This window comes from Coturnix japonica, chromosome Z, assembly GCF_001577835.2.
Source record: "Coturnix japonica isolate 7356 chromosome Z, Coturnix japonica 2.1, whole genome shotgun sequence".
Classification (NCBI taxonomy): Eukaryota; Metazoa; Chordata; class Aves; order Galliformes; family Phasianidae; genus Coturnix; species Coturnix japonica.
This window is the reverse complement of record NC_029547.1, coordinates 20,414,514-20,558,692: the sequence shown is the minus strand read 5'-3', so window position 1 is coordinate 20,558,692 and position 144,179 is coordinate 20,414,514. Positions and strand designations below refer to the sequence as shown.

At 40.5% G+C, this 144,179-nt stretch overlaps 1 protein-coding gene across 3 annotated transcripts; it reads right to left on the bottom strand.

Annotated features, from left to right (window-relative positions):
- Nucleotides 1-29,349: 29,349 nt before the first annotated feature.
- On the bottom strand, nucleotides 29,350-133,393 carry ZSWIM6 (zinc finger SWIM-type containing 6). 3 transcript variants are annotated; one of them, XM_015848770.2, is made up of 14 exons: nucleotides 132,724-133,386; nucleotides 76,938-77,294; nucleotides 70,040-70,188; nucleotides 69,358-69,508; nucleotides 55,317-55,496; nucleotides 53,591-53,767; nucleotides 53,138-53,284; nucleotides 49,800-49,946; nucleotides 47,317-47,577; nucleotides 43,681-43,816; nucleotides 38,100-38,257; nucleotides 37,418-37,581; nucleotides 33,147-33,228; nucleotides 29,350-32,017 (listed from the first exon to the last, which is right to left on the bottom strand). In XM_015848770.2, exons 1-14 carry the CDS (start codon nucleotides 133,223-133,225, stop codon nucleotides 31,155-31,157), a joined length of 3,474 nt encoding a protein of 1,157 aa, XP_015704256.1. In that variant the 5' UTR covers nucleotides 133,226-133,386; the 3' UTR covers nucleotides 29,350-31,154. The 3 variants fall into 3 exon arrangements, with proteins under 3 accessions (XP_015704256.1, XP_015704257.1, XP_015704259.1); XM_015848771.2 differs by lacking the exon at nucleotides 55,317-55,496 and having other exon boundaries at nucleotides 132,724-133,389; XM_015848773.2 differs by lacking the exons at nucleotides 53,138-53,284; nucleotides 53,591-53,767; nucleotides 55,317-55,496 and having other exon boundaries at nucleotides 132,724-133,393.
- Between the last annotated feature and the right edge of the window lie 10,786 nt (nucleotides 133,394-144,179).

Genomic DNA, 144,179 nt, shown 5'->3' with positions numbered 1-144,179 from the left:
TCATTCCTCATTCTGTCTTCCTTCTTCTTCACATGCCCCCACTGCTGCAGTGGGAGAGTTTGATATTGCACACATTCAAATTTACTGCAGTGATGTGTGTTCCACCACTGTTACAGCATATGTCTGTAGTGGAGCCACCAGTAGTCAAGTCAGTGTCTCTGCTTCCCCTGGTTCAAGCAGCCAGCTTGGGAAGAACAGAACTTTCCTGATGTAGATTCCCTCCAGAAGTATTTTACTGTTCTGAAGAGCTCATTAGTGAGAAGTGAGAGAGCAAACCATTATGCCTTTAAAGACAAATAACGCTTTTTAAAACCACATCAAATAGAAACACATGTGAGTAACACCATTTGTACTTTCTAATTTTGCATAAACTTCCAAGGTGTCTAATCTGTCTAAAAAGAACTAGGAATGTATTTCTTTTCTAAATACTATTCTGGATGCCATTTCATAAGTTTCTTCACCTATGGAATGAGAATATTATTTTCTTCACAGCCGATTAGGGCTCCTTAATGAATGACTGTGTTGTATTTAGCTACACATTGCAAAGTATTATTGCATTAATAATGTTCCATTAAATGTACTGGTGTTCCATTTTTTGGCTATGATACGTGCCTCTATTTTTTTCCATCAGACTTTTCAGAGTTCTATAAATAGAATTCATCCTATCATAAGTTGAGACCGCTGCATTTAGTACAGCAGTTATCCATACAAGTAACAGGGCTAGGATCATAAGGTTTCCAAAGAAGTCAATGTAAAACCCAATAGCTTTCATAAAGAATAATCTCCTTTCTATATATTTTTACAACAATATTAATTTCTGCAGTAACACTGAATATTTCTATTCTATTGTTCCATTAGAAGATTAGAAAAAAACAATGGTATGGAATAATTATCATTTTCTGTACAATTCTAGATTTTTTTTTTTTCGGTAGAAGTTGATCAGAACAGCAGAAAAACACAGTTTTGAAGCATGATGATAAAAACTGATGATACCAACAAGAAATTATAATTTGTTTAGAATATGCTAATATGGGAATCCATCTACTAGTTGTATTAATTCCATTTGATTATGTGGGATCTTGTACATGTGTTTATATCAGTATGAAAACATTGCTGTAGATATGAGGCTTGCCTGCCTCTTATTCTCTTGTGAAAGATAATTATGGCAAATGGTGACACACAGTTAGCAGTGGAGATACCTCACCAGGAGACACACCCAACACATCATTCCTCACCTGTGTCACACTGAGATCTGTCCACAGGATAGACACCAGCCAGCAAACATTCTCCTTTCCCAGGTTGGCGTGGCCCCAGATCCCATCCTGTGTAGGCACCCTTGTGCCAGCCAAAATCTGCCACAGAGAGGGTCTGCAGGCTCCAGAGGGAGCTGAAGCTTCCCATGTGCAATCTGGGAAGCAAAAGGAATGGGTTCAGAAACACTGGGAAAGTCTTGGAGGCCTTTCTGTCAATAAGGATCTTCTTCTGGAGCAATTCTTTATGAGGTTCAGCTGCACTGATCTCTTTTATTTACTAGCAGTGTGGCATAATGAAATTGCATACAATGAGAAAGATTTCTCTTCTACACGTAATACAAAATATCACATCATAACTTCTATTCTTCTCTTCCAGAGAAATGAGTGCAATAAGACAAAGTTTGCAACCATTTATAGCAGCCCAGGGGCAAGCCATATCTAAATTTCCATGAGAAATCACTGTTTCTGGTGGGATATGCCAGCTTTATATATTTTTAAAATAACACATGTGGCCTTTGAGAAGAAGGCCATGTAAATGCTATAGAAGAACATTATTCTACAATATTTTGTACTGGTGAAATGAGTCACATTTAGAAAAAAAGGCAGGGAATCTTTCAGCTTTCAGCCTGTTGAAACCCATCCTGAGACAACCACCACCATCTCAAATTCTACAACAAAGATTTAAAGATACAGACTGTTAATAACTTGTTAATAAGAGGCAGAAGTCCAATTCTCCAGTATTTAAGAATGTTCACACTAGCTCATCTCACCAAAATAATTCTGCTGCTAATCCCTCTTTCAAATTAGTTTCAGGGACAGTGGACAGTTAATTATGGAGCTTCTTTTAAGTATCTTTTTCTTTCTTGTCAATAAACCACCCTGCTTCCAAGTTTTTGCAGAGAGGGTTGCTTCCACCTCTGTCAGTGAAGGTGAGGAGATGGGAACCCATGCCCATAGGCAGAGTAGCATCAGTTCTACAACTTCCCTCTTAAGAACTCCTCTCTAGATGCCTGTACTAAACATGGGAGAATAAAACTACATAAATATTTCCAGAAGGGATTTCTTCAGTACTGTACCCTCTAATAAGCACAAAGAGAGATATTTCCTTACCCTTAGTGATAGTGTGTAAGGCTGCAGTTTTTTTCACAGGTTCATGTTAGTTATGGTTACTTTATATTCAGCAAAGGTCCTCAGGACTTTCTTCTGTTGCCAGAGGTGCACCTTACAACAGAAGTGTTTTTCCCTCAGTGAGTGTGTGACCCTGTCTGTGCAGCAGGAAATCTCACACCACATGTTAGTCCCATCCACATTTTATCTGCTCCTTTCTTTGAGATCCCTTCACCTCTTTCAGTGCCAGTGGTGCTTCTACACGTCCAGCAGCCACAATCAAGCTTAGTATAATTCCTCATTCCACATTTGGACAAAGAATATCTTTACAGAATGACAAGAGAGGTTGAGGAAGCCCAGCTGGCTGATTGCATTTGTATACTCCTTTTCATTCCCAAATTCAGCAGTGCCACAAGCACACAGCTCCTGCATCTCCTCCTCTTCTGCATTAACTTGCATTCTTTTCTCCCTAAATCCCCCACTCAAGCAGACTTTTGTCACCAAAGTGATAGCTATTATCACAACTTGGATTTTTTTTTCTTCTATGTAATCAAAGCCTACAAGCAATTTCATGGAAGCCATTTAACATATACAAAATCTAGGGAAAAAAAAAAACATAATTCTCCAGTGCCATAGAAAGAAAAATGCCAAAAATCTATACTCAACCTCTTTCCCTCCTCGGATTTATATTTGAAGTATGTTTGAGAGGGGGGGGGGGGGGAAGGAAAGAAGAAGAAGAAAAAAATGGAGGGGGGGGGGAAGGAAAGAAGAAGAAAAAAATGTCAGTAGCTGCAGACATTAGGCCACAGTCAACCAGCACAATACATTCCATAACGGTTGTCATCCCACTAGGAATAAAGTAACCCTAGAAAATGCAAGGTGAGGATCTCGCTTACCAGGGTCAGCATTTTTCATCCATGCCAGGCTGATGGAATAATCCTGCCAGCTAAGAGAAGTAGGAGGGAGGATCTGAGCTTCCCATAAAGCAAACAGCAAGGGGAAGGAAGACTGAAAACTAGGAACTTTTGCAGATAGAATTGCAGTGCCACTGCACATGCACCTTCATCATGAATGAAAGCTAAGCTGGAAACATCTTTTTGCACCTCCATTCACCCAGACAGGCACAGCTGTATCAGCCTCATTGTGGGCTACAGTCAGGGCTTCCTTCCAGGATCAGTTTCCCTTCCCAAATCATAGAATTACAGAAGGGTTTGGGTTGGAAGGGATGTTTAAGGTCATCCAGTTCCAACCCCCTGCTACAGGCAGGGACACCTCCCTGTAGATCAGGATGCTCAAAGCCCCATCCAATCAATGGGAACCACATTCATTGACAGCAGACCAGAGTATAACAGGTTTGACAACAAAGGAGCCTAGTAATGAGATCTCTACATTCAGTATTTAAATATTAAGCATTCTTTGCCATGTGCTTGTGCTATTTTCTCCTGTTAGACAATGGTTATCTCCATAGAATAGAATATATCAAACAAAAATGACTTTGCCTGTAATTAACCAATAAAATGTATATACTGTCTCTATATTGTGTGTACATATGTGTTCCATAGCATGGACATCCAGAGCCCCTACTGCTATCATAACTGTCGAGTATGCGTGTATGAAATGTAACAGAAAGAACAGTCCTGCATTCCGTATGGTTAAGTACCCAAATGATCTGCCTATTTATACTTACAGTGCTTGGGGGGGGGGGGGAAAAAAAAAAAGAAAAGAAAAAAAAACACTTGTAGAAGAAAAGAGAAGAAAAATCGGTCTGCATATTTTCTTCTTATTGTGTAGGGTTCATTTGAATGATAGTGTATTGTGGTGCACAGCAGATGATTTTGTGCCTGGAATAAAGAATTTCCTCATAGCATAAAATACCAATGCTGACCTTCAACAACCATTGAGAAAAAGATGTTAAACACTGTAGTGATATATTGCAGCAGTAGAGAATTTCATATTAATTGTATCATGTGATGCCAAACGCCCTGCTGTCATCATTTGTGACACTAATGTAGAGCTGCTAAGCTTTTCATTTTCAGTGTTGCTAACTTTTACTGAATGTATCTATAAATACTATAAATAAATTCCAGAATAAAATATGCCAGGAAAGACTCTTTCCTTTAGAAAAAGAAAGCTGATATTTAAGTCTTAAACAGACTGTTTTCTTCTTAAGATCTTCACATACAATACATAAACATCTTACCACAGGCTAATCTGAGATGTGGACAAACAGGATATCGCTGGCTGCTCCAATCCACAGGGTTGCTCTAAGTCCAGGGCAAGTGTACACCAGCTTCTCACTCTCCTCTCAGGGGAAGGGTTGCTCCACATAACTCATGGGCAAGAGTAAACTCCCAGTCTGTAATCAAGAAACAGCTGACATGGTCAATCTACATGCCCAAAATTACTTTCCAAGAACTGTGCAGTGGAACTGTATTCCAGGCAGATTTACCCTGGCGTCACAAGGAATTTAATTTCTTCCCTGTAGGCTGCTCCTTTTTCCTTCCTGCCTCACCAGTGTGCTGGTGTGTCCAATACGAGACTGCATCTTCTTTCTAACTCTGCAGTCATGCTCACACTGAAGTAGTTGAAAGAACACAGCACTGTTGATACGTGATGACCATGCAGTCACCGTGGAGGAAGAGATGGAATTAACCGTGCTGACACTGTCTCCTGGTTAAAGATGTGTGCCACCAGTCTTTCCCCTTACACTATCCACCATCCAAAGGCAGGCCTGGCATATCATTCAAAAACAAGGTCCGCTTGCACCAACTCCATCTATTCACATACAAGAGTTATGTTAAACCCAGTGTATCAGAAGGTTTCTAATACGCATGACACCATAGATTTTTAAAAGCAGAGATAAAGAGAAATCACTTTGAGCATTCACTTCCTCCCTGACATGGTTGAATTGTTCCTCACAGTCTGGAGCCAGGATGCACGAAAGCTTGGGGCTTCACACTCATTCTTGGCATATTGTTGTACTTTCCCAAGCAGAAAGCATTTTCTAACCTTCTACTAAATTTGCTCAAGCTGCTGTTCTCACAGTGCTGATAACAAATCTTTGGGAACTAGAACTGTGCAACAACTGGTTCAGAGATTTCCTGCTCCAAACTGCAGGGCTGGTTTGTGGTGATAGAAATATACTCCCCTGCCAGCTGTGAGGGTACATTTTTTTTTGCAGTCTGTGCTGAGACTGGCTGCTCATGGAGCTCAACTTGGAAATAGCCAGCAGGATGTCACAGAAAATGAAGCTTCAGCAGATGTAGAAAGCCTTTTCAAGTGCATGGCTAAAGGGTTTGCAAAGCAATGCTCACAGCTAAATTGGTTAGAGCAGTCACACTGCTGCTTTCTTCCGATCTAATTCAAATTGGTCAAGGCCTGTACATATTCATTCAAAGCTAGAGATGCAGTGAAGAAATGCTCTAAGAAGTGTGGAGAGCTTGTTTCTAACCTGAGAGGAACATTTTCTTGTGAGAAGAAGGATGGTGATGAGAAAAACAGAAGAATTTTTCATTGTTTCAGCTTTAAAAACCAATGAAGCATTGCACAGCTTTGAAGTTTCATTTTTGTTTGTGCTGTTTCCCAGTGCACTGCAGCTGTTTTGAACTAGAAGTCAGAATGCAGTTACAAATTAGGGAAAAAAATTCTTTACAGCTTTTGCCCTTTTGAAAACTGCAATTTCTCTGTTCTTTACACACCTTCTTTTGATAACCGTTTGATAACAAAGAACACTCAAGCATGGAATTAGAATTCATGATGCTTAAAGTTAAGGACTTCCTATCTAGTCTAACATTTTTATGGCAAACACCAATGGGATGACCTTCAAAGTTTAATTAATGTCTGTTTTCAACAAGCTAAAATGAAGACAAAATTCTGCTTAGCCTTGAATTGTACCAGTCTCTCTTCATGTTCAGGGCATAAAGAAAAGGACAGGCCACACCTTTGTGATCTTCTCTAAATAAATGGGATTAGCTTTAATTTACTGTTCCTTCCTAACTTGCCCAAGCTTAAAGTTATTAAATCTCCTCTAAAGAGGAAACTAATAATGAGATGTTGCAAAACACAACGTATTTGTTAGAAAATAAATAGACTTTGGGAATAGGTATTCTCTGCCTTTCTAGAGGGGTGGTGGGTGTCTTCTGTTCTCCAGTGGAGTACTGTTGGAGCTCTATCCAGCCCCATTCAGATACTCCAAGAAATGCCTGCCAGCAATGCTCCGGATACCACATTTTCCAAGAGGATCTGTTCATTCCTTCTCTATAATGCCATGTTGGAATCCAATTTAAGGACACAGCCTCTTCATAAAGTCACTTGATGAACAGATCTTCATTTTGACATGCTTCTCTCAAGCCTGGATGCAAAGGGTTGTGTGGTGATTCCATGGCACTGCACTCACTGACAACAGGCATTTGTATAACAGCTAGGTTAACTTTTTAGCCAAATATATGGGGCTGATGGAACGAAAAAACATTGAGCTATTCCAATTCAAAGTTACAGTTCTACCAAAAAATACAACCCAATTCAGATCTCCGAAGTATCTTGAATAAAACCTATGATGCTGTTAATATTTACATAACCACAGCGCTTTGGCTGTTTGAAAAGGCTAAAGTAAAGCATGGTTCATGTTGTACTACAACTTCCCAAAACTTTACATGTTTGCATGAAGAGAACCCAGATCATCCAGAACTTCATATTTTCAGTTCAATAAAACCCAAGAAAAAAAACAAAACTTCATCACCTATCTTGTGTGTTTTTCCAATAAAAATAAAGCTGTGTATCACTGCTGGATGTCAGCAGATTTTGTAGGCTGAGTAGATGAAAGGAAAAGCCTCTATTACAGACCAGGATTTGGGGACTTTTTGGAAGCAGTAACTCAGCAGGGTAGTCACTAATAACTGTAAATCCATTTACTGCATCTTTTAGATCAATTTCTTTCTGACCTCTTGTACAGTGGTTAATACCTGCTGAAACCCCAAAACATTATTTTCCTATGGTGCCTTTAGAACACACCACTCAATCATCAGAAAGTACTGTATATTTTCCTTCACAGTCACAAACCGTGACTGGTATTTTAAATGCTATTAAAGGTAAGATGTTGAATGTTGGAAATACCACAGTATGTAGATCTTTCACAGGTTCCTTCCTTTCCCTCCTTACTGTTGCTTTTGGCTTACTTTCAAATAAATGACTAACTCAATTTCTTGTTACTGTTCTTTTTCCCACTGTCAAGTCTTAACTGCAAGCCAGAAACACTGGTTGAACAGGATTAAAAACGCAATCAAAAGTCAGTAAAAGCATGTGAGACATTTTATTACAATTTACTCGTATGTCTTTTGTTTTATGAAAAGTGAAGGTTTGGCAAAACATCCTCCCTTAATCTATTTTCTTGTTTGAATCTAAATCCTCTCTCATTCACCACTGCACTTCAGCATCTTTCCTCAGGTTTTGCCTTGCATCAAGGTGAAATACTTCAAAACCAAAAGGGAATTCCCTACAACAACTGTGAGCTTTAACTCCTCTACATCATAATTATGGAAATAAGATTCTGTGAACATATTGGTCATGAGATATTTTTACCTTCACTTTTCAGGATTTTTATATGATTATTCTGATGGGTATCTTAAGGGAAGAAAGAGCTACTGTTCTGCTCTATTTGAATATGTGCTAGAGCTCTGAATGAAACAACCAAATGTATGCAAAACTGTAATATCCCCCAGTTAATATGAGTGCCTATCTTCCTTCATCTTATAACTCGTGTGTCATTAATTCAAGGCTAATCTATACGCAGAGGTCCCAAAGCATCTGTAACATAAAGTGTGGGGGGCATAGGTTATAGCCTGAGCACTCACAGCTCATCAGCCACAGCTGCATCATCACAAGCTGCAGACACCTGTTTGGTGCTGTGCAGGTGGTGCAAAGCACCAGAGGTGTTTCTCATCCACGTGCACTCACCTCAAGAGGCATCAGTGTGGCAGATAACTCACAAGATACCTTTGCAATCGAGACATAACTTCTGGGTGAGGTTACACACGCTGCCAATGGCTTCACCACTTTGAAAGACACCGGCCAGCCACTGCAGACTGCTGGACTTGGATTGCTTTTGCTGTCACACTACTTTTCTAAACAGCTGCTGATGTTCTTTGCTAGAGCTAGGTCAGCTCCTCCTACTGAACAATGCATGTAATTTTGCTCCTCGTATTACATCTACACGCAGATTTCAGGGTTTTCATTATTCAAAATTATTCACTGAATAATGCATGGGAACATCTTGCAGACTGTACCTACCTGTGAATACCGTGCCACTGTTATTGCTTGCCCACTAGCTGGACTGTGTGACTGGCCACCAAAGTCAACCCACATTTTTTTCTATTCTCTCTGTAACCTTCCCCCAGAATTTGCAAGTCACATGTTTTAGAAAAATGAGAATAATCAGTCAGTCATATGCAGTGTTTCCACCAACATCTACCACATTTGCAATTTATTTGCACATCCCTAAGAAGATAAATTTTGTACATTCATGCATGCAGTCAATAATAATGTGAAAGAAAACAGTGAATGTAAATGAGTAAATAAAATCAGCTCTTAGACCAGCAGGCAGAGCACTTACCTAGGAAAGGCAAAATCTGTGTTGAGCTTCCTTCTCAGCTGGGAGGTACGCAGCCACACTCCTCTCTGCTCCTGGGGGCCAGCTGAGTTCCCCAGGTATGGACAACCCTACACCCTTCATTTTGGTATTTTCCCATTCACCAGCTGAAACAATGAGCATTCTGACAGCAGAGGGGCATAAATGAGTAAAGAAATAATAATAATAATAACCAAGAGAATCTGATTCTGTAACATCATATCTTGGCAGCAGATGGGAGAAGGTACTTCTGACCTGAGGCCTTTCTCTGGGCAATCTCTCTGAAACACAAGAAAGGCAATGGTAGAATGGCAGTAACTCCCAGATGGCAAAGCAGGATCATAGACCAACCAGCACCAAGGCAAAGACAGGGATGTCTTGGAAAGAGTCCAGTGGAGGGCCACAAAGATGGTGAAGGGCCTGGAGCATCTCTCCCATGAGGAGAGACTAAGTGAACTGGATCTGTTTAGCCTTGAGAAAAGCCAGTGCCAGCCACAGAAACCAAGGACAATGAGACCCCACCCAGCTTCCCCTGGCAAAAGGATAGCTGTGGATGGAGGCAGGAGATGAGCAGAAGACTGATAGGGAAGAGCAGAGAAAGGATGAAAATGTGTAGTTTTAAAAACTAGTCTGACAAAAGAACATGAGGGGAAGGATAAAAATGCTTCTGGGTATGACTGCTAAGGAAACAGGATGAGGAGGTAGACAAAACAAAAGGCTCAGATACTTTCACAGGGCACTGCCTAGCAGGCCAAAGAGAAACACAGCCACAGTTATATGCAGGACAAATGAAGGAACTTTGAGAAATTAGTGCATAAGTAACATCTAAGCAACAGAAGAAGGAAGCCATAAATGCTCACTGAACTATATGATGGGATTTTTTGTTTGTTTGTTTTTTTAAAATGTGTTCACATATCTCTGGAAATCTGGCATTCTTCCAGGAGGGAGAAAGGAGAAAACTTCAAATGATGGAATGGAGACAGGACTGCAATGTCAGCTCCCTACACCCACCTTTTCCTACCCAGCTCATGCATGATGCTGCTGTCCCTTGGGCTCCTGTGGGCCTCCTCTTCTGCTGCCAAGTCTGATGTTGTCGCTTCCAGTTGCTCACCCAGAAGTTTCTCATGAGAAATTTCCTGAGTATTGCCTCAAGGAGACTTCTGGGCCTGCCTGTCCCTTTTCCCTAATATTACTGCAGGAGGTCATGAGATGGTCTTTCACGTTGTCAATGAAAAAGGTTAACTTTTTATAAGATACTTTTTTGAGAGATTGGGTAGGTCATCCAGGGCTGCTGTAGAAATTAAAAGTTCAGTTTAAACTAATTACTCCTTGTCTTATCACTGTCAGGCAAGGTGAAATGTTGGCATCCTGTTCATAAGCTTCCCCAAAGAATGCCAGACGCTACTTCTGCTAGTAAATCTACAATGACCTCATAATGCACTTTAAGCTCTTTTAATTTGAGAACATCTAGCCCAACTCTCTCATCAGCTGCAGTAATCCCATCTTGCTGCCTCTTGGCATTTTTGGGATTTTCCAATGCACTAGTGTGAGCATGTTTGACCTGCTTTGCTGGTAGAATAACATACTGTACATCAGCATGTATATGTGAACGAACACACATCATGGCAATTAGATAGCTGAGGCACTATTGCTCAGGAAGAGACATCAGTGCTGACCAAATGTTGGAGCAGCACATTTTCCTTCCAGGTCTACTTTGTTTCACATCATTTAAGAAAGTGCTTGAACACAGACCATGTAAACAGAGGTGCTTTTAAATTACTGCCTGTGCGTGGTGGCACACTAATGTTTTCAAGTTCACATCCCCCAGGGTCTGAATTTAAAGACAGCTCCTTGTATCAGAATGCTTTCCATCTGTAGTGCACACGCACACAAATAAAACCCCCAAAAACAAAAGCCAAAAAACCCACAAGCTGCCAAGAAGCACAGCCAACAGAAATATACATTGGAATTAAAAGAACATGGAAAGTAAAGCAACAGGCTACAAATTAACTACGTTCGGTCATTTGCTCCAAGAATTAGTGAGGCTGGGAGCACCACAGAGGAAATGATTTTTGCCTCCTGGAAGAGCACAGTGCTCACAGCTTTTTTGTTCCTGTGGAGGAAATGCAGGTTGAGGTGGTCAGCCTTAGATACAATGGTGTAAAAAGGCAGTTTGGTACTGCTGTCCAAACCAGGCCTGTGCTTGAGGCTCCGTGGCCACATGTCACACTTCCCCACACTCAACATAATCTTTGGTATATGAGGATGTTGACAGTCCACTCAGTGGGAGAATTCAGGCCTCCTCTCTGAGGATCAAGGAGATCAAATACAACATCACGTTCATTTTCCAGACCTTGACTCAAAGCAGGCCTTTCCCTGGAGCTCTGAATAATGGATTCACTCAGTTTGTTGATTTTTTGTTTTTGTTTGTTGGTTTTTTGGTTTTTGGGGTTTTTTTGGTATTATTATGAGTCAACCTAAAGCAGTTTATCTGCTTTTTGGCAGGGAAAAATCCACTGTAAATCTAATTTACAATTGTTTAATTTGACCTCAGAACAAGATGTTTCACTTCAGTCTTTGGAAGGGGAGGAGGGGGAGATTATGGTTTTTTTTCTGTAATTTAAAACTAGAAAAGAAAGGTAGAGGGAGAGTTGGGAAAGCTTAGGGTGGGTGTCTTAACATGAAGCAAACTAAGTTTCTTTACAAATTACTTTGTTTCCCAATCTTTAAGCAGTTCCCTATTAAGCATAAGAAGAAAATGACTCTATGATTCACTCTCATGTGAAATTCACAGAGTTTGAAAATGCATCTGATTTTGGAAAGCTTCTTAAGATGCTAACTAGGTTTATAGCTTGGGGAAGGTGTTCAGTATGAAATCTCAGTGCCCAGCAAAAACTATCTTCCAGTCCCCCCAAAGCTGCTTTAGCAATGCAATATGGCTGGAAGAGGCCATTTATTGACTAAAGAAGGGAATCTTTTGAGTCCAGGGTCAGGATCTGGCCTGCTGTGTAGTACCGCAATCAAATTGCAAGGCATGAACAGAGGACAGAGTTGGAGCAGGGAATAATGAACAGCAATACAGTGATGCCAAACGGCACTGGTATTCAGTGCTGTCAAGGGATTGACAATTGCAGCTCAGGCTGTGGGAGATCCCTTAGCTGCTTGCACAAACCTGGAGTACAGCAGACAGGTGCCTGAAATGTTTGCTCCTGTCTCTGGGCCTGCAGTGATATGAATTGTTCCTCCAAGACTTATTCCTAAATTCTGTCCTACATCCCTTGCCAACATCAAAACTGGGTTACCACAGTCCTATTAGCATTACTTTAGTTCAGAGAGTCAATGCACATAATCATGTTCTTAACATGACAGAGATCTATGGCTTATGTGAGGTCTAGAACAGCTGCTAGATATCTGATGTTGCAGAAAAAGTATAAACTTTGGGTAATGAGATTTATTTTTAATCCTAGATGTTGACAATGTTTTAGCTTTAAGTAAGGAAGCTGCCTACAAACTGAAGCTCACAACTAAACATGCCAAATGCAGGTTCAGAAAAAAAAAATAAAAAATTGGCATGTTAGTAAATTATCTTACTTTCAAAGCAGTAATGTGGAAACTACACCATCCCTCTGCCATTGTGTAAAGAGTCCTTGCTTGGGATCAATGAATAGTCATGCACAGCCAGCCTTCTTGCAGCTGCCTGCAGGTTATGAATTTGGAAGTCAGTAGAAAAATTCAGATTGAACCTGAACATCCATTCGCACCTGGACTTTAATGTAACAGCCTAAAGGGAGCGTTGCTCTAAATTTTAAATCATGCTGAACTTGATGAAGGGTTTGACATGATCTACAGGAAAAGGTCAGAAGAGCTGTAAATGTTTATTTCAATGAGATTAAACCAGTATTTTTGATGTTCCTTTTATATTTCCATCTACCTATTCACTTACAGTCTCCCCATAGCCCTTCAAGTGCTTTTCTGTCCAAGGAAATCAATTGAAAGACAATGTACATGGCATTTAGCCCGGTAAGAGACTGGGATGGAGGAATCTGTGGGTAACTGCATCACAATTGCTAATTTGGTCAGTTCATCAGCTGGGCAAAAAAGAGGAAGCTTTGGCTAACTCCAGAGCATTAACTCCTTTAGTGTGAAGGCTAAGGGCTATCCTTGCTGATGGCAACACATAAAAGTACCCTGACAGCTGAAACACTGTGAGGAATATAATGGAAAATACTGATTCTGTCCAAGGGGGATATGAAGGTGAGAAGTCATCACAGCACTCCATGATTACCTATCATTTCGGTACGGAAAAAAAAAAAAAATAATTAAAATCAAAGAATAAAATGATACTAGACAAGACAGGCCAAATTGCAGAACAGAGATGTCAGTACGTGCTGAGGGTGCCAGAGACTTCAATGACAACGACAACGGACAAGAAGGGATGTTTTATCTTTGGGCTAGTCAGCTGCACATATTGCACAACACAGATGTGCCTGCCCTGCAGCACACTCAGGAAAAGCTCACTAGGCAATCCTGATCTTCAGCTGTGCTGACTCCAGGCTACAAGCAGCACTGCCAAGTTGTTTCTGAACTCAGCCTAAATGGCTGATGATTTCTACATTCAAATTGCCAGAGCATGACCCATCACTGTGCTGTGTATAGGAATCTGAAACCATTGTGTCCAAGGTTAGTTGAAGTGTGCGTTTTTATCTGTAAAACTGGCTCCTAAAATTATCTCATTTAGAAGGAAAAACATAGTGACAGGGTGTCTGATGGTAAGGTATTATATTAGTAAGTTCTTGCACATGGAAAAATAAGATCAATGAAAAGTACTTTGGGTTTAAGCCACTTCAGCTCACGAAAGTGGAGTTTAACCCTGGTCTGACACAACTGTTTTATAACAGCATGGAAGAATTTGACACTGACATGAGGTTCTTGTTCTCCTGCCTTAGGTTACCGCTTACAGCACTGTTCCATATGATTTACTATGTGAACTTTCTTGACGCATGAATCACTGAATTAACTTGCATTGGGAACTTACCAGCTTCAGATTCTTCCCTTTCTTACCATGCACTAATTCTGATTGAATGCCTCAGGTCTGTGATAATTTACAGGAAAAAGCACTAACGAAGGACATAACACAGGATTCAGATGAATTTTGGAGTTGTTGCATAACAAATAGCCACAAACTACCTCCACAGTACCATTTATTTTTGTCTAAGACCAACTATTTACAGTGGCTTCAGTGCTATTTAAAAAACCATAGCAAACATACTTCAGCAGCATGTGTGTTCTGGTGTTTGGACCCATGACAGGTGAACTCTTGATTTAGGTTTCTCTAGATCCTTTTCCTTTTGTTTGCATTCATGCTCTAATGCATGGAATTCCTGGTCCACAAAGCAAATTAAGCAACTTGCAATGGAGCAACAACAAGAAACCGATGAGTTCATGTTAACAAATGTCAGATACGTAGGATCAAGTCCAGGCATGCACAGAAGCATATATGATAGCTGTACCAAAAGTAATGCCTCCTATTTTATGACATTTGCACACAATGTCAGAGGCAGATGTTGGTGGTATGGCCATAGAGGATGAACCTTCCCACCAATATTGTGTTAGATGTTGTTGCTGTGTAATAGATGGCAGCAGAGGGGCAGTCTGTCAACATGGTGTCTGACATGGAAGTGTGTATGAAATGAGAGAGTGCCACTGAATTCCTCCATGTGGAAAAAATGGCACCCACTGACACTGATGCTTGCTGAATGTTGATGGAGCCCAAACAGTGGATGTCAGCACAGCGAGAGGTGAGTGGTGCATTTCAGAAGTGGAGACAGTGGGTCACCTCTGCTGCTGCAGATTGTTATCAGTGCAGCATGCAGGGCTCATGTTTATCACTGGTGAAAATAGACAGCTAATGACGGTGGCTGCTGAAAAGTAGCATTTTGTAGATGAGAATTCGCTCCATCAAATAGTGTTATTACGCTATTTGTAACTGTTGTAGTGCCTATGGAAATAAATAGGACGCCTTACTTTCTGAGCAACTTAAGTACATCATTTGTTAAACGAACGCTGCTTCTCAGGATTATTTGTTGAATTCCAGCTTAGGAAGTTGCACTGCTGTTGATTTACACATGCACGAAGAAATGAGATTTATAGCTAACACTTGGATAGCAGTTACTCAAATTGGCTCAGTTCATTTCCATCAGGACTACTGCATGTATGTATGTTGTAATTATTTTTAAAGCCATTTTTGTTCCATCCGGTCACTTACTGTGATACAGTCCTATTTGCACTACCTATTGAAAATAAATGATGGTAATATTCTCCCACATCAAAAGCAAGCCTTACGCACTTCACAGTTAACTAATATGATACTCCTGCTGCAACAACAGGTCTACAAAGCTGAGGTGTTGGGATCCACCATCCAGGGTATCTTCAGTAAAAAGAGGATTGGTGAAGTGTGAAAGAGTGTATTTTAATGCCTTTGGTTTATGCAAGTTTGAATGATTCTCAAACATAAGAGTTTTTAGTATTATGATGCTGGACAAGACTAAAATCTCGATTCACTAGACTGAATAGTTTCATACCTCAAGCATTTTGTATCAAATGTTTGCCAGGATTTTTATCTGAGTCCAACTATTTACAGTGGCTCTAATGCTATGTAAGAAACTGTAGCAAACCAACCCTAGGGGATTATATTACTATTTAGCTTTATGCTTCTTTCACTACTTCCAATAAATCATGAACTTCTTCAGATGTGTCAGAGAGCATTCAATTTCCCCAACTGCAAATGACAAATGATGAATAACACACATTGCTGACTTCTTCCCCCATCCCAAGTCACTTATTAGCTCTCCAGTGACTCCAACTGTTGCATACAGTCTGTTTTTGTAGACGTGCCCTGCACAGTGGCTGAGATTTCAGACTGTATGATGTTCATTCTCTTTCAAAGCTACTAATGTGTAAGAATTATATTCAGCTCATATACTATAAGCATAATTTTGCCTGTTCTTCCTTCCCTCTTGAAAGTACAGGAGTCTGGAAATAATTATCCATTGTTCTATTGAACTTAGGCACTAAGGTGAGGAAGTATGTAGCAAGCCCACTTAGAGTAGTCTGTGCCAAAGAGCATGACGTCTTAGTAACCAACTAATTTGAGCTAGTGAAAACATGCCCTTTAAAGTTGCCATCACATATTCCAAAAAAGTTACAACCTACATATATGGTAGTTATAAATAAAGCATTTTTGCACACACTCTGTATTAAGAGAATATCAGGGAAGGAGGTGCTTGCATTCTGGGGAGGACTGGCTGAAGAAACAGGATATAAATATGACAACTAAATTAGAGAGATATTATGCATTCTCCTGCACACAACAGTTGCTACAACACAAAGATGAGTTATGAAGCCAGTCAGGCTGCCATGTTCCCAACACAGGCATTGGTAGCCTGTTCCAGCATTAGTCTTCTGGAGCACTGCTTACACCTTTTATGAATTAGTGCAATGGAGCACACCTATCTGTTATTCCAGCCACGAAACCCTGCGTGCCTTGGGAGCTAGCTTTGCTAAATTTCTACTCTCTCCAGCAAAATCAGCATCTTTTCTCAGTAATACCTTTGGCTGTTGTGTCATGTACGGAATGCACATAATGTCTGTGAGTGACAGAAACACCACACTGTCCCATCCTTGAAAGTCTTAGGTGAAGTACCACAGGTTCTCTGTTTTAAAATAGCTACCTTCAAGCAGATTCCTCAGCTTTACCTGTACAAATCTGCCAAGAGATTCTACGATGAAGGAAAAATGTCCTTCATGGCAAGCTTTACGGGGTGCTTTTTCTTGTATGTTGCAATCTTCCTGACACCTGGAAAACACCAACCAGCATTTGAGCTTGAGAAATTCCCACGGTTTAACTCTGAGCAGACCACTGCCCTGGCTGGCTGCCTTCCACTGCATCCTGTAGATTACAGTGGGTTACTCTGGAAAAACAAACTGAAACAAAACACCTGATTACATTTTGCTAATTAAAAAATTGCTGCCAAGCAAGCTACAGCATGTGATTATCATCATTTTCAGGAGAGACTGCTCAATAGCTGTTAGTTCCTACAACTGGTTCTGGTATGAGCCAGGAGAAGCAAGCAAGTTGCCATCCTTTAGAAAGTGATTGAACTTGGTATTTTTGGAATGGTACAGAGGAGAGGAATGTCTGGTTGAGATCAACTGAAGAAATTTTACCTCGGATAGGTAAGCCATAATTGAGGCAATTCATTTTAATGTGATCCCAACGGGAACTATTTAGAAGATTGGCTAGTTACTCAGTATGGCTTCATGTAAAGCAACATCTAGTTTTGCTGAGCCCACACTACATGTTTAAACTGAATTTGCAATCTATTTTTTTAACAATGGACCTCTGAAAGGCACAGTTTGGGGATGTGGTTACAGCACAGGTGGTTTCTAACAATGTTTCTGAAGTCATGCTACAACCATGGTAGGATGGCAAGATCCATCCAACCAGATCCATCACTAAGCAGTTTTAAAATAAGAACAAAACAAAAACTCATTGACTCTCTTACATTTAAGGTCTTCATTATTTTTATTACAGAAATCCCTAAATACAGGTTACTTCCCATTACGTATTAAAGTCCATGTTGTCCCTGACGCTCTTAAATTCCCTCAAGACCTGAAAGAACACTTTATGCTTGCTAATTTTACATGGTACTTTGAGACAAGTTAATATACGATCCAACGCATTGTCCCACTGTCGGGGAACAAAAACACATGGATGATAAACCTTGTACTAATGGCAATGGTATTCAGATAAAACTGTTTTTATCCAGCTGTGTCAGAAACCTAAGAAGCCTGTTGCTCCCATTCCCTCAGATTTTGTTCTGCTCTTTGGAAGCTAGTAAGTAACCACATGAACATTACCAACTTAATTTTTAGTTTTCCTCTCAATTATTACACATTTCTATCTGAGATTTGTATGCTACCACAACTATATTACTTAAGCAGTGGAGATGTAGATAGTTTAGCCAAAATATACTGTAGTAGCCTTTCTTGATTCTTGGAAATATAACAGACCGAGAAGGAAAGAAGCTGCCAGGGTTTTGAATGGATGGATCCTCTCCGTGCTGTTTCTCATGACTGTTTGAGGCATAGTTACGTAATGAGACAAGTCTGTGCTGGGGCCTTTAGATATGGTCATGTAAGCTCTTACACTTGTCCTACACCTTCAGGTCAGGAATTATTATCACAGGAAGTGACAAAACAGTTCACAAGGAGTGATTTATTCAGGCAACATTTCCATTATTGTATTTCCAAGTCAGCCAATATAAACACTAGGTCTCTGTTCATTATTTCAGTTCTAGAGTTCACTGAAGTAAACTCCCACCATTCACAAACATAAAGCTTCTCCTATAGGCTGAATTTGTTTCTTGGCTTTTTGGTTTTGTTGCTACCTAAGTCGGTAACATTTTACTTAAGAATAGGCTGTTAACCTAAGAAAGTCATCTCTGATTCTGAGTGAAGGCAGGAGGAGAGAAAACAGAGGCTTGGAAAGGAAAAGCTGTTAAGTGAGCTTATGGAGCTTTAGTATAACGAATTTGAATGTTCTTCTGCTAAAGAAACAGTATTAGATCCACTTACAGAAATTGTAGGCTTTTAGCAAACCAGGTGCCTCTGCAGTGGATCTATAGGTTATGTGGAAAGTTGTGGACATGGATGTAAAACTGTAGCAGAAATCACAGAATCGGAGAATCACCTGTGTTGGAAAAGACTTTTAAGATCACTGAACCCAAGCACCACCACAATGTATTGGGTCTCACCATTTAACCATACCTGTTAGTGCTATGCTCACACATCTCTGAAGCACTTCCAGGGATGGGCACTCCATCACTGCTCTGGATAGCCTGTTCTAGTGCTTGGCTACCATCTCCATGGAGAAATTCTTCCTGATTGCCAATCCAATCTGCTTGTTGTGCAACTTGAGGCCATATCCTCCCATCCTGTTGCTTGTCATCTCAGAAAATGGACTGAAACATCACAGCGGAGCCCCTGCTTTGCCTGGACAGAGCTGTCAGGCTTACAATCTATACCAGGCTGCAGCTTCTCACATCCCCTCCTCTGCCATCATTTCCCTGCCACCATTCACTGTGGTGAAGGGCTGAAGCAGGCAGGATGTTTGCGTAAGTATTTTGCTCAAGATATGGCAAAAAATTACACAATACTGTGTCTCTAGTAGAGGAAAAAGGCACCTGATGCCATCAGACTGCTGTTTTCTCCCCCAGCTGTAACAACCAACAGTCACCACAGCTCAGAAGACCTCAAGGACGTTCTGGTCACCCACACACATCACACGACTCATCTTCTCTTCTCATTCACTGGGATTTTCCAGCATTTTGCTGTCAGCACCCACTTCAGTGTTGCACCCTAAGAAACCTGGCTCCTTTCCAAAGGACTGTGCAAACACAGCCCTAGAGTCTGGCCCTGCAACATACTCACTTCCAAACCTCTTCAGACATGCTGCACATTTGACATCATACAGGAAGTACCTTTTTCTACCAACATAATTCACAAGGGCAGGAGGTTTTTCTCTGACCAAAGCTCATTCTTGGCATGTTCCAGGAGGACCGGCAGCTGGAGGACATTTTGTTCTGTGGTGGAAATGAACAGCAAACAGACCCAAAAAACCCCACAGCACATCACACTGCTCTTTAACTTCTGAGTTAAAAACACAAATTAATTAAAAGGTGGGGAAGGTATGTTTTCCAGATGTTTGGCTTCATCAGTAGGTCACTGCTTGGTGGGATGGGCTGCTGTTCCCAGCGTAACATCACGCACTTCTTGGCCCCATCATAGCAATGACCAGGAGAGGCCATGTCTAAGGAAGGGCAAGGTAGGACATTTCCACATAAGTAGCAGTCTTCTATGTCTCCTGCTCTCTAAAGCAAGGATATTACCCAAGTGCCGAGGCTGATGACCAAATGTCACTGCATTAAGTTCAATGACCTGCAGAGTATTTTTTCTACTGTTGCCCATAGCAGAGTCAAAAGCCTATTAAAATCCACAGGAAAATAACTAAGAATTAAGATACTGAAGAAAGGCAGCTTCCCCTGGAAGGAATGATAATAGAAGCATGAATTTGATGATTTTGGTTAGTATACAATAAAAAAATATATATATCTTTTTATTTCAGAAAAATAAAAAATGGGGAAGAAGCTGGAATGTCGTTAAGTGCTGTATTGTGTACACACAGGTAAAATTATCTGTTATAATAGCAACTGGAAAAGCTTTTAGACAAACCTTATTTTGCTACATATTGGCACCATCTTAAGTGTTAGATATAACCCAGGGCTACTAGAAGCCATTGAAGATTCAAATGGTTTGAATAACATAAATGACAAGCATCAGGCAGGAGCCAGAATATCCTCTTCCAGAACAAGAGAAATCTTTTAAAACCTCTGTGGGATTTTTAATGGTGGTGACTCTTGGCATCAACATATTCAAGGATGTGTCAGTGTGTTTGCATTATAAACCCCTATTTTAAAGCATTTTATAATTCGGCTGTAAACATATGGCACTTGGCAGAGACTCAATTCATCTGTTTCTATACCAGGACTATGAAAAGTGCGCGTGTGTACATAAATAAATTGTATAATCTCAGTCTTTAATCCATTTCCATAGCCCAAAATGACCTAAATCAAAAGAAGAATTTGTTTTCAGGCTGTGACATCACTCTTTTCTTTCACTGCTCTCCTGTTGCAGCTACTTATAATTTATTTTCCAAATCCTGAAAACAACTGCCCTTTCAGGGTACCCAGTTCTTAGGCAGGTATTGATGTTGCTGCAATGGGAGCTTCTCCTAAGCTGGAAGCCTCCCTAATCCTCCCCCTGCACATTTCTGCAGCAGGCCTATAATGAGCTATTTGCTAAACAAGCAGTGGTCTGAAAAACTCCTTTATCAGAAGCTTACAAAGGATACCTTTAAATAGGAGCTTTTTTTTTTTAAACACTCTTTGATACATTTGCAAAACAACAGCTAGTGGAACAGAGCTGCCAAGAAGCAATTTGTCTAAGTTTTATTTTTCACTAGCATTCTGCTTTTTATTTTAAGCTGTTAAAAAAAATAAAAAAATAAAAAAAAAATAAATAGAAGAGAAAGAGAGAGAGAGAGAAAAGAAAACGAAGGAAATTAAAAGAAAAGCTTCTCTATTTAAGAAAGCTGTTCTCTCACCAGCCTTCCTCATATATGCCTCATGTTTACTTCTGAGGACATCTTCCATCTCCGCAGGCAGACAGGGATTGAGGCCCCCGATCATTGCACAGTTTGGGCAGACAGCCTTGCTCCAGGCAGCTCCAGGCACAAGCAGCTGTGAGCTCCACTGTGCACCCAGGTACTCTTTTTAGTAAAGTCTTTGGTGCAAGTAAGAGCTCCTTTGACATCAGATCGACTCCACATGCACAGAGACTAAGTTGTGTGCTCCCATATCTTGGTCATCCAGAGCCCAAATCAGTAAGACTTGTCCAGTCTTACACCAGGTTGTCACATCAGAGATTCCTGAGGTCTTCATGGGAGCTGCCACCAGCCTAGTTGATAACACAAGCATTCTTGGAAGCAAACAAACAAACTCAAAAAAGCCAAATGTTCTTAATCTTATGGAATGGCACCTTCCAGAGACCAGTGGCCTTGCACACCTGATCCATGCAATAAATGCATCATGCTGAAGATCACCGCTGTCTTGAAAATCCAGACACCGAAGATCCACTAAACAAGCTGAAGAACATGTTTTATAGCTGAATTCCAACACGCTGTCACTTCTGAACTTAATCACAACCTCACAGCATAGCAGTTAAAAGCTCTTTAATTCCTCACAGTTCTTGCACACAGAAAAGCCACCAGTATTCCTGGCTTTCTGCAGACATTTTTACTTGCCAAGAGCTGCCTAAGAGAGCGTTTGCTTCACACAAAGCCAGAGAGGCAAGAGTCACTCAAGCTCATGGAAGGAACCAGGTGACCCAGCACAGAGGCAGTAGGGAAAATCCCTGATCTATGTGTAATACAAACCTATACAGGGCTCACCCTATAGCCTTAATTGTTACCATCATCTATATTTAGCATGAGCAAAAGAGGAAACATGACTATCTATGTCCATATTTTATCAGGCTGCATAGTTGTGCCAGAAAAAAAACAAAACAAAGCACTTTATCTAGCTGCTGTGACCCCTGTGTCTGGCTTGGCTGCAGCATGCCCTTGCAGGATGCACACACTGCTCGGAAAGATGGAAGCCATGGCTATCAGCCAGTGACCAGCCAGCCACGAATGGCATTTCACCCACCTGCAGCACCTGAAGAAAAGCTCAGGCCTGTGGTTAGCAGCCGTGTTGGGTTTGGGCTCCCCTCCCATCCCTGTGCTGCAGAGCCAATCTGTTGAACATGCTCACCCGTAGGCACACACTTGAACAGCAACAAAGGCAAAACCTGCAAAATTACTGGCAAATTCAGCCCCTAAACACAGCAGTTCCCAAATCTCAGACTTCATCTCAGTGCTATCAATGCAGCTGCACTTCTCTAGCATCAGTCCAAATGTTAGAAATGTCTTTCATTTAATTTCCCATCCATACAAAACAGAGACTCAGGATTGCTGCTGGTACCAGATAGCCTGGATGTATTGTAAGTAACACAGAGTGAACAGCGAGATAGCACAGGGAGACTGCCAATGTGGCAAGCATGCCAGAAATACATGTTATTCTCTAGTTCGGCAGGACAAACAGGTGCATAAAACAGCATTTTCACACTGGGCTAAAAAAGAATCAGTGCCATTTTAGCTCATCCAATTAAATACTCTCCTCCCCCCGCACACACTAAACACACAGAAACTAAAGAGACCATCTGGGTACTAAACAACAGGCAACTAAAAGACCGAATCCTCCTCCGTCTGGTTTGCCTGGACTTTTCTAGGAATGGAGGACTCATGTCATGGCAGTGCACACACTAAGCAGTACTCTCCACAGTCTTGTCGGTAATCACTGTTTTCCAAATTTGATTCCTTTATGATGAAAGATCAAACATGGGGAAATCTTTGCATTAAAAAAGAAAGAAAGAAAAGGGGAAAAAAAAAAAAGAAAAAAAAAAGAGGGGGAGCTTATTTTTAGCTACTGGTTTTTATAGCCTGCATTTCCTGTTTAAGGAAGTCAGTATCCTCACAAAATGACAGACATCAAACTCTAAAGAGCATTGTATCACTACCTCATGAGCCACAGCCACATCTTCCTCAACAGAGAACTACACATGAGGCCCTTAATTTTCTCTGACAGACAGAAACTCTGTGTTTTAATGCTCAATTTCCAGACAAAACCAAAACAGAACTGGTCACACTATATTTGCTACTCTAAGGTGAAACAGCCCAGCATGAAGAACACAGAAAGACACTTGCAAGTAGTGAAATGGAAAAAGAATGGTTGAGGTATGGAGAAAGTCCTTGACCATTGCAGATGGTTAATGTACAACCAACTGGTAAAATGCAGGCTACGAAACCAAAACCTCTACCACAAAAGTTAATCCTTTGCATGCAGAAAAATCTTCTCCTTAAGAGACTAAAAGGTTCAGAGTAGCTTGAAAACACTTGAGGGAAGACTACAATCCTCTATGATCACCTCTGTGTAAGGCAACACCGAAGTTTCTTTCTCAGTACATATGTACCACCTCATGCTATATTTCCCAACATGCCCATTAGACTTCTCAATTGCCCATTACGTGATTTAGATAAAAGCTTTATGAAAGACCTCTCAAATGACTAGCAAGCAAACAACACTGCTTACGTCAAACTACCAGAAGTCTTGTGCCTAGTGGCTTCAATTTAGACCCTTGATTCCCAAGAATGATTGGAGAAGCTCAGCTTTCAAAACCAAAAGCCTCCAGAGCTCACTAACAGTAGTCAGTACGTGCTTCTTCACACTAAGACATACACACCACAATTGTGAATCTTCAAACAGATTTGTTCCTTTCTGCAACAAGGACAATCCTGCCTGTCACTTTGATGGCTATTTTGGAATATTTTTAGTTACTGTATCAATCTATTAAACATGTTTAAAATGTCCATTACATGGACAAAACAGGTCCTTTTCTTTTTTCCACAGAAATTACAATTTCCACTCATTTAAGTGAACAAATGGTGTTTAACAAATTAGAACACATTATAATTTAGGAACTTGCTGGGAGAGCCTTTCACGCAGTTTTCCATGTTGCAACCTTAGCCTCTTAAACTGCTTTAGTTGTGCTGGTAAAGGTTTGATAACAGGTCAGCTAATTGGCACAAGCAAAGACAACATTTGTCCCAGACCACTCATTTTCAGGAGGGAGAGAGGGATTCAGTTGCTCCATCCGTCTACGAGATGAATTGCAGTAAGACTTATTTCCCCGTGCACAGGAAAAGAGAAGTGACTTAGAAAAAACCAACACATTATAATTAGAAACTGTGCTGTTTAATGAGATTCAGGTCAACTGGAATTGAAGGCCGCAAACCCTAAATGATTTTTTCCTGCCCACTGACTGGGCAGAATTTGGCACTCCCTCTCTAACCACTGTTGTTCTTATAACTAACAGGCTTCACTAAGTTCTGTGCCAAGATGAGCCTTGATGTAATTCCAGCAACTTCACTGGATGAATATTTAGATCTGCCCTGAATCACCCACATCCAATTTTTTTTTCAACTTTCCAGAATACTTTTATGAACAGACATTTGCCTTTGAACCCTTGGACATCACATCAAGACTTTCTGCAGTCAGGTAAGTGATTCCAATGTCAGAATGATGAGCTGGCAGGGCAGACATGGCGAGGTCTACATGGTAGCTGTGCCTGTTGCCTCAAGTCTTAGCTCATCAAGCTCTTAATAATCAGTGGTTCACCTTTCTCATTAACTGCTCCATGGGTACTTCCAGCACAGCCTAAGATGAGCTCTTGCATCTGAGCATTCTTCCAAACACAAAGGCCTTGAAATGACATCTACAGAAAGACTAAGACAATGTTCTAACAAGAGTAGTCGGGGTACAAAACACAGTAAGAGACTCTACTCACCAGCTGGCTCCTGGGCTAACAGGACATTCCATATTTTGGAGACAGACTGTTATAACTGTATGTGATACCTCCACCTCTTCTGCTGCCTTTTGATTCCAAGGAACACAGTAGTGCCCACAGTAATGGCACGGTAGGAGCATGGATTCTGGTACCGATGTGTAAATTTTGGGTTCAAACTATAAGGCATAACAGCAAACAACAAATAAAAGCATAAAACCACTGAATATTTGAATTAGATAAACAAGGATAGATCTGGGGGAGCTCTTAACATTGTGTAGGTAAGATTTTGTTATGGTTTTTTTTTAAGGGTAGTTTATGATAGTAGAACTAATTATCTAGTCATAATCACTCTTTGCAACTAGAAAATACACAAATCTTGCTAGACTTGGTTTCAGAAATAATTTGTGCTTTGTAGCCAAGACATGTTAATAGAAATCTTTGCTCTTGCGACCTTGCAGATGTCTGATAATATAGCAGCTGATGTAATTTTCTTCTTAAGGCCGGTTCTTTTTCTCAGAGCATACAATGCTCTACTTTTACTGCCCTTAGTGCCTTCAGGTCTAAGTGCTACTGACTGTCAACAATGCAGAGCACTGGCAGAAGCAATGCTCCTGCTTCCCATGTGTGGTATGGAGCTTACGCTTCTACAGGGAGGCAAATAATCAGTAAAGCCATTCCTTACACTTTATTTTATATTCAATACAGTCTGCAACGTTGCAAAATATTGCTCTGAAGTTTGTGTTCCTTCCTCTCTTATCCTTGCAGAAAGCATGCTTCCATAGGGACAAGCACTTAAAAGGATGACAAAAATACCTGTCTACAAACACATCATATTTTATCCTTAAGGCAGAACTGCAGAGCAAGAAACCAATTGAGGGTATTATATTTCACAACCTAGTAAAGGTACCAGTTATGTTGCTATTTTTGTAAGCTGCATCCTGCATAAATAGATGAATCACTGGGATTTTTATTATTCTACTTTTGAAATTTAAAAAAAAAAGGAAGGCTGCCTGATTTTTCAGTAAAAATCCATGTTTTAGATCAAATGTCTCACTGAAATAAATTTATTTCTCATGTCAATTCACTCTATGGTACTACCAATTGGCACAATTATGAAAGTAAATTTTTCCAGTATGTAAACAGCACCCCAGCTTGGATGCACTTCGGTTATTTACACCTACTTAAATAAAATCTGAATCGCTACCAGGCAAACCTGACAGAAAACTGAGCTTTAACTAAATTGACTTTAGAAACTAAATGCCTTAGAACACTGAAGCATTACTGGAAAGTCACTTTCAGAGACTTCTGAAAGCTCGCAACATAAAATTCAGGATGCACGTACAAAGAAAAATGATAAAATATGCGTTTACTGCAAAATCTTACTAAAGCAAAGCACATGGAATATCTTCTATGCTTAAAAATATTAGGAAACCAATTTTACTTTCTGACACTGGAAAAAGAAAAGAAAGGGGAGGGGGCGGGAGGGGAGGGAAAGGGAGAGGAGAACAGGAGAGGGAAGGGGAGGGGACGAAAGGGGAAGGGAGCGGAGGGAAGGAAAGGGAGGGAAGGGGAGAGAAGGGGAGAGGAAGGAGGGGAGGGAATAGAGAGTAGGATCTACAGAATTTCATCTGTACTGCAAAAACTGCTGGCTGGTCATTCAAAGCACTGATTGCACATATTAGCGGATTCATCATTTTGAAAGAGCTCCATCTGTTCTGCTAGACAACCACAGTGATCTACAGACTGTCTTCCAGTCACAGCTCTCGATTCAGCATATTACCTAAAATTTAAAAAAAAATCTAGTATTCCCACATGTCATGTACATGCTCTCTAGTTTTAGCTCTATTGCCATGGCATTAAAATCAAATGATTCTGAGATTAAGACATGAAGTACTCATGGGGAAGCTCAATTGTCTTGGACTACAGCTGCACCTTAGTATATGAAGTCTGAGTCTCCCACATATGCCTCTTCTTCTCTTTGCTGCAGAAAACCTCTAACATTTTTCTCTGATGGGAAAACTGGATTTGGAAATGAACTGAGTCCTGAAATACTAAAAATCTGAATTAAAGTAATGTGGTTTGGGTAAGAACAATTTCTCCTGGCTTCTGTTCTGGCAAAATGATATCTATAGAAGAGCTCTGAAAATGAAAGTAAAAGCAAAAGTCATTTTCTGGGGCCACAAGACAGAATCTCATCATTCATAAGTAACACATCTTTCAGAATTTCATTCAACTCACCAAGAGAGTAAAGATTCAGTAGCAACCTGTGATGTGGAAGAATCACATTCAGTTCCCTTCACTACTAAGCAGCAGTCCTGTATTAAAAAACAACAACAAAAAGTTCTCATTTAAGTGAATCTCAGATGGTACTGTAGCATTTTAAGACAATGATAGCTGTAGTGTTCAGCTGCAGGTCTCAAGGACATGGTATGAAGAGAAGCAATCTGGTTTTTGACCAGGCTTCCTTGTGCTCCAGAATTAATTCCAAGACACATAAAATACTTCAAAAATGATCACAGTTTTCACCAACAGAGCCCTCAGATTTTTATTTATTTATTTTTCATGGAATCTTTTTCTAGGCTCTTTATACCTCCACATAAGAAGAGCAGTATAAAACTAAACTAGAAATACTGTTCAAGCCTCCATCCCTGAGGGTTTTAAACATGATGTGATTCTCACTGTGTAGCACCACTAAGGACTACCGGAGATATCAGTCAGTCATGGAAAGACATCAAATAAACTTCCATCTGTTCTGACAGAAGAATAATCTATTCTGTTCATCAAAAGCAGGATGCTATGACCAGGACTGCATTTAACTCTAACCTCTATAGTCTACAATATCCATAATATTGGATTATTTTTACAAACCAAAAGAAAACCAGGCCAACTCTATTACAGAATGTGATATCCTATTGTTCCACATTGTTTGTAACAACAACATTGAGAAAAATCAAATATAATACAAAACCACTACTGGGCAGGCAAAGAAATTACAGAAGGTAAGACCAGAGGGCTTGAGCACCTCCCCCGGAAAGACAGGCTGAGGGAACTGGATTTGTACAGCCTGGAGAAAACATGGCTACAAGGAGAATTCATTACAGCCCTCCAGTATTTAAAAGGGGATTATAAACAGGAGGAGAATCAACTTTTTACGAGGTTAGACAGTGACAGAACAAGGGGGAATGGTTTAAAGTTCAAGAAGGGAAGGTTTAGACTGGATGTCAGGGGGAAGTTTCTTAGAGAGAATAGTGAGGTGCTGGAACAGGCTGCCTAGAGAGGCTGTGGATACTCCATCCCTGGAGTTGCTTAAGACCAGATTGGATGGGGCCCTGGGCAGCATGTTCTAGTACCAGATATGGAGATAGGTGGCCCTGCCTGTATTGGGGGGGGGGGGGGGGAGGAGGGTGGAGCTTGATGATCCTTGGTGTGTGTCCCTTCCAACCCAAGCCATTCTATGATTCTAAGGTACAGAACATTAGAATTACTACCATTTGGGCACAACTCATTTGGAAGACACCATAAAGACTAATTTTACATGAGAATTTGTACGAAGATTCAGACCTTTTCCTTCTTAATCTTCCAGTGACTCAGATCTCACCATCAGGGTACACTGGCTTCTCCCTGATAGTTGCTTGCCAGTTTTTTTGTTTTTTTTTTTCAGTGGATGATAACTGAAAATGAAAGGGAAGGTGTTCAGATTACATAGTCATATATGACACCATATAACATATCAAAGACAAAAGATCTTGGCAATGTAGAAAGTTCTTATTCTGTATTCAGTCATGCCATAATTTACTACTACTCACCCAGGCACTGAAAACATACATGAACCCTACATTTGGCTGTGAGCTGTGAGGCTGGTGGAGTAAGATGCACAGATTAGAATACACAGTATATTTTAGACAAGTCAAAGAACAGCAAGAACAGTCCATGAGCTTACTGGTAGCACACCAACTCTGACACTCACCTAAGCAATCCATTGAGATGGAAGTTGCTACTCTACCACCCCACCAGGGCAATGCAACAAATCTTACTGTTTTGCTGTATAGACCACATGTATTCCTTTAACTCCAGGCAGCGTTTGGTGCCTCCTGATGGACCAGGTCTTTTCCCATCTTTTACACAGGACCTGGTGCAACTGTGAGTGCAGCCACTCCTCTGCAGTTTTTTGAGGAACAAAAGTACTTCCTGTTCTTTGTAGCCATACTGCTTAAGGCTGTAATGTCCCAAAGTCATAAACTGGGCAGTTAAGATACACAAACCATCTGTTCAACTCCAGCAACAGACACCATAAAGGAGACAGAATCAACTTTCAAAAAACTAATTTTAATCAAAACAAAAAAATTGTTGATCATTAACAAGTTTATAAAACAGTGATTTAGTTACATAAATAAATTGATATCAGTGTATCAAATCTTAATTACTTTCAACTTCATGAGCATGTTTACATGGGTGATGAAGTACAACCTTTTTACCTATTATAATAAATAAAATGGAGAGCATGAAATAGTTTTTCTAAACAAAAATACCTACAAACATACCTCTAGCATGTTCTCTAATGAAGGGAACAAGAGACACTGGACAACTTTTGCACCAAAACATAAAAACTGCTTTAAAAAGCACAAGGATACAGAACCATCAGCTAAAGTAAAGACACTATACTGTAACCAAAGTTGGTATTTAATAATATAATGAACAGTTTGGTAGTTAGATCTCCAGTTTGGTTATTTTAAAGCATTAAGACAAGGCAAGATAGAAGGCTGCTTTTGTCTGAGTAATTCTAGAGAAAATAAAATATATTAAAAAAAGAAACCGAAAAGTAGAACAGTCATACCTACACAACTTTCTGTCCTGCACAAAGTCAAAATACCTATGCAGAATATATATATATAATATATATATATATGTTATTTGTGCACAAAGGTTAGCTTATTATTAGCTCACTGCAAAGGCGTAATGTATCACGTCAATCATTTTGGAAAACATTTTGCTTTTCTGTCAAAAAGGATATTTCTTTTAAGTTTTCTAGGCTAGGAGGCACAAACCCCAGTTCTGGCATACTGTATTCTTAATGCTAAGGCTTGCTGCTCTGGCTGTGTATTTTTTGTTGTCCCTCTTTACTATAGTGCCTGTTACAAGCATGTGTGTATGTGTGTATACATATATATGTATACACGGGTTGTATAAATATATATATATAAAATATTCCCCATTAGTTATCAGTCCAACCATGCAATCCAAAAGGTGGCTCTGCATAGATGCCCAGCATATAGTTCACCACCTGAGCCAACCCTGAAGCAAGGCGCACTTTAGTCCTTCTGATAGGTTTTCTTTTTTGTTTAAAACCAAGCTACTGCAGCTTCAAGTATTTTGCATTACATAGATTTTTTTTTTTATAAATTAGTTAATGTTATATTTTTCAATATTCAGACATATACTATAATATATATACAGTACAATAAATGCTCTCATTCTTTTTTTAAATTTTTTTGATAAATCCCTGAGAATGTATGTTGACAGTCGCTAAGTTTCCACATGCACAAGCATTGTGTGCCATGCTTCTGGATGAACAGCACTGCAAAGCTACGTGGTCAGCCTTTTAACTATTAGTATTTCATTTGTTGGTTTGTTTAAATATGCTGAAATGTAAGGATGAGTTACAAAGGAGTAAAGCTGAATCCATTCGAGGTACTTATCACAGGATGGAGGTGTTTTGTTTGGTTTTTAAAGCCATTGCAATATACGTTTGTTTTTGAGGCTGTGAACGTATACAGAAACAACAGGAGAGCAATGTGGGCTTTTGCCACTTGACAACATATACTCAGTGTAAACCAAACCTTTTTTAACCTCTCTCTCATACAAAACAGAAAAAAGGAAAAAAAAATTTAAACACACAAACTTTCACAACATGACAGTTTAGTCTGCAAACTCAGTATAACTATACACATATAATACCGGTGTGGCTCTGTTTCTTTAAGTTAAAAAGGATACAAAGGCAGGCTCAAGTAAAAACAAACCCCCCCTTCCCTCCCTCAATCCCCTCTTCCCCTATCCCCTATCCCATATCCCCTATCCCCTATCCCCTATCGCCATTCACTCCTTTTTTTTTGTCAACCAAATCGTTCACGAACCAACATCATCAGTTTCTTTTTGCCTTTATAGATTTGTTTTAGGTTGTCAATGAACTGTGTAAACTGGATGTGTCCATCGTGAGCCATTAAGAAGGTCTCTCGAGCCTTGCTGAGGAACTCTATAAACTCACTATAGTGTCGAGGGCTGATGTGAGTGAGACGCGAATGAGTCGTATTAATGTAGGCTCCAATCGTGGCATCCAAGAGTTGCCTTAAAGGGGCTTTGTCCAGTGACATGAGCTTACCAGAGTTCCTCCTTCCATGAAGTCCTACCATGCCAGGAGTGGTCAAAGTACACCTACGCAAAATGTCTGACAGTACTGTTGCACATTTGACACTTTTGACCACCAGAGGTATTATAGCTGCTAGCTCATTTTTCCCAAGGGAGTGGCTCAAGGCGCAGGCCCAGAGCACGTCGTTGATGGCCGGGTGTGTGTCCTGGTTGTAGGCCAGGTTGAGGTGCGTCATGGCCAAAGTGGCCAGCTTGAAGGCCCGCATAGGGTAGCCCCGGTGCTCCATGTAGCGGGCGATGGTGAAGAGCTGCGTGTAGGTCATGCCGGTTGTAGCAGCGTCTAGAACGATTTGGTAAGCGGTCTCAAAAGCTATATGATCTTTTTCACATAATGTCAGTGCAGAGAGGGCACAGTTTTGAGGATCCTTCATGGCACACTGTAGAGCAAGCGTCCTAGCACTGCTGGCCAGCTTCTCCTGCTGATGGCAGTCCAGGTGCAGACGGACGATGGTGCTGTTGGACATCACTGTTGTAGCAACAATACTAGTGGCTTCGGTTGGAGTGAACAGTGTAAACCAGTTTTGCATGATGCTATCCAGTGCATAAACACCTACAATAGAAAGAAAAAATCAGCTGCAGCTGATAAAAGCCAGCAATGCAGATGCTTAGCAAAAGATTACATTTTCATTACATTACATTTTAAAAGCTCTGAAACTCAAGAAGCACCTAAGAAACAATCCAACTTGAATGCATGAAAAATGAGTAAAAACAGCAGGGAACCAGGCTTTCAAGAAATACCCCTGATGGCAATTAAAATTGCTCCCTTATCATAGTATTCATATTGCTCCTACAACCACAGCTGCTGTTTTAAAAATTAATATTATTATTTCATTTGTTAGAGCAATTGCTTTAAGTACCCTCATGTTCACTTTTAGACGATAGAATACAGAAGCTAAGGGTTGCAACACACAGGAAGTCCACGGCAGAATGCAGAAATGAACAGAACGTCCTGCTGAGTGCACTATTCTCTCACTGCTGTCCTTGTAAGTATGACGCTGATTCTGATTCCACTTCCTTTTTCTTTTTCTTTCTTTTTTTTTTTTTTTTTTTAACCTTGGGTTGTTAAACAATGGTTATATTACTAATTGGCTTGCTTTCCAGCACAAAGCAAAGTCATATAACGAAGCTGTATTACACTTTAAACTTGGATTTATCCAGAGGCTTAAAAATCAAAACTTGAGGACTCCTTCACAGGATTATTCTCAGCATTTCATTCATATTTTTTTTATGGTTCCTCTTCCCCATGGTTGATCAAAAAGCTATCTCGTATGCACCCCAGACCTGGCCTTTCTGAGCAAGCAAAGTTTTAGCACAGTGCAACAATCCTCAACAGCAAGTGTTATCTCTACTGCAACAACAAATTCAAATATAACATGAAGAGTAGAAAAATGGGAAACCTGGGGTATTTCCCATGATGTTACACACTCTTCTATGTTGCAGGGCAAAAAGGTCACATTGCATTACTCAAATATTATCTCACCTGGCCTGTGCCTATTCCATCAAGTGATCAAGAAAACCACTCATTATTGCCATAATTAATGCATTCTGGGAAAAGGAACTTTCTAGATAAGATGAAGGCAGAAACATCTGCAGAGCTTGTGCATGAACAACTGAGATCAAGTTATCTAAGATTAACTGATGAAAAGGCAGAAGCTCAAGAGCAGCGTCTTTGCACGTACCTACTTCTGTTGCACAAGTTACCAGCCACCTCACCATCTCCCGCCGCCGCCAGTTGAGGGTGGACAGGGTCATCCGCATCACCTGTTAAAAATTAAACAAATAATCCTGACTGTAAAACCGATAGAAAAAAACAGCAGTTAGGTATCTAAGTTACTCGGATACACTGGGGATCAAAATAGCAGCTTCTTGCTCTCTCTGCTCTACATCTTTCAGTTGACATATCCAAAGATTTGAAAAATACTGCACAACTACCTTAGAAAGGCATGCAGAGTGTAACTCCAACTGTAGGCCCTTCAACTCTAAATGAAAGACTCTGTTTTGTTAAGGAAAAACAAAACAAAGCAAAGTCCAGCCAATTACTAATGATTAAAATTAAATTACATTGTCTCTCCTCCCCCTATGAACAGGAGTCTTTAAAGTAGAAACCAGTCCACTCTTGTTGGGCAAAGTAACCTAATTTCACCCTACTTGTGCTTTTCTTTTCATTGACTTCAATAGTATGGACAAGAATTTGAATTTTAAGGTCTGTTAATTCTACAATGATATACATACACTTCTAAATATATTCAGATATTATTAAACCTCCCATAGCAATGATCTGTCTATCTGAACAAAGACCCCACAAAAAAAGTGCTGTTATAAAACCATTGGAAACCCGGAGTTTTTAAAGCTTTGGTTGTAATGGCCCTATTATATTCCACTGTCAGTTACTGCCTGTGTTATTTACAAAATGTAGGCTAAAATGTTTCTTCAGTAAAGAAAAAACTGCACAGAAACTGCACAGAAAGCTTGCTTTGGCTAATTGGACATTCCACAGAGATGGGTAAAGAATCCAAATAGTCTTCTCTTTTACTATCTCAGTCATCATCCCATAGCAATAGCTGTTGTAATGAAATTAGGTCCATCTTAAAGCTCTCAGCAATGAGCAATACCTATTACAGTCATAAAATCCACTCATTAAATAGTTTGGAGTCAAGCAGTACTTGTAAAAGAGTTCCCAGCTCATGTGCCTTCCCACTATTAAGGTGGCTTCAAAGCAGACCACTATCATACCAGCTATTCCTGCCACCTTCTTTTGTCCTGAACTGTAGAAAAGACAATTAAGAAGATGAAAAGACTACCAAAGAACATGAATGAACTGTGTGGCTGTGATTCCATGATGGTCTCCAGGCACTCCCACCTTGGGAGCCTGGTGACTGGCTATCACAGGACAAGAATTTTGTGGGCTTTATCAGCCTCAAACATTGGAGCATCATCTTGCCTAAGCTGTAATGTAAGTGCTAGAGCACAGAATAACATTTTGAAAGGAAGTAAGTTGATCTGTAAGAATCAACTCCATACAATTTCAAATGAAAACAAAGCTAACAGAGCATGGAAAAAGACTTTGCTTGAAGTATGTCTGGAATGGAAACAGCATCTCCAAGTCAAAATGCTTTGGACTTGCCCTAGTTTCAGCTGGCATGAATTTTTTTTCTTCAGAGTGTCTGGTATGATACTTTTTTAAATTCTCTCCTTCATCCCAGTGGAAAGCATGGGAGTGAGCAGACAACTGTGTGGTGTTGGTCCACCTGCTGGATTAACCTACAACAGGAGTGCAACTATCCAACCTCTCCACCACTAAGAAATTCAAGATGACTTTCTTTACTGATGCACACAAAACTGAAGGTTAACACTCTTCCAGTATACAAGACAAAATTTCAGCTTACTCCAACCAGAGTGAACCCAGCAGAAAAGAGACCTATGGACTGAATTCTGCTGCTGATGCAAGTTGGAGAAGGTTAAAAAAAACACACCAAAACAACCCAATGAATGACGACTTCATTTGAAGTCTTCTCTGATTACAATCTTCCCTATGGTGGTCTGTAACAGGATCAGTCACAAGAGTCTTCAGCAAACACAGTCAACATAATAACAACTCCAGTGTACACAGTCCTAACTTGAGAGCAAAACACAGTATCATATCTAGTCCCTTCACCTGGACAAATTTGTCTTCAACTATTTTAAAATTGTGTTTTTTTCACCTGATTAAACTGATGGGCTGAAAACACTATGAGAGGGGCTCCTTAATGTTGACTAAAAATAAACACAAAAAAACAACAACAAGGATTTCAAATAAAGCATATATTGATGTCTTGATCAAAGAGGAGCTGAAACTAATTTAAAACATCATCCATGTTGCCAAGGAACTATTATTCCACTTCTGATCAAAACACTCCTGAGACACCTTTTCTATCAATGGAAGAGGGATTCTCAACAGGTAATTCTGAAAATGACAGGAAACCCATTTGAATATTTGTAAATTGTCCGAAAGTCAAGGTCTCCTCATTTGGTCCTAATGGCTTTTTATAAGTTTCTTAATTTAGAGAGCTCAGCTACTCATGAGAGATGCAAGAACCACTAGCTTCCACAGCAATGCAAAAACTCTTTGTCATGTACACTGGAATAAGATTTATTTACAAGAATTCACGGAAAGGATACCACTTGCCAAATATGCATCAAGCAACCATCTGCACTAATTCACTCAACAATTCTGCCAGCATACTTGTATGTACATGTACAATAATATTCTCACTGACACAGCATGATAGGCAAGTGGAGGAACATAAGCTGCTTCTTCACCTGCAGATCTTAGAAGATCTCTGTCAGTAAGGTTCTGAAAGACAAAATACACTTTTGAGGTGTTCCATGACCATTTTGCCATGCTCATGACTAGTGAACACATGCTGCCACTGGAAACAGGGAGAAAGAGCCCAGTAGCCCATAAGTTTCTCCCAAATCCAGAACAATGCAAGAAGCTTTTCTGTCCTGGAGAACCCAATGAAAGAGTTGTGAAATTGCTACTGTCGCCTTGGAAAAAATGACAAAGTTTCTATACCAGTTTAGGTTTAGTTTTATTCCAAGTACTGGATTAGGAGGAATTGTAGAATCACAGAATATCCCAAGCTGGAAGGGACCACTGAAGAATCAAACCCTATGTCTGAGGGTATTGTACAAATGTTTCTTGAACTCTGGTAGGTTTGGTGTCATGACCACAGCTCTGGGAAGCCTGTTCCAGTGCCTCACCACTCTCTCAGGGAAGAACTTTCTCCCAAGAAATACAGATTCATGATGTTTCTCTCATTGGATCTCAATGAAGACATTCCAAGGACACCACCAACCACATACATATATCTATAAACAGTGACATCCAAAGTGTACTGCTACTACTGAATCATTCTGAGGTGACTCACAAGTCAAAGATCTTTTTCTCTCAAGTAAGCAAAAATTCAAGGCAGAAACATACCTAGGTGTGAAAAAGGAAAGAGTTTTCCAAAGCAGATTTAAGAATAAGAAAGGCTAATGAAGCACACAGAATCTTAGCTTTCTGATTAAAAATCTTTGCTTCTAAAAGTCTGAAATAGGCAAGTAGTACCTTTCTTTGCCATGGGAAGCAACTGGGATACAATATCCTTTCCCCCAGAAGTCTGCAGTTTTGTTTACTGAAGCAAAGTAATAAATGGTTTCCTGATCTTTGCATGCTTTTTTCTTTCTTTTTTTTCTTTTAAAGAACTCCCTGAAGAGGGATGAAGAGATTTATTTTTGTTGAACTGCGTAATTTCCAAGTCTCATCAATGTATAGCAACATTTCTCCAGATACTTAAAAACCTAGCTGTATCCTTTTAGCCTGATAAGTCTCCTAAGAGCTTTAAAACTGCCCTGAGGCTGCTGCACACCTCAGACTGTCTGATGCAGATGATCACCTCAGAGTATGTAGAGTGCAGTATTTGATGAAGAAAGTGAGAGGGCTGCTGTTAGTGCAGTCTGTTTTAGAAAAAGGACATTATGATTGCCATTGGTTTTCTCTACTAATTCAGCAGGCAACCAACCAAACCTTGTTTAGGAAAACAAGGAAGGGAAGAATGGGAGGAATATTAAGAAGCTCCTCAAGACCATGCAAAATATGTAGCACGCTTCTAGCCAGCAGAATAATTTATCTCTGGCCATTGCTACATAAACTCCTGAACTCACTGCACCGGTCTTCTCAGACCCTTGAGCAGAATAATGCCCTGCAGCCAACCCCTTCCAGCTCTTTCCACCCAAATGGAACAAAGGGGCTGAGCAGACTCGTTACAATGTGAAGTTTACCAGTCAACTTCACATCAGCAGGCAGTATCTAAAAATTCTAGGCAGAGCTCAAGCCAATATGGTCCTCAGAGACTTAAAGAGCTGAACCCACCAACAGAGTCTAATTGCTGTATTCTGCTGTCTTAATAATGAACAAGGGAAATACCTGAAGGCCCAGCTCCAGAGAAACTTTTAGAAGGGTGATGTCAGGCAAGCTGTCCATGATTGTAGCTATTTTAAATGCATCCTGGGCAAGTTTGAAGATGTGTGATGAAGAGTGGATGTTTTTCTGTATGGATTCTAACACTGTTTCCAGCCTCCGAACATCACCTGCAAGATGTAAACAGAATCAATAAAACAGAACAAGCTCCGAAGACATCCAGAGATGCATTATAGTTAAGCCTGCCTTGCTGCAGCAATACTATAATGATTCAGTTGTATACATTTTGTTATAAACCTTCCATAATTAAATCACACGTCAACAAATGATATAAGAGAGAGAGAGCACAAACTCCTTTTGTGTCTGGTGGCACTAGTGTAGTAAATGCCAAAAAGTCAACCCAATTTGTGAGTTTTAGAAGTGACTTGTCCACTGCTGGGTCTCAACAGTCATACATCAGAAGAACAAAAAGCTGTCTTCTCAGCCTCAAATCAAGTCCATCTTGCTACCCTCTGGATAGCTTAACTACTTTACTAGAAGATATATTGAAGATTTAAGTCAGTTTAGCTTGTTTCAAGCTCCTGTCAGACTGCCATTTGGATTCCTAAACACAAGATTTAAAATCCATTTACTCCATATAATATTAAAAGCATACATTCAGCTGATTATGTAACTAACAGCACTGTACCTTTGGCTGCTGTTAACATGGTTGATGCCAGCTCACACTGCTGTGACTCCAGGTGACTTAGAGTGAACCAGCGGGGATACCGGTTTGGAACCACTGATGCAATGTGGTGTGGGCGGGACATGTCTCCAGAAGGAGCTGTAGATTCCAATACTAGCAACCTGAAATAAGGAAGAAATCCTCTTTCATTAAATCATTATTACATTAGGTTACTCATGAGCAGAACTAAAGCTGCAAGAACACTCGACCTTGTTTACAAAATGCGCCCCATTGGGTATAAAAAGATACTGGAAAAATCAGATTTTTTTAAACTAAACTGAAAAGCTTTGGGAATCTATTTACTAAATTTGCTTATATCAGCAGTGATCTGTAGGAATGCACAGGACAACTAAGCCATCCACTAAGCAAGGCACTTGAGACCTTCCGCATCATCCTTAGAGTTGGAACATTTTTCCTTGCCTTTTTTTAGCCTTTGAACCACAGCTCTCAGGAAGGAAAGTGCTTCTCCATCATACTGAAACATGTAAATGTTTTTCAGCATTACTGCATGCAGAACTGCAACTTCCTTCATGTGCAAATGATTAGCAAAGTAAGGAAGATGGATATTCAAGAAGTCATTTGGATTTTGATCTTAAAAATCTGATATACCAAAAAGGAAATTTCACTATTTAACTACTACCTACTTTTTGAAGTGCTTAAGCTAAAGTCTGCCAACATTGCATAATATACAATAATCTGATATTAGGATCCCAAACAGCAGTGACACAGGAAGTTGCTTTTAAAGATACTTTTCAGTCTGTTTTTTAATCCTTAAGCAAGAATTTGAGGTCTTATTCACTAAGAAATATTTACACTTAGTAGAAGTGTACTATCACTATAGTAGAAGTGATGGTCAATAATGGAGACTCAACTGATAGCCCTTCTTCCACCCAGAACTGATAAACCATATTCTACATAAATGCCAAAAGAAGTAGAAGTGGTTGAGTGATAATGTTTTTATTTAACAATTATGCATGGTTTCAGGATGTGAAGGGTTAATGAGATATCAAATAATAGCAGTGAGTAATGTCCAGAAACTAAAGCTTTCCAAATGCTAGTTTCTTCATTGGGTTTAAAGTTTGAGCTTTCTGGCACTTGTAACACTCTAGCAAATTACCGTTCAAAAAATCTGAAGATTTATTTGTTAGTGTGCTCTGTACTGAAGGCTTTCTGATTACTTACTCCTGTAACATACCAACTGCTTCTTGTCTAAAAGCAATCTCTTAACTGTTACACAACAAAGGAAGAAGGAATGTGTTTTTGTGTGCTTCCACATGATTTGAACCTCAGTGCAGGGTACCACAGCCAATTCCTTGAAATTCTGAACTACTTCATAACAACTAGCAGACCCCCCTATTTCTCAACACTCATCCCTGCTGTAAAGTATTTTACAGAGAAAATGCCCTTACTGAGTAAGATGCAGAATATAAACAGTTATGTGATCCTATTTAAGGACATACAACAGCTCGTATGGACACAGCCAGGCTAATTCTAAACTACCGATCTCAAACACTGGTGCAAGTGAACCACAGATTGGTTTGATTTCTACAAAAGTTTTCAGAAGACCATTTTGACTGTCTCAAATGGGCCAGCTATGACCATGACCAGCACCTAATTTGCTTCTATAGGAGCTGTAGGTTAAGGTACCTTTGGGACAACCAAGGGATCAGGCCCATCCAGCCTGGGTTCATGAAAGGCAGGTCCCGCTTGATCAACCTGATCTCCTTTTACGATTGCTTGGTGGATGTGGTAAAGGCTGCTGATGTAGTGACCTAGTCCTCAACAAAGCCTCTGACACTGTCTCTAATTGTCTTCTCCTGGAGAAGCTGGCAGCCCATGGCCTGAACAGGTGTACTGTTCACCAGGTAAAGAACTGGCTGGATAGCTGGGCCTGGAAAGTGGCAGAGAATAGCGTTAAATCTAGCTGGTGACTGGTCACAAGTGGTATTCCCCAGAGGTCAGTATTGGGACCAGCCCCGTTTAATATCTTTATTGATGACCTAAGTGATAGCATTAAGTCAGTAAGTTTGCTGATGACACCAAGTTGGGAGGAAGTATTCAACCACCTAGGGCTAGGAAGGCTCTTCAGAGGGATGTGGGCAGGCTGTATAGTTGTGCTGAGGCCAGTGGGATGAAGTTCAACTAGACCAAGTGCTGGGTCCTGCACTTAAGCCACCACAACCTCAGGCAACGCTATGGGCTTGGGATAGAGAGGATGAAAAACTGTGTGTAAGAAATGGACCTGAGGGTGTTTGTTGATGCTCAGATGAACATAAGCCAGCAGTATGTCCAGGTAGCCAAGAGAGCCAAGGGCATCCCAACTTGTTTCAGAAGTAGTGCTGCCAGCAGGAGCAGGGAAGTGACCAGGGCTGCACTGAAATGGGCTGCCCAGGCAGGTTGAATCACCATCCCTGGGAACATTCAAGAATCATGCAGATGTTATACTAAGGGAAATGGTTTAGTGGGGAAATACTGGTGGTAGGTGGATGGTTGCACATGATGATTTTTTTTAACCTTGGTGATTCTATGACTCACATTAAGAATGGAGTTCTTAGGACAGTTTTAGGAAATCTGCAATAGTTTTCTGTATACTTCTGAAGCAACTGACAGTATCTTTAAGAATCCCTAACAAATCTCACTGTAAATATATGTTAGGGTATTAAGTGGGCACAGAGAAATACCACACACCACATAAGTACCCATCAGGAGGTTATTCTACAGTTTTCAGATACATGTATGTGCACACTAAAATTAAAAAAAAAACTGAAACAATTAAACAACCACCCATCTGATTTGTATCAAGGGTCAAATCTCTGTCCTACTACTGCTGAGACACCTTTTTGCAAAGCTTTATATATGTAAAAATAAAATGTGTGTAAATTCTTCAGCTGTTTTTTTTATTTGTTTGTTTGTTTTTTTGTTTGTTTTTTTTCCCCAAGAACAGAACCAGAAGGAAAAAAGATGCACTAAATAACTTCAATAAACAGGAAAAAAATCTCGACTACTGAATGCAAAAGTAACAACAAACAGACAGAGCATGAAAGGAAGAGGCTGTTTGGGGAAAATCTTTTGTCACTTCAAATTTCACTGCCAGCCTCTGTGTGCTGCTGCTGTGAAAAGGAAATGCTGTTGTGAATTGGTGGCTTTCATGCAATTTTGGCAAAACTAAGGAACATAAAATCAAGCACAAGCTACAACAGATTTAGCATTCTTAACTATTTTTTTTCTTTCAAACATCAATTATTTCGTTAGCTCTCAGCAAAGCTATCTTCTGACTAAAGATCACCACTGAAGCTTAGTTTCCAATTCAGAAATTCATGAATTAACATGAAATTCAGACTTAACAAGAGATCAGCTGTGCTACATCAAACATTCAGATTCCATGTAAGCAGTCAACTAGGTTGCCACAAACCCACAATTCTCTAAAGCTCCACTCTATATGTTCTGATGCTGTGAGAAGATAAATGTAGACAATAGTGTCCAAGGATAGCACATCTTGTGTTTGCAAACCGGAGATATATATATAAGGCACAATTTCAGCTACCATTATCAGAAGCTCTACAAATCCACATTGATTTGTGTGTAGGTTGACTCTAAATACTTTTATATGGAAATGAAGTGGCTATGGCTTTGTGAAATTAACTTCTTTGAAGAATATTGATACAAAAAAAGAAACATGTTCCACTTCTAGAAGCACAAAGAACTTCAGAAATTTCTAGGCAGCACCTTTACTAATTTTCAGGTGAGATTTTTATTTGTGACATTTCCATTTCCTCACTGCCACGGAGGAAAAGATGCTCAAACCTCCTTCTTCTGATCCGTTCTACCTCACAGTCATGAGACAAGTATTCATACTGCTTGTTTGTTTTATTCTCCCCATGAAGGCAACAGAATGTCTTTTTAAAAAAAAAAACCAAGAGTTCTTTGTACTGCAAACTCCCACTTTCGTGTGAATTGGAAGAGTGAATTATCTTCTCAAAGAACATTTTTGAGAAGTGCTTAAGAATGCAGAGACATCGAACAGAAAGTGTCTGCATCTGCCATTACTACAGTTCAAAACAGGAGTCCATATTTCTAAAAAGTGCCACATATCAAAACATAGAAAGAGTGACATCTCAGTGATCTGCTATGACCTGTGTTACTGATATGTTTAAGAAAGAAAAGATGTGTAACTAGCTGACAGCTTTATGATCGTGTTTGAATGTTCTCAATAGTTCATTAACGATGCACTGTCCCACCAATAAAGTTCCTAAATTTCTAATTACAAGCAGCAAGTATGCAAGGCCTCTTTGTATTCTGAGACTCCTCCTCTAACACCCATTACCAGACATGCTTAAAGACCAAAACAAATGAAAAACAACAAACCTAGGCTCAACAAACTTTTGGTCTAATGTGACAGAATTACAGAATCTTCAAGATTGGAAAAGACCTACAAGATCATCCAGTCAAACTGTCAGCCTATCACCAAAAGCTCTCACTAAGCCATGCCCCTGAACACAGCAGTAGTTATCCTGTTTGGTTCTCCGACCACACAGTTGTTTTCTCCTTGTTTAGCATTCTGCAGAAAATCCAGAAAAAATAAACATATCCAAACCACTAACACCATCTGCCTGATGAAGATGAATACTATTAACGCAGATAGTACATCCTACAATCACTGTGCAGTCATTCTTGATAATACTGACCATAAACACCAAACACATGTGTTTAAACAGGCACGTGATTGCTCCTAGCAGTCCAAGAATTGCCACAACTGGCTATTATCATTTAATACAAGTTATTGACAGCAACCAGGCAATCCAGATGGGACCAGCTTCTTCCCTGCAGCGTAGGAGGACAACAGACTTATTACTAATCATTTAGACCCTTGAAGGCTATTCTTAGCCACCGTTAACAATCTGGCGTGCCCTGAAATCCAAGCAAACATGCACTGCGAATTGTCTTTCTCGCTGTTACTGAAGATAAATGTGTTGCAAGTCACATATTTTGTAGTCATAAAACATATACTCCATTTAAGTCCCAATGTTCACCCAGAAGTGTGTGCAAGACCGCCTAGCTATGAAGCACAAGTACTGTATCAGACAACACCATATGGTTTAAAATCTACCATCAGCAGCTTATTTATAAAGATAACTAGTGGAACAAACAGTTCTACAGAACGAAGGTTCGAGGCTAAGCAGGAGATGATGCTGAAACTGCTGCTTAGTTGCCTCTTCCCACACATCACTACCACCACATGCAAACAGCTGGATGACAACACAGATGCTAACACTGCCACTGTTAAACACAAAGTCACACATCCTAACAGGGTTGCTAGAATGAAATAGTTTTAACAGAATGCTGTTTTACAGTTGTAAATAAACAGTAATTGTACAATTATAAACTGTTATGCCATATTTAATACAGACATCACTTGGTTTTACAGATGACAGAACCAAAGTAATTTTTCCTTAAAGGAAGTAATGCTGAGGACTTGCTTACCAAGCTTTCCCCTCTTTTCCCAACTGCTACTTGTGGTCTTTCTAGGTGACTTGTGAATACATACCGCATGGCTCTCAGTGCAGTTTTGTATGCCAATTCAGCATCATGAGGTAGGAGAGAGGTGAAGAGATACTTGGCAAATGTGTGCATTGGAACGCTCTCTCGATGAATGACTTCCCCTAATCCACTATATGGTCCAGCTGCAGAAAAGAGAAAAAGAATGTCTCTCTTATCAGACTGTTAAAACCCAACTTCTTCACCTTTAAAAACACTCACAAGAATTGGTATCCAGTGTTTGCTATGCTAAAGGTATTGATCATTTTTTGTGAATCATACACGTATCACATATATATGAGGACTGCTCTGAAAGTAGTGCCACCCATTAGCCCATTTCAGAGGTGGATGTTGGTGGTATGGCAGTAGAGACTGAACCTCTCAGCAATATGCCATTATTTTGTTGCCATGTGACAGATGGCAGCAGAGACAGAGTCTGACAAATGGTGCCTGACATGGAAGTGTGTATTAAGCAAAGGTCTACCACTGAATTCCTCCATGAAAACAGCACCCACTGCAATTTATCAGTGGTTGCTGAGCTTTTATGGAGGCTGAACAGTGGATGTGAGCACACTTTGCTTTATCAAATAGTATTACTGTGCTCTTTGCATCTGAGTTAGTCTTTCTGTAAATCAACAGGAGGCAATACTTTCGGGGTGACCTAGGTACAATATATTACAAACCTATTACATACCGTATATTCCTTGGGACGCTTAGACAGACTGCAAATTGCACAGTACTAGGCACATTACCAGCCCACACACAAATGATGGTCCCAGAGCATCATGGGGCTCATTTAACAAGTGTATGGTATGCAAAAACAGAATGTGTTACTCTCCACATCCGTAGACTGTGTATATGAATCCCTATGCATCCACTAGCAGCGTATGATTCCTTTCTCAAAGATCCATAAAAAAAAAAGTGTGGGTTCAGTGAAGAGATGCACACCTTCAGTTGAAGTTACATGACCAATCACTACAACAGCACCCTCTCCCTATTAATCTCACTTGACATAAGGCATACAAATTACCCTTGGGTCTAGATTTTCTCTCCAGAGAAGACAAGGTCAGATCTTGCAACAAAACCTTGTTTTGCTAATCTATTATAGCAATGTGATCTCAAAAATTACTTTTGCTATGGGAAAACTACCCCCACTGCTGTGACAATGGATTTTGCACATACCCAGTGCAGTACTTCATAAGAACAGAGTCTGGACTAACAGCAAAAATAAATGAAAATTTAAATGTGATTATTTCTTTGATACATTCTGAAGGTCAACAGTGACTATGAATACCATTTTTACTTTTCTCCTGCAATCACATGAGGCTGCTATTCCTGTTAACATGAACACTACATCAACCAGCTTTAGGTTTCAGCAGCTAGGGTAATATATTGTGACATACAGAACAAGAATTGTATGTTAACTATCACTGGACAATTACTGCATAGGTAGCAACCAGCAGTCCTAGAAATTACTGAGAGGATTTTACTTCCTTCTGTACTACAGATTTCAGTACACTACACTTGACAGACAAGGACTGGATGCATGGAATTCACTGCAGAATGTAGTCCATATCACTTGAACAGTTTTCAACAGCAGTTCAAAATGGCTGGCCCTACAGATAAGGACATACTTGCACAATTTATGCAGCTGCTTCTCCTGCAGAAGAGGGTGAATTTCATGAAACAAAGTTTGTAACAGCTTAAACAAGCACATCTGTTCCAATGTTCTTCTGTTTCTTAACACAGCACTGAGGTAAAAATATGTGGAATGAAAAAGAATCTGAGCTCTGTAGGTAGGCATTTCTTAAGACTGGAGCCAATTACAAAGGAAATGTCAATGAAGATCTAGTAGGTGACACAGTGTCTTGTATCATCATTTAAACAAAGGTGAAACCCATTAAAAACTAACCAGCACAGCTTCAATGAAAGAAGCTGTTTCATATCTTTGCCAATTGGTTGTCCAGTCAAGAGACTCAGGACATGAGGAATACGTGACAAAACATTTATTTGAAAATGTATTCTGCCATTAATTTGGTAATCAAGCAAAAAAATTAAAACAGTTTTTGTGAAAGTTTTTTTGCATTCCACCTTCCCATGCATTCAAACAGTAGCTAAATAGAGCATGCATTAATTGACATTAGCAGAATATAAATCAGCTTAATATTGGATTAAGCTTTATTTATTATATCTACAGGACTTCAACTATAAAAACACAGCTGATATGATTAAGGTCTTCCATCACTGTACAGTATTTCCTCCATGTGAGCTGGCAGTTTCTGTCTAGCTTGGTGTAAATTGATGACAATGCAGGAAAGGTAGATTTCTCAGCAAACAGCAGTGCAAGACACTCTTTGCACACCGTTTATCACAATTTCTGAGGTAGCTGTTTTAGCAGTTTCTTGCTATGGTCAGCTGTTTACTGCTCCAAGAAACAAAACATCAGTGATCAAAGTAGTAAACAAGGGAAATACTCAAGAGAAACCCTGCCTTTTCCTCATGAAGCATCCTTAACAGTTAAAAGATGCAGCAAATTGATTTAATGATCCATAAGATCTCTGTCTAGTGGTTGTTTAATAGCTGGATCCAGTGAGATGCTGTTCTTGTTCAAAGGACACAAAGCAGCCATAGAGCCATAGTGTAATGGAAACTCTCCTTCTGGTACAGCTTCTCTGCAGTGTCAAATGGCACCATCAGTAGGTAACGAAGTCTTTAAAGACCTGGTCATACTGCATCTCTTCCATTAAATTTTCTTCTAAAAATGTCTCACAAAGAAAGCAAAAACCTGACTGCTGTGTAACAGTCTTCACAACTCAGCTAGAGCAATATTGTACTCCTCACTGTCCCCTGAACAGGTATTCAAAACACAGACCATGCCTTCACCTAATTAGTTCCTCTAAAGTTCTTTCTCTCATTTAAAAAAAACAAAAGCTAGAAAGATTACTTCAGAATCCACAAGGCTGAATATGATGCTAAAGTGACCTGTGTTATTCCTTTTTAAAAGTTAAAGCAAAGACATGCACTCTTTTCCCACAGATTTTATTGCAATCCACCGCAGTGACTCCCAAAACTGCCCCTGAATGCAGTTCAGTCACAAGATCAGTCTTTAAGCCTCAATATCTGACCATGTATTTTAATTTTCAGGGGGAATTAATTTTCTTAGATACTAAATAATATGTCACACTTCTATTCCAGAAATTTTAAGTAAATTTTCCAAGCTCTTGCAGAAGAAAAAAAAATCTTGCATTTACAAAGCTGACAACTCTTTTTCAGGAAACAAGTGATGTTTAGAATTCTGCTATGTGGGAGCTACTGACAACTGATTTCTGTAACATTTAATTGGAAGCCTGGGCTGTATAATTAGGCTACTGAGATTACGACACATAACAAATAAATCTAAAGAACAAAATACACTAAAAATTGAAACGAAAGGTTCATACGTCAGTAAATGCCTTATGTCTACAGTTATTGTATTACTTGGTGTATGCCTGATTTTTGTAAGAGTCTGTAAACAAAATTTTGCTTGAGTTCTACATGAAAAAAACATCCTATGTAGGTAAGATCAGTTTCCACAGAAATACTAGTTCCACGGCCTTCTGTAAGTGAAGACAGTTTAAAGAAGCAGTTAGCGTCTATATTGAGCTACCTTCTAATAGGAAGACTGCTTGTTTTCGAAAAATCTTCACCAGAGTATCATCCAATTCAATTTCCTGCAGCTTAGAAATGAGTTGCTCCTCATTTCGACAAACCTTCTCTTGTGCATACAAGCCATCAGGCATTATTCGTTGCTGTCCCAGACCTATCAATGCTACTTCCACAGCCAGCGTTAAATACGATTCCCCTTCTTCTAAGAACTTGTGTGCAGGCAGGTGCTGATACTCCAGAGATTTGCAGTGCCCCATGTTCTCTGTAAAGGGTAACACAAAGAACAACACATTAGTAAGCCATTCTAATCCGTAATCTGCTTATAATGTCACATTTACAAATGCTACCTCTGTCAGTATTCGTTTGTTTAAAATGATTTAAATTACTGCCTTTATCTCGAGATCCAATGGGAGAAATGGAGAAATAAACCAATTAGAATTTAAAAAATAATCTTACAAGTAAGAAGAAAAGATTTGTCTTTAACTCATACAATTCAGACGAAAGTTTTTCCTTCAGCTCCGAGTTAACAAGACCAAAATTAGATGATGCATCTCAATTTTTTGTTTTCTTCTCCCCTCATCTATTTCTGTAACTCCTTAAAGCCTCAGTATTATATCAGCAGACAGGGAATACATTTACACCTCTGCATATATTTCAGACAAAAATAGTAAGACTCTGCAGATACTATCTAACAGCTCCACAACTTCTTAAGCATTTACTGCTAGAGTTCTTCAGGAATTTTTGTTATTTATGATAAACATGTAAAGTGTCTTATTGATACGATATTATTATTGACTTTATTGACATTGTTACTTTCTGTAAAGAGCACTTGTAAATTCCATAGAGACCAAACCATAAATAGGTCTAAGAAGTACTACTAATTCATTTGGCACTTCACAGATGACAAAACACTACTCCAGCCTCTAGCAGTTAACAGTCTCACTGGGAAAGAAAAACCTGACAGATGTTGGGAGATAAGTAACAGCAGCAAATGAGAATCTGGAACATGTAAGCATTGTGTAAAGAAGTAACTCTTCAACATACAATTTCCATTTCTTAAGTCGTGGGGGTTTTATTAGTTTGTTTGTTATGGGTTGTTGTTCTTTTTTCCTTCTTCTTATTGGTTTCTTTTTAGTTTCTGCATTTTTTTTTAATTGTAAAGAATTTGGTTTCTAATTTCTTTTATTAAAGACTCTTCCAGAATAGGTGGATATGGGATTGTAAGTTTACTGAAGAAAATCTCATTGAATGAGTTTCATGGCAAAGCCCCAGGAGGACTGAGGATATGCATATATAAGAGTTTTAAGCAGAAGTATGATTCCAACTTCTATCCATACAGAAACTACTTGCAGAGGTGGAAATAGACTGAGAACAAGAAATGCATCCTTTAAGTGCCTGTGAAGCAAATATCGAACTTGAAACAGGCATACACAGCCTGATCTAAAGCATGCATGAATTCTGAAACGCTACTTTCCAGTTCATACTCTTTGTAGACCATTGTAATTGTTTTGCCATTTATTTGAATTATTATGCGCATATATAGCTAAGAAGAAATCCAAAGCTAAAGTCATGTGTGTTATTCCTTTTTAAAGTTAAAGCAAAGGCCTGCACTCTTTTCCCACAGATTTCATTGCATTCTCCCTGCGCTGCATAAGGTTGAGGGAGTTGTTCCTTCCCCTCTACTCAGCACTGGTGAGAGGCATATAAAGTGCTGCTTCCTGTCCTGAGCTCCACGGTATTTATGGTCAAACTGGAGCAAATTCATTGAGAGGCCACAAAGGCGATCGAGGGCCTGGAGCTTCCCTCATATGAAGAAAGACTGAGACAGTTGTGACTGTTCAGCCTGAAAAAGAAAAGGCTCGGGAGGATCTCATGTAAAAATATCCAGTAGTAGAACATATAGCTGACAGTCAGATTCTTCTCAGTGACACATCATGATAGGATAAGAGGCAGTGAGTACAAAATTAAACACTACATTCTGTTTGAGAATAATAAAATACTTTTTTTTTGTCACTGTGAGGTTGGTGGGACACTGGAAGGGACTGCCCAAAGAACCTGTAAAGCCTGCATTCTTGGAGTGCATTAAAATCCAACTAGACACAGTCCTAAGTAACCCGGTTGTATCTCAATCCCTCTAAGCAAACCTGCTTTCCATCTTCAACAATTCTCTGACTTTGTGACCTTCTGCACTATCTCAAAAAAAGCCCAGAGTAACATATGTAGAGATGCTGATGCTGTAAGAACTCCTTTGCTTTCACTTTACACATGAAATGAAGTATTTTATAGAATGAGCAATGGATAATTTTGGAAACCTTTTTATATAGCTTAGAGCAGAATTCCACTTTCAGTATTTTCTCTTCTACACATTTTCTTAGAGAAGGTAAATATGAGTTCTTACACTATGTTAATTCAGAATAGAATGGTAGAAAAATGCCTCTGGGTACTGAAAACACACAGCGGATAGCTTCCTGTGCACAGCCTTACCCATGAAATCTGAGAATCCATGGAAGCTCTCATCATCCACCCTGCAGGCTTCCATCAGGCTGCTGAAAAGAGTGCCAATGGGATCCAAAGGATGTCCCACCCATCCTTCAAGATTCGTTATTGAGGTTACTCCTTTGTGGAGAAGTTCTGTTAGAAAAAAAATGTGGGAGAAAGGAGGGAAACAGAGCATGTTAGCTGCATAAAACAGTTACAGAAGTTAATCTGATCTAAATGCTTTCAGTACAGAGTTCAAAGTATTAACAGTAGTCTCTGTTAAGAAAGAGGAAACGTATCTTCCCAGACAAATCAACTGCCCTTCATGCATATGGTTTAGAGGAAAAATAGAAAAAGAGCAAAGGCCAAACACCGTTTGAGTACTAACAAAGCACCTTATGGGTCAACAATTTCAACTGCAGCACTTTTATAAATTGTCCTCAATAGCAGGAAGTCTTCTGAAAACATCTGCTCATAATCAAAGATTGACTTTTTTCTTTGTAAAATATGCACACCTGTTTCCCTGTACAAAAGATGTAGTACCATTTTTCACATCTTAAGTGAACATGATGGTGCGGAAACAAATGAGAACACCTTAAAATATGCTCCATTTTCAAAAAATAAAAAATAAAAATCTGAGCTTGCGTGCATCTAAATATTCACTGATGAAAGAAGCTCAGGATTATAGCTCCTTTGAAAAAAAAGCATGAAAAGGTTAAATGAGATATACAAGAAAAATTCACCCTTTAATTCTGAAACAAGTGAATTTTAGCATTCTAAAATTTTATAGAAACACAATTATTTTGGATACTTTGTTTTGTACATGTCAATCATCAGATGGAACATGAAAAAATCCTTTAGCACCATGAATGGAAGGAAGTAGTCAGCCCCCATGAAGCTGCATCTCCAGTACTGTGTTCAGCTTTGGGCCACCTGCTACAATAAATACCTCAGAACGTGTCCAGAGATGGACAATGAAGCTGGTGAGGGGTTTGGAGAACAAGACTTAAGGAGAGCAGCTGAGGGGACCCAGACTGTTTAGTCTGGAGAAAAGGAGGCTCAGGGGAGACCTGATAGATCTCTGTAGCTGTCCAAAGGGGGGCTGTGGCAAGGTGGAGGCCTTAATTTGCACCAGGAGAGGTGCAGGTTGAAAAGTAGGAAAAATCTTCTCTGAAAGGGTGGCAAGGCACTGGAAGGGGCTGCCTAGGGAGGTGGTGGAGTTACCATCCCTCGAGGCATTCAAGAAACATGTGGCAATGAGAGACATGGTTTAGTGGTTACAGTGGTGATGGGCTGATGGTTAGACTAGATAAACTGAGTGGTCTTTTCTGACCTGTATTACTCAATGGTTTTTAAATGGTTCAGAAGCCGTTATGGGTGTTCTGCTTCTCTGCCTAACACACACTAACCTGCAACTGCATTTGCTTGCTCTCATTCATGGACTGCCACCTTTCCTTAGTAACCACATGTGTTTTAACAAAGCTTAGAAAGTCTGCTTCTTATCTAATTAAATGTGTAAGGCTACAAAATGAGACACAGCTACTCTGTTGAACTGACTACTCAAGAGGATGAGGATGGGTTTTGACTGCTTGGTTGTTTAAGAATCAACTGATACATAATACAAAAACCAAACAAATAAGTTATTGCCTACTAACAAATAGCATGCACTACCGATGACATGCAGAAGTTAGTAGTATTACTGAATAGGATTAATCACACTGACTTCTTACTGACTCACATTTCACCTCACCTACTGTGCCTATTTATGAGGTTCACTTGTGTCACTCCAAACAAAGGCATTAGTCCCACAGACATTTAACTTTAGCCCATGCAAGTGGTTCCATGTACGTCAGATCAGTCACATGAGTAAAAGCCACGTAGAAGCATGTGGTGTTTGCTGGACTGAAATCTGCAGCTGCAGAATTCATCTGCTTTTATGGATGACCAGAACATACTGCAGTATTAAAAAGAATCCAAATTCCAGACGTATGAAGAAAAAGTACAAAAGCAGCGAGTGACAACACAGAAATGACAAACTTCTTTGTTTCAGGGTAGGATGGACTGCATTTCACACAACCCAACTTTTGTTTATTTATTTGTAATACTAGTGGACAGCTGTAGACACTGCTCGCAGAGAAAAGGAACTTAACAGGACTACTGAATGTCTACATAGTCAGGTAGCAACTGGTAATGAGAAAGAGCAGTACGAAGCCCAGCACACTTTCAGCAGACACCTCAGTGTCACTTCACACCTCAGTGATATGTACATGCATACACAATCCCATCCTTCTCCCCCCAGCCTGAGAGGCTGGAAAAGATGAAAAGATCTTAAGGGAACAGACGTTATGGAAAGATGCACTGCATGATAGAAATTACTTGGAAAAATTCTCCTAAGTAACGACACAAGATGCTTTTAAGTGTTCTTCAAATCTAGGATTCACAATAGTACAACTGAACAACTAGCTCGGGTACTGTGAAATAGAAATGGAGGCTCACAAGAACTGCCAAACTTATTTTTTAGTTCAGGTATCTGATTTTTAACTGCCCACTCCTGGGAAAACACCTGCATATACACTGAAAGATACACACGTGTCTTCACAGTGGTATTTTAGATTAGACTGTATGAGGATCCAAATAGCTATGAGCAGCAATTAAGATCTAAGGTCTGACGTAAGGTGTTTCTGTAGTAGTCACTAATGTTTCCATGTAAAACTACTTTGGATAGCAAGGATTACATGGAACAAAAACTTTATCTATAGAACACTCATTACAGGGATAATGGTCAGAGGAATGCCATATAAAAAACAATGTTTCAAAAGCTCATTTCCACTGATGTCAATCCAACTTCAATCAGAAACACTAAAATTTAAGATATTAAAAGACTCAAGGAAGAAGCGGCCAAATTTGATGAATTTCTGTAGTGCAGACTGCGCCTTGGTGTAACCCTCAATGTAAACTTAGGATCTCCCCTCAGAAATGCACAGCTCAGCTAAGTTGTGGGTCAGAGGAAGAAATAATTTAACATACCCAACATGTCAGATACAAAGGTCTGTTTGAAAGGCTCTCAGATACACAGAATTTACACTGTGTAATCACAACCCCTGACTGGGATACAGACCCAGCTGTATCAGACATACTGCAGAAGTCAGAACCAAGTCCTTGCCCTACAGAACTTGCACAGAAAACCTTCAATATCCAGAATATTACATTACCACCACGATCATTTGTAATACAGAGTTTAAGGCACCTCATTAGCATTATAGCTTCAAAACCAGGTTTCTCATGCAAAATTCCAATCCAGTGTTACTGCTTACATTCTTTGCCATTCTCTTTCCCGCAATTACCTTTCTTCTGAGCCCGGAACACTTCCAGTTGTTTCTGCTGCTGCCTTCTTAGTGTATTAACAATAGCTATTGCTAGCCTCAGTGCTTCTCTTGGGTATCCATGAGATCGTAATGCATCCACCCTTGCACAGGCTGTAGGAACATGTTCTAAAATGGAGAAAATAATTGAGGAATAGCAATGCTTCCATGTCTGCAATGGCCTGTTTGGCTAGGTTAACTCCACAGGGCTTTTTTATTTGTTTGTTTGTTTTTTGTTGTTTTTTTTTGGATTTGTTTTGTTTTTTACTATGCAAAAGAGACCTAAAGGACTACTTTTGAGACCAGTGTTTCAAGGGAGCCTCTGTTCTTTTTGCCAGGCTTTCATTCATCTCCCCACCACCCCTCCAAAATAATGCCATAGAAACTAAACAAAGCACCAAGTCATGGCAACGTCTTTCCGGTTCAGCCACTTACCATGCCAGAGGGGCCACCCGTGAGAGTCAAAGAGCGAGTTTTCAGAGTCGTCATGGTAACAGTAGTTGGTGTATAGGTCACTGCTGATAATGTGCTGTAAGTGGCTGTCCTGCCAGTGAAGATCGCACGCCTCAATGGCTCGAGTGAACACCGTCCGATGGGGCCTGTTCGATGAATCTGTCATTTTCACAAGTTCAGAAAGCTACATCAGCTTTTACTCATTCATATGTGAATAAGTCATTCACAGTATTCTTGTCTTCTGCCTATTCACAACCCCCAACTGATGGCAGCCTGTCTTGCCCCTCTGCAAGGAGCAGACTGCAGATGACATTTCACATCCTACTATCAAGCAGGTCAGACCAAGAGTGCACCGTTCACATTTGGGAAGTGAACTGTGGAACAGCAAGACTACTGCTGAACAGGGCTCTGCAAAGGGAACAGCTGAAGATGAAGGACATTTGACAGGTCTCCTGAAAACAGGCTGGAAAAGTATATGGCACAGCTATTCAGACATTCACAGCTTTTCCTGTTCTCAGGCCCAGAGCTGCTAGGATGAGGGATGGATGAGCAGCACATGAAGGACTTCCAGTTGTTCTCCTTTGAAAGAGACATTAGCATTGAGCGCTTGTTCAAATTTTTCCTCATAAGCATACACAAATTCTGTAGGTAAAAAGAGGCACTGAGGGCAAGGGACTGACATAACCCTTACTGGGTATCTTCCAATGGCAAAAGTGTTGTTAACACAGCTCTGTCTGTGTGTATGTGTGATGCCGTGCTGAAGCTGCTACTAGTCTGTTCAGGCTGGACAGAACATCAAGAGATTCAGTAAGCAAAACCAATCTCCATAAAGAGTTTTATGTTGAATGAACTTCTGGCCCAGCCAGCTGTAAGATTTATAGAGGAACTACAACTATTTTCTTCCAAGAAAACAAAACAAGGAAAAACCCATCTAAAGCCAAATCTGCCACCTCCCACAACTAATTAATTTTAATTTCATCAAAATTCTATATGAAATATGTATCAAAATACTGAGCATTTTGAGGATTACGAGGTTTTCCTCCCCACTCCCAGAGAAATCTTGCACTTTCCCCAGTTGCTAGCAGAGTAATTATCTTGCTTGAAGAGGACCAGACAAGGCTTCTGTCAGATTCAGTAATCACGTTTTCAATTACCAAGCATGATATTGAGTAAAGAGAGACACTTCTTCCAAGAAGTCAGAGTGCTGCCTCTGCACCCCACCCCAAACCTGGAAATGCAGACTGTGCAAGAGCACATTCCACAGATAACAGCTTTACTTTCTCACACACTCAGTTTTAATGCAGCTGCAACAGATCTCTCTTTTAATAGGTATCAAAGGCTTTGTAACTGCAAACAAAAACCCCAACATTGGAAGGGATACAAGATTGTAGTCAAGCACAGAAACAACAGGCTTTTACATGACATACTTCAAGGACATCCAATTTTCATGCAATAAGTATTTAGAAGGACCAAGTGAAAAGTTAGAAGACCTGACTAAACACAAATACTTGCTTTGAATATTTTGCAGCCCCAGCACAAAAAAACTACCCTTTCTGCAAGGACAATATTAGTGAAAATAAATTTGGCTGGTCAATTTTTAACAGGAAAGTTACTTGTCCCAGGAAAGAGTGCTGAATTCTGCAAGGCTAGAGTACATAAGATAGAGGTTATATTATATGTTGCAGTCAGTGCATATGTTTAGGCTCACCTTGGTTAGCATTTGCACCCTGAGGCAAAGCATTGGTTAAATTGGGCAGCTCGTTTCCATGGTTTCCATCTTCCCAGGGACAAACATCCACACTGTTCCATTTTTTCAGCTGTTTTAGCCAACTGGCCTTCTGCTCCAACTTGCAGTGGGGATTTAAGACTATACACATCCACAGAGCACCTGATTTTAAAAAAATTGCTAAATTATGTTTTCTATTAAAAACGCAGCAGCCATTGACTAATTGCAAACTTCTATACTGTAATACTTTTACTCTCCCCTCAAAGGCTATACTGCTTACTTCCCAGCTATGCCTAGCATCAGGAAGGCTGAATTCCTGATGCAGAACCTGACCCATCGGAGCAGTTGAAAGTCTCAATCAAGCCAAACTTCTCTATTAAAAGGTATTTCGCATGTCTTTTGTATTAGAGAATCTAGCTAATTCACAATGTATGTATGGGTGGTCAGCCAGCAGTATCAGTCAAAAGCAAACAAGAATTCAGAAGGTTACAGCAGAACGTTATCGAAGCTTTTCCTTTTATTTTATTGTTTTCTTTTTTCTTTTGTTTTGTTTTTAATCAGAAGTGAATGTTGCTGTCTACAAACTAAAATCTGTGTATCTTCCAGCTTCACATTACAGGAACCAAGAAAGTGTCTGAGTAAAATATATACTCTGTGAACATATGCTTCCCAGTAGAAGCACTGCTGAACATACACTACATTTTCCATACACTTCCATCTCAGAGATCCAGTAAGCACTCGTTTGTAAATTCTAATAGGACAAAGATATTCTTTGCTGCAATTACTCCAGTAATTTGGATACACTAGAAAATTTGTTTTACATTCTCTCTTCACGGAGCTCTAACAGTAAGCTAATTTGTGCTGACACTTCACATACACCATCACTTTAGAACCTGCTCCCTGCCTCTATATGACAGGGCAGGCATAAATACATCAAGGGCTTTAGTAATAATTTTCAAATGAAAGGATTTTTCTCTAAATTAGCTGTCTCTTCATCAGTGTGAACTTTGACAGAAGCATGAAGACATCAGAAAGTGCTATTTAGCAGCAGTTCATTCGCTTATTAAGAACATGCCTTATACACTATAAAGGTTTAAAGAATATTCACAAACTATGGAATCTTCATGGTAGACTGAACAAAATAATGCAGGTGGTTCTTCCACGACAATAAGATTTTTACATTCATGCACACTTCTGCTAACTAAGAATGCAAAATAGACACCCAGAGCACAGGCCATTGCATTACATTCATTCTTAGAGTAGCCCAGCATGTTGGTATGCCACAATACAGGAGCCAGAGGAAACAGACACTGATCCTTAAGGTTATAATTCCCCAAATACTCTGACTACCAAGGTCTGGGAACTAATAGCAGAGAAATCCAAACACCAACAAAATAAAATGTTGCACTATGCAGAATTCCAAAGAGACACTTCCCAATGTTAACAACAGTAATGGCAAATTCACTTTGTACTTGTTTTGTTGTTTATGTGTCTGATGTTTCTCATGGGAGCAAGTAAGATGTTATTTTTAAGATCTTTTAAAATGAAATCTCATGATTTTGCCTTAGATTCCCTCTTGAACAAGCTTCACTTGATTCTGTAAGCACCAATGCAGACCCAGCACTGCCCCATACATAAGGAGCATGTTTTGCAATCTTCAACACAGAAGATGGGTAAGGGCATATTGGAAAGCCTTTAAGAAGAGCTAAGTTGGGCTTCTTTTTTTTTTTTTTTAATATATTTTCAACATGAAGCACTACTTAAGGACACAGAGGGGACACTGAATCTCTCAGCAGCTTCATAAAAAAACACCCCAAACCCACACACATTTAATACTTTGCAGACAGACTCCCGGTGTTTTCAGACTAATGCATAAGAAAAGTGGAGTACTGTAACTGGATTCGGGAAGCATTTCAACCATTCAGACAGGCAGAACACACACTGCTGATTACACAGCACCCCTACAAAGTGAGTAGCCTTTTACTTTTCCGTATCTCAAGCTCCAGTAGAGATGAAGAAGTAAGTTGCCTTCTCCACAAGCACTACTGCATGGTCAGGAAAGGGAAGAGATAACCAAAAATACCAAAACCCTCTAAAAACTTACTTCATTTAAAGAGGGTAATTACTTTGAGCCTATCTACACTGTCAGCAGCCCATCTCAGAAACCCAAGCTATTTTTATGCAAATGAAGCACAAGGGAAAGTGTATTTCTAATAAACCACACACAACCACTCCAGCTTTCAATAACACCCAACTTCACGCTCCCACTGACACGAGCATGAGCTGTGCGTGCATCTGGGTTGCCCAAGGCCTGGCACAGCCCTGCAGGCTGCTCCATCCTGACACCACAGGGAGCATGCAACCAACTCCCCTCCAGAAGAGAAAGGAACAGAAAGAGCCTGGGGCTCAAATCCTGTAGTGCTACAAAGGCCACCATCTGGGAGAGAGAAGCTCAATGCCAGTGACCCTACTCTCTTCACCTACTGGGGCTTCTGGTTTTTTTGGTTGTTTTCCTTCTTTTTTTTTTTCTTCTCCCTAGCATGTATGTGTGTGCTTGTCTGTATGCTCTTTTCTTCCCCATCCTTCTCCCCTCATGCCTCCCCCTCTTTACTGACATCTGCTCCATCCTGGCTTTTCCCATTCACTGGCCCTTGTCCTGCTTTCTAGCACTGAGGAGTCTGAGGAAGGCATTCACTGCTGCCCAGATTTTACCACACACCAACTGGAAGAAGCCTGGAGGACATTTTTCCCATTTTGCTTCGCTGCTGCTCGGTGGGAGCCCCCCACCCGGAGCTGGTCACTGACCCATAGGCTTACGCTGGCCTCAAACAAGAAATCTGCTTTTCTGCCTAATGAATCCTACACTAGGAAACTGTCCATTTCTGGAAAAAGCATTCCTGGCACTCTCAGGTTTACCTGTTTGACTAGATGTCACCAATGCCACCTTCAGTATGCACAGATGTCTCATTAAATGGAAAACAATCGTGTCTGGGTTTGCACATTCTGCTTCTCTCTCTACCAGAGCACTCTCTCCCACCTCCCTTTCCCCAGGGCACCACCAATCTTTTCATACAAGATCTCAGGACCAAACCTGAAGTAGTCCAGGTTCAGATCCCTAGACTATGGACCACATCCTTCCAACACAAAGCTCCTCATAGTACAGCACCAAACAATCATAAACCATGACACAAAATGTATTTTTCTCCAGTAAGTAACTGGAAGATAAGTCATGCTGTGAGCGCAATTTGGTATTAATTTCACATGTCAATGAATCACAGAACTGTCACATTGCAGGAAGGAATTGTCTGTTTTGGTTCAACAATAATCCTCTTGACCTGGAAACAGCAGCACTGCCAAACAAACCATCAGTTCAATCAGATCTCTTTTTGGAAACACACAGTTGTCATTCATCTTTCGCGTGTCTCATACCACAAAAACACAGGCTATATTATTGCTGTTTACACAACATATGCCTTCCTTTACATGTATGCAAACATCAGTACTTTGAGTATCACTCAGTAAACACCAAAACCTCTGAATTCATGATGGAGAAAGGACAGCATCCCTTTACACTGAGCAGTATTTGAACATGCAAACTGAAAAAATCTAAGAAGTGCTGAGTTAAAACATCTAAAAATGAGTGCTGTAATAATTACACATCCTGCATAAGCGTGTATTCATGAAGTTAAAGGTAGTTTGAGGAATACATATATAGTCTCCTTAGAGACAGAGCATTGCTCTGTTTTCAAAAATCTCATTACATTTTATTCTTAGTCTAAAACTAAAAACCCCCGTCTTTCTGAGTTGGTAGCATTTTATCATTTCAAAGGAAATGGAGCAAGGTAATCAAGATCATTCCCCTTGTGCAAACTACAGATCAGCTTCAGGACTTGCTGCACACCTGCCCTGCTTGAAATTCATCAATTCAGTTACAAAAGCAACATTTTCCAGCATTGGAAGTGCCAGAACAGAAACAATAATGGGAGATGGAACCTATGACCCCTTTATAATGCAAGTATTAGCAAAGGATTTAAAAGTGGTTTACATCAGGTTTTTAAACACATACACACTTTCAGTGGGACAGCCACTTGGAAACCTCAAAGAAGGTAGCAAATGGTATTTATTGCTTCTCAAAAAGAAGGACAAGTGCCCTCAGGATGACTGGTAAAGCCACCTCCCTCCTCCTGGCATGGAGAGATCTCCATTAGAACAAAGCACGATCAGGAGTCTCGCTAGAGAACACTCCAATTAAACAGCTGCTTTTATGAAAGAGTGAAGATAGGCAAAGCACTTCAGAGCTGTGCTGTCCTCGATAAGAATCCCAAGGAAAAGTACTCACAGTGTTTAGCTGGATCCAAGTTGCAATTTTATTCATAAAAACAATCCTTTAATGCACTGCAGTCTCTCTACGCAGCCGTCAGAAAAAAAAAGAAAAAAAAAAAAGGAAAAAAAAGGCTTGCTGTGGGTGCTGTATTTCTCGGAGAACAGAATGTTTCACTTTGCTCTAATTCATTCTGTTACTGAATTAAACTTTGATGTATTGGTCTTGACAAGTGCTTCATGCTGATTGTATTGTGTATGATAGTATAATCACTCCCCATGTATTTCACACAGGCTGGCTGATTAATGCAGTAGATTACCTGCAGCATGGATGACAAGAGGGAATCACTGCACTACCCTGCACATTGAACTCCAAATGTGCATTAGAGGGAGTGTAGGGATACTGGGATACTGGGACAAAAATCAAATAAAATACAATTAGTTCCTTAAGTTTTCCTTTCCTCTTACTGCATACCTCTGCTCCAAGGGTTAAAATCACACATATATAAAATAGATATTTGCATTTTGAAATTTTATTCTAAACTATCTTCAACTACATGCTCTGATCTGTGTTTTTTAAGTAATAACCACTGCAGTCTTCCCTAGCACAATGGAAACAGGAACTAACCGGAGTACTTGTCATCTCACATTAACCCTTCAATGTGGACAACACTTTTTTGTTGTTGTTGTTTCAAGCTGCCATTACAGACATCCATCCATTTGTCCAAGTGGTTACAAAGAAGAGCTGAAATTTGCTTCACACTATAATATCCTTAAGAAAGCATCTGGGTATCTGTCACGTGTCCATTACGTGCCCATTGAGGCCCTGATAGTACCCCACATTGATCAACATCTCTAATATTGACAAAACATTCACAATCGTTTTATGTTAAACATTCACAAGCATTTTATGTTAAAAGTATTGCTAAGACTAGCACAAATATACTATTTCATGTACATCTTGGAAAGGTACTTTGCATTTTTTTTCAATAGTTAACAATATTTACAACCAGGTGGTGAACAAAAGCACTCCTGTCCAAAGCAGCAACTGGCTATTTTACCAGATATTTAATCAATAATTCATTCTCAGCAGTCATCTTATTTTCAGAGACTGACAATTTTCAAAAGAAAAGCTGATGCGTCTACAAGAGTATTATCCTATCTTCATTTAAATTGTTGAATGAATTTCTCTCATACAAAACTGTGAAGCTCGAGAGGGACAAGATACCCATAAAAAAAGGGAGGGAAATACCTTTCATTCTTCAAAAAAAGTACAGACAGTCTATCACATAGTGGGAAAGGTCAAAAAAATAAATACAATTACCGTTACTGTGCATACAGAACCTAAACAGCCAACTGTAAGTGGCGAGAACACATTCTAACAATCTAGTCTGAATTCTTTTGCAGTCTAACATTTCCTGGCTTATTTTCAGCTTCCATATCAAAAGATAAAGCTTTTACAAAGGAACGTATTTCAACTTTAAAATTTTCCAGTACAAGTATTTAGCACAGTTACTGGTGAGCTGCTCCACTGCAGGGTACCCTCACTCAAATTCTGACATTGTTTTTATTAAACTTGTCCAGCTTCACTTAAAATTTCCACCTACCTTTATTTTTTAAGTGTCTTTACTATCCAGTTTCTAGTCTTTTTAGGTCTCTTTTCTCTTTTGGTAAATAACACTTTCAGACTGCTGGACTGCAGTAAGCTCTGAAAAGTTAGTGAAGACTCCTTCAATCCATAGATCTACTACTCACTCCATCTCTCATATTTACTGTAAGTTGTAGCAGAAAATTATTTGATTGCTTAATACTACAGAGGTATGAAAAATAAAGAGAAAAGGAGGGGGAAAAAATGCCAACACATGTTTTAGATCATAGTACAACTCTGATGTTTATCTGAAAGTCACAATTTCATATTTAGGGCAGCAGTGTGTTTGTACCAGCTCCAACTTTTTTTCTTTCTTTCTTTCTTTTTTTTTTTTTTTTTTTTTTTTTTAAATGAATATTTCAAGTAAATCAGTTGAGCAGCTTAGGAATAAAAGCTTTAAAAATTGCTTTAAAGTGAGTACTTGAAGAAACTTGGCTTCTAATGCAAATAAGTGCTTTCCATCCAACTCAACTACATGGAAACCCCAAATTTATGTGCATTAAAAATAAAACCTTAAAGCTATGCTTGAACACTTTTATTACTTTCAGCATTCTACCTCAAATCGGTAAATGCAGCTTTAGCACAGGAAAAAATACCCTCTTTGAAAACAGCTCCCACCTGCTGTCATGCTGCAGCCTCATGGACCCTACAGCCACGTAATACATCCTTATTTTTAAAACCACTATGACAGAAGACAATCTTCTACTGTTCATAATGAAGGAGGAAGGAAATCACCTCAGAAGAGGTGGACAGAGCTCATCTCTGGTGGCCTGGCTTCGTTCACCAGGGAAATGAAGGTGACAGCAACAACTGAGACACTCTAGGGCCATGACAGCCATTTCTCTAAGTTGTCATCTATAACTCAGGCTGTAGATCAGCAGAACTGTCTTGTGCTGATAACTCAGAAGTACTGTTAATTTAGTGCCTCCAGTAGCGTAAATCATTTCAAAGTGCTGACATATATTAACAGCTTTTTCTGTGAAAGAGCAACGCAACCTTACATGCATGAACTGAAGGCACATATTTTCTAACTATATAGCAGTCGCACCATGGCAGCTAAGACTAAAAAAATCGACAGGGATCAAAGGATTATCAGTTAAGCAAGGACAGCCTATCGGATGCCATGCAGATGCAGACACAAATATCTATGACATCACTCCAACCAGAAGCCTCATAACTGAGCAAAACACAAGGCACCCCACCACCTCTGAAACAGGCGTAGCAACAGCTTTCACTTCAAGGCCAAAAATGTGATACATAAAATTGATTTACCTAAACTAGGATGTTTTAAAATTATCTTCCAAAAGTGCCAGAATCATGTAAACACTGACATACACCTGACACTAAAAGTTGAAAATTACAGTCTTCCATATCACTTCAGAAACACCAAAAATTACAAGGAAAAGTCCATATTTCTGCTGCATAGTTGATACTACACCAGGAATGCACAAAATATGAAGCTCAGGAAAAAACAGATCAACTTTGGTGATTCCTTTTATGGCAGCCCCGAAGTAGCCATCAAATCTAGCATCTAGAAGGAATTTATCTAGTGGCATACTGGCAACAATTCCAACTGCTTTTGTCCCTTTCTCCCCTCTCCCTTAAGTGCTAAGCAGAGATAATCTGTTTACGACAGCTGGCACGTCTCATTGTTACAAGTTTGTCTGTCTCTCTAATTGCAAAGGGAAGGAATACCTCAGATAGAAATATAGATTGAGAATAGCTCTATTTAGGGTTGAAAGAATGTAACTTGCTATTTCTAGAGATAAATACAAGCTTGTATCGGAAAATTTAGAGTGGTTTTCAAATCAAAAAGCATTATTTAACTCAGTCACTAGCTTGCTTGAGGCAAAATGGTAATTAAATCTCTCTTAATTAATCTATAATGATTCTTTGCCTATATTCAGCATCTAGAATTATGTTTAAATGTAAAGCAAAGTGTTACTAATAAAATGCTATGCATCATCCTTCAGGAAATATATTGAAGCATTTCTATGCCATGTGACCTTGTAAAATGATATTTTAGTTCTACATTTTAGTTTGAAAATGTGTCACTAATACGGAAAATTGTCAAAATATCAGCAAACAAAAAATCACATAACCAGGATGTCACAGCACTTAAGAGGCAGCCCACATCAGCTTTAAGTGATTTAAGAGTGAAATCTGGTATAATGAAGAATACTAGACCTGCTAAGGCAAAGATATGTTTTTCTGCACAGGAAATATCTTTAAGGGAACGATCCACTTAGCATGCCTAGCAGAAAGAATCATGAGATGGTCACCAAGGCTTTATGCCACAATGCAGCTCATGGCAATACTGTGAGAAGTTCCTACCCTGAAACTTTAACAAGTTCTGGAGCATTAAAGTGTAGACAGCACCCAGATGGATATGCACAATGCCATTTTATTTCTCCCCGATTTTGTGAAATAGTACAACCAAAAGAGATCATGATAGCAGCACAAAAACCCACAACACGTCTGACAATTATTCACATTCATACACTGCAAGAGCTCTCTGGAGCTTCCCTGTAAGAAAGCCACCATCTTTCTGTTCCACACAAAGATAGTCTTTGAACAGCTTCCCTCCCCCTTAAACTGCTCTTAAATATCAAAATGAAGGTAATCTGCTGGAAATGTTTGTTTTGAAACATGCAAATTATGTGAAGTTTCTTCACAGCAAAGGCAGGCAACAGGATATAAAGACACTGAAAATGGTAGTACACACACACACAAAATCTGATCCTGTAATCTACATGTTGACAAGCTGTTGGGCTCCATCACTCCACCAAGTAGTAGATACTTGTCTTAGATTCTTCTACTTGACTGCTTTCATCGGATTAAGCATCTGGGATTTAATTTAACAGTTTCAGATTTATTAAGCTGTCACACGCACAGCCCCACTTTGATAACAGTAGCTGCTCCAATTATGGCTTGGTTTAGGGTTGTCAAGTATAATGATTCATTCATGGCACATGAGAAGCAATAAAAGGTTGTTTTGCATTACAGCTTTAAAGATGTGGGCACTTTTTTCATTTAATTTGTCACTTAGCTTTTGCTAAGAGGACATTTAAATTGCAGTAAAAGGCAAATGGGGCTTTTAGTTTAAATGTAATCCCCATCTTTAAATGATCTGTAATGGCGCAGTGCTCGAGTGGGAACACTATTGTTTCACAGTGGGCCCTGATGGTGACATGTGACATTTGTATTCAGGTCCTGTATTATCCATGTGGCTAAAGGGCTTCCAATTTCATTTCACAGCCAGAAGCCAGCAGAAAACACCAATTAACTTGCAGATTCCACTTGCCGACAAAACTCAGCCTCTTCTCTACATCTGGCATCTAGCAGCGCTCAACATTAATTCCAAAGTGGAGACTTGCAGCCTTCATGATCCCTGTGCTGGGGAACCAAGTCAAATTCTCCCCTTTTCCTAAGGAAATATCCTCGCTTTTGTAGATCACAAGCAACTTTTACTTAATTTTGATGGATGAATACTAAAGAATTACTGCTATTGTAAGACTGCATGGACCAGTTTTTCGTCTAGAGTACAAAGAAGAACTGACCTTTCCTTGAAATCAGAGATATCAGTTCAATGGGCATCAGCAGATACTCACTGAGCATTTCCATACTCTTCCATTTTATCAATGCAATTTAATTAAAAAGGCAAGACAAGGGACTTCAGATAATTAATCATTCTGATACACTGAAATCTTCCACCATGGTCACTGAGAGTTAAATGCCTGAAGATCAGTACGTGAAATTTACTTACTGAAACAAAACACCATTTAAACAGCAACAATACAGCTCAGCTTTAAAATCTGTAAAGTATCTTCACTTATTACTGTGGTGAGTTGGAAGCGTTCACTTCGTGCACCACTGAAGTCACATTTACATCCTCTAGCATGAAAAGTATATGAGGAAGGCTTATAACCTCAGCCTGCAGTCTTGACCTGACAATACCACACCTTCTGGAGTTCGGCAAGTAGTACTTAGCTCAATTCTTTCTTTGTCATACAATAGGGGAAATCATCTGAGTATAATTGTTACATTCTTCTTCTTGATCTGAAGGCTTTAGAAAACAACAAAAAAGCCCTACAAACAACTAGTTAGTTAACTGGAGTCCTTTGAATGATTAATTGCTTACTGAATTAGGACTTTGTATTAGAAAACTGCAAAGCTCCCTCTTAGAGGTGAAGTATTTATTTTTAACCAACTTATTTAAATTGGCACCTCTGAATACTCAGGCCCTATCTGACTCCTAATTAAGTCAACACAATTCACCATAAACTCCAGTAGAAACTCTGATCAGGGACTTGTGTGTCCTTCCAGTGCCCTTGCCAATGTTCAATGACAAGAAGGAAGCACCAGTTAAGTTCTAACAGAAGGTTCAAGTGACACAGTAAAGGAGTAAAGCTGAAGATATTTAAGTACACTTAAAAACCTATGCCAAGATGGAACTGACAAAGTGGCCATATGCCTAGCGGTTGGCAGACAGCACAACACAGGAATCAAGCAAATCTTTATTAAGCAAAGTCTATTTTTACATACTTCAGATGTCCTAAAGTCTTCCATAACTACCATGCTAAATTGTTACCCACCTGCAAAATAGGTCGGATTATAAATAACTTTTTTTTTTTTTTTTTAATAAAAGCCATACGTATTTACCGCTCTCAGAGTACTCTGAACAGATAAAAGTGAAGTACACAAAGAGCTATCCCACCCCTTTTATGATTACTGTAGTTCCCTGGCAGCCTAGCAGATGAGAACAAGACAAGAAACAAACATTGTTTTAAAATATATTAATAGCCAAGCTCTCTCTGCCACCAATAGAACTGACTATCAGTCTCCTGGAGAGTTTAGCAATGTAAAAACAAGCTGCAAGTAAATGAACCAAGTTGTGTTCTGCCTTAGCCAACTACACACCTGACATGGATGAAATATTGGTTATTGAAAATCTCTCACAGGATCAAAATACTTTGATACCACCAGAGGAGGCAGAGCAGTGCAGGACTGAAACAGCAGAGCCTACCACAGATTACAAATATAGCAGCTGAAGCAGTGGCAGGTAAAATTCAGATCAAATAGAGGTAAACTAATCAATTACATTAATTTAAAATATTGTTTATTTGATGCTGCAAGCAGAGAGATTCCACTTCCTTCACCTTCAGACAGGTGCTGTCAAGAAGATGATGCCAATATGAAACTGAATAAACAAAAAGAGGAGCTGCTAAGAAAAATTTAACAAAACCATTTACATTTACTGGCAGTATGTATTAAGAATGTTACAGGAAACAGATGGAGAACTCACTTCTATCTTTCTACCACCTATCATCTCAATTAACATATGCAATGAAGCACGAGAACCTCCAGTCCTCAGTATAATGGAATACGATTTTTGCATGTCCAGCTAAGCACATGTCGGCAAAAGGCACTATTCCCAAAGCATCATAAAAATGCCATACTACAGTGGTTGTTACCTTTAAAGCAAAGTAGTTATCACAGAGTCATAGAATTGCAAGGACTGGAAGGGACCTCTAGATACCATTGAGTCCAAACCCCCTGCAAAGCAGGCCCCCTACAGCAGGCTGCACAGGTGAGCATCCAGGCGGGTCTTGAATGTTTCAAGAGAAGGAGAATCCACAACTCCCCCTGAGCAGCCTGTTACAGTGCTCCACCATCCTCACTGTGAAGAAGTTCATTCACATGCTGGTGCAGAACTTCCTATGCTCCAGTTTATGGCCATTTCCCTTTGTTATGACTCCACAAACTGGTGAGAAGAGGTTGGCCACGTCCCTTTGACTCCCACACTTAAGACATCTATAAACACTTAATAGGATTCCTTCTCAGTCATCTTTTCTTAAGGCTGAACTGACCCAGGCCGCTCAGCCTTTCCTCATAGGGAAGATGTTCCAGGCCCTTTATCATTTCTGTGGCCCTCCACTGTACTCTGTCCATCAGATCTCTGTCATTTTTTTGTACAGGGGAGCCCAGAACTGGGTACAGTACTCCAGGGGAGACCTGATCAGGGCAGAGCAGAGAGGATCCCCTCTTCTGACCTGCTGGCCACTCTCCTTATGAACACCAGGATCCCTCTGACCTTCTTGGCCACCAGGGCACACTGCTGACTCATGGCCAACCTGTCATCCACTAGGACCCCAGGTCCTTCTCTGCAGAGCTCCTCTCCAGCAGGTCACATCCCAGCCTGTACTGATGCATGCGGTTGTTCCTCCCCACGTGCAATGTTCTATATTTGCTTTTGTTAAATCTCATCTGGTTTCTTGCTGCCCAGCCATCCAGCATGTCCGGGTCTTGCTGAATGGCAGCACAGTCTTCAGGTGTGTCAGCCACTCTTCCCAGCTTTCCATCATTGGCATACCTGCTGAAAGTGGGCACTATCCCCTCACCAAGGTTGTCTATGAAGATAGTGAACAAGACCAGACCCAGCACAGACCCATGGGGAACACCACTAGTCACAGGTCTCCAACTGGACAAATGTTATATCAACAGTCTCTCTATTAAAACTTCACCTGCTTTGATAATAAGGTTTTTCACCACAGAAAGTCTATGATCTCAGCTAGACAAGCCAGTCTTTATTAGGCTAATGCTTCATTTAGAGTGAATGTTATTTATGCTAATATTTCATCTACTCAGTCCCACTAGACAACATGAAATCAATCATGGTCATTTTTAACCTTTGCAAGAACTAAAACTTAAGTTTTGCTGTTGAGTATTCCCCTCTACAACAAGGAATTATTCTTTCTTTGATTTACCTCTACTTCATCTTACTTCATTTAGCTTTGTTTTGCACAGTGTTTACATATAGTCTCATGGGGCATTATTTGTAAGCTACTATATATATGCATCTTTCATGCCATGTAAGTCAGAAATAGCTATTTCAGTCAGAATGCACCTCAAGACAGGCTCCTCCAAGTCTAGACTCAAAGTGTTGTTCCAGATTCAGTGAAAGCACAGTTAACTACTAAAATTTCCATAAACCACAATGCAATTTCATTTTGCTTGCGCACCTTCAACTTGCTTTCAGAAAGCCTCCAAGACAGGAACCAAAACCTTACTGCAGCTAAGATATATCATATCCTTTCACTCACACACTCAGTGAATTAACTTCTATACAAACAAATCAGATTTACTATTAGTTTAAAAAATCCAGGTCATTTATCACTGTTATATATTATATGGCTGTAATACCCACTTTTTATAGTTTGTTCCAGTAACTTACGCTCAGTGAATACAATGCTGGTAGTTACTAAGGTTTTTCTGTGGTTTTTTTTTTGTTTGTTTGTTTGTTTGCTTTTTTCCCCACTTGCTTACCTTCCTTTACAGTCTTGGTGACATTTATCTTCAAGCAGTTTCTAGTTTTCCTTCCCTACCACAAATTCTTATACACTGAGAACTTCTAAAGCAGTTACAAAGAGTTCAAAACTCCATCAGCAAGTTTCTGAAACCATTTAGACTAAGTGCATTCAGACTTCACTAGTTTAAGTATTCCTTGTCCATATCAGCCTGCGTTCCTCTTTCTGCTGTACAAGTCACGTATCTGGTCACAACCGACCTTTCCTGTAGAGCAGTGTTAACTGTTTCAGCCCTCAGTTATGTGACCTCCTTCTCAGCTATATAACAGACCTTCCATTGTTGCAATATTTTCATACTCTTAATGAATCTCTTCCTTCTAGCTTCTCTTTCTCTCTACTTTTGAAGCAATCTCTTCCTTAACCTATCCAGTTCATCACTTCTGGTTTATATACCTACTCTCAGTTGTACACATTTTCACCTTCTGCTTCATTTCTTCAAATCCTCAAGTTACTCACTTACTACCTGTTGCAATCATAATTATTTCATACCATGTCTCTGTTCCTTCAACTACACTGTCTCATGCGGTAGAACAGAAATTCAATTTCACCCAACTCTAACTCAACAAGCAAAGCTGCAGAAAACTAACTTCTTTTACTTAGGACCACAACAGCTTCCCTCCACCCTCAAACACATTATTGTTTCATTGTACATATAAACAGCAGATGATTTTGAAGTCTGTGTATTTACCCAGTTCATCCCAGAGCTGCCTATACTTGTCAGTCATTGTAGTTCCTTGTTGTCTCCAAAGTGCCAAACGAGGGTCAGCCATGAACTGTTCTGTTATCAACGTCAACATGCGAGCTCCATTTGAATCTCTCATCTTAAGCATCTCTCGCACCTAGGAAATGAGCTTTTTAAAACAAACTTGAAAAAAAAACCCACCATCATAGTACAGACAGCATTTCACTGTTAAACATTCCACCTCTGTTAAATAAGAAATAAAATTAATATATATGAAGCTACATTCTTAAGTGGGAACGATAGTCTTCTTTCCCATTTTTAACTATTACTTTGATTTCAGTATCCCTATGTAATTCTGCAAACACTTCTTCCACAAGTAATTTACATGTGTAATATGCAACCTGCTGCAAAACTCTCATTTCTACAGGTTTCTCAAACATATTAGGGTAGGGAAAGAAGAGAACAACAAAGATGAAAATAGTTGAAATGTTACTTCATATCCTTAATTCCATTTTGAGATGTGAGACTATGGCCCATGGCTGTTAAACAGCTCATTATTAACTTGTCATCACATTCTCAAGGCTTTCTATTTAGAGGAACAGAAGTTGGAGTAAGACACTAACAAGTACAGTCAGGCTAGAAGGATGAGAGGAGAGAAAGGAGGGAAATTTTATGACACTCAACACACCTTTGCAAAAAGCAAATTCAGCTGCTTCCCTGATCCATGGTATCCACCCTGGGAGAGGAAGAGTTTAACTTGTTCTTGGACCTGTTCCTCATCCAAATGCCAGCAGTTTTCATCATCTATGCTAGCACCTGCTGTTGGGTCAGGAGCACCTGCAAACAGCAAGAAAACAAATTATGCCGTAGATAAAGAAAAAAGATTAATGAGTTCAAAGGAGAGAAGTATTGCAAAGGTTTATGGATTTGTGTTTTTACCTGTTTTGGATATGCTGCCTTCAATCTAAGCATTCTTTAAAATAGACTTTAAAATATCACCTCAACAGTCTTAAGCATTAATAAATGATAGCCTATCAAATGCTATTTAAATAAGCAGTATTTTGTAATAAAACATTAAAATAAAACTGAGGTTTTTCCTCCCATCTCAGTAGGTATACTAGAATGCTTTTATAAAGAAAATTACACTTTGCATAGCACTTCTATAACTGTGCTGTTAAAAGCACTCTCCCCAAAACACCTGTGCAATTCCTGTATGTTCCACAGTCTTACTCAGGTTTAAGTGACTACCAGTGAGCGCTGCTACTGATGAACACGAGGAAAGTTATCACCTCAGTGTCTCTGAGCTGTGATGACTCTGCAAAGCTAAACAAAGAATAAAAAAAATCCCCAAATAAATCCAATGACTTAAAGCACTGAAGGCATACCCAGCATAAAAATATTTTACAGCTCGTGCTTCTGAATGAGAATTTTAACGTAGACAGCATTATCAGCACAGAGTGAATTCAGCGTGAATTAGACTAGTGCAAACTGTAACGATGATGCAGTATGGCCAATGGTTGTTCTAACACAAATTTTACAGTTAAGTGATTTTCCACTGGCAGCCTTTTCTGAGGGCTAGGGAACTAACTAAAACAAGTTCTTGCATCATCGAGATATCTACATATTTCTGAATAAGCCCATATTTTCACTGGGTATTTTTTAAAAGGTATTCAAACTGAGACGTTTGCCATGCACTTATCTAGACTGTCAAGGTAGTGTATCACTACACCAGATGTAAAGTATTCTAAGCATGCCCAATACTCGACATTTTCACGTTGAGCTTGTCACTACTGTGGAATTTCTACCTCTGTTGGATTTTAAGATGCTGGAAACTCAATCACATTACGCAATCTACCACCTTTAAATCACAGTCCCTGTTACTTCTGTAGACAATACTAAATGAAGAATGGTGGAGGAAAGGAAAATTACAGGCAGGTTTGTAAAAGCTCACTTTCAAATAAGTCCTGAGAACTTGAAACATAAAGCCATTTACAACACTTCAGATGATCATGAATTAAATATTGATTCTATTGATTTAAGTATTCATTTCACATTTACAGTTGTACCACTCCGGTGAAGCTTTCCAGCAGTTGCACTGAATGGTAGGATCTTTATTCAATGAACACACAACAGAAAGATTTAAAAGGTCAGAAGGGTGTCTTGTCTATTAGCTGCTGAGAGTATCAAAAAAACCTTCTGGCTCAGCAGCTTCCCAAACTGTCTCCAACTTACAACTAGGAATACAGCACTGCTGTCCTTATACACATATACTTAGATTAATAAGAAACTGCACCACTGAAGATGTGAAACAATTCCCTTGCCTTCCACAGGAAACACAAGAGTGCCTTAGAAGACAGAAATTAAGCCCAAAACAGTACAATAAAACAAAAAATTAAGAACTTTTGTGAGTGCTTCCACCTTACTGCTCAAGTTTCATGGGGCATTCAGTTCAGTCAGCTACATGAAATGCTGATAAGTCTTCAGTTGTAAAGAATGAGATATAAAGTGAAATCAATTCACAGAAGAATGAGCAGTGCACCTGTTACACAGACCCAGGTTTGTAGTATTACCTTGCAGGCAGCTTAAATATTTCATTGCTCTAGAATGCAGAGAAAAAGACCTGTGAAACTGAATTAAATAAAAGCACTGATATACAAAACATATGCATCCCTCGCTTGAGCAGAGATTTGTCTTTAAACAGCCTCGGTACAGCTACTTTTAAATTGTATTAAAAATAGCACAAGATTCCTCAGCTAAGCTTCCCTATTTAGGGAAAAAAAAACAAAATTCCATCCATAGCTGTTTACATTTTATCAAAAGCACATTGGTCAGCATGTGCTGCAAGGTTACATTTCATTGCAGCTACCACAGATGCTTTAACAACAGGGCTCCTCCCCAGCAACCAAGGTGCCTGCATTCCTAGGTCCTTCCTCCCAGCAGGATTCCAAACATCCTTTCAGTGGGGACTTACTTACATTGTCACACTGAGAGTCTGAACTTTAAGACAACACTCAGTTCAGTACCATAGTCACCCTCCTTGTCCTATTCCTGCGCAGCACTGAGAAGAGCCTGGCCTCATCCATTTGCCTCCCCCCTCCATTCAGACATTTACCAGATCCCTTCTCAGACTTCCTTTCTCCAGGCTGAACAAACCCACGTTACTCAGCCTTTCCCCATACTGGAGATACTCCACACCCTTAACCATCTTTGTGGCCTTTCACTGGACTGCTGGACCCCTGTCTTTTTTGAACTGGGGAGATCAGAACTGGACATGGTAGTCTAAGAGTGGCCTCACCAGGGCAAAGTAAAGGGGGAAGATCACCTGTTAATATACAGTAAGGTGAACAGTCACTAACCAAGCCTTTCTTCTGCTCACACTCATATCACTTTCGATCAACAGACTTTCTAAACTGCAACTTCTCTTCTGAAGACATGGGAGCAGGCTAGTAGAGAAGAAACTGTTTAAGCAAGCAACAGGATTGCAGGGGGCACTGCCTTAGATGTGGATAAATAATGTCTTAACAGTAACTGGCAAGGAGTGCCAAGCTCTGAAGGTTTGGTCCCAAGGCTGCAGCTCAGCTGCATGGCCCTGGATGGGCACCTCAAGGCTTTGACTAAAGGAGGCCCAGAGCCAGGCAGTCTGAATGTCATCTCTGTAACACAGCCTGGTGCCAAGAGCAAATCCCTTTCCCCACTTATAAACTGGGGGTAAATATTACTTATGTGATTTAGAGAGGTGTCATGAGGGTAAATTAGCTCACATTTGAACTACGAAAGTGAAAAGCACTGTATAATTATACTAAATACTAAAGCCTGTAATTAAACTGTGTCAGTTTATAGACACTTGCATATTAATCTTCCCCCCTTCAACCTCTGGCTTTGTTAACTTCTGTCATGACTGGTCTTTGAAATAGATTTTATGTCATGTACTTAAAGACAGTTCAACACGATAATTGCAGAGCATTTATATTTGGCATATATATACAGCCAGACATCTACTCACGCTCTTTTACTAAAATTAAAATACCCATTTAATCTTAGCAATCAAAGTAGTACTGAAGCGCAATTGTTTGTGACACTGAACACTGAAGTGAAATTTGAAAACAGAGGTAGCAGCCTTTCACATTTATTGTCATAACAGGCTACAAGTCAAGCAGAAACAGCTTCCAAGCTCTAAGAAGCAGAAGCATTTAAAAAAATTAAACACTGAGTAGTTACATCGCAATTCTAACTGCAGCTGCTTGCAAAATGAGCACCAACACTTCAGAACTGGTGTTGAAAGCCTCAAGAACTAGACTAAGCAGAAGCAAAGCAAGGAATATTAACTGAAGCAGGCTAAAATTAGTCTACATCACAAAATACTCAGGACCAGAACAGCAGCAAAATCAAAACAAAAGAATGTAGTTTTTAAGGCCTGAGATGTTTTAACCTTCAGCTTGAGGTACAGTGAATTACTCATCCATAGTCATGCTGAACTTTCTGGACATCACATCATAAAAAGTCTTCTGAATTTAAGTATGCAAATGAACAGTAGGTCAGCTCAATGTCATTGTCATTCCGTGGCAGCGTTAAGAAGACATGGAAAACAACAACTAAGAAGTACGGTTTACTGAGTACTACACAAAGGCGCAATGGCCCCAATGAGAAAACAAGTTTGCTGTACAATGATTCACAACAAAACAGTAATTTATTTTATAAAACTGGCATACTCAGAACTACTCTGAATAATAATTACATAAAACAAAAGATCATTAAAGTAATAATTCAAGAATACTAGAGCACCTTTAATTCTCCCAAATTACTCAAAGTTAAAATATAAGTCACTTCATCTGGTCCTTCATGCCAGAATTTTTGGATGGAACACAACACCTGTTAAGCTGAGCATAGCATCAAAGAAAAACAGCAACTGCAGCAAAGCAGCAAATACTAATAACAGAAAAGGCAAAAACAGCACATGCTGTGGTAAGTTATTGAGGAAAGTTAGTTACACTCTCTTCCTCTCAAAACATTTATCTTCCAAAAACTACTTCCCATTCCATCTGTGAAGCAAAACGCTGTAACTTATCCACTGACCATTTAGCAGAAGGTTTCTCCTGCTAAAATCCTATTCTCACAAATGCGACACAGCAGTAAAGTCTGCTTGCATATGGCAGATAAAAACTTACTTATCAGTCTTGACTAGCATGCACTGTTTTCATTCAGTCCCCCTTTTTTTTTTTGTTATGGTCCACATTTCGAACCTTTCTGTATAAGTCCTAATTTAATGTTTAGCAAATGTGCAAAAACCTTTCCCAAAAATATAAATCTCATGAAAAACATTATCTTTGTTTCATAATTATTAAGCCTTCATTTCAGTTCCCATTAGACTATTTTATTCACCACTGCTTGGGTTTCTGAGATTTGCCTAGTTTTGACTAGCTTTTTGTTACTTCCTTCCCATATTTGGATCACCGCATAATTCTAATAATAAACACTGGAGCACTTAATATTTACCTACCTTGAAAGAAAACTGCTTGCTATTTCCTATATCCCTCTCTTGCTACTAGGTTCTCAGTTTTGTTGGTCTAAGCAGGCTCATACAAAATAGTCTCTATTTTTAAAGTACAGTTTACCTTCTTCAGTAATAAATATTTCCTTTTTTACTTTTAGGGAACTCTAATAGATTGGAAATACACTGTATTCTGTTGTTCAGCCCTACTCTACATTACGCACTAAAAACTACAGCAGGCATGGAATATGATTTCTATCCCCATGTTTCTAAGACTAAGACTATCTCTCTATGCCTTCCTGGGGTGAGGCTCAGTTAGGAAACAAGACATAATACAATGCCACTTGCATTGTCTAATAAAGGATTCTCGCTTCACAGGCTGTGCCATTGGTGTCATCCACTCCACTAGCTTCCCCCAGTGACCTCCTAATCAAGGTGGCCAAAACACTCCAAAACCTATCCAAAGTCATCAAATTCTGCACAAGTCAGAATTCTGAGAAAACACACAATTATCCAACTTGCCTTTTGTGGAAGGAAAGTACCGCACAGTTAGTCAATCTCCCAAGCCAGCTCATAAGCAAATCAAGAGAAACGCTATGGTCAGAGCTCTTCAAAGCCTTCCTACCACCTATGTAATTTCAGATTTGAAGCAGATTAAGCTTAAGCACCATGTAACAGCCTTTTGGTTCTTTTTAATCTTACTACAGCCACAGCACAGCTAATGGAGACATAGTCTGTCTTTCCCACCCCTGCTTTCACCTTTTCTAATAACCTATTTTAAGTCTTTTCAGCACCACACACATATACATCACACTTCTTCCTTCTTTTCCCTTAATTCCTTATGTTCAGGCTATTATCAGCTCTCATGCTATGCATGCCTTCAGTTTACAACATAAGAGCATCCTTCTCTATTCCTTAATGTCCCGCACCTGCTTTAGTTTGCCTTTCTTTCACTGCCACCAGGCAGCTCTGCTGAACACCTTCCAGTGCTCTTCTGCCACGGTCACTGGAGCCAAAAGAAAGAGGCTAGACTGCAGATGAGCCATGTAATCAGAGACTCATTTGTTTCATTCCTCCTACACTGCGTATAGCAAATGTGTGTTTTTCTTTCTCTAATGTTAAGGTAGATTTGTTGCACTGGAATTGCAAATTCTTTGCAACAGCAGTCATCCCTCTTATCTACCTACCACACAAGAACTGTTCCTGTCAATGAACAAAGAAAGAAAGAAAGACATATTTAGATAACCCAATGAACTATGAACCTAGTCTTCCCTCAGAATTGCACTCACGCTTACAGAAATTGTAACAATATATGACATTTTAGTGTTCCTGTCCTTATAGGAACACAAGGCTGTAATAAAATAGTTGGGTCAATTCAAGCCCAAGACTATTTCCTTTCAGTTCAGGACAGTCCTTAGAAGAGCAACCTCAGCAGCAATGTCATATCACACACAGTGCCCTTTACAAAAGCTAAAATGTGTCACTACAAGAAACTGGAAGCCATTAAAACTATGCGCAGCAGAAGAACAGAAAAGAGACCTTTATTGATTCTGTAGGCTGCCGCAACAGTAACAAAAAAAGCAAAAGCAAAACAAAACAAAACGGCATGGAAATATATATTTTTCCTAACTTCATATAGAAACAAAATACAAAAGGATAATAAAAGCATTTAATGTATGAAAAAGACCAGTAAAACCTACCTGCTTTTATGTTTAGCCATGAGAACAAAACTCCACAATCAAAACATCGAAAGATTAGTTTAAAAAGAACAGAATAACAAAAAGACACTGTTGGTTATTTGGTTCTTTGAGCAACCTGAGTTCATAAAGAAGAGCAATCACATTCTTCATAGAAGGAAAACGTAACTGTGAAGTAGATCAGGTCACATATAAACAGCACTGAAGAGATCAACCTCATTGCTCACGAATTCTTCTCTCTCCCCAAAAGTTTTACTTTCCAAGCATCTTACAAGCGCAGAATTATCTTTTGTATAGATCACGGAATCAGAGAAGAACTCAAGAGGTCATACTTCTGAATGCCATTAAGCTCAAAATCAACGAGGGAATGAAGCAAAATGAAGAACAAGCATCGAACTTACCATGGACTTGATTGATTTCTGAATTCTGAGAAAGAATTTCATCTGCTAACTTCTGAGCAGTTGGCAAAACTTCTGTATGGTGCACTGTGATCAAATACTGTACAAATTTTTGTAGTTGGTCTCTGTTCATTTGGAAAAGGGTCTCTGAGATGGGAAGACGGAGTTTGACCTGGTCCGGCTTGCGGATCCGGTATAAAGAAAGTGCCACAACGTGGGCACAATAAAATATGTCCTTGTTTCCACAGCTGCAGGTCACTGAGGTAATCTTGCAACGATCAAAGCTGATAGCTACATTGCAAACAGTTTCTGGCTCCGATTGCATTGCAGGCTCTGTCACTGTGCCGCTCAAGTGGAAACCTGTGCAGGAAGAGAGCATATGTTACTAAGAAAAATACTTTAATCTCAATATCAGTTAAATTACTTAAAAAAGTTAAAAATATATATTTCTTATAAATGACGGATCTTAAATAACTTGGATTTAATTACAAATACGATGAACCCTTTCATACATACACAGCCTTTCCATCTATAACAAAACCAACGGAATTCAGTTTACAAGCCTCCTTTGCCATTCCATCACAACATTCATAAAAGCTCAGTAGTCAAGCATTTATTCAGTAACCGACAGCTACACAAGCAAAGCTGCATCCAGTCAAGATCAATGTAAAATTCCCAGCAGCTCAGCAAGCTGGGAGCAATTTTCCAAACCTTATCCCAGGGAGATCACACCTACCAGCAGATTTAGCCATTCTCTCAATAAGCTAGAGGGAAGTAGTGCACTCTAGTGGCATGAACCATGGTTCTGATCTCCACTGCCACAGCTTTGTCAACTCGAGTCACTTAACCTGCTTTCCCCTCTCCCACCACTACAGCAGTGCACAGGACATATAAATCACAGTACTAAACAAGATGTGCACGCAACACTTCAGAAGTTTGCTTTATGACTCTGTTTTTCATAGAGCATGATGAAGTGCAAGGTAAAAGAGCAGGGTTTTTGTATATTGTAATAAGGCTAGGATACATAACCAAAAAGATGTTCACTTCAGCAAAGATACCTCTGCTCAACAAAGAACTCAACTGAACCATGGTCTCAGACACAGCTCCCTGAAGATCAGGTCCACATCTCCAACAGTTTTAAGGAAAAACAAACAAACAAAAACCACAAACTCTTCAAGATACAGGAAACAAAGAGGAAAATTTCTCACTTTTCCCATTTGTTTATGCTACACGTTTCCAAGCAGTTTGAGCAGTCAGCATCGCTATGCAGACTACACTGGGCTGCAGTACTCTGATACTCTGCCCCAAAGGTCATCTGCGCACACGAACCTAGACTTTGTACAAGGCTGTTTACCAGTCAGAGTGGCTAGGGTTGAAACTGAAGAGGTAAATGTGCTGCAAAGAGCACTGAGAGGAAGGGTGAGGAGGCTGAACTAGCCACAGCATTCCCGTGTTGCTCTCAGCTTCACTCAATACTTGCACAGAGAAGGGGAGTGGAATTGCCCCTTAAATGGTGAGCTCCTCTGCCTTTCCCTTTTGTTTCTAAGTAATGAGGACACTTCCATAACTGCCCCCTCAGAAAAGAAACAGACTTTGTTAAAACTTAGTCAGCTGTTTACTCCAAGTTAACTCTTGATGTAAGAAAGTTGGATTAGTGATCTTAAAAAGATTGTATAGGAGGATTTTCTTTCAATATCAGCTTCCCGAGAGGTTAGGGTTAGGGTAGTGTGGTCAGGTTGTGGCTGGACTTAATGATCTTTGAGGTCTTTTCCAACCTGAGCAATTCTGTGATTCTATGAATCCTACAAAGCATTTATCAACTGTGAGCTAACACTGGAACACTGAAAGGGCCTGATCTCACTTCCTCCAGCTCTCAATATGTAGATGAACTATTAATTTCTGTAGAAAATATTTTATTGTCTCTTTTTCCTATGAAACCAAACGAGAAACATGCCCAACCAGCTACTACTATCTTAATTACATGTTGAAAAATTATAAGTATTGAGAAGGTTAAAGCCCTGCGGGCTCATCTCCATACAGTGTTAACAACAGAACTGCCTCACAGTCCCTACTCCTGTTCAGGCAAGCTGTGTTCCCTGCTCTCCTCCTTCTCCAGGGCAATTTTCTGAGAATTCACATTACAAGCAGCAACATTTATAAACACAGATCCTGATCTGGACAGTGACAGCACTAAAACAGCCAAATCAGCAGCCCTACCCTTCTCACCTTAACTTGCATTTAAAAAGAAATATCAGCTCTCCAGGCACTCCCAAAACACAGCAGATCTCCATCAGCTGTATGGAATCCATATGCTATGCTGGGCAGTTACGAAGCAGTTTTCCTTCTTTTTAAATAGCCAAACAGAAAAAAGAAGGTAGTTGTCACTAGTAAATACGACCTTTGAAAAGATTTCAAGATTTGCCAGAGAAGACAGATAAGAAATTTTGACTCAGAAGTCCTGGTAGAGCTGTTGTAATTGGACAAGGAGGGCTGTCCCCCTCCTGTAGACAGAGCCTTCATCCATAGTCCATTCAGAAAACTCTGGACAAGAAAGTTTGTAGTGGGTAGGAAACTGATGCACTGTGCTCTGCAAGAAAGCTTGTCTCAGCAGCAATTTGTAGGCTGCCAACAGGAGAAATATTAGATGCTCCCTGCTGAAGGGAAAGGGGATTACCCACATTGGGACTGGACAGTACTAAGATCTCTTCAGTTTCTCCTGCTGCAACCTTCACTCCAATAGGTTTTTCCCTTCAAAGAGAATTCCTCTTCTAGTCAAAGTTATGACCTTTGCGAGAAATATTTACCCTTTCTGAAATGCAAACAAAAACAACAGAAAGGAAAAAAAAAAAAAACAAAAAACAAATCACCAAGAACTCCAGTGCTTTGCCTTGAAAATAAACAGCTCATTCATCGTTATCTAAAGACAACAAAAGAGTTGCAGGCAGAAGAGTTCACTACAGAAGCTTTAGAGAGCACAGGTTTCACCTCTTCCCTGAGATTTGAGTTCTACTGTTTTCACAACAGCACATGACCAGTAATTCGAGCTCTACTGATATTTTCAATATGCAGAATATTTGCATTCTGGAGGGGAAGGGGGAAAAAAAAAAGTTTACAGAATCAATGAGAGCACAAAGACAACACATCAAATGAAGCTCTTCCACAGATTAATTTTCCTTCTGTTGAACATTCACCACAATGATGATTTAACAGCCAAAAAACAGTGCTTTCAGCTGCTGTACTTTTGGAAGGGGACTGTGCCAAAGTGCCATCAGGAGGAAAACACTAAGAAGTTACTGATTTTTACAAAGCAATTTTTGCCTAAATCTGTTTGACAGCATCCTATTCGCTAATTAAGAACTGTCTGGGACTGTAAAACTCTAATAAATGAAAACTTGTATTACTGCAAGGCAGTATTCGCCAGTAAGACTAAGCATCTTCAGATGTCCTTCTGAGTTTTGCCACAGAAAATAAACACTAAAATAAAACAAAGGAAGCTTCAAAACAACAGAGGAGAAGCAATATGTGCAGACACAGCAGTAGGCCGGCTTTTGGTTACTCAAATCAAAAGCAAATTTTGAAACAATTTCCACTATTTCAACAGGGCAAGCAGCAAATTTACTGCACTTAAATAAGCAACGTCAAGGAGATCTCAAATTTGTTATCTACTGTTACCCTGAGTTGCAAAGCATTTTTCACAGGCTACCCAAGTCCAAAGATATGTTTTAAGAGATACTAAGACCAGCAAGAAATATCAGAACAAGCTATGAAAAACTGTGGAAAAAACAAAAACAACAGACAAACAGGAATTTTGAGGATGTTGTGGTTAAGGGAAATAAAACAAGAGTATAGAGAATGTATTTAAGTAACTTTAAATAATACAGTCTAAGATCTTAAGAGTTGGTGGATTTTTCTAAGTCATTCAGAGTTCATAGCTCTAAAATGGTGGACTAGAAAGAGAAAAAAAAGTAAACAAAAAAACCTTTAACACTACTGGAGCTGTGAGTTGATCAACAGCAGAAAAAAAACCACAACAAAATTTCTCTGAAAAAGACTTCTGAATAATTCTTTATGAAGATTTTAGCCTATCCATAATGTGGCATCAAAATAAACATGATTGGTTTGAAAAACAGCAGGCTGTTCTAATAAACATACAATAATTCTTTAATAAAATCTCTAAGAAAAAATTCCAAAGCTGTTTTGCATATACAAGAAATACAGCACCACTGCCAAGAATTCCAGTGATTAAATAAAAAAAAACAACAAAAAACCCCAAATACTAAGTTCACTCACAATAGAAAGCTTTGATTGAAATGTAACCACACATCACTACTGGGTATTGCTTATTTGTGACAGAAAAGAGAAAAATGTCTAATTTCAGCTATAGAAATATCCTAAAACTTAAGAGCGACCGAGTAGCTTGCTGCCACATACTTTGAGCTTGCATACCTCAACCACTACATATACACTGTGTTGAAGTTAGGAAATGTGCTACTGACTCTATATGGAAAACTGAAATGCTCCTTAATATTGATCCACTAACCTTGTTCTCAAGTAGCCATCTCTATACTTCCACTTAGCAAAACTGATGAGCTGTTCCACACTCTAGAGAAGTGAAGTGAGAAAAGAGGCTCTGCACTGAGTGACAGAAGAGCTGCTTCTCAGCAATAAGTCCTGGGCGAGCAAGACTGACACAAATGAGAAACCTCCCCTCTCATTTCTTCTGGCAGCCAGAATCGTATCCTCTTATCTTAACAGTCACTTACACCAACTTGCTGGCCTGCCAACCAGGGTTTATTTATACTGCTGCATTACTTGGCACACATTATCAAAGTGTAGAAAACTGAAAAACAGCTCTGCTTCATCTTGTCTATCAAACAACAAGAAATGCTCCTGGAAAGTAGTTCTCAAGTTGCCCACTAGCAATTCTTTCACAAGTGAGACTAGTAGTTGCTTTTCCTTTTCCCCAAGATGAGCAAAAATATAAACCGTGTTCATCTCATTTAAATTTTGCCTTTTAAGAAGTGGTTTCCCTTTAAGACAGCAAAGCAGTACGCTACATTCAGATGTCTAAACTTGCAGAGCACTCTAAACACAGATCAGCAGCACTCTGAAATCATTCTGAAGTCAAAACTTTGCATGCCACCACTCAGCCTGAAGCTAACGTTAGCAGCCTATTTATAAACCAGAGAAACACTGATTTAAAATGGAAAATACCGACCCACAGTATCTCAAACATGCTGGCACAGTGGTAATGAGAAGCACAAAAAAGGATTAATTAAGATGTGCAATACTTAAGATGTTTACTATACGTAATGTATGCACATGGGATAGAACAGCTTATGTTTCAGGATGACTGCCAAGTAGGATGAATTTGGCTTTACCACTGTGCTCTCATATTAACAGAGGACTGGTCACAAACAACTGCCTGCATTCTATGACTCACATTCATAAAGACAACTTTCAGCATCGGATATTCCAGGACCTCAGCATGCAAGGGCAGAGTGGAAGCAGCAATAAATAACTCCACACACACACTGTGCTGACAACTTCCAAGTCCGTGACATCTGGCGTGTGCCCAGGACAGCGTGTGCTGTAACCGTGCCAGCACCAGTGACCCGAGTGGCCAGAGTTATTTCTCCTGATGCTGAGAACGCAACAGTTTATTTAAAGACAGAATTCCTCCAGGACTTCCTCTCGCAGCCCAAACCTTCATATCTAAGGGCTGTTCAACTCCATGTGTTCATTAGGCAAAGGACTCTGCTGATCTCTGAAGCTGAGATATGTGACAGGTCCAAGTTACATCTTCACTGCCAAAAGCCAACACCTAATGCCATGGTCCAAGTAGGTTCACACTGGTGACTGTGGATGGGATACATTCACCCAGACCATTCTTCTCCAAGGAGAAAAGGTAATTCACATAGCAAATACCACAACAAAACACCTTCCCCAGACCCACAAGCCTTCTCCTGTTCTAAGACCAACACCTATTGCAGTTCCTATCTGGAAGCAGAGGCATAGAACACAGCACTCTCCCCAGCAGCACTGGGGACCCCAAGGGTCACTGGCTCAGGGTGCCATGACTGTCTTTGTGGCTACGGCCTCTCCCTATCCCCCACACAAAGCACATGATCACATCTGTGCACACACCAGAAATCACCTGCATCCCAACCACATCATGGATATAATCAGCCCTGGTTTAGCTATCTGCAGCTTAACAGGATATAACATAACAGGATAGCTTGCTCCAGCGACAGTGTGAAGTGGGAGCCATCAAATCTATAGTCACTGACAAGAAACTTTAAGCAAATTTTAAATGAACGATAAGGAAGAGGGCAGTTAATGTTCAGGAAAGTTGCTAGAGATGGAGCTACTCTAACATAACTGTGGTTTTAACTCATCACACACTGCTCAGATCAGCCCGGTTAGAATACACAAAGCTGTCTACAAGACTGTAACAAAATAAACGTGGTCACCCAGTAGGCTCAGGTTTACATCCAGCCACAACAAAGACTGGAAACATAAGGTTAAGATATCCTAATTATCTACAAATACCTCATGATAAGGAAACCTTTACTCCATTTCACTACAAACCCATCCTATTTGGTGGAAACGAAGGAAACCAGGATAATGCCGGTGAATGTCTCAGGCTCTATTTTTGTTCTTTTCATGAAGGAACAGATTGAGACAGCAGGATGTGCAAACAGTCTGGAAAGATCTGCACCCTGGGAATAGGCTTTGGAGACCAGGAACAAGGGCTGATCACTACCACTCTTCAGAGAACCAGCGGGAAGACATTCACTGCTAGTTTTGGGGGAAGAATGTGCTCCATAGCACTGGCAGAAGCTGGCTTCCTCTCCTGCGGGAAGCAGCAGCTGAGATCCATCTCCCACGGAGGCATGCCAGCTTTTACTGCTACTCTGTTATCGTGTTGTGGTATTCAGAGGAAGAAATTGCACTAATTCACTACGGTGCAAGAATAAATATAGCAAAAGGGAAACTGAATGCACATTAAGAAAAGCAAAAGAAACAAACTAAGGATTAAACCTCCTGCTTTCATTATAATGCCCTTAGAGCAACTAGCAAGGAATAGGCTGCTGTTATGTTCGTGGAAGTAAATACTTGAGTCTATAAGCTGTTTTAAGCAACTTAGAAGCTGTTTTGCCTGCCTTTCCTTTGGGTTGCATAAACTGCAATTTCAGTTTCGCTATATCAGTTTATTCATACAGTGCCTCTGTGTTGCTTGGCTCTTAAAAATAAGCATAATAGCAGCATTAGGTCTTGCAGTGGATACAACCACTGAGTGGCTGAGTCTGGCTACTGCTAGAAAGCTCAAAATCTTAACCTTGGAGGAAGTGTCTAGATAGCTTTCTGAATAAATGCAGTTGATGCCGCAGAGCTTAAATCAGGAAAGATGGGCAAACACAAAAAGGGAGACTAAGAAATACATCCTGCTTGATTCATAACACTGCTTTATCGTTAGGAAAAGCTGCTTTCTCATCCTCTTGATAAAGGATGGATAAAGGCTTGATTCAACCACCATTGTATTTAATGGGAAGTGGATGAAACCCTAGAAAGGAAGACAACAGTAATCACGGATATAAACCCAGGGAAGATATTTTAAGAAGATTAGAAAATGACTGCTTCCTGAAATGAGTGTGTCTGGATTTCCATAACGATGCTTAAAGTTTGGGAAAACCCAGCACAGGATGTCTGAAACATAAGCATCCCGCAATAAAAGGTATTCGGGTCATTCCAAGAGCACAAAACATTTCACTGATAGAGCTATTTAAGACTGTTCTGAAACAGCACACGTTTAAACTGTGAAAAAGCACTAGCCTGTATATTTCTAAAACTGCTTCCTTCAGGAAATGGTATACTTGGCCTAAGAGAGGAAATTACAACTCCCATTTCCATAACTAGTTGTGGAATAAATTCTATTGTTTGAAAAGGAAAAAAAGAAAAAGAGCAAAAATCAACCATATACTTTTATCAAATGAAAAACAGAATTCAAATTTCCAGCAAGGGAGACACTGAGGCCTTTCTTAATGGCCACAATTTTATTACTTCATTTGTAAACATTCAGAAAAACTTAATTTTCAGCATTTACAAAATTATGTTATTGCTTTAATTTTATTTACAGCAAATGTTTGTGCTACTGCAAGACTCGGGATTATTCACTGAAATCCTGTTTATTCATAACCAAAATGGAAACAGAAGGAGAAGAAGAGGTTTTTAAGCACAGAAACAACAGGCTTTACACAGCACTTCACAAGGGTCAGAGCTGACATCTGACTGTACATTTTATAGGATTAATGTTTTTAGCAACTTCTTTTGGTCACAAGAGCATTGTGAGGGACGGCACGGCATTTCCTGGCAAAGCAGCAGAGAAAAGGCCACTAAAAACATAATGTTGAAAGATCTCCAGGATGAAAGTCTGAAAACACCAACGTCACAGATGGGTCTGAAGTACAGCTGAAGCCAATATGAGAGGAAAGCATGATTCTTTTTCTAGCTGCTCAGGACAACTGCAGTGGAGCCCCAAATCCAGATTAAATCCTGGGGAACAACTGTAATAAAAATAGAAGTAAAATACACAAAAATAAAGCAACATGCAAAGGTCACCTACATAATACATCAGAATACACTTCACAACACAGGCACCAAGCCTAAACTCACAAAGTGGATGTATTATGCAGATAGGTTCTTGTAGTTCACAGTTTTTCCGTACTGTTGCTAGGCTAAATCTTAATTCACTTCACACTGTTGCAAAGATTGCTCTGTGAAAACAAATCAAAACACAGAAGCAGTTAGCACACCCCACCAATCAAACGGGCTGTCATGACTTGACATACAGCTCCTCCATAAAGACACGCACCATTTCTTTCCATACAGGGGATGACGAAGGAATACGCTTCAGATTTCTAAAGCTGCAGAAAATGTGAAGTATAAACTGCTTACCTGTCCTATTCTATTTATAACATACAAATATCTGCTTGTTCAATCAAAAACTACATACATTCCCAGGCAGCGGTTTCTTGGCATCTCTGGTTTTTTGGAGCCACGTGCACAGGGACTTCTTGAAATACATTAAGGAATAGGTGTGTGATGGTGTGGGAACCTGGTGAATGTGTTGTTTTTTTTAACTGGGTAAACCAAATGATCGCATCACACCAGCACATTCAGCGTCACCACCACGTGGCTGCTCCTCAAACAGATTAATGTCCAGTTTTCTTAAATACTTGTAGATTAGGAGTTCCCCTCTTTCTCTGAAGCCACACACTGATTTTACTTGAATGAATGAGGTATTCATCCTTCCTTGCCAGAGCCATGAAATTCGAGGAATATCCACATCTACCCTACAGCACCCACGGGTTTAACAATCTGTACTTAACACTCTATTAATCACATTCTAGATAGTATTTTAGCACGTATTACTTTATCCAAGCCTCTCTTAACGTCATATTTATCACAAATGATAAAATTAAATGTGATTATTCTTTTAAACTTGTGCCCGACAGACACAAAACCAAGTCTTTCCAGCCAACATAACAGATGCAGCTAGTAAAAATGTTGGGAAAGGGAAGGGAAAGCAGGAAAAAACAAAACTGCACATTCAAGGAAGCAAAAATTCCAGGACAAAATAAAGAATAAAACAATGAAAGGAAGGACATATACAACTAAACACTCAAATTTGTCACTTGGATTTATTAAGTAAGTTAATGGAATTTAGCATGCTGTGGTTCGGCCTCCAGACTGAGTTTTACAGTACACAAGGTATTACACTGAGGACCCCGACAAAAAAAAAAAACAACAAAAGCACAACACCAAACACTTGTAGCATTTTCATTTATAATTGTCAGTGAGAAGCCAAGAAAGACCTTAAAACATTTCCTTTTCCTTTGTTAAGCATAAATTACATAACCACCATCATTTATTTCCCTTTTAGAATGCAGTGCTGGGAGAACCAAAAACAAAGAGGCGGAAGACCAAAACCTCAAGGCTGGCGAGTCTCTCTAGCTACCAAGGAGCCAACCAACAACTTGATTCTAAGTAACGAAGTAGTAACTCTTGTAAAATTTCCCTTTTCTTCCCTGTTCTCCGTGTTCTCTTGCCATTTGTTTTCAGAGTTCAGCTTCTTATAACTCACCTGCACTACAACTATTAGCACTTCCGATAAGCCATTAGGTGGTGCAGGTGATGAAGAGCAGTTAATGCTTCACTGTTAGCTTTGGTTGCCTACTCAAATAGTCAATGTTTAGGCTTGACGGTGAGCATGAAACCTATCCTACAAGACCAAGTACCCTACAGACCAATTTTATGACTCAGGATTTTTTGTCTATCTGAAACCAACACACTGATCTTGTACAAAATTCATCAACTGAAAACTGTGCCTTTAATGTGTACCGCTGTCAGTGTCTCAGCTCTCATCAAAATCAATTGAAATACTTCCAAGTCAGGTCCCTTACATAAAAGACTATTGATTTTTATCCCTTTAAGTGGTGGTTCAGGAAAAAAACAAACAAACAACCAAACAAAAAACCCTGAAAAATCATAGAAGGGTTATCTTTATTCTTGTCTTCTACAACAACACGTTCACTGCTTTTGGAAACCTTCCCTGCTTTATCACTTCGCAAAAGGAACTAGCTAGACACTATCACACTGTTGTCCACTTTTTAAAACCTAAATACACTACGCCTCCCCCAGTAATACATCCTGACCCTTATCAGTCAAGTTGGAAGGAAAAGTACTGTTTAGCTAGCATCAGGCTTTCAGAAGGATAACTATTACATTATTTAGCTTACTTTTATCTACTGAAGGACAGTTTAAACATATCATTCCCTAAACTAAGGTGCATTAGACTATACAGTGAAAATTACTATTCACTAAACCCATTTTTTCCTGTTTACTTATTCAAGCAGGAGGCTTCCTCCACTGATAAGGAGTGAGACATATCAGGAAATACAAACACCATCAGCCATTTCCTTCGAAATCTCCTTTCCTCTCCGCCATCCAAATCTCTGTATCCATACAATGCCTAACGCCCTTATTCTCCAAGGGAGTCAAACTCAGAGACCTAGTTTTTTTATCTAACTAAGTACTAGTGATGTTTTAATACTACATGATGTTGCTTACCTCAAAAAATATTTGACCACTAAACCAAGTGTTTTCAAAATACTTTTAAAAACACAGAATATGCATATCAATAATAAGTCATAAGTATCTGACATTTGTTGACCTCCACTTACTGAACAATAAACCCGTATTTCTCACCTCCTGCAGGACGACAGTGCCCACAGGTCACAGAAGAGCAGAATTCACCTGTTAGCTGAATCTTCCAGTGATATATATCAGCTGGGCCAACATGCTCTGTGAGAGGGATGAGAGGAAACACCACTCATCTTTCCAGTGCCAGTTCTTGGGGGTGCATTTCCTTCATTTCACTTCACATTTTGGTTGCACAGAGTACGTAAACACACTTGATATCTGCCATTTCAGAAGAGGTGCGGAACCTTCCACCATCTCCTCTCAGTCACAGCCCAGCCTGGTCTCTGAAGCAGTAATTCCTTATTTGAATACAAGCTAACAGATGAATATCCCTCTCACGAATTTACCCCGAAGAACTTTGAAGTGCTGCTCCATTAAAAGCATATCTTGGCACACTGTGCTGGTCTGGGTTACCAGAATGGACTGCCTCCCCTAACCCTTCCAGTCTCTCGTGGACTATAGATTTGAAATTACCTATTCATTACATGTGAAGGAGCCTCACACAGAGCAGCACCCTGCTGCAAAAGACTGCTACTTTGTATGGCAATTTCAGAACCACAGCATCTGCTACCTTACTAATATGTATATTTAATGCCACTGCACAGTGTGGAGAAAGACATGCTGTTCATTGCATGTTTGTTCAGATATTATGTACTCTTAAGTAGCATTATTTCCTTTTGAAAAAAAAAACCAAAAACAAACAAACAAACAAACAAAAACCAACAAAATTGTACTTTTTATTAGGCTTTCTTCCTGGTGTTCCTTAAGAGACTCCCAAAAGAGCATATTACAGACTGTTCCAGACCAAAAACCCCCATGACTCAGGGTGAAGTAACCAGATGTGGCAAGCTTCTGGTCTGCAACTACCAATATAATTCAGTTTAGATCCTGGGTCTCACTCCCCAGTGTATAGTTTTTACACTGTTTTGATATGAAGAAAAGTGGAAAGAGAATCATATCTCGCAAAGTGGAAAACTCACTCCAGGTTATTCTTGCCTTTGGAACTGTGTCCAAATCCTCCAGATTTTACGCTTCCTACTAGATAAATCTCCAAATAGTAATGTTCTATTGCATATTTACTAGTAATCTTCTTTACAATAGCAAATGACTTTTACAGAAAGAAAAGGTTTAAAACAAAAACAAACAAAAAACAAAAACCACCAAGTTGGTTTCTTTTTTTTTTTTTGAGTCAGGTATTGGATCAGTGTGTACGAGATGTTCTACGTCTTTCAGGAAAGGCTTCAATGTCACCTAACCCGAAACACCTTCTTCAGACAGCATGATCAACATTCTCTACACCTATCTCAGGGAAAGGAGCATCAATGTGATTACTCCAGATAACAGAATTAGCCTATTGCTTAGTCTAGAAAGCAGTATGTATGCCAGCATGTATGGTCTGCAGTTCAGCTTCAGACTTCCTTACTACATCACTTCCAAAACGGCCCAATAAGACATTACTGGGGTGATGTCTCCTGGGAAGCTGTACTTTGCTTTGGAGCAAGAGATGATCTGCACTTTGTTGGAAGGTGAATATAAAGCAAGGCAAAGGGCACTCCACTTAACTAAACTGAGCTTTATCTTAACTAGACTCTTGGGATTTTGCATTCAGGCATTTGTTCTAGAGTTAGTTTTCAGATCTTTTTTATGCTAGATTTGAGAGCTATGAAACATGAAAGCACCCCCAACGGCTGCCTGGGTCTGTTAACAAAACTAACTGGGCACATTCTCCTTGTTCTAAACCACAAATAAATCTAAGCATGAGGAAGTAGAAAGAGACACACCCGATCGGACAGAGAGAGCCTCAACCCACTCTGCTCTTACCTGCTGCAAGCACATGGTAGTCCAACAGCCCACTGTTTTGCGATGATGTCCAAAGCTTTCCTACTATACCTTTCCCCCCCCTATTTCCATTTACACATTAGACAAACTCTGTCCTGACAAAGGAAAGATTCCAGGGGACTAAGCTTTCCTGCTCACCCAGTACACCCAAAGACTGCTGTAATGTGGAAATCAGCCACTACCCTGAGATATTTAGGAAGGAGAGCACCACTGCACTGCCCAACAGCTTGCAGCAATCAGCAAAACAAAGTAGGGGTCTGCCTGCTCTGCATGCCTGATCACAGCCTGCACCACAGATGCTGGGAAGGCTGCACCAGGGTAGGTCAGAGGGAAACCAGCATCCCATGACACATACACACATATGCACAGTTTGCATGCAGCCAGAACAGGAAAACCTCCAGATAACCTTTTCCATTTTGCATCTGTTGTGGACAGTACATTGCTACAGAAGTATTTTTTGTGCATGCATACTTTTCTGGGCATATATCTCTTTTTAAAGCAGTAAGCAATTCCAACAATACACCAATGCCTCCCCAGACGATCAAGACATACATGGACTTGACCATACAAGATGCAGGAATGACTGACCCAACCTGTGAGGAAGGTCACTCACAACTACTGAAATCCATAATGCACATAAGGTAGAGCAAAATCATTGCTTGGTCAAATCACACAAGATTCAGGAGGAGAGAAAATGTATTTAAAACAAAATACAAAGCTTGATAGTCCCTGTGCAAGGAAACAACCTCAATATCAAAATCATGAAGCAGAACAAAGACTCTTCAAAACAAGGTTAATTTATTTTTTTTTTATTCATCTATATAAAATTCGTGATGTATAAAATGAAACTATTATATTCTGGTTTTGCAAATTTAATGTGCTTTTAAAGTATTCCTGCCAGAGAACACCGGTCTAGTTTAAAAAAAAAAATAAAAAAATTTCTTTTTAAGAGTAAAGACATTGCAAGTTTACATATTATTTTGAAAGGTGATGTCAGCTTTTTTGCATGAGAAGGTGATGCAAATCCCAAGGTTTCTCGACCATGAAAAACAAGAAGGCTAGAGAAGCCTCCTTTCTTTAAAAGCAGGACTGCTTTTCATTTCTGGAAAAATACTCAACAAAAAAGTTGTTTAGGATATTAAGAGAAGCAACCTTTACACTTTTTCCTCAGTCTACCTTCCAAACAATAAAGTACCCTCAAGTGTTATTCACTTTTCAGGTGAGTTTGAGGGATTTTGTTATTAAAATAGCTGTCCCTGCAACCTTCCTGCTTACCACATTAATTCATATGAAAATTGCCTGTCCAGGTTTTTACTGTCAAAGTTGTCCTGAGAACACTGGTAAGCTCTACTGCTGTAATGAAATGCTGATTTAGCAGGTACAGCAATTACTTTAAAGCTGTTCTATGATCTAACCAGCTCAAAACAAACACTACCTCTAGCTATTCTTCCAGAGTTAATATTGAAATAAGAAGTAAAACTTGCTGAAAGAAACTGAACTTTTTTTCCCTGGCCTGTTGAACATGGGGGAAAAAAAAAAAAAGAAAAAAAAAAAAAAAAAAAAAAAAAAAAAAAAAAAAAAAAAAGCTTTAATAAAATGAAGACAAGGTTTATTTGAATTCAAAACTCCTGGCCTGGAGTTTTTCAGTAATAAAACTCGTTTCTTAAAAGATGCTAACACCTCTCTTACTATTTTTTAAGGATAACGAGCAGAAAGAAAACGACTATAATCTCACCAAGTCTCTCTGCTTCCAACCATCTACTGAAGTTAGTTCTGCTTTGTTATCCTGGGGACTCCAAAGGCTTTGTTGTAAGGAAGTAACTCACTCCAGCACTTGGGGAGTTATATGCCATTGACCCATTCCACAACCACTTCAAACGGCAGAGTAAAGCTTCCAAAACACCAGAGGCAGTTTGCTAGCATTTGCAGCACTGGAGTATTATTTACACGCTTAATCCGCAAGAGTTACTGGCGCTGGTGGAGGGCAGGGAACGTATTTCTCCCTTTATTATGGACTGTGTACTGCTGTGTTAAGGGAAGGCCGTGAAGTACAGCAAGATGTCAGAGTGGCCTAAGCGAGTCTAACACCATCAACCGCACTCAAAAAATGCACGTGCAACCCATTTGCAAGATATCTGCAGCTGTCTGAAGAGTTGATGTTTGAAAGAAAAGCTTTGGGGGTCAAATGGATAAAATGGAGAAGGTTGTCTAACACCAGAAGGTGAGCTTGGAACGAAGAGAGAAGAGCCAAAGCTATTGCTGCTGCAACAACCAGCAGAGCACATGGGTTATGCCTGCTTCAAGGAAGGTCAGTGCATGAGAAACAGGCGGTCTGAACAGGATGGGGCTCCACCATTTCCTTCTACTCTTTCACACATCAAAAAGCTGGGGATAGGGGACAAGGCAGCCTTGCAGAAGATCTGTCCCAATTTTAATAAAGGAAATCTGCCACCATTTACTGATTGCGCTTCAACTCATGGAAAAGGCTACTTTTCTTTCTTAATCAGCAGCAATTCTTCAATTGTACAGTGGCAAACCAAATGCATTAAATTCTAACCTTTAAAGTAAGAGCATGGAGTGAGGGTGAGGAAAAGATATACTGGAAAAACCAAGTCTACAGGAGACCAAAAAAATATTTGAACTGGTATCTAGCAGTTGTTTAAAATATGAATAACTAGATTTGGAGTAGTTATCCTGACTTAAGAGTACGAGCACATCTGTTTATGTGTAAGTAAATACAGTCTGACAGCCATTTGGATCATCTATCAGAAAGGATCAACTGCAAGTTTAACAAGCATTATTTGTAGTCTACATAATGGTCTGTTTGTTCTTTCAAGACATTGCAGTGATAACACATTTAAAGTCTTCCACTGTGTACTAAATTGAAGGTACCTAGGCAAAGCACGTCATATTCCAGTTGGATGCTTCCAAACCATGTCACTCAACTTTTTAAATATTACTGCCATCTGGCTACTAGGCTTTGTTTACCAAAACAGTAGCTGTGCACACATTGCTACAGCAGCTGCAGTAAAACAAAAATAAAAAATTAACTAACTACATTTGGTTAAGATATAATTCATAGTTAAAAAAGAAAGAAAGAAAAAAAAAAAAAAGAAGAAAAAAAGAAGAAAAAAAAAAAGGAAAAAACAGTAAAGTCAAACTTCTGTTCCCATTGTATCTAGAAAAAATTAAATACACAAAGCTTAGTATTTTGATTTCTTTCCCACTTCAGCACTCTAATGCTCTTCACCAACTAATTGCAGAAAGCAATAAGAGTGACTGAAAAATGAATGGAAAGCTGAGTGTTACCTGCAGTTCCCTTCTGGATGACAACTGGTGCTGCAGAAGCGAAGTTCTGAAATGCTGTTATGTGCTACCTCTGGTTGTTCCTGGGGTACACCCCAAATCACACGACCCTCTCAGGGAGGCATCAACTCCACGCTGCTCAGCAGCTGAAAGCCCAGATACATCCTAACAACTCTTCCCAGTGTCCAGGCCACACTGAACAAAATAAATATTTCAATTATGACTAATCTGAAACAATGCACAATGAAAGCCGGGGAAGTCTTGGGAGCAGTGGGAATATTTAAATTGGAAAACAGCCTGTGGGTTTTTTTCCTCTTCCTAATTACAGCACATTGTATTAATCAGGCCTGGAAACCACAAGCCCAAGGCTTTTTGTGACCAGGTTGTCATGGCAGCACAAAACACACTCAAAGCCGAACAGGTGAAGATGCATTTTCAGAGCATTTCTGCGGGGATATCCTGCAGGTAAAGAGCACATGGATGAATTCTGTTCACTAAGAAATGCCACAGCATCAGAGAGCAAGTATTTTTGACTGTATAAAAGCCAGCAATCCGTAATTAAAGTACTTTAGTATTTTTATTATTATTATTATTCCAAGTTCTGCGCTTCTTACAGCTTTGTCTAAAGCTCTATCCTGGTACCTACTCCCCTCAATACACTAATACCCAAACACAAAAGAATCCAAGAGATGCCCAAAAAATGCAAAGCTAGGTTAGAAACGGTCGTAACAATTTAAAACAAAAGCACATGCGTTTGTGTGTAAGAAAAAAATACAGCCTGACAGCAGTTTGGATCAACTATGAGAATCAACTGCAAACTTAATAAGTTATGGAATAATTAACAAGCGCAGTTCATGCTTTTGTGGCAATGTTGGTCTCTGTGCTGTTGGCCCAGGTTTTCTACCAGAAATTTGGAATGAGCTTGGAGCACACATTAAACACTCCACACAGCAGCCACTGTTCATTCCTGTAGCTGCACGAAGGCTCCAAGCTGACAACGTGCTGCACAGTCCAGAAGAGCTCCACAGACCAATTTTGCAGACACCACCACTGAAAAGAAGGGGACTCTGTTCTTGTCCAAAGAGCAGAATGGTGTGCAACACAGTTCGTTCATGTCTTGTGTTTTAGAAAGTATTCCATGACTTTGGAAGCAAAAATCAAGCTTTCATTTTTGCCTCTCCTCAGTTACTAAAAGAAGCAGGATGATCTTGTCCACCACAACAATCAAAGGTACATTTGGCCAAGTTCTAGTTTGAACTGATCTGAGTGCTTTACACCAGGTCTCAGGTTATTTGAGTCATGCCCTCTTTCTAGAGGACACTAAGAACTTTGGCCAAATAAAAGAGTAATTGAAACAAAATAAGCATTAAAAGCAAAAACAAACAAACAAACACACACACACACACACACAAACTACATGCAAGAAACCAATGCAAGCATTTGATTCATTACCAATCAAAAACAATCATACAACTGTGAGAAAATCATGCAATATAATTGGAAAACTGCAACTCTATATATATATGTACAACATGAATGGATTTTGATCAGAAAAAATAACCATTAGAGAGCACAGCTAAGCTACCAGGCCAAAATATAAGCCAACAACGTAAGTATTCTTTCTTTCCATTTTATATTAAACAGCACTGAGAAGATTATCTAAAACAGAATATATGCGGAGGCCACATCAGTGTTCATTAAAACTTTGATAACATACACATATCTCATCCCCAAATGAGCCCTACCGTGAAAGATTCAAGTGACCAAATACCAATGAACATAAGTAACATGATCTTCAGATTTTACAATACGGCTCAGCTGCTGGAGATTTGAGAATTTATCAAAGTTGGAACAAATTTTGGAGCTGAATATCTCTTCTTTGGATGAGAATGTGAGCACTGAGCAAGACAAAAAGTGTAAGACAAAAATTATACAAGTACTGCAACACCAGGTTATTATTCCTCAACTCATCTCCTAAGTAAGAAGTTCATTACTATAGTGCCTCCTTCAGAAACATGCCATTCTTTCAAGACTTTTATCTCAGACTTCACAAGCATAGCTGGCAGGGAATGTCATACAATCACCAAACGTAGTTCAGTGTTTTCGAGAAGAGCAGAAGAATGAACGCATTCTCCTTGTAGAAAGACAGGCTTATCCTGCCCTTTAAGCATTTGTTTTGTCTGTTATACCTTATGCTGTCAGAGCTGGTGCTGATACAGAAGCGTTTTTCCCCATTTGTACAACATACCTTTACAATTCTAGTCTCAAACTCCCACAAGCTACAAAAATGTAGTTTTATATTTTATAGTTGTGCATGCTCCAATCTGAACAGTCACAGGTTTCAAAAAGTAATGACAGTTTTGTTTCCCTCTTCCTTCCCCACTTCAGGTTTCAGACAGCAAGAAATCCCCTTCTAATTCTTCTCTCTGCTCCTGACCCACACCTAACTGCTTTTCCGGGGCTAAGCAATACCAGCTGCGGTAGCTGTGGATGAAAGCATTATTCACTTGCCCTGGGCTTCAGGAGCTGAAGTCTATGGTTCAGTTTGCGCAGGTTGTCTGGATTCCATCACCATCTCTCCAACGATGCATACACATCACATCTAAATTCAAATGTAGCACAGGCCAAAGTTTAATTTAATGTTGTTGAGAAGAAGGAGGCAGAATTGTTTTGAAATTCTCCCTGAAAAGCAGCCCGTTGTATTAGAACAAAGCAGCTTGTTTCTATCGTTCCTTTGTTTGACAAGTTTGGGCTGGTTAGAAAGGTCATTTATGCCTCAAAGCATCAAATTAACATTTGAGGACATGAATTTTAAAAATGGCTATTTGCTTCTGTTCTCAGAATCACTAATGCCTTAAAAGAGAAGAAAGAAAAAAAGAAAAAATAAAGACTTAGCCAGATCCCAAAAGGAAAACTAGCCATTTCCTCAGGCAAATTAGACATTGATTTTGTGTCCATGGCAGCACAAGATGCCTGTATCTTAATTAAACCTCACAAATTAAGCAGGTAGTTGAACCTGTGTCAAGCAAAAATACTGCTTAATTACTGAAGAAATACTTTTGACTGTATCATAAACAACTTTCTCCCTTCCATCCACAGACAAGCTCCAATACTCAGAGTGAAATCCTCACCAAAAGCAACAAGTTTGAGGCATGCTTTGCACTGTACAAACTAGCAACACCTAAACTAAAGGCTGCATTTCAGTGAAAGACTTACAAACCTACAAAACATTCTGAAAGCCCCAAATATTTCTTCAAAACCAAATGAAGCCTCTCAAGTTACCGCAATCAGGTGCAACACTTTCAGCAAAAGCTCCTACCCAGCCACTTGCCTTCCCAGATTTTCTCTGAAATCTGCTCAGCTGCGTTGTATTTATGTTCCCCTCCCAGTAGATGGAGACAGGAATACAACCCGCAGATGGAGTTCCCAGCTACTTGTAGGGCTCGTTGGTGACAGGGAATCTAATTTTTGGCAACAAAGCCCCAAACAATAGCAGCAGCTCGACGCCGGCTGCCTGCACAACAGTGCTGGCACAGCTGATGCCAACCCAGTTGTTCCAGAGAAGTGGGGCAGTGGAAGGAGATGAAAGTACGAACACAGTGTTTGTGTTGGCAACCTCTCTGGGAAACGTCCCCGCCTGCCAAAAAGCATCACCCAGAATTCAGCAGAGACTGCTTTGTAGAGTTCCATTCAAATGGGATTTTTTTTCATTGATGGAGAACAAGCCTCATTCTTGGTAAAATCTTTCAAGTATTACCCAAATATTCCAGACAAGAGGAGTGCTGGACACAGGACATCCTATTTCCTTGCGGACCTAAGGATCCCATTCCAGCCACGGCAAGAGTGACAGAAACTCAAACACCCATACTATTCTTAAGCAGGTGTCACTCAAGAAAATATCAGCTCAGTGGTGTGAGCTCTGTGACAAAGTAATCTGCAGCAGTGGAAGCACTGCCTGCACACTGCCAGGCCCTACTTCATAGTGAATACAACTAGGAACACACACACAAAAAGCTGTTATTTTTGAAGACAAAAAAAATTAAAAAACTGAGACAACAGATTTTTACACAGTCAGGGGAAGCTGGTTTTCTTCATCTTTCCACCTGGGAAAAGGATCTCATTGTTTTGTGCCAAAACAGGGAAAAGAGCAGTAAGCAAAGGAAAAAAGCACGCTGCATAAATCTGCTCATAAAAATGCTGCTTTGTCACTTTCCTGTAATTGTTGTTTGTTGAAGCATCAATGCACGGAAAAGTATTAACACAGAGTTACTCACAGAAGCTGCTTCCAAACACAAAGGAATCTTTTTTCTTTCTTTTTTTTTTTTTTTTAAGCATGTGCTGCTTTCAGCATAAAACCCAGATACTGTGCTTTTACATTATCCGCTTTGTAACCAATAGATTTGAAGGAAACTTAACAAAACAGCCATATCATTCCAACAAGGACAGAGTAACTGTGTGGATCTAAACATGTGAATCCTCTTCTATGTTACTGTTAACTACAGATAGCATTGCCACAACATGTTGACAATAACAACCTATGTTACAGGAATCTATGCAACTACTACTGGCTGAAAAAGCACGCTCTGAAGGAGCCTCATGGAGAAACAAACTCCAGGATTTCACCAAGTACTCCTACAGGCCCCTCCTACAAACACTACAAACCCCACAGCACCGGGCAATACAGATGGCACTGTATCTCCATGTACTACTACGGTATCTCTGTGACACAAGTACCAGAGTGTGATACAAGGATTTGTCAGCTAGCACCAAAGAGCTCTGTAACACATCTCAAGGATAGAACCAGGGTACGGCATGTTTCACAGAACAACACTGCATGTGCTGCAGCCATTTGAAACAGACAAGTAGGGCAATGCAAAACCTCTTTAACCAAATTTCAACTGAGCACAATCCTGCATCTCCTAGCTTTCAGACCCATACCAGCATGAAAACACACATCCATGCCATGCCAACCTATGTTTCACTTTTGGATGTGTCCATCTACATTCTAAACTGCTGAAATGCAGTCTCTACTTTGAAGAATAAGGTAAGATAACGGGAGACAGCAACAGAAAAAGTCGTAAGTCAAAAAGCTACAAGACTTGAACGTTAGGAAAAAAAAAAAATTCAACAGCAAATGAAAAGGCATTTAAAACACTTGAGGACTGCTCCACTCATTTAACTGCAGTCCTCCGTGAATACCGTTATTTTACTGTTATTAGCAGCATAAGGAGGAAAACATAAATAGCTAATGACAGCTGAGCAGCCATCCACATCCAGCCTCTGCAGAGCGCTGCCCCTGGGGCTGCACCAGAAATGGGGCTCCCAGATGCAGCGCACCAATGCGCTTCCTGCCCACCAGCCTTGCACCGCCCACAGGACCTCCTGGCAAAGGGCCTCACATCCTGGTGGGAGAAACATGGGATGCTGGGCAGACAGAGGCGAGAGAAAGCTGCCCAGCGTCTGCGGGAGGAGGTGGAAGAGGAAGTTATAAGCTGAAAATGGGATGGGACAGGAACACTTTGTTTGTCACCCCCGCTGTGTCCAAAACCATCAAGGCAAGCAACAGACTAGAGGGTTTTCATCCTTCTGAGTCAGCAAACCCTGCTGAAGTCATCTTTCCTTCAGACACATGCAAAACTGTCCTTTCAGTTAACATCTCCAGAAGAGTGAGATAAGGATGCTTCTTTAGTTATTAGAACCCAAGACAAGGATGTCAAGGATGCAGGTTAGCACCAGAATCCCTTTACCCAAAGGGTCAGCACAGGGAAAGAACACAACATGTTAACTAGTATCCTGCCAAGAAAGGAGGATTGCCCACAGGAAGCAGCACACACATGGCATTCATCAGAGCCTTGATCCATCTGACTGCTGCTCTCTGCCTCTACATAGAGGGGCACACCAGTAATGCGCAAAGGGGCTGCTCCTGTATTGTTTTAGTGTTGTGGAATACTTACACTGTTGCCTTATTAAGCTGGTCATACTGCACCCATACAGATAGATGGAACAGATGTCTACAGCACAGGACCATTGGCTAGTAAGGCACAAAGAGAAAATACAATACTGGGTACTGGCACTGCTCCATTTCTCTGTTCTTTTTCACTAAAGCTGCACTGCACCAGATTTCAGTGGGTACTGAGGACATTTCCATTTGGAGTACATTCTCTCTTAGAATTGCGCCTAAGTTTGTACCACTGAGTCATCATGACGAGGGACTGCTGGTGGGACAGCAGGGAGCACTGCGCCTTGAAAACAGGGTCCAAAAAGCAGAACTGAAAAATCAATACAAGTATTTACCATAACAACAAAAACCAACTACACAGGACTGAAACTGAATTAAGGTAGAAGGAGTAGAAACAGCAGCAAAACAAAAAGAAATAAATGTTGGCGTTCGTGTAAAATCCACATGTAATTAATTTAATTTAATCCATCCCCATATATCAAATGAAACCTGTTGGTGAACTTCAGAAGTAGCAACATGTTTAGTTTCATGCTCTGCCTACTCTTTGTAGAAATGTCTTACTTATAACCCAATATACCCAATTCCTTTTCAATACACAGCAATATTAAAAGCTCTGAAGTCCTATTTTGTATGGCCTGTGACACATTTAGCCAGACTTAGTCACTTTACAGCTCAAGAGGAAATCCCAGATTGTGCTCACTGGAATGAGGCGTAAAACTAGTCTGATTCATACTGGCAACCCAGAGACTTCATCGCAGTCATGCTATTGTATTACTGCTGCTCGGATGCCCCAGACAGAAGCTGAGGCACCACTCTGGTATGTGCTGTCCAGTAGCAGTCATGAAACGCAATAATGATCTCCAGCAGACAAGACAGGAAAAGGACAGCGGAGAAAGCAGCGCCGAGCAGTGATTCACCCAAAGGCACAAAGCTCCTCAGCCGTACAGAAATCCACCTCTGATGAGATCTAAAGAAAGCCTCAGCCAGGGACTGTACCTCAAACTCCAGCTTTAGGGGTGTTTCCCACATGAGTTCATCTGGTCCTTTCTGGTAAGACCTGGCTCCCATACCACTGAGAATGAATCTCATGAACTAGCCTTGCCTGCACTAACAAGTTTTCCTTAGTAACAGTTTCAATGTTATCTCCCCTCTGTCTGTTCTCTCATTTGTATTCCTTATGATTATGAACAGGTAACTACGGATGCCACCTACACGTGCAGTGCACTACCAGGAGAGAACTGAGAAAGCAATGAGAAGAGGAATTCTCCCGAGTGTTCTCCATCGTCCTCCTCCGTCATCAGCTCCAAGATGCCTTCATAGCTGAGTTCGATATGAAGCCCCGCAGCCAGCACCGCCTGCTCACAACGGGGTGCTGTTTTACACACGGCTGCCCTGTGGAAAGGAACGACCCCACCCGCCCCGACAGGGGGCACAACGCCGCCCACCCCGCGCGGCCCCGGCGACGGCATCACGCCGACGGGCAGAGTGCCCAGCGGTCCTGGGGCGGAGGAGCCGCCCCCTGCCGCCGCCATGCCGGCTGGCCCCGGGCTGAACCGAGCGTGCTACGTCAGCTGGCGGGGAGGCCGCATTCCTCGGCAGTGCCGGCAGAGCCGCCGCTGGGAAGCTTAGAAAGCCCTCAGCTGGAGCGAGGAAAGCGGAGCTTGGCCGGCGGCCAGGCGGCTGAGCTCAGCGTTTTGCAATGCACTTCCTTTTCACCGAGCCGCTTGCATAATGCCGGAGGGCCGCTCCCGACCTTAACCCTTCGCCTGCCCCGTACGAGCTGGCGGCAGCCTGTTCCGCCGCGGACACGCGTGGTCCCGTCGCCGGGTGGAGCCTTCGCTTCGCCTGTGTCCCACCGCTCCCGAAGAGCACATTCCTACTCGGAGGCTACAAACGACACCGCGGCTCCGAGAGGCAGCACCGCCCGCGGGGCTCCCAGCGCACAGCTCCGGTACCGGCACCGCGCTGCCCCTCCGAGCCGTCCGCGACACGGCGCAGAGCTCCGAAGCACTTTGTCCACCGAGATGTATGAGCGAAGGGAAATGTTAGTGTGACACTGCTGAGTGCAAGTGCCAGCAACAGCATGCACCGATCTCCTTGATAAAGCACGCTCGCAATCTTTTATTTTGTAACATTCTGTAATCTTCTAACCCATCAGGTTTAGCTCTGCTCAGAGGATGCACCGCACAGAAATACACTGCTGGCATGTGCCAGGTTTTGCCCTTTAGGTAAACACCCAATACACGTTGCCTCGCCCAGTGAGGGAGACTGATGTCAAAGCAGACAGGCAAGCACCCCAGGAAACACTTACATAATACTTAATAACTTCGGCTGACAGCATCTCACCACTACCGTAAGACTGCAGACACTGTAAGCTGAAAACAAATAGGCTGAGCTCAAAGTGCCGTAGCAGAGTTAGAGATCAGTTTTAATTCAGCTAGCAAACACGTTCCAGGTATCTTGTAAAGAATTTTGTCAGAACAGACCGTTCTGATCACCGGTCTCCCACCACCTCCACCTCTTAATACTAACTCCAAAGAAACCTATCTCCCTACTTCCCAAAGCAGAACAACCATGTTGCTAGTAAGATCACAACTTTATACACTTACGTGCAAAATCACAGGCTGTTTCCTACAGTGGATTTCCGTGTTTCAGACAGAAAACTGTTTTTTTTAGCTTCCCTGCTTTAATAACGAACAAACAAAAAACCAGCCATCTCAATCAGCATTCCTCAGAACTGACACAGCTCCTCAAGAGTTGCCCAAGCCCAATTAAAGCTGTGGATTCTGATTCCATAATTTGTTCAAGTTCCAAAGAGACACCATAGCACCAACCCATGCTTCTAAGCTGTATGCACAGATGGTACGGGGAAAGACAGGATTCTCATTCCTCTGTATCACATACATAACATACAAGTACTAACATTAACTGCTACACATTGAAGCATCTTATCCAGACACATAACTGACACCCAGATTTAAGAGCACAGAATGAATCAGTTCAATGTCTTCAAAGCACCAAGGCACTCATTTGAATAAAACTTCCCCCCAGCTACTATAACTGCCACAGCACATATTTTAAGCCAAGATTTTATCAGCATACACAGCAACACACACACACACAGAGTACACGATGGGGTGACTTAATAGTTGCTGTGGGGACCATAACTTTTAGTTTTCTTGACATTTACAAATTCTGTCTTTGCTCTAAGCAAGCAAACTATTTCTTTTGCATGTAATACGTAATTGGGTTGGAAAGGATCTGTTTCTTTATCTATCTATCTATCTATCATTACCATGTGTGGTTCACAGATTTATAATCACTAGTCTTCCCAAAATACATCTAACAATGTCAATTCCAAAAACAGGCTGCAGTGTTCTAATGAGTAACTGACAGCAGCATTAAAGGGATTTCAGATGAGCTCCGACTCTCCTCCTTTTGGGATCTCATTTGGGGTATGTGCATGAACTATTACGAATAGTTCCCCACGGAACTCTGTTCTCTGCCATCCCAGTGATGTCCCCACGTTACCTTTGCCAACACAAGACAAGTTGAGGAACTTTTTGTACATCCTGTTAGACACTGCAGATTGCTGTGAGATTCTAATTAACAATCACTTTGCACATCAGAAGCAAGCAGATAATTTAGTTTTAGCCTCATTTATAACACTTCCTCAGATTTATTTCAAGCAGCTCCCTCGGTGAAAGCAATGTCACTTCAGTGGTTTTTACCATACCCCTACAATTATCTGAACAGTGCTCAAAATAAAGTCCTTCAAAAGCCTCCTTAAAATAATCTCATTCTTAAGTGTCTCTGGCTTCTCTAATTTAGATCAGAAACATTTTATACATCTTTGGATTGTTTTAAAATATCTCTTTTTAGCTGTAGAGGAGAAGCTGAAAATCGCAACCCCCTGGAGGATTACAAAAGGGAAACAAACACATCATGTCACCAATGGCATATTGGTGGTAAGATTCAACCCCTACTGCCACATCACCAATATCCACATCATGGACCAACACAGTAACACAGGAGGCATTACTTTCAGAGTAGCCCTCATAAGACTTTTAAACCTTTTGGTTCCAGAAGCAGTTAATTAATTTATAGAGATTTCAGTTGACAATTAAGCAATGCTGTACAATTATGTACCTATTTAGCCTTTGTTTGCAGTGCCTCTTCCTCTTCCCTTTTTTGCTACACCCATTTTCTTCACTATTTAAGAATAAACTTTTCAGAGCTTGCACTAACTGGTAACATGAGTTTGTACAGCATCTAGCACAAACAAGATAAAACAAACACTGTGTGCAGACTGCAAGTGGATAAATGCAGAGGCGATGGGGAAGTACTGGCAGAGCACACGAGCTACAGAGAAATCTTTCAGTAAAAGGACAACACCTCCACCAAACCAACTAAAACTTAAACTAATCATTTGGACTTCTTGAGTAAGTATGTTTATAAAAAGCTTTTTCTTTGTTACATGAACACTAAGAAGCATGAAATCCAGAGAAAGAAAACTTCTCCAACCCATGAACAAGGAAGTGAAGGGAAACAAAAGGACAACTCAGCGTAACGATGCAGTTAGAATTTCCATTCCAAGAGAAAAACCAGTGTGGCTTTTATAACCAATACGCATCTTTATTTTGACTGCAGCTATAAATAAATTACTAGCCTTGCAATTATTCTTAAAGACAAACCACCAGTGCCAAACTACACCCTCTTTAAGCCTGGCAACTCTTCACAAGTCCTATTTAAGAACTGACAGAACACTTCATTTTTGCAGATTAAGACATGGATTTCTCCTGTGAGCTCTGCACTTTCAGAAGCGCTAGCTTTTCTCACCTCTGCAAATCCCCACTTCACTCATAGGAGGCCTACAAAGAAATTAAAGGAAGTTTGGAAGCGACATCTCTTCCCAACACAGTTTGTAGTACTGTAGATATTTTCACATAGCTGTTACTTCATTGAGATGTAGTGGACTGCTTGCCTTATCAAGGCTGAAGGTAAGGCTACTTAAGGGACTTTACAATGACCTGAGGATGCTGCAGACAGAACAACCCTTCTTCCATTTCCTCAGTCAACGTGGGTATGCTCCAGGAAGCACAGCAACACACATTGTTTTTCGCCTTTTATTCTTTTTCTTCTTTCCCTCTTTTATATTTTTTTCTTTCAACCAGCAGAGACAGAAGTAGGAAGAAGCTCATGAGGCTGTTATATGTGTGTTGCTTGTTTGTTTTTTAATACACAGTACTACATCAGATAAAGCAAACCCCAGAAAGAACCACTGAGGTGAATGGGATGCTTTATTTCAGGTACTTTCCTTCCTCCACCTAAGTTCTGGGTGGCAGGCAACAGCAAATTGCACCCTCCTCCTGTTTTGTTTTCTTTGGGAAAAACTTCAACAGTCAGACCTAATGTAATTTAAGAGTTGGATAGGACAAACTAGGTGTGCCAGATAGAAAGGGGATGCCCCTTCCTCCTCCCCAAAGAGAGATTTACTGCCTTAGCATAAACACAGATTAGAAGAAGGAAAGTAATAAAGTATTCCATTAATGGCTTATGGTTAGCATTGGGAAATCCACAGCACCTCAGGCTAACACACCCACAGGCATGGCTTTGCGTGCTGCTGGCAGCACCAGGCAATGTGCAGGAACCACTGGCGCTTGTACTTGCCACCAGTTTGCCCACAACTCTTCTCCAATCCTCTACAAATGGAACTGAAGCAAAGAATGGAAAAAAAAACAATTAACCAGCTTTCACTGGATAGGTTCTCTGATCCACACCACCACACCCAGCCACATCCAAAACAAAAACCCCACTTCTGCTGGCACAACTAAAGGAAAAGGGTCAAGACACAAAGATGCAGCTGAGGGCAAGTTCCCTGCATACTGACACTGTAAGAAATGCACGCAAAACCACAGCCTAAATCCTACATACATATGGACTGAGCTCTCCCACTGGTCACAGAAAATGGCAGAATACTCACAAATCTTTAGCCCAGAACTTTAATAGGTTCTTAGGAGTTTAAAACATACAGTAGTAATATCCTCTCCCTGATGTATTTACAGAGAGCTGTAAAATGGTAAGAAACCCTGAACCCACATGTTACTTACATTGCTGATCTGACATGAAAATAACAGTTTCTTAACATTTTTTTTTCCCTCAGCACTATATATATCTATATACACACATGTATATATATGTATATATAACTAAGAAGCCACAACACTCACGAAGCAGTGTGAAACTTTCTCAAGCACTCTGAAAAGCACTGTGAAAACTGAACCCAGTGCAATTTCAAGTAAAAGACGTTATGTTCCAACTTGTGTTTCATTATGAGTTGGTTCAGTGCATACATGGTTTGTTTCTCTCTCACAACAGTTTTGAAAGCCTTCGGCATAGGTTAAACCTGTTCTCTTGAAATGTCAAGCCCCTACAAGAAGAGGCAGGAAGCCTATTTATAAATTAGGCTGGAGTTTACTGTGGTATCTTCCAACCTTTACAGAGAGCCATTCTGGTTCAAGTTACAGCCCTTGCTGTATTTTCTGCCTGCAATGTACCATTCATAATAAAATGCAATTGCCTGCAACGAAGCATCATTAGCTAATTGGAGCTGCAAGTTTAGCACCTAAAGGAGTGCCACCACAGAATCCAAATGAGAAATAAAAATGTATGGCAATACTTTAGCAAGGTTCAGTAGTACAATTGTTAGAATTGTATACAATGCAAAAAAAAAAGACGCTTAGAAATAAATACAGTTCAAAAACCACTAGCCAAGTATCTGTTCAAAACAGACACTCAGGAGTAATTTCATATTTATCATTCAAGTAAAGCTACAGTTAAGGGGGGGCAGAGGGGGAAGCTAAGACATTAGTAAAACATGGAACTTCAAGGATGTTTAAACATCATAGCAACAACACTGCCTACAGCAGCAATGTTAGCAGTTTATAACAAAGCCTCTAGGCTCTAATTCTACATCCAAAACACTGGGTAGGGAGTTTCACTTGTATCTCAATGCACTGAAAGATTCTGGCAGCAAATTAAGGATAGGATGTAAAATTAGGTAGATAGGGTGGATAAAGCAGAGACTGTCCTAAACACAGCGTAGTAGAAAAACAGTACAGAGGTTTCATTGGCTTCAGTTCAGACTGCCTTTGTGAATGACAGCAGCCTCTCTCAGAAGGTATGGGTGAAAATTAAAGCAGATCAGCAGTCACTGGACCTCTCATTAGCATCCTGGAAACTTCACAACAGTCAAAATTACAGAAACTGGTCTTGCCAAACTGAGATGTATAAATTCACTGCAATTCAGCTTTTCCAGAGATCTTTAAGGAAGAAAGTGGTCCCAAAGATGCAGCCGATTCCACAGAATGGCAAAAAGAAAGGGCTCCTAAAGTTCTGATACGAAAGAACTTAGTAACACTGAAGTACAAACACAGAAAGTATTTGTTCTGCTGCTGCTAAGCCACTTCATTTATCAAGGATCAAGTCATTGTGAAAATCCAGCACTGGAAATCTTTTTATTTCATTGCTGTTCACAAAATGCAACTGTTAATAGTTATCTTTTCAATGAACAGTCCTTCAACTATTTATTAGTCAAGTAACTGGTGGAGGCGATCTCCAGTTTTACCTGAAATCCTGTTACCATGTTTAATCATCACACAGTGGCATGACTTACAACTTGTAAACCAAAGCTACACCAGCCAGAGGAATCCCAGGCATTTATATAGACTGGGAGGAGCAGCAGTCCTTGAAAGCAGCCCTGAAGAGAAAGACCTGGAGGTCCTGGTAGATGAAAAACTTAACATGAGCCACCAGTGTGCTCCTGCATTTCAGAAAGCAAATGGGATCCTGAGCTCCATCAAAAGAGGAGTGGTCAACAGAGACAAGGAGGTGATTGTCCCTCTCTACTCTGCTCTTGTGAGGCCCCATCTGGAGTACTGTGTCCAGGTCTGGGGACCACAATAAAAGACAGGAAGCTGTTGGAGAGGGTCCAGAGGAGGGCCACAAAGATGATCAGGGGCATGGAGCACGTCCCCTCCAAAGACAGGCTGAGAGAGCTCGGCTTGTCCAGCCTGGAGAAAAGAAGGCTGTGGGGTGACCTCATTGCAGCCTTTCAGACCTAAAGGAAACTTATAAACAGGAGGGGAGTTAACTCTTTACAAGTGTAAATAAGAAAAGGTCAAGGGGAAATGGTTTTAAGTTGAAGGAGGGAAGATACAGGTTGGATATCTGGGGGGAGTTCTTTACCAAGAGAGTGGTGAGGTGCTGGAACAGGCTGCCCAGAGAGGTTGTGGATGCCCCATCCCTGGAGGTGTTCAAAGCCAGGTTGGATGGGGCCCTGGGCAACCTGGTCTAGTATTAAATGTGGAGGTTGGTAGCCCTGCTTGTGGCAGGTGAGTTGGAGATTCATGATCCTTGAGGTCCCTTCCAACCCAGGCCATTCTGTGATTCTGAGATTTCACTGTCCACAATCAAAGGAAGCACTGAATGTTGACAGAAGGGATGACCTTAGAAGTTACTGCAGCAGGTGAAGACAAGAATGAAATACAAATGAAAAAATAACCGTTGTCACAAGTTTGGCTGCAGCAACATCTTCTTCCAAGCTAGAAAATAATTCTTTAAGGTACATATGTTACATTCTCCTACCATGCTATTTTTGGAGGGCCACTTCCCTTTCTGTCAGGTAAAATGGACTGAGGAAAAACAAGATGGAAAGAGAACAGTTGTGCTCTGGGACCAGCTCTCACAGGCCTCAGCCAAGCAGCAGCTGTATCCTCCCTAATCAGGGGACTGCTAGAGCAAAGGCTCCAGGCACTATAGGTCAAGCTAATTACACTCACTGTAAGCTGCCAGAACTTCCACAGGCCCACAATACTATGTCTCTGCTTACTCTATACTTGCCTAAAAGCAGTGGGCTCACTCCAGTTTCTCAGAGGGTTGCCATGCATTCCTTCAGTGTCCCCAGAACATCCTGAAGCTTCCAAAGCCGAACCAGAAACTGCTGTACTAACTGATGTATCTGTAGGCTGCTTCTGTTAGCTGTGTTCTGAAGATGAGAGGAGATCAGAGAATAGAAAAGGCCTGAAAAAGTGAATGTCTGAGAGGAGATGAGAGAAAATGCCAGACAGCATGGCAGAAAAAGAAAGCCAGAGAAGAGAACAGAGGAGAAAACCAGTGGAGGACAGGGGACAGGAGGTCCATGAAAAGGCCAAAGTGGGTCAGAGAGGTCAGATACAGCAATACAAGCTCATAGTACGTTGGAAAAAGTTACAGAAGAGGGGACAGGGATACAACACGGGTGGTGGAAAATAAGGTACAAGAAGAGAAGATCAAAGAAAAAAGCAGCAGGGTAGAGGAGAACAGGGAAAGAAAGAAAAAAAAAAAAGGCAAAAGATATGGTCAGAGATGAGAAATCAGAAGATCAAAGTAAATCAATGAAGGACACAGGTCAGAGGGTAAAGTAGGGTCAGACAAGATCAGAAAATTATATAAGAGAAGGACAAAGAAGCCATGGAAGCTCAGAGGTGAGTCACAGCAGGACAGACTTGTCGCAGAGGACAAGGTCAGAAAACAAGTGGTCAGGCATAACCTTGCCAGGTCAAAAGAAGGTCCCAAACACATTGATATCCTCTCAGTCACTGCTTTCCAGAGACCATGACAATGAACACTGCAGACAGACAATATGAACAGAAAGGGCCAACATTATTGGCTACTTATTCCCTGTCAAGGAGAAAAGAAGAAAAAAAAAAGAAAAAGCAAACACCAGCTTTACCCAGATGTTTCTACCAACAGCTTTACCAAACCAAGTGCCTCAGACTCAAATAACTTTGTTTTTTGGACTAGAATGATCTATTTGCCTTCAGTGGTTAGGTATTTAAATTCAAACCCACTAACATACTCTTTAGTTCTGAAATTCCATTAATATGTCACCTCACTGTGGACTTGTAAAACACAGAATTCTCCTTAATAAATTCTTATTTTGAAGAACCTAATTTACACTAGCTAACTCAAGCCCAAGCAAGCTTTTCTTACTGCCTTCAGTGATTAAACTCAGTTTTAGGCAAGATGAAATACATAATTCTAGTGTGGACGAGACTTCTGAAACCAATACTTTGCTAAGTATATTCATGGCATGGAGAGAATGCCTATGAATGAGAACATGGATAGCTCACTCAGTAATTAATCTTCTGGCTGTACTTTTGATACTTTCCTGTGTGTGGCACAATCCTAAACATAATAATTTTTTGCCTAGTCATACATCTTCAATCACCCATTATACAATACATGAGCTTAGAGAAGACTTTATGTTAATGGAAAGTAGCACACTCAAGGTCAACACTTTTTTCACAACTTTAAAAAACAAAACACACCTTAAAAGCAACAGTAATATTTCTGCACTGCATTCTAATCAGAAGATGTAAAGGCAACCATTTAATCTCAGTTATTTAGAGGGTGATCAGGCACTGGAACAGGCTGCTCAGTAAGGTGGTGGAGTTATTGACCCTGGAGGTGTTCAATAAACATTTAGATGTGGTACTAAGGGATGTGGTTTAATGGAAAATATTGATGACAGGTAGACATTTGGACTGGATGATCTTAGAGGTCCTTTACAACCTTGGTTCTCCTGTATATGTATGTCCATCCGTTGTTAAGATGCACTGTTGTTAAGAGCATACAGGAAGATTACAGCTGAAGAGGTTCCAAGGCAACTCGGGCCCACCCACATTCACATAACCAGCAAGTGAATATTTGACAATTAGATTGTGGCTATGACTTCATCCTTGCACATCAACCAGTAATTGCTGGAAATGCTCGAGGTTTTCCATCAAGAGTTTAAAGAAAAGTAGAACTTCAAGGAAAAGTGGGAAACAGAGAGAAGGGGAACTGTCAGGGAACTTTGCCTGAACTGCCCTAAGTATGGACATTTTAGAACATGACCATTTGCAAAGGAAACATTTATATATTCAAATTCTGAGGCATGGGTTGAGCACTGGAGTCAAAAACACACTGCTCGTTTGTATAAAGGACATTTTCTTGCTTCCTTCTTGTTCTATTTGGAAGAAAACCTGCAAACATTTATAAAACTGTATATGCTGTGCTTCAAGCTTTCTTCTCCTGTTATTCTCTCCCAGAAACATAACAGCAATCAGGAAAGCTGGCTGTCCATGCAACTTCGTACAAGTAATGAAGTCCCACTATTCAGTTTTTAAATACACACTTTTTCCCTTTGGCCATAAACTTCACAGGGCAAAAACTGCTGTCTTGTATGTTTACACAGTGTGTAGAAACAGGGAAACATAGACTTGCAGCTTGAGACTGCCTGCAGCAGAATGACAGCAGCAAATGGTAAGCTCAACTGTACAGAAGATCTGTTATCCATTTCCTTCCAACACTCTAATGTTCTTAGTATAGGTAAATTTCTACTTGTTTTTTCAAAAAATGCTAAGAATAAATTTGATGGGTATCACTAGAATTTATTACAATGAATAGTGTTTGCACACCACTACAGTACTGATTACAGTATAAGTTACAAGAGAAAAGATTGGTCCTATGATACCACATTTCTGTTTCTGCTACAGAAGATTAAATATATTTACAAACAACAACAACAACAAAACCATACCAGAACTTTGAATGCAAGGTGGCATCTTTACCTACATCTATTATTTTATTATCTACTTGGCTCTCACCCATACACCAGCCTTCTATGTAGAACACAATTGGTTTGTATTTCTCAACTGTAATCCAAAGGAAAGAACTTAATGTCACTTATTGAAATGACAGAATTTGGAAATATACTCCCTTAACAACATGGTAATCTTTGCTTTTTTTAAAAAATAACAACAACATCTCCTGAATTATCTACCTTTAAATAAAAAGAAATTCATCAAATCTCAAACTGCATGGAAGGGAGAGCAGAGAGGTGCCAGAGCCAGTTGTTTACTATTCCATCTGACAGTTATCATGCAAGTTGAGCTGCAAACAATAACCCCAACTTTGTATGCGAGAAAGAAAGCAGCAAGTGGGTCGTCTGTAATCAACTTCTGTTAAACAGAAATTCAAGCAAACAATCACGACAGATGGGTTAGGAAACAACAGAGAAACAGGGAAGAAAGCACGCAATTAATGAAGTCATCCTGTAACTCCTCCCAAATAAAAGCAGTACCAGTTCCAACCCCACCCACTTACACATTGGTATTGATGCCTGTGTTGTAAATTCAAGCTTTACAACTCTCCCACACCAGGATGAATGGAATTGTTCCAGCTACACAGGCAGGGCAAATGAGGAATCGTGATTGTTTTTTAATTTAAACAAGTGATTTTACTTCGCTGCTGTTTGGAGTTAAAGGTTGTGTCTGAAACTCCAAAACTAGAAGATGTTACATTGTTCCTCCATTGTTAGGTTGAAAATTAATTTGAAGCTTCAAAAGTTAAAACTCACCACTTTCACTACAAAAATAACAATAAAACAAAAGAAACTTCAATCTCACAAACAGAAGCGCTCACTCATTAAGAAGGTTGGAAGGATCCTCACAAGCAAACAATTCACAGTCTACTCTGAGGCACATTCAGCCTCAGAAGTTCATTACCCTGAACTTCCATAAAAGCAATTATTTTCAAACAATCATAGCCCACCAAGAACTGTAGTTTAAACAAGTGAATGGCATTTCTTCTTGCATTTCTGAATAAAACAGAATATTCTTTTCTGACCTTCGATGTACAATCATTCCTCACAGCTATCACCATGGATGGCATCCTGGATAAAGAATACGGTTTGCGTTTCATGCATATTCCTGCCCAAATCTCAGGAGGGAGTATGATAAAACACTAGATTCCTAAGTAGTGCACACATATTGTAGGAGTTTGTAAGAGTGCCTGTCAATATTCTTCAATCCTGACCAACAGATCAGAGTCCCAGAAACAGAACAAGATCAACTCTGCCAAAAAAAAAAAAAAACCCCCAAAAAAAACCAGACTAAGTAGTGACAGCTCTCAGCTAGACACTGCTTCAAATAAAAATAATAACAATAGAACAGGCCTAAACTGTATTGATAACAGATAAAAATCCTACAGCTTAAATTCAGCTGTCAGAAGACACATCATCAAGGCTGCTAATGCTGAAAGTCTCGAAAAGCCCAAGAGCTGCAGAATGGTTTTTGTTTTAAAATGTCCTTTTAAAACCCATTCTTAATGGACCGGTTATTTTTTGAAAGAAACCAGCAAGGACTGTTTTTTAAAAGAGACTTCAGTGCCAACAAATACAAACACGCCTCAAGTGATTAGCCACATAACTACTGTTGCACTATTCACTTGTCCACAGATTTAGGTATCAAGTACTCTACAAATCTGACTCCAAGCACTTCTGGTTTTGGTGAAAATCAGATTTAAGCTCTGCAAACAGTTGTTGGCTTTCAGTAGGTCCCACCTTAGCAACATATGCCTCAAAGCACTCATAACTGATTTAAACTCAGCCTAAGGCCCAGCAACATCACCTATGTTACTGAGTCAACAGCAAGCCTAGTCTGAACTACAGACGTAACAACAGCTATGTTTACACTAGGAATGCCCGGTGTTATGACTTAGTATAACCCACACTTATCTTTCCATGGGGGCAACTAGGTTCTAAAACTATAACAACATTAAAAAAAAAAAAGCAAACTACTATGATTAGTCAGTCTTAATGCGCATGGCTCTTCATAGGATGAACTATGCCTCAAGAACTGCAGGTGACCATTAAAAATGGTTCTAGACTTTATATAATAAAGTTTGAAAAAATACTATCCAAAACAGATCAGAACTTTTTTCTTATTGTATCTAGTTATCACTAACTAATATATCCAAAACTTCTCAATGACATGAGATAGGATAAAGCTAACAAAACGAGTCACAGACAAGGAACAGCATTTGCAACAGGTGAAGAACACACTACAGAACAAAAACTGAGAGAGGACCAGACATGTGGAAAGGAGTATGTTCATGTTAGTATCTAACCAGAGATCCCAAAATGACTGTGAGCTCAAGCAAAACAACTCCCCATAGACTAGAACATGCCTTTAGCAGCTGACAAAATTTGCCACAAACAGGATTTTAAAAATAAAATAAAGAAGCACTGGTTTTACAATAGAGATAAGTCATCTGGATTTGGAGGGGTGTACAGAACAACTGCCACCCACGACCTTTCTGACAGTCAGCTCACCTTCATCTCTAATGCAGAACATTATGGCATAATTCACAGATTACTGTTGAACATGCTGTGTTTTGATAGCCTTACATATAATAACTCAGTGAACTGTTCTAACTCAACAGTTTTCAAATATGCACTATGCCCTTTAATAAAGGAATTATAAGACGTGAAGATCTTTCTTTATAGACAGTATAGTTAAGTAACTGCAAAGCAGAGTAAATTAAAAACAGCGTTAAGAAGCTTAGGAAAGAAAAAAGGTGGCTGTAACCAATTTTAAATCACTCTCTATTGTTCGGTGAACACAGTGCATCTTATCCTCTGTAAAAGCAGCCTGCGCTCTGAAATCTGCTGTAACTAAGCTCAATGCCTACTGACGCACAAGAGCCAGAACTTCATTATTCTGAAAGATTGTATGACTGGCACAGGACTGAATAAGGTAAACAGAATGAGTCTACTATAACAACCTTTTTCTAATTGGTGAATTTAGTTGTTTTTTTCCCCTGATATTTGATATTGCTTAAGTTCCCAATGAAATGCTGAACACAAACATTATTTTGACTGAGATCATGTAATTCAGCTAAGTTCATAATTCTTCATTCCAAGACACCTACAAAAGCATTCAGTAGAAAACGTTTTAAAAGAGGCAGCACATCATATTACCAGTATTCTTTGAAGAAGAATGTTTTTATTGTCGGTTATAGACTGGTAGATTAATGATATTTTATAACTGAGATAACAATATCTGTTTGTGAAAGTTGCCCGAAGTGTGTTTTTGTTTTTTTGTTTTTTATGTTGTTCTGCACATCAAGACAAACAGCTTACTACTAGCAAATGAACAAGCTGAATTTTGCAACACTGCACTGCTCCTTTTGTGCAAGGGTTTGCTTTCTATACGTCATTTACCTCTCAGAGTGAAATGGGGCTGCCCTCTTGTTATCATGCTGTTGCACACCAGCTCCTCTTCCTTGTGCTTGGAGAGCTTCTTGTGACTTCAGCCAGCGCAGCCCTCCCCCAGATCACTCACACAGCGGCCACCCTTCAAAGCAGGACATGCATTTCTCCTTCAGAAAGTTCTCCCTCAGCAGTGTTACTGAGTTACATGGTTGAATGTCAGGGTAAACAACTGGAGAGTTAAAGGAAACACAAAACAGACCAAGGGTTTGTGGCAATGCTTTAAATACAAACTAAAAATGCGGGGAGGTAAGTAGTTTACCTTTAAAGTTATCAGAGTAACAATCCACATGAGGAATAAAAGCTACTACAGTTGTGGAAAGAGCAAGAGCACTGAGATACTGCTTTACAAACATCAGGAGTCACTTACTTTGAACAAGTCTTTCAGGAACTATCCCACATAATGTCAGATTCAGGAAAACTGAAGAGGTCCCAGACCTACAGGGTTTATTTATTTAATCTAGTTTAACCCCAGCGACACCCCCATTCCTCACCACAAGACAAATCACACCACTTGAGCAAGCACTTCCTTCCCTTCATTTTAACTTGGTTATTCTGCATTACAGCATTTTGCAGCCCCAAAAGCAGCAGCACAGAGTTTTCTTTAATAAAAAATAACATCATTCAAAGACAATAAGGTTAAAATAAATATCTGTCTTTCGGAAGCAATGCAATCAGGAGGAATTAAGTTTCTGGATACATTACTGATTTGTACCCATTGTTGCCAGCTGCCTTTACACTTGTGCTTCTCAAGAAAGCTTTCCTCCCCCCAGACCTCCAAAGGTCTTTGTTCCAGCCAGAAGACAGCTCACTTTACCCTGAAAGCCTGAGCTTTTGTCAGCTGTTCACATAAGAAACATTTGTAAATGCATGGAAAGCCTATTACTACTGGTAGAAAATGAAATCTGGCAAGTAGTTCGTGTTCATGCTGAAGTCTCCAAAACACTTAAGTATTTCAATAAAGCTTCCCTCCCCACCCACCCACCCTGATTTTTCTGAATCTTCAAAATCTGTCTGTGTAAGTATTAGGATAAGCATAACTAACACAGAATGCCAAAAACAGGTTATCCCTCCACTAGTGCTAACGTGAAATTAACAAAAGGAATAGTCATTATCTGCACATAGGGTTAATGAAGGTTTTGCTATGCATCCTGTTCCCACATGAAGTGAAACGCTAAGTGAGCGGATAGAAAATCTAACAGGGCTGATTTGTATCAACTCCAAATGCTGTCACCAAACAAAAATAAAAAGGTTCTCCTGTATCTCCAGGCACACACAAGAACTGCATAGCTCCAAGTGAACTGATTAAAAGCCACGCATTTCCTTTGCTTGCTTTTTTCACACTCCAAAAACCGGTCAGTTAAGATATAAAAATGCGACCTACACCTTGTTTAAGACATAGCAAACTTAAAATGATGATCAAGACACAGCATATTCATCCTTTATCCTATTTTTTTGAGGAAACACTTTTTTCCTAAATGACCAAGCCTGAGTCAAACTACTTCAACTTTCACCAGGGGTTTCTCCATTCTGTTCTGCTCACTCCCTACATGCAACAAATTAAAGCAGGCTTAAACAACATGTGCTGAACTGTACTCAAAGTAGCTAGAATATAAAAGGATTTAAAAGTTTGCAATCATCGGGAATGTTTTCAGCAAATACTAGTTGAAGGATTTTCATGCTCAAACTATTGCATCTGATGAGGGCAAGTTTACATTCTGCTTTTAAATAGAAGGCCTAAATCTCAACTGCCTCCATGTCCAGTGGCACCTTCTTAACAAATGTCACAGGGTTCAATTTTGCCTGTCTTCTTGTTACTTCCACATGGTGTGGAGGAAAAAGTAAGAGGAAAAAGTGCAGCGTGAAGCTCAACAAGAAGCAGAGTAGACCTGGATATTTACCAAAAGTCATCACTCCATACAATTTCTTCCTTCTCTTCAGGACGACAGTTATTTTCCAAAGCCGACACACTATTTTAATGTCTGGATTTACTGAGCATTCACAATAGGATATAATCGGAGGAGCCACTCCTATTTGAAAGCAAGCTTCATACAGACTTTATGAGCAAAGGGTTTCCCAGGTCTCCCAACTGCCAAAGTTTAGATCATTATATACAAATATATCTTAGTTTTATTACCAAATGCAGTGTTACTCTTGGGAAGATACTCTTAACAGAAATCTCTGAGATAGAGATCAGTCAGTTTTCTGTCTTTTCCTTCTGTCCAAGCATTCTCAGCTAAAACTGAGCTAATACTTATCACCTGAATCTGAAACAGATTCACCTTGATGAAAGCCCATCAAATCAGTTTACACACTTCTAAGTTCTTCTGGAATGCACTCAGCAGAAAATTTCTTGTTAAAGTAATTTCACACATCCCAGCCCCTAGTTTGCACGGACATCATTAAAGATGGATACATTTAATAAGAATGATGGATGAACTAGACCTGCACAGTATAATCGACGGGAGTTTAAATAGCATAAGAGTAGATAAAACTACACGCACAATTTCAGCAGTATCAGTTATGTGAATTCAACAGGGCTTCTTCCTCATATCTTCAAAATTCAAGAGTTGTCATAGCACTTCTCCTGTACAGATTCACAACAAAAACTACTCAATGGCACGGCTGGTAGCACATTTATTACTCTACAGAAATTGACCTGCAGACAGTCTCCCAACTGGGACTGGAAAATAATCCACAGTATCACAGCACTTTACCCGCTGGTGGAAAGTGGTCAGCTGTCATTCAGGAAGGTGAAAAATAAAGGTCTAAGGAGGGGAAATTACAGTTGACAAGAAGCAGCTCCTGACCATGCACCCACAGGCAGCATTCTCACCTTCAGATGGTATGCAGGTATTTATGTAATGTTCACGAATGGCTTTGGTAAGTTTGCTAAGTATTATAAGTCAAGATTCCTGAACCAGCTTTGCAAAGTTCTGAACACATGAGCAAAGCTTTATACAAAGAACTAGGTTGAGTCCTTGGTTTTTTGGTTTTTTTTTTGGTAATAGAATGTTTTTCCCCCTCAACCAGAGCTGTAATGAGAACGTTCACTATGAGCTGTCTGTTCCATGCAGAAACATCAATTCCATTGAGTTTCTAAGCTTGGCAGGCTCGAGGAGGTTTGCTCAAGTGCAGCAACCAGGTCTTAAACTCTCTTTTAAATGCCCTACCCTTAAAATAATATGGTTTTTTATTTGTTTGTTTTATTACTAAGGGATAAAAATTTACTCTGCATAAAACCCAAAACTTAGTTCTGTGAGTTTAAATACTTTTTCTACGCTAACCTGAAACTGTGGCACTATTTTGAATTCACATAAACACAGAATAGAAGTAGACATATCCAGACACAAACTTCAGAATTCCATGAAGATTAATGAAGTCCACAAATACTGCCTCTCTTCAATCCACCCTCCTCCAAATCCTGTAAGTATTTCATCCTTCCTGTAATAAGTATATCTTATACCCAACATAGCTTAGTCAAGCTTCAAAACTGAACATTTTTGTTTTACATGATGCTTTAAAGAACCTCCCATTACTTGTGGGATCGTTCTTTTTCCTTATTGTTATCTTTGCACTCTGTATCATTTATTACCACAGCTCAGAACAGCCCATTTCCCCTGACTGTATTTACCTTCAAAACAATAAGGAAGAATCAGGAGTAGAGGTGGAAGGGTTTAAAAGGAAGACAACTATGAAATCAAACTATTTGCAACTGAAACTGAAGGACTGATACCTGACTGTTCTTCATTCACTAAGAAGACAAGAGTTCAACCTGGTACAAACACATTTCTTTAACGAACCTGGCTTGCAGAAATCTCAGTCATCTCTCAAAAGTATTATGTTAAACACCCACCATCAGCCTAAAATATGATTTGACAGAAAGGAGCCATCTAATTTTACATGAGCGTTAGCAGAGCAGCAGTAAAGCAGAAAAGATAATAGACCGGGTAGCTTCACCTTCCTCAAATGAGAACATATTTCATTTAGGAGCATGGGTAAACACATACATTAATGACAACCACCACCTGCAGAGGCTAGGAAGGAAACAAGACACTTCAGTTAGGGTTGGAGGTCATTCAGGCTCCTTTCCAGCAGAAGACGGCTAGGAAAGTACCCTCTATAAGCACAGTACAACGTAAGGGCTATGTCTCACACATGCCTTAGACTAGAGTCTGACAGCCACAGTTCTCCAGGCAGATCTGTTGAGCGTTCTGAAAAGTGAGCAACCCAAACCACTTCTTCCACATTAAAACACACTACTCTTGAAAGTGGACTTTCAGTAGTAGTAAGCTTTAATCTCTGTGCAATCAGTTGAAAAAGCCAGAGTATCCTAACCCATGCTGACCTGCATAACTCCCCAGGATATCACTCTTTATGGTAAAAAGCCATTTCTGCCCTGAAAATTGGCTCATCATCACCAAAGTATACAATAGGGCCCCCACTACCCTTCTTCCCTTCATCAATTATGGGCAAGTTTAGTTCTGCATTACTTCAGTCCATCTGGAAAAGTTCACCCATCTGCTTTATTCCAGTCCCAAAGACAGACCATTTCAGTAATGTGCCCTACTAACAGGAGCTGTAACTTGCACACTGCCCAAGTTATACTGAAGTGGCAACATTCTGTTCAACTGTTTTTCACCTTGGGTGAGCAGTAATGATACTAGAAACCCACAAGACTATTTCAGACTGTCAGTGAGGTCCATATCAAAAGTGCTCAGTTGACAAGCAATAAGGTTTATTTCCTCCCTTGTTCCCGGCCTACAAACTCCACTTGAGATCCAGGTTGTGCTCTGTTGTTTCCTTCTCATGTATTCCTACCGGCAATGAAGATCATACAAGCTACTTGAAGTCTCTGATGTACCACCATGATCCCACAGCCATCAGCATGACTGTTCAGGTACAACTGATCAAAGCTCAAAGAAAGAAAGACTCCAGCTCATTCTTAGTTGTGATGGTTCAGCAGGCCTGACCAGACAAAAAGCCAATAACACTTGCTTTATCCATGTCAACAGCTATGAATGAGGGAAAAAAAAAAAACAACCATGGAATACATTATCTAGTTAAACAAGGGGGGAAATCACCTTGAAGGCCTGTGTTAAACAAAGACAGGCTGAAGCTTAGTCCTGCATCAGAAGAGGCAATGTGAACTTCAAGGACAAAAAGCACATTTTGCAAGAGCTATACAGACACATAAAGAAGTATATACAACCAGAACAAGCTGTAAGGTATTTCCTTCCCTTTGCTGTACTCCTAAAGTAAACATTTGTTTTGTTTTGTTCTAATCACAGGGTGAATATGGTAGTATGACTCCTTTCTCAGTCAAGGTTCTGCAATAAGGAAGACCGCTGAGTGAAGACGTGTTGAAGATGACGGCCACACACGGGCCTGTCCAATGTCACAGCTCAGGGAGAGGCTCATGCTGCAGACCCTCAGCAGTCAGGATGCCTCTGACAAGAGCAAATTCACAAGCACAGCAGCCATCTTCTCTTCCAGGCAGCAGTCAGGGCTTGAAGAAAACTTTAAACTGATCAAATTTTGACTGACACAGAAAGAACCCTTCCCTCCTTAGTGCCCCATTCTCCTGACATCTCTCCCTTAAATCAACAGCAGCATTCACAGGGCCAATAAACAAGGTAAAACTCACCAAACAAGATCTAAGTTCACAAGCAGGACAATTCTCCAGCTCACTGCACAGCTATACAAAGCCCTGGCACTAGGTGAAAGACTGAGAACTGCAGCGTCCCTCTGACAGCGGCCTGCATTTATGCCAGCCTGAAGCATCCACATGCCTTCAGCGTGAATGATGCACTGTGTCTTAGCAGTGGGTAAAGTCTGAAAATGACAATCATGAAAAAATCTTTTCAAAATACATGTTTGAGCACAGCAATATGTATTTTCTGTTCTAAGAGTTACACAATGAGGCACAGAGCAGTAAATGAGTCATGGTACACTAAATGAGTCAGTTATTTCATTTACCATATTCATGACTAGAGTATTTCACAATGGAATACATTTCTTTTGATAGGCCTGTTTTGCAGCCTGTCCTTGGAGGAGTTCACCCAGTGACAAGAGGGAGCACGTTTGCTGGAACAGCTCCTGGAGAACAACTCCCAGCCTCACCAGGAAGCCTTATGACCATGCTGCACTGCCGCATCAGCAGCTCTCCTTACAGCAGCAGGCTTGGTCAATGAGGAATCTGCCTACTCCCTAAAAAAGGAAGGGGTAGTAAGGTGATAACACTGCTAAATTGTAACTGGAAATACAGTTTCCAATTCTCTACTTCTGTCAGAGTAAAGGTTTATGGCCTTTGTCATTTATGATCTGTTCGGCAACCCAAGGTTACCAGTCTTAGAAAGACCAACACTAGGCTTGTATTTGAGCTTTCAGCTTGGATTTACGGGGGCAGGCAGGTCAGAGATCGCTACAGCCTGCACTGCTAGCACCAAGACACACAGTAAAGACCAAGTCACAGTCTACCTCAGTAGCATTTCCTTGTCTAGTCCTCACTGCAAGCATACCCTTTCCAGCAGCATCACCTGGCAGCAGGCAAGCACAAGATATGCTTTCACTTCTTTCCCTATTTCCTCACACATTGCTACCCACACTCAGGCTTAGGACACATGCTTCCTCACCAGAGTCATAGGCAAGGCTGGCCTGGCACAGAACACAGCTACAGGTAATCCATCCCCCACCTACCTATAAATTTCCATGCATGCTGTGCCTTGCTATATAGACTTCTTCACTCTTACACTACTGATTTACCCCACTTCATTCATGCACGTAGCTTCTACCTGAGGTGCTCATGTAGACCCAATCTACCACCTTCCCCACATCGCTATCTCTTCAATGGCCAAACAATTGAGTGTGCTGAGGTCGTTGTCTAGAATGTGTTTCTTTCATCAAGTCTTTGCTGGTTACAGCAGTGTCCTCTCACTGAACAGCTCTCACTCAGGTCTCTATTGGAGATTTTTCTGTACGCATATCAAGACTTGGAGTGCTTTACTTTTCAGCACCTCTACAAGCAGAAGACTCTTTTCCCAGCACTTTTGACCTTTACTGGCTTGATCTCCTTTTACTTCCTAAAATCACAGCTTAGTGTCTCACTGCACAGTCATCCTCCTCTGCTTCCTCCTTTCAGTAGATGTTTCTCAATACTTTATCTCTTCTAGTTAACTTCCTTTTGTTATTCAAGTAGGGAGGGGAAGAGGGACTTCATAACAGGCAGGGATTCACTGAAGTGCGTATCCATGATTCACATTTTCCCCATTTATCCTGCCTAACATTTCGCTAGCTATCATTCCACACTTTGAGTAATCAGGGAGTAGCTGCTTTGATCTTACTGCCATCACACTCCTCTCAAGCTTACTCTCCACACTGAGAGTCTTCAGTTTTCTGACATCAGCACCCTTCTTTGACCACTGGTGCATATACAAACCCTCCCTTTTAACAACCCCTATCCCACAAAACTGGATTGCTTTCCTATTAAGATTACAAGGCTCACATTATCCCTACGTTTCCAGTGCTTACATGTATCTCCTGTCCCTAATAGTTTCTAGCCCTTATAGCTTCAGGCTGTACCACCACAGCCAGTTCTTCTCTTTCCTCTTCCAACAAGACATAAGAGAAACCGCTTCTGCTTTGATAAAGAGCAGTCTGACAAATAACCTTCTATTTAACAGAAAAGTCAGCACTTTCTGAAAAATAGTGTCAGATACTTTGAATTTCCAAAATTGAAATTAAGATGTAATAATGGAAGTGGGCAGAACAAGCAACCATTCACTTCATAGCTTTAAATATTTCTGCAGTTTCAAAATCTACAAAGACAGTTAAGTTAGATTGCTAACCTGCTGCACAAAACAAAACAAAGCTTTCGAAATGGAGGAATCTATCCTCTTTCATGCCTTCACTAAAACCCTCTGAAAGTAGACTACAAAGGGGGAGAAGCAAGTCACTCAGACTATAACCTCATTAAACACACCTCTTCGGAAATCTGCAGAGCTCTTTGACCTCTACCTTATCTCACAAGTCATCACTTCCCCACTTTTCTTCCTAGCCTCCCATCTATAAAGGTCAGCTCAGCATCTTACTACCCCCTCTTGTCTTCAAGTATATCTTACTCAATGAGTTGAACTCTTGTTTACTCCTAACCAGTTATTTATACCTGCCACCAAGCAGCCACTTACATATACCACCTATGTAACCACTTAGAAATTAAGACTATAAATTATTGCCAGGATACATAATGTAAAGTTTGGTCACTGAAAATCATCACTAAAACTAAGCAATATGCTGCTTCTAAAATTTTTAAATAGCACTAATAAAACTATTCTCAGCTTCCTTATCCAACCAGACTGCCAAGGCATCTGTTCTATCAAGTCCTATTTCTAGTCACTGTCTATCATTCAGACGTTAGTAGCACATTCAGCTGAAGTCATTTCTATTAGTTCATGCATTTAGATTTGACCAGGAAAGCTGCGTGACTCTTACCTCACAGATCATGACTTGCAATACTGACGAGCTAAAAATCTAACACCACAGTTACACATTTTATGTTATCCCTCTGCTCGAGAAGTAAAATTGAACTTCCACTCTTCTATGTAATACAGCTACTCTAAATCTAAACATAAATACAGAATATTACTGACTTGATATTTTAACCGTGAAATGCTAACAGTCAGTTTGCAAGGCTTCACCTACAACTTAAATCAAAGGCAGAACTGAGAGTCATTCTGCATGTACATCAGCACTACAGGCAGCTGGCACAGTTGTCATTGGTCATAACACAGTATTTCAGAAGAAAAGCATTCCAGGTTTCCTCCATGTAGCTAATACGTTAAATAATTAATTTAGACTACTGATTTTCCCTGTTCTTGAGCTTTCAGATTTGCCAGGCTCAGCAGAGTTGTCTTGAAGCTTAATGTGGTCACCAAGCTCAGCTTTGTAAATATGTAAAGAAGTGCTTTGCTAACACTACCTCTCAACTTCCCACATGATGCACTGTACTCCACAAACACAAGCAGGAATGCAAGTACTTCACTGAGGCAACTGCTGCTGTGCAAGCGATCAACTGCTTACTATAATGTCCTTCACAAAACTTCTCACACTTTCCAGACAACTTCAGGATGATTACTGACTGACATTTTTATTAATAGATTCTTAACACAGACATTTTATTTGCCATTATTCCATGGTCACAACTTCAGCTAGTGGCAAAAATGACTGGCCACCAGGTACATGACATCCTAAGTCCATACTATGGTGAAGTTGCTTATACTTGCCATAGAATAACAATCCCATCCACCATCACTGAAGATGGAGTGACACTCTGAACTTCAGGCTGGCCTAAGTATCAAAGCTCAGTTATTAATAAAACTCACCAGATGCTCTTGACAAGGGAAAGCCAGAATCTGATTTGACACAGCCACTAAGCCAAGCATATAGCTGAACATGGGTACCAGGAGAGAAAACAAGTAGCATTAAAAAAAAAAAAAAAAAAAAAGCCAAATTTGAAGCATGTGGAAACAAGCCCAGAAGAGTCAATACTAGTAAAAGCCTATCACCAAAACCCACAATATTAGAAATACAAAAATAAGCACAGTACATGCAAACTTGATCCTCTACTGTATTACAGACTGTAAATTTGTCTCACACTTTATAAAACAGTTTATTCAGTATTAAGTGCTTCAATGGTCAAATGTTCTTTATTTCATCAGTCAGTATAAATTAAACATTGTAGTCAGCTGCACAGTTCCTGCACTGTATTTGCATTACTACTGGCTGTCAGTAACCAGTTAGCAGCAAAAGTTGGCTCGCATACAACAAAGTGTCTCATTTCTTAGAAGTCATATGGCTATGCAACATTTGATTTTCCCAGCCTTTAAAATGATCGTTTGAAAATAATCAGCTCTTGAAAAATAAATAAATAAAATCACACAGACTCAATAAAGATGTATTAACACCTACTTTTGTTAACTTTCTTCCTATTATGCCACTTTTCCACACTTATTTTTTCAGCAGTCTGGTAGAACATTAGAGGTCTGACACCAATTAACAATGAAAGATGACTTAAGTAAACAGGCAGATTGTTAAATAAAGCAGGACAAAATGTAAGCCACCTGAATTTTTAGCACATTAATTCAGTAAACGAGCTTTCGATTTATCTGATCAGCTCGCTCTACTAGCATGAATTTAAACTTACTGACAGGTTTTGCTGCATCCTCCCAATTAACGTCAGACCTTCTCAGCCATTGCCCATGCGTTTCCAAAGCAAAAATTCCCAGATATTCCAAGACTGTCAAATGCTCTCATTTGCAGCAAGGAGAAAAGGGTTAGACAGAAAGAAAAGATAAAGGTCTTTTTAAAGTGTGATGCTGCATATCGCAATTACCTTAAAATGTGCTTTAAATACAGCTGAAGATGTGCCTCTTTCACATTTTGATTTTCGATTTTCAGAAAGGCTTAATGAAGTAAATTCTACCTAATCCCTAAAGAAAATTAACTAAAGAGAAAATAAGTGAAAGGGTGTCAGCTGCCTTCTTGCAGTAGAAAGCCTACACTGGGCGACAGTTCAGTTCATCAATTCTGTCAAATCAGAAAGCTTCTCATGTATGGCCACTAAGTTTCTGTAGCAGGCCTCTTATCAGTTCTGACTCAGCTGTAAAGGAATGTTCTTCAATCTCCTTACTTTTAGAAGGCTAACCTCCTTGTCTGTTTGTACAACTGCAGAAGTAAAGACAAGCAAACAAACAAACAACTGAACAACCATTCTAAGATAGTGACTTACATCACAAGCTTTCTAGACATCCTGGTGTTTGACAGTAGGGCCAAGGCAGCAAAGGCTGAGTGCACAGGGCTGCCTTGTTGGAAGCCAGATGTAAGGGCATCACTAAACCATAGTAATTGCAATGTAGCCAGGAGGAGAATGCAACCAGCACACAGCCCAGGCCAACATTACTAGTGATCCAGGTCACAGAAAGCTACAAAGCCATGTCAAAGGCTACATGCACGTCCAGCTGAGAGAAGTGTTTCACACCCGTAGTTTTAGATAGCAAACCAAGAAGAAAAACTGGAAGTTCAAGAGGACAGCTCTCCCAGCACAAGTGCAGTTATTGGACAGTGCTCAAGTATTCACATGCTATCAGGCTGACTGCATTCCAAGCAATCCGAATTCACATTAAATCTGTACCCTCATTGCACATGAAAGCTTTGTAAAATTTCAAATTATTTCCTATGACAGACAGGCAGATTCATAAATTAGAATAGCTTTTGTCAGTTAAAATAGTTCTGTCCTTCTTTTATTTTTCTTTTCAAGATGCAGTAAATTCTATCTAATCCCCAAAGAAAATTAACTAAGGAGAAAATAAGCGAAAGGGTGTCAGCTGCCTTCTTGCAGTGCTGTAGCTTCACACTAATGTTTTGTCTTGTCAGTAATGTTACAAAACTTCAGGATTTGTCTGAAGAACTAGATACCAAAAAAACAAGATGACATGAAAACTGAATGCATGCAGATACATCTTTCAGGCTATCTCCCAACATACTTTTAACCTTCACTGGTGAGAACTGCCATACGTGATAATATACTGCTTCTCAATAAATAGGTTTTAATTAGAACTTCAGTCTTATACAGGCTAAAAAAAGGACAACAGCAAATGCTATGGCAAAAGCCAACAACCAGCTAGTGATTGTTAAGGAAAACCAATTTGTCCACGGCTGACTTTTAAACAGCTTCAGCCTACCCTTCAACACAAATCTCACTTCTAATTAATCATTCATCTCCGAAAGCACAGAGACAGACATAGAAAGCATCAGTTGCTGGCATGACGACTGGCTGCAATTCAAGAACTGCTACATATCAAAACATCTGTCTGTACACAGAGATGGAATCACTTTCTTAAACTGAAAGCCAGCTTTGAAAACAGAAATTGTTTTCTTCAAATTGAGGGAAGCCTTGAAATTAGGGGGTAAATAAGAAACATGAGAAACATGAAAACTGACAAAAAATGAATAATGGCAAGTTGTTAGGTTAAGTCCATAATTAATTTTTTCCATAAAAGCATGTTTTATTGCTCTTGTAACAATTTTAACCAAAAACAATTCACTGAATTCTAGCACAGCAATGACACTGTCTTATTACAAACTTATCCTGCTATTTGTTCCTACTATTTGTAATTATGTGGAAAGACTCTACAAGGCACGAGTGCCCAATCTTTTGGCTTGCCTGGACCACATCTAGTGAATAGTTTTGTGCTGTGTAGACAAAGGGTGCTCCAAAAGTAATGCCTCCTATATATTTCCTTCGAAACTGCACCAGTTTGAGCACAATGATGTTTTTTGATATAGCATATTCCCAGCTACAGAAGACTCCTTATCAACACAGTCACCATCATTAGTTGTGCATTTTCTCCTGTGATGAACAAAAGCTTGCATTCCATGCTTGTCAAAATCTGCACCAGCAAAGGAGCCTCACTGTCACCTCTACTGAAATGCACCACCTGCCACCTCACTGTGCTCACATCTGCTTCTTGGTCTCCAGGAATGTTCTGCAAGTGTCGATGAATGTCAATTGGTGCCATTTTTTTCTGCATGGAGGGATTTAATGACACACCTCAGCTTCACACACAGTTCCACATCAGATGCCATCCTGTCAGAGTGCCCTTCTGCTGCCACCTGTCATGCAGCAACAACACGGAATGCAATGTTGGTGGGGAAGATTCTACTTTTATCACCTTACCATCAACGTGTGCCTCCAATACTGTGGGCCAAAGTAATAAAATAGCAGGCATTACTTTTGGAGCAGCCCTCATGAACTATTCAATGCAGCTCATGTATACAAGTAACAAAACCAACCTCAGTCTATAATATTTTTAAAATATTAGGATATTAAAACAAAAAAGGAGAGCAACAAACACCCAGAACTAATGCGATACATGACTGTGTTTGTGTGGAACTAACGCACCAATCCCTTGTTTGATGGCAATACCTGCAAGTCTTTGTGAGCTCTCAAGGTGTTTGTGATTTTCAGTTAAATGTTACTCCAGCACTTCATTCATGACAACAGCTGTCCACAAAAGTACATGCTGCCAAATAGCAATGACATGAAATAGGTTGAGAGAGGGCTTACAAAAGTAAAGAGACACTGACAGATTTTTTTTTAGTTGAAAGTCTGGTTGCAACTTCATGCACTCCATTTGAAAACACCCAGTTTGTGTATTTACGCCGACTGAAAACAGAACTGCAAATATCCACCATTCCACACCAAAGTCAGGCTGCTGGGGAGTGATGGGTGCACACCAGGGACCATGCTGGGCCACCGGGCAGCGGCTGGGATGCAGAGCGAGCTGGGCTAGGCTGCGGGCTGCACATGCCTGGATAAGGTTTTTATTTGCGCTTCCTGTAATCACTGGAAAAATGCTTACTTTCTCTTGAAATCCTGATTAGATATTTTTAGAAAAACTCAAAAAGGGCAGGAGCTGACTTTAAGTTTTCCTTGTTTATTAATCTAGTCTTAAAAGAAAAGTTTTTTTTATAATTCTCTCCCCCCACCTCCTAACTCCACTTTATAATATTTATTTTTAAGAAGAAAAATTTCCAAAGAAATTCTTCAAGGTCAAGGATAGCCCATCATCAGAATACACACATCTACGCACTGAAAATAGCTTGTGTGTTCCCTAATTAATACACTGCATTCCAAATCCAACAAGGAAACTGGAATGCTTTCAGCCGTCTCTCTTTCAGGAAGAAGTATTTTAAAATGAGTTTACTTGTCCCTCTGAACCTGGAAATATTGGTAGTCACTTCTTAAAGCTAATCCAAACTGTAATCACTGAAGGTATTTTTGCAAAATCCTACTGGTCTTGGTTGCAATTCAAGAAGCCCAGCAAAAAGTCAGACATTATTTGCTTACTACATTACCACAGTATTGTATTAAACAAGTAACCTAAAATTTGTTAAGTCATAAGTTCCTAACCAAACCCCAACACTGGGCTGGCTGCTGAAGAAATCATGCTTGTTTCTGTGGCATGTCAGTAGATAAACTGCCTCTTCCAGGAGAAGAACCTCAGCACAACATTCTCCCCTTGGAAAAAGGTCAGCAGACATACCAGGACTCCAAGAAGTTAATGCAGAACACAGTACTTACATTCACAAATAATAGCCTTAGCTTTATTACTGAATTTAATATTACTTTAATTATTTAGAAGAAAAGCTAAATCCACGTGTCCTGTATGTTTCATCAGCAAATAGATGTATTAGTGAAGATGATCATGTCTGCTAAAAGGGACATCTCAAATGCATAGCACAAATGCCTGTGACAGATTCCTAATAAAGTACCTGTATGGTTTTAATCAACAGAAAGGTGTTTCACATTATACTGTTGGTACTCAAATAATTAGATCTTGAAAGAAAAGAAATTGCACTTGTCTTACGCGCTGTATAAGTCTATGCTATTTTGGGCAAAGATAGTTAGGAAGAATGAAAAAATTATTAACTGGGATTACCATTCACCAAAAGGAGCAGAAAGTTGCTGATTACTATACATGTATGTCTGATTCGTTACACTATTGCATTCAGACAGAATTAGAGCAGCTACCAATGGGATCTTACAAAGCTTTCTTTTCCTAGAACGATGGCTTCTCCTGGCTTTGAAAGCAACCACCAACCTGTAGCTCTTTTGTAACAACAGATGATGAAAGCAACCAAGTCAAAAGATAAATACCTTGTATTAAGAGAAAATTGGGAGGAAAAAGTCACAAGTTCTGATTTCATTTAAGAACCAGACAAAGAAACATACAGGATGTTCCAACTACTATTTTACGTTTGAGAAGATTCACTTGTTTTGTTTTCTCCTGAAATCAAACACGGTGTTTTGGTAGCATCCCTCTGAACACACTGCACCAGGGGACTTCAGAAAACTATATCTGCTGCTCCACACCAACAACACTCCAGCTGAACACTCTTCCCAGGCAAGGTAGTTTCCCAGTTCACAACATGAATATTAAATTCCAGGGCTGTGGTAAGTGCCCATCAATTAATTCTATACATTATTTTCCTACCCTTGGAAGTTTCTTCCCTCCAACTCACTCTCCTGCCATTCATACCTAACAGGCATGACTACCATGATTACAAAGTCCTGTGCTACTGTGGAAAAGACTACAACACCTTAAAGGGAGACCTGTATGAGCAAGCAAGGTCTACGCAGCAAAGACAAACCAACGTCAAATTAAAGACAGACGAAGACATTCTAGGAGTACTTTACGTGACGTATCAAACCACTTCAAGTGGTTCTAATGTGGACGCAGATACAGCAGCAGGGCTTACCGCCACAGCAGTAAAGGCAGCCTCTGCCCTTCCCAAAGCAGAAAGTCATCCTACCAGAGCACAGGGTGGCTTTTTTCCCTTCTCCTAGAATAGCTGCATTAAGGGCTTCTGCCAGGTCAACTGTGCTATTGAAGGATCACACCTCTTCCTAACCTCGACAGACACCACTGTGACGACAAGGCAGGGCTGTACACTAATTCAGGACAAACCTCAGGAACCAAATACACACTCCACCAGCTAAAACCGTCTGCTCACTCCTGGCATCTTCATGCAAATGCCAAACAAAGCACAGTCAACTTCTAATTTCTCCTCCAGATTGTTGTATTTCCTCAAAGTGCTTTCATGCTTAGCCTGCAATCTTTACTAAAAATACCTGGTTTGAAATAGATGGAACATATATGGTAGAAAAGCTCTATTTTATAGAGTTGAAAAGGTTTATTCCAGAAACCTACATTTTTATTTTTTTTTTATTTTAAAGGAAAAGAAAACCCTTTCTGAAAGGGTTTGTAGTTGAAACATACCAAAATAAGCCATCAATAAGTTAGATACAAGCAGAATTTTTAAGCCAGTTTCTCTGGAGATAAGTCTTTCAGAACTAAGTGACGCTAATGATCACGCCAGGACAAATCCACTCATAGAGCTCTCAGCAGCCCGATGTCGGCTGTGCACATCCCTGACATGTTAGCTCCTTTTGCTCTTTTCATGACACGTGTGAGACAGAGGTGGGGAAGGTGACATGGGAGCATGTGACAATTTTTAGCAGCATGTAGACTCGAGGTTTTTTAAATTCTAGTACTTGAAATGAGTCACTGTGAAGAGATTGTCCGAGTGTTTATACCAGGCTAGACTAAGAAATGTAGAACTCAGAAGCATTTAGCTCCATTTAACTACCAACACAAAGTCTGTTCCTCTCCATCACTAACCAGATCTGCATTCCCTTTATAGTCATCAGCACTAGAACAAGTAAGGCTGTTAGGGCTGATACATAATAAAATGCACTTTGTCCAACAGCCACACTTTTCCACAGTGCGACAGTAAACATTTACAGAGTTTCCATTACTCACACTGCACAGAACACAAGTTCACATCTGAAAGGCCACCGAGTGCTGCTCACATAGACCCACCAGAGCTCTCCCAAAGCAGCACCCCATCGTGTTGCATAGAACCAGTCATGAGCCAGGGCTCAGGCGCACCTTCCAGCTCAGCAGCAGTTGCAGCACCAGGTTTGCATGAGAGCTTTCTATCCAACTGAGCCCTGTCCAAGCTCCGGGTCCAAGCACTGTGCTGCCAGAGCACTGAGACACTCACCATCAACAGCCAGAGCACAGCTTTCCAATGGAAGGCTGGAAAAAAAACACAACACAACTGTATTTTCAGCATTTGTCTGGAACGTGTTTAAGGGCTCCAGAAGCAGCAGTCAACACTTCAGTTGTATTTATGCATATTTTCTCTCTTCGCATTGACCCTTGCCAACACTACTCGGTGCCCCTCCCCTTCAGGAGCTATACAACAAGTTACTTTTTCCTTTCACAACTCCTCGCTGAGGCCCTGTTTTGTCGCTGAAAACAAGCACAGCGAAGCCCACGCTGGGTGTCTGTCTCCTGGAGAAGATTGCATCTTTTATTTATCGCCCCTTGGCTTTATTTTCACAGTGAATTCCTGGCTTAAATGTAATCATCCAAGAAACCCTCCCTGCGTGCACTCCTGTCATTCCTCATCGCTTGCAAACAGAATCAAGCGCAAGCAGAACAGGAAAAAAAAATAATAAAACCTCAGTGCTGCCAACCCAACTACAAGAGCTCTGCTTCTGGTTCTGCCAGTCCCAGAGAGCCACAGCCGCATCTCAACCTTCAGAAAGGAGAGAAAGTCAAAGGATTAAACTTACAAGAAAGTTAATTAGGTTTAAAAAAAAAAAAAAAGAAAGAAAGTCTCAAGTGCAGCTCTGAAAAAGGCACTGAGGCTGAGAGCAGCAGCAGCGAAAATAAACGGCTGTATAGAGGAGCGCAAGTGAAGTGAACAAAAGGCTCAGGACAGGATGCACGGTGGGGGAAATAATAAAGACAGATGCGTTTCTACATTGAAAAAAAAAAATAACAACAACTAGAAAACCGAGCAGGATCCTTTATTTGTCCAGCTTTCCCTTTAAGAGGTGGGAGATAAACACGAAAACGAGAACAAAGTGCCCGGCTACAAAGCAGACCCCACGCCCCGCGTGGAAGTTCGGGATCCCACGCGCAGACGGGGGACACCTCGCCCCACCACGGGGGCGTCCGCGGATGGGGGGCGGGGCGCCTCCCTCCCTCGCAGAAGGGGATCACGGAGCCCCGCAGCCCTTTAAACGCATTGGAGGAAGAGGGGGGAGCATTGTTCCAGCGGGAGGAAGCGCGGCCCCCCCGCACACACACGGCTCGCTGTCACGGCCCCGTGCCCCCCACCCTCTCCCACCCCACGCCCGCACGCTGCGGATCTCGCCCCCTCCCTGCAGCTCGCCGCTGCCCTAGAAATGCCTTTGTTCGCCGCTCCCCCCCTTCCTCCTCCTCCTTCAAACCAGGCTCTGGCATTCGCTTTTATTTCTTTATTTCCGAGCACACCGCATCCCCCCCCCCACACACACATACACACGCACGCACACCACCCCCGTGGGCCGCCTTCTGCTGATTCATTTCCACCGGGGAGGTGTGTGCGCGGGGGGCACCTCCTCCCCATTGTGGCCCGGGGTACGGCGGTGACCCGGATTACCGGGGGTGGGCGCTGGGAGGGGGCAGACCCAAGCGGGATTACACGCTCCGGATTACCGGCAGCGAGAGTTAAAGGGACAGCGCCGCGCCGGGGCTCCCCCGCCGGGCCGGGGCAACCCTCCCGCGCCGAGGGCAGAGGGGCTGCCAAGCCCACCCCGGGAGGAGAAGGGCTCCGAGGGGACCGGGAGCGGTACCGACACGGGCCCGGCGTCGCGCCCGGTGACTCACCGACTTGCAGGACGTTATCGACGCAGCCGCCGTCGAGCAGCGCGATGCCCCTGCGGAAGGGCAGGCGGTTCTCGTCGGCGGCGTCCGCGGCTCCGCCGGGCGCGGCGGCGGCTCCCCCGGGAGCGGCGGCGGGGTCCTCGCTGCCGGTGTTGAAGGAAGAGTACATGCAGATCTCCCTCTCGCTGCGGGGGAAGGACCAGTAAACGATCCTGCGCTGCACCGGCTCCGGGATCCGCTCGAACCGCTCCTCCACCCGCTGGAAGGGCCACTTCTCCGCCACCTTACGAGCCGCGATGTCCAGCAGGGACTCGGGGCTCTGCGTCTTGCCCAGCGGCAGCAGCCCCAGGGCGGCGGCGGCGGCTGCGGAGCTGGGGCCGGCACAGAGCGCTCCGCCGCCGGGACCGGCGCCGCCCACCCGCCCGCCCGGCCTGCAGCCCGAGCCGTAGCCGGGTCTGCAGCAGAGGCGCTTCGCGGGGGGAGGGAGCTGACCGCGCTCCGCCATGATCGCGCCGCTTCTAAGCAGACGGCGGAAGTGGCTGTACCCTATAAACGGCACCAGGAAGGCAGCGAGCGGCCGCCGACCCCCCGGTTCCCCGCCCCTTTCGCCTTATACGGCGCGGAGGGCGCGTCCTGCTGCCCATCTGCGGGCGGGGGGCGGCGCCGTACGCAAATCTCCGCCACAAACATAAATAGAACGGACCGAGCGCGGCGCGCGGATGGCTCCGAGCGGCACCACGCCCCCAGCCCCGCTGCCCCCGCCCCCATCTCCGCCCCGCCCCGTCCCACGCTCACCCTCCGGCCGCTCCCACTGCCCGCCTCGTGGCGTCACGCGCTGTGGGAAGAAGGGGCGGGGGCTCCGCCTGGCGTCACACCGAGAGCGGAATGCGGGGCGGGGCCTCACCCCGTCACCTCAGCGGGGAAATACGGGGCGGGCTGTGTCGGCTCAGCCGGGAGGGGACGCGGTCGGATACCGGCCGTGCAGCGGCCTGGGCTCGGACTGTAGCACTAACAAAGCGCGTTGTTGTCATTCGAGCCTCCTGATGGATTTATATCGCTGAGTGTTTGAGCCGTCTGGGAGCCCGAGCGCTACAGGGAACTGCTGGGGATGTTGGACTTTGTTTCACTATTCACTATTTCTGTGTGTCTGAGGGCAGAGGAGTGAGGAAACACTTGGAAAATCAAAGTGTTTCACGGTAACCGGTGTGTGACAGCAGAGAAATGCATCTAGATGTGAAGGGTCACACAGCCGTTGCTAATGATTCCTTGCACCTTGAGACGGTTTTCTTCCACGCTGCTCCATCGGTATTTTGCTTCCGACCAGCCCCTATGGAGGCGGTGTCAGTGCCGTTCTGAACTGGGTAGTGGCTGTTCTCCACCAGGTCTTAACTCCTGCTGCAATAAAAATAACGCGTTGGTGCTGCCGGGAGAGTTCTTCCTGCCAGAGCAAAGCGGGTTACGGGAAAGGCTGACAAACACAGCAATGAAAAAATAGAACATTCATTAATAAGCTAAAGTAGCCCAAGTGTCTGTTGTTGTAATTTAGTCATCGCTCTGTCTTTTCAGATCTGATAAAAAATAATCAAATTCACGTGGGAAATCTGAGAGAAAAACCCATTGATATGCCTTTTTTCATCCTTCTGCCACTCAGCAGGAAGTCCTGTTTCCCATACATGAGGCATTCACATCCTATGAATATTAGTAACTGCACAGAGTGCTGATGAAGCTTTTTTCTTTGCTGGGCTGGAGAATGCACAAAGAAGTAACGGCATCTTTGCTCTTGAAATCACGCTATAAGCAGCAAGGATGCTTCTCATTGGGCTCACTGCGCTGATTAGCACTGTAACAGTTTACAGGTTATTATCTGATCCTGAAGTTCCCTTCTTCCACCAGTACTGACTCCTTCAAACCTCGAACTTTCTGAAAGCAACTAGGAAGATGTGTAAGGTCTAGGGGGAAAACAAATAACATCTTAACGCATGTAGCTTATCTCTGTTTAAATCTGTAGCTAGTTTTCCTTTTGAAGGATTTTTGTTTGTTTGTTTGTTTGTTTTGGGTGGATTTTTGTTTAGTTTTTTGTGGGGTTTTTTGTTTTTTGTTTTTTTTTTTTTTTGTTTTTTTGTTTTTTTGTTTTTTTTTACAGAACCTACTGGGCTGCATATTCATTTCCTCTTCTTCTGCCTCACAGTTGCAGAAGGTCTGTGTTACAGAGTTACACAGAGGGAAAGCAATGGCTGTGGAATAGCAGCCATGGTTATAACCTCTTGCACTTAATGAAAATCAGTTCTGTGAGCTGCTTGGAAAAGCATCCTAGGCGACCACTCAGTGTAATTTGTTCTTTATGTTTCAGAGCATTAGACAGCTTGCAGTCATTCCCATTCCTTGCTGTAGCACATGCAGGGCCTGAACCATCTACTAGCTGTGGTAATTTGAAAGAAGGATCACATGCAGTTGTCTTTGTATGAAGAAAACAATGGTCTGTATGTAGAAAATGACCAGTGCTGGTCAACATGAGTCACCATGGTGGAAAGATGAGAACAAGAAAAACCAAGATGGCATTTAAACTGAACAAGTCTCTATATTCATGCATGTCATAAAATATCTCTGAACACCATAAGAGTAGGAGGTCAGAGATGAAAGGGGGAAAATGAGAAAGGCTGAGTAACCTGGGTCTCTTCAGCCTGGGCAAAAGAAGACTGAAGGGAAATGTGATTAATGTTAATAAATATCTAATTGGAGGTGGAAAGCAAATGTATGAGGCCAGGTTCTTTTCAGTGCTGCATAGCAACAGGACAAGGAGTAATGACCTAAAACTTGAACTCAGGAAGTTAAATGCAAATATGCAGACAAACTTCTTTACTGTAAGCATGACAGAGTACTGGAATGGGTTGCCCAGAGAGGTTGTGGAGTTGTCTTCTATGGAGATATTCAAGATCCATCTTAATGCCTGCTTGTGTGACCTACTGCAGGGTACCTGCTTTAGCAGAGGGTTTAGACTTGATCTCTTGAAGTCCATTTATCATCCAAAACTTGAAAAACACTGTGAATACTGCTACACTTTGCAGTGCAGTAACTCTGGGAATTCAAACACAGGAAAAGCAGACAGCTATGATGAATGTTGATGAAGACTGGTCAATGAAGAAAACAGCATACCTGATCTAGATCTTTGGCTTAAAGTGTTTTCTTAAATTGTTAATTTTGTGTTCAGAAATTCATTTCAACAAGTTAAAAATAGAAATCTTGCGTTTTAGTACCTTTTCAATTCAAACTGGTACTTCAGGATAAATATTGCCAGCTCATTTAGGATTCATTTAGGAGTCATTCTGTTAAAGTGTAAATAAACCAGCAGCAGTGAAAGAGCCCATTCAAAGGACAGCTTTTTATTCTAATTAAATTCCATGATGATTCTAAAATTAGAGTCAGAATCTAGAATCCAAAAACAGTTAGGAAAATGTACTTAAAATACCAGGCATGCTCCACCAGCACTGTAAAATAATGTAAAGAGACAAACATCTTAATTTGAGCGAAATCCTCTTGACATTCATTTCTGTGTCCTCTTCCTTTCTGTGGCTTGATACTTGATGTATGAAGTCATTCTGAGATGGACTGAAGGGAATGGCATTGTGTGTGCCAGAGTCCCAGAGCTCTTTGAATTAATGCTGCTCTGTATTTCCACAAGGAACAAGCACGTTCACTTTACATTTATTGAGAATAGACCCTGGGAAGAAATTATTTCTTCCTTATAAGGAGCATTGTGTTAGAATATCTGCTGGGACAGTTTAGCTTACTACTAACTTCCTAGGGATAAAAGCATCACTGTTACAAGTAAAATGATAACATGCAAGTGACTTCTTAAAATGAAACATTTGGAACTGATTTACAAGGTTCAGAGTTTCAAAGTCTCTGAACAGAGAAATAAGAATGTCTCATCTTTCTTTCAGAGTTTTAACTTGCGTCGGCTTACAAGAAGTCAAAAGCACTCTGGGTCTGTTGTTTCAGAATTCACGAACACTCTGAGTAAAAACAATGTTGCTCCTCACAAGCTTTTGAAAACTATATTTTAAAGGATTATATTTTTCCCTGCACAATCTGATCTAGTAAACATGGATGTTTGGTGGCCTTGCCAGGCAGGGGGGTTGGAGCTTCATGGTGCTTGAGATCCCTTCCAACCCAGGTCATTCTGTGATTCTGTGTGAAAAAAAAACACACAGTCTTTAAAATAACTTTCTTCTAGGTATTCTTTCTCCTTGTTGCAAATACATATTCTTAATTGCAGTAAAGTATCTCTGTAAAGATAATAATAATAACAGTAATAATAATAAAACACATTCCTGAAAGCTTTAAACTCTCCTGGTCAGACATTCTCCACCAAAAATATGATAGGCCAATTCAGAAGTTAATCAGCTGCAGAATGCCACCAGTCAATCTACTACCACATATAGGAACACTTCCACACATACAGTGTGAAGAGAAGTACTGCTTTGTTATGCTGGTGGTCCAAATGGGAGCATCTTTGCAGTGCTTCTTGTGGACAAGATCCTTCACAAACAAACCTTTTATTTTTTTATCCTGCTTCCTCTCTTTAAATTTTACTCGAAGCTTGTGTGCATTAAGACAAAATAACTACTGCGCTGTGGCAGGAAACGTATTAATTATTGGGTAGAGATCCTTCCTGAAGAAAGGCATGCAAGCCTCAATCCACTAATGTTGGAAGAAAAGGTTTTGCTTACCCAGATGTACACCTGTGGCAAAGGAAGAGAAATAACACAGATTAAAGATTCTCATAAGTGTACTTTCCAAGCTGCTTAGTGCTGTTAGAATGGCTCCAAAGTAGAAAAAAAAAATTAGAAGTCTCTGCCTCCCATCTCAAGAATTCTGAGTCTGGGTTCATTTGTGATACTGGCAGAGCTGGATGCAGAAGAAGGTGTCCAACTGTTGCTTCTGATATTTGCCAGTCCCCTGTGATGTTCTATGCCTTTATGGACTGTTACTGTGCACCCACATAAAGCATGGAGGCAGGGACAGTCAGAGATAACCAAGCAACACTTAACTGGTTCCTGTTTAAACAACTGGCATTCTTTTAGAAAGCTTGGTTACGATGTCTGCTTCCTCTGACTTTGTCACCAGTGACTGCATTTAGCAAACTGGGGAAACTTTTCGCTACCAGTCCATTTAAACTTTGTTTACTGTCTGCTAACCTCTGAATCTACTAATGTTTAAAAAGCACTACAGACTTTCCTCTGCCTCTGACTAGGACTGAAACTTCCTGCTGGGATTTATGGACTATTTTTTTTTCTTGATTTGTATTAGAGGCAAACTTTAAGGGAGCACTCTAAATATGAGGACTTATATGACTGAGACACCTTCTGCAATCAGAGACTGAGACTTCTTATGTGGCAAAAAATTTATGCTGTCCCATCCGGTATAAAAACTCAGTGTGAGAGTATAACATTCTTCAGAGTTGCTTTTTTTGTTTCTTTGCTTTTCAGATATTATATTCTACATATATCTATATAGTAGTATTTGGCATCAATTCCACCCTTAAGCAAAGTGCCATCTAAAGGTGATGGTACTTCTGAAGGTTCAGTTGATCTAAGAAAAAATTTACAGTTGGGCCCAGGCTTTACAAAGCATTTGAAGTTTTGTAGTCCAAGTGCTCACTAGCTTTATGTGTGCTTGTTTTATTGCACTTTCCTGCCAAAACAAGTTACTGAGCTGTGGAATGTTCCATCCATTTAAAGCAATCAATTTTCTGAGTTAAACACAGCTTACCAATATGTTTTTAGAGTGATTCTGATATGATTTCACATTTTCTTTATACCATCTCTATGTGTTTTCTAGCATATTTGCCTATTTTAAACCTCTTCTATCCTTCATAGCTACCCATGACTGCACTTTGGTATTGACAGTTCTTATATCTTGTAGTTCTCTTTTCTGATAAACACCCCATAAACATTCCATCCACTTACCTTCCGTATTCTTAGGCTTCCTGCTCAGCAGTCTTGGAAACTGTACCAGAGGTTAATATCTCAAGCAAAGTTTTGTAGTCAGATTCAGAAGATAGAGATTAAGATGAGCTGCAAGATGTGTCTCTACTGCATTTCTCCACTTGGAATGACAGAGACACAATGTACCCATTTATTTCCAGAAAATCAGTGCTTTGAGCTTCTTCCATACAGACTGTTAGCAGTGGCAAGAATTTGCCAGTTTTAACTACTGAGAAGGAAGGAACCCCTTGATACTTGGTATGTGTCCATTCAGCTTTACTTCAGGAAGTCGGGATGAACTCACAGAATAATTCTCTTATTGCTAGACACTGTCCTCTGCTGGGCTGTATGTGGAGTCCTTCAGAAGGAATAGATGCAGCATAGTCAGTAGTGTGGTTCAGATCCTATAGGAGACACAGTGTCAGGCTGACTGCAGGGTTAGGCAGATGTCTCCACCAGTTGTCCTGTGGATGTTGTGATCCTTGAACAGAGTGATAAAAATCTGCTGTTCATGTAAAACACTTTTGTGTGTGTGTGTGTTTCCCAAAAATAAACTAATTAATTAATTAAAAGGGTTTTCTGGGCAGGGACAGGAGCCACCGAGTTCATCCATTGTGGTGATGACTCTATTTTTGGTGATCCTGCGAGGAGCAAGGAGTTGGACTGTATGAACCTTTTGCTCCCTCCCGACTCAGGATATTCTGTGATTCTCCATACCTGCTTCCCCAAACTGAGAAGGAAGAAGACCCTCTCCAGTACCGTGAGTCAGAACTGCTTCTTAGTTAGTAATTTTAATGTGTGTTTTGTCAGAGCTTTATTTTCAGACAACACAAAAATCAGCTTTTATTTCTGTAGCTCCATGGTTCTGAACAGATTCTGTTCAGTTTTCATTTTGCTTGGGACAGCAGCACAGGAAACAAAGCTCTCCATGCTCACACTTGGATAACCAGTCCTGAGCTGGTTTGCAGCCTACTCTGGAGCTTTCAATTTGTCTTTATAAGCACAAGGAATTTGATTTTCATTGTTTTCGTGTTTTTTGGTTTTGTTATTTTTTTAACCAAAAGTTTACTGGCTGCAGTCGAATGGCTAGAGAACATTTCTTTTTAAAGAAAATATGATAATGAGGATGGAGTGGAAGAACCAAGGAAGAGAAGGGCAAAACTAGTGCGAGTAAGTGCTGAAGGTTGATCCAGCTTATGTAAATCCTGTCTGTTGCCAGCTCCACCCTCTAAATGGCACTCACTGCCAGGGAAATTGAATCCACCCTGAACTGATTCTGACATCAGGAAAATCCTCCCAAAATAGCTCTGGGCCTTACAAAAGTTGCAGTTTCCTCTCCCAGTAATTGATGCTGTGGTGACAACCTCCATCTGGTACTCATGAGTTGCAGTCACCACATCTGTTAAAGGGCAGAATGCAACTTTTTCCCTTTGCTCGGTCTCCTGCCTTGTCTGCAGAGATGGTCCAAGGAGTGAAAAACTGTTTGCTAAGTCTGGGTATTTGTTGAAAGGGGTAGTGTGATGGTGTCCTCTATAGTGGCAACCTGGAGGTGAATCTGCAACCTGCGTTGACTCAGATTTTTAAGAAGTGTAAATGAAGAACAACTTTAAGAGTAACTGGGGATTTGTCTCAGTTGCATTATTGCCACTGAATGTGAGTTTATTTCATCCTGTTTACTAAATGGGAAGTATAACCACGGCAACGTTCATGACATGCTCTGTATGAATCTGCCAACATAGGAGCGAAATTAGAAGACAGCCATTTGAAAGTGGACAAGAACTCAAAAAGCAGGAAAAAAAACAACCTGAAGTGAATGGAAATGTGGAGGGGAATATGGAAGGAACCTTCTAGATCAGTGTTAGTGCTGTGAAGTCCCAGGTATAAACTGCTGATAAACACAGGCTAATAACTAATTGCCGTAGGTGTTTCCTGATGTAATGCTTTTGCAGATGTCTTTTAAATGGAAAATTCTTGGACTTAGTAACAAATTGCTTCTTCACTTCTCTCCACAGGTCACTTGTTTGGTAAGGACCAGGGTCAGTGTAACAACACATTTCTGGATGAGAGTGATACAAACTATTGCAATAACCCTGCACAAAGGTATTTCCCAGCTTTTGCCTGTGCTTTTACCTGAGGCTAGCTTCACCATTTTTGGTTAAATTAGTCCCCCGCTTTTTTCTGTGCAGCTACCACATAGCAGGAAAGTCATGTTTCTGTAAATAAGCCTCTCAAGCCATTCAGAAGGTGTGTAGGAGAATGCAGAAATGCTTGAGCTGATTTTTGAAAGTTGGCTAGATTTTAATCTGACTCTGCCCTTTCAACAGATGCTCGGAACAGTGACTGCTTTTTATTGCCTCAGCACACCATCTTGGGATAACACATCAGCCAGCCTGATGGAACATTTTATGTAGAGTTACTACTTTCCATGAGTCAGTGCTGTAAAAGGCAATTACGTCTGCAGAGAACACTGCATCATTCAAGTCCCTTGCTGCCCTCATGACTAGAAGCAGTACATTCAGGGTGGGTTATGTTAGTCCTAAGAATTATACCGATCTACAGAAATGATAGAACTATTGCTATTAAAGTATGAGAGACCAAAGAATTAAATATTTCTTCACACACAGGCAAAAACTGATACTTTACCACTTCGAAGTTAAGAAAAAGCACATCCTATTTTAGTAGTAGTAGCCATCAGAGATAGCTTTAAAGTATCACATTCAGCTAACTTGAATTCATTATCTGTATTAAAACTGACTGAGCGACAATCTGGATTGTTGTTTAGTATAACTGAAACTGGGAAAGATGATCTAGAGGGCTTGACAAAGTGAAGGGTACAGGTAGTACCAAATGCCAGGTCCTGGACTTCAGCTACAATCCCAAGCGACACTACAGGCTTGGGCAGAGTGGCTGGAAGACTGTGTAGAGGAAATGGACCTGGAGGTGTTGGTTGATGCTTGGCTGAACATGAGCCGACAGTGTGTCTAAGTGGCCAAGAAGGCCAATGGCATCCTGGCTTGCATCAGAATCAGTGTTGCCAGCAGGAGCAGAGAGGTGATTGTCCCCCTGTACTCAGCACTGGTGAGGCTGCACCTCGAGTGCTGTGTTCAGTTTTGGGCCCGTCACTGCAAGAAAGACATCGAGGCCCTGGAGCGTGTTCAGAGGAGGGCAACAAAGCTGGTGAGGGGTCTGGAGCATGGGCCTTATGAGGAGAGGCTGAAGGAGCTGGGAGCGTTCATCTTGGAGAAGAGGAGGCTCAGGGGAGACCTTATTGCTCTCTATAACTTCCTGAAGGGAGGCTGTAGTGAGATGGGGGTTGGCCTCTTCTCTCATTAGTGATAGGATTAGAGGGAATGGTTTCAAGCTGCAGCAGGGGAGATTCAGGCTGGACATTAGGAAGTATTGCTTCTCAGAAAGGGTGGTCAGGCACTGGAATGGACTGCCCAGGGAGGTGGTGGAGACACTGACCCTGGGGGTGTTCAAGGAATGACTGGATGTTGTGTTGAGGGACATGGCTTAGTGGGAGCTATTGGTAATAGGTGAATGGTTGGACTGGATGATCTTTTAGGTCTTTTCCAACCTTGGTGATTCTATGATTCTAAGGCTAGCTGAGCAAGGGGTTTTCAAAATACAGTTTCCTAGAAAACACAGCATTTTGCTTTATGGAAGTATAAGGTTCCACATTCTTTGAGCCTCATGGCAATGATCATCTCTAAAACATGGTTGTGTTGCACATCTGAACAACTTTAGTATGTCATGTCAGAAGGATGCCCCAGTGTTCCCTTTTTATAGACTAACTTTAGAATTTTGAGACAGTTTTTTAAAATGTATTTTTACACTGTAGGTGTTTCTATTACTCTGTCTTGCATAGCTTTTCATGTCTATGTGTTTGCCACCATTCAAGACTACACTGTCATCTAATCACCATTAAGTTTTCAGGCCATGCTTTTGCCCTGCCTAAGCAATACTTATGTTTGCACCAGCTTGTGCAAAAGTGCCTTAAAAACAACGGTTCTCTCTCACACACACACATGCACACACATACACACACAAAGGAAAGAAAAAAAAAATAAAGAATATGCATTATTTGTTCTGTGCATTCATTCTTTTTTTTCTCTCTCAGATTCACTCTTGCCACTGCAAAAACCCGACAGAAATGCCCAAGATGATTTCTCAACAAGTCTATTGGTACAGCTATATCAAGGGAATAAAACCATGGCTGGAGATAGTTCCCATGTTCTCATTGTCATTATGGCAAAGTTAGTGCTGCCATTTCCTTCATCTTCAGAAAAAATGTGTTTTGCCGGATCTCAGTAGAACTGAAAATAGTGGTTGGAATTTTTCCTCTGTTAATATGTTATTATTTGGGGATTTGGAGAGGAAATGAAAAAGTGCAGAGGGATTTATCAAGGAAGGTAACAATGAATTAACTCCTTAATTTAGTTCTTTTGTGGAAAAAAGCCTCATGTAGTTCTTGGCTACAGAAAAAATCTCCATGGAGTATAATAGCAATACTAGTTCTGTGTTTAACACTGAAATCATTTTTATTCAAGTTTGCTTTGTCCAGCAGTTCAGGATTCAAGAAGACTGCTGGTAGGCAAAAAAATGTTGAGAGAAGAACCAGAAAAATCATTGATTCATAAAGCATAGGATGAGTGATGCAAGGTGGTTCTTCTGTTTGGTTTGTCAAACAGGAAATTGTGTTGACTGAGGTCCAAACATATCTGCAGTGAGACAGGAGCTTAATGACATGACATGATCCAGTTGTTGGTGTTGAGACTGAACAAAGTCAGAACAGAACTGAGTCGTACAATATTCTGTAAATAATGGGTAGATAACTTCTGGGACTGTTCGATGGGAATTTTAGTGGGTTTTCCATCTCAAGAAGTTTCAAGTTTCAAGAGAGGTCTTTTATAAAGATATGCTCTAACTGAGCTGCAAAGTAGTTCAGGGAATCTCAGGGACCTCTATGACTAAACAGATCAGCTTCAGGTGACCTAGCCTTACCTCTGGTAGGGACCAAGATGGTTTTGCTTCTTCCTTCAGCTCTACTGTGGGCTTATTTCTTGCTTCCATTTTTTGCTTATTAATGCTAACAGTTGTAGCATCAATGCACTGCAGCAGCTTTATGTAAAGGCGTAATTTCCTAAATGGTACAGCCTTGAAAGAAATGCAATCTGCTGAAAACCTGTCCTAAACAGAACAACAGTAAAGAACAACCAGTTACACATGGAATTTTAATACGTGTCTTTCTTGCTTATTCCCATTTCTGAGCAATAATCTTATGAACTAGCAGTTCATCTATGTTACTATATAAGCTTGCAGCCATTCACAGAAGGTGGAATACTGTTTTGGATTAACAATCCTAGTACCAACTGCTTTATTCCTTGATTAATTTGAATGCACCAAGGATGTGTTCATATAGACTCTTGATCTTTTGTTTCTCCTTAGCTCACAGCTTGTGTTTGGGCTCCT

Bases quoted from the DNA above. Each gene is read 5' to 3' on its own strand.
- ZSWIM6 (XM_015848770.2), bottom strand. From the start codon at position 133,225: ATGGCGGAGCGCGGTCAGCTCCCTCCCCCCGCGAAGCGCCTCTGCTGC. The intron at 47,578-49,799 runs GTAAGGCTGTGC...TACCCTTTACAG, and splicing joins TGGATTCTCAGATTTCATGG to AGAACATGGGGCACTGCAAA. The intron at 43,817-47,316 runs GTAGCTCAATAT...TCTTTTCTGCAG, and splicing joins AGCAGTCTTCCTATTAGAAG to CTGGACCATATAGTGGATTA.